Source organism: Coregonus clupeaformis, chromosome 8, assembly GCF_020615455.1.
Source record: "Coregonus clupeaformis isolate EN_2021a chromosome 8, ASM2061545v1, whole genome shotgun sequence".
Lineage (NCBI taxonomy): Eukaryota > Metazoa > Chordata > Actinopteri > Salmoniformes > Salmonidae > Coregonus > Coregonus clupeaformis.
The window spans coordinates 7805218-7947270 of NC_059199.1; the positions used below are offsets into that span (position 1 = coordinate 7805218).

Sequence of the window (142053 nt, forward strand, 5' to 3'; positions counted from 1 at the left end):
GATATCAAGCGAGAAACATTATTTGGAGCAAATGAAGATTGAGATGGAAAAAACCAAGGACAAGATAGCAATCGATGTTGGTGATTTGGAACAGAAAAAGGCTGAGATTGAGAGAGAAAGAGATGAAGCAGACAAGAAGATGGTTGAATTGAAAGAGGAAGAGCAAAGTATGAAGGAGGATATTAAGAAGACGAAAGACAACCTAGAGCAGATCAATGCTGAAATACAATTACAGCGAGAGGACATTGCAACCCAAATGGAGGAGCTAAATGTCAAAAAAAGCAGAGTTGGAAAACATTCAAATGGACATCGACAGACAAAAAGAACAGATGGACGAAAACGCAAAATGCTATAATCATGGGGAAAGAATGAACTGGAAGAGAAGCTTGCTGGCATGCAAAAACAAACGGAGGAGTTGGAAGCCATCATTGAAATGACAAAGCAGGAGAAGGAGGATGTGATGAGGATAAAGGCTGAAATAGAGGAACAGAAAGATCAAATGGAAGACAATCTGATGGAAACTCTGAAACATGACAGAGAAGAACTTGAACGTCTAAAACATAACATACAAATTGAAAAAGGCGGACTCAAAAATTACACAATTGGCAATGAAAGGTCGGGATGAGTTGGAATTACATGTGTCTGAAATGCAAACCCAAAGAGAGGGAAGAGAAAAAGACAAACAAAAGATACAAGATGAGATGGATGAGGTGGAACAGATCAAGATGGAGTTACTGGAGAAGGTCAGAGAATCTAGACAAAATAATGGAGGAGACCAAGACAGAAAAGGAGAATCTTGACAACATGGCTGTCCAAATCCAGAAGGAGAAAGAGGTAATTGAAAGTGTTGTTGAGGATATCAAGACAAAGAAGACTGATATGGAATTGATGAAAGCTGAGATTGAGACAGAGAAACAAGAGACAGAAAACATGAAGGATGTGATATCAAGCGAGAAACGTTATTTGGAGCAAATGAAGATTGAGATGGAAAATAACAAGGACAAGATAGCAATCGATGTTGGTGATTTGGAACAGAAAAGGGCTGAGATTGAGAGAGAAAGAGATGAAGCAGACAAGAGGATGGTTGAATTGAAAGAGGAAGAGCAAAGTATGAAGGAGGATATTAAGAAGACGAAAGACAACCTAGAGCAGATCAATGCTGAAATAGCATTACAGCGAGAGGACATTGCAACCCAAATGGAGGAGCTAAATGTCAAAAAAGCAGAGTTGGAAAACATTCAAATGGACATCGACAGACAAAAAGAACAGATGGACGAAACGCAAAATGCTATAATCATGGGAAAGAATGAACTGGAAGAGAAGCTTGCTGGCATGCAAAAACAAACGGAGGAGTTGGAAGCCATCATTGAAATGACAAAGGGGAGAAGGAGGATTGATGAGGATAAAGGGAAATAGAGGAACAGAAAGATCAAATGGAAGACAATCTGATGGAAACTCTGAAACATGACAGAGAAGAACTTGAACGTCTAAAACATAACATACAAATTGAAAAAGGCGGACCTCAAAAAAATACACAATTGGCAATGAAAGGTCGGGATGAGTTGGAATTACAAGTGTCTGAAATGCAAACCCAAAGAGAGGGAATAGAAAAAGACAAACAAAAGATACAAGATGAGAAGGATGAGGTGGAACAGATTAAGATGGAGTTACGGAGAAGGTCAGAGAATCTAGACAAAATAATGGAGGAGACCAAGACAGAAAAGGAGAATCTTGACAACATGGCTGTCCAAATCCAGAAGGAGAAAGAGGTCATTGAAAGTGTTGTTGAGGATATCAAGACAAAGAAGACTGATATGGAATTGATGAAAGCTGAGATTGAGACAGAGAAACAAGAGACAGAAAACATGAAGGATGTGATATCAAGCGAGAAACGTTATTTGGAGCAAATGAAGATTGAGATGGAAAATAACAAGGACAAGATAGCAATCGATGTTGGTGATTTGGAACAGAAAAGGGCTGAGATTGAGAGAGAAAGAGATGAAGCAGACAAGAGGATGGTTGAATTGAAAGAGGAAGAGCAAAGTATGAAGGAGGATATTAAGAAGACGAAAGACAACCTAGAGCAGATCAATGCTGAAATACAATTACAGCGTAGAGGACATTGCAACCCAAATGGAGGAGCTAAATGTCAAAAAAAGCAGAGTTGGAAAACATTCAAATGGACATCGACAGACAAAAAGAACAGATGGACGAAACGCAAAATGCTATAATCATGGAAAAGAATGAACTGGAAGAGAAGCTTGCTGGCATGCAAAAACAAACGGAGGAGGTGGAAGCCATCATTGAAATGACAAAGCGGGAGAAGGAGGATGTGATGAGGATAAAGGCTGAAATAGAGGAACAGAAAGATCAAATGGAAGACAATCTGATGGAAACTCTGAAACATGACAGAGAAGAACTTGAACGTCTAAAACATAACATACAAATTGAAAAAGGCGGACTCGAAAAAATTACACAATTGGCAATGAAAGGTCGGGATGAGTTGGAATTACAAGTGTCTGAAATGCAAACCCAAAGAGAGGGAATAGAAAAAGACAAACAAAAGATACAAGATGAGAAGGATGAGGTGGAACAGATCAAGATGGAGTTACGGAGAAGGTCAGAGAATCTAGACAAAATAATGGAGGAGACCAAGACAGAAAAGGAGAATCTTGACAACATGGCTGTCCAAATCCAGAAGGAGAAAGAGGTAATTGAAAGTGTTGTTGAGGATATCAAGACAAAGAAGACTGATATGGAATTGATGAAAGCTGAGATTGAGACAGAGAAACAAGAGACAGAAAACATGAAGGATGTGATATCAAGCGAGAAACGTTATTTGGAGCAAATGAAGATTGAGATGGAAAAAACCAAGGACAAGATAGCAATCGATGTTGGTGATTTGGAACAGAAAAAGGCTGAGATTGAGAGAGAAAGAGATGAAGCAGACAAGAGGATGGTTGAATTGAAAGAGGAAGAGCAAAGTATGAAGGAGGATATTAAGAAGACGAAAGACAACCTAGAGCAGATCAATGCTGAAATACAATTACAGCGAGAGGACATTGCAAACCCAAATGGAGGAGCTAAATGTCAAAAGCAGAGTTGGAAAACATTCAAATGGACATCGACAGACAAAAAGAACAGATGGACGAAACGCAAAATGCTATAATCATGGGAAAGAATGAACTGGAAGAGAAGCTTGCTGGCATGCAAAAACAAACGGAGGAGGTGGAAGCAATCATTGAAATGACAAAGCGGGAGAAGGAGGATGTGATGAGGATTAAGGCTGAAATAGAGGAACAGAAAGATCAAATGGAAGACAATCTGATGGAAACTCTGAAACATGACAGAGAAGAACTTGAACGTCTAAAACATAACATACAAATTGAAAATGCGGACCTCGAAAAAATTACACAATTGGCAATGAAAGGTCGGGATGAGTTGGAATTACAAGTGTCTGAAATGCAAACCCAAAGAGAGGGAATAGAAAAAGACAAACAAAAGATACAAGATGAGGTGGATGAGGTGGAACAGATCAAGATGGAGTTACGGAGAAGGTCAGAGAATCTAGACAAAATAATGGAGGAGACCCAGACAGAAAAGGAGAATGTTGACAACATGGCTGTCCAAATCCAGAAGGAGAAAGAGGTAATTGAAAGCGTTGTTGAGGATATCAAGACAAAGAAGACTGATATGGAATTGATGAAAGCTGAGATTGAGACAGAGAAACAAGAGACAGAAAACATGAAGGATGTGATATCAAGCGAGAAACGTTATTTGGAGCAAATGAAGATTGAGATGGAAAAAGCCAAGGACAAGATAGCAATCGATGTTGGTGATTTGGAACAGAAAAGGGCTGAGATTGAGAGAGAAAGAGATGAAGCAGACAAGAGGATGGTTGAATTGAAAGAGGAAGAGCAAAGTATGAAGGAGGATATTAAGAAGACGAAAGACAACCTAGAGCAGATCAATGCTGAAATACAATTACAGCGAGAGGACATTGCAACCCAAATGGAGGAGCTAAATGTCAAAAAAGCAGAGTTGGAAAACATTCAAATGGACATCGACAGACAAAAAGAACAGATGGACGAAACGCAAAATGCTATAATCATGGGAAAGAATGAACTGGAAGAGAAGCTTGCTGGCATGCAAAAACAAACGGAGGAGGTGGAAGCAATCATTGAAATGACAAAGCGGGAGAAGGAGGATGTGATGAGGATTAAGGCTGAAATAGAGGAACAGAAAGATCAAATGGAAGACAATCTGATGGAAACTCTGAAACATGACAGAGAAGAACTTGAACGTCTAAAACATAACATACAAATTGAAAATGCGGACCTCGAAAAAATTACACAATTGGCAATGAAAGGTCGGGATGAGTTGGAATTACAAGTGTCTGAAATGCAAACCCAAAGAGAGGGAATAGAAAAAGACAAACAAAAGATACAAGATGAGAAGGATGAGGTGGAACAGATTAAGATGGAGTTACGGAGAAGGTCAGAGAATCTAGACAAAATAATGGAGGAGACCCAGACAGAAAAGGAGAATGTTGACAACATGGCTGTCCAAATCCAGAAGGAGAAAGAGGTAATTGAAAGTGTTGTTGAGGATATCAAGACAAAGAAGACTGATATGGAATTGATGAAAGCTGAGATTGAGACAGAGAAACAAGAGACAGAAAACATGAAGGATGTGATATCAAGCGAGAAACGTTATTTGGAGCAAATGAAGATTGAGATGGAAAAAACCAAGGACAAGATAGCAATCGATGTTGGTGATTTGGAACAGAAAAGGGCTGAGATTGAGAGAGAAAGAGATGAAGCAGACAAGAGGATGGTTGAATTGAAAGAGGAAGAGCAAAGTATGAAGGAGGATATTAAGAAGACGAAAGACAACCTAGAGCAGATCAATGCTGAAATACAATTACAGCGAGAGGACATTGCAACCCAAATGGAGGAGCTAAATGTCAAAAAAGCAGAGTTGGAAAACATTCAAATGGACATCGACAGACAAAAAGAACAGATGGACGAAACGCAAAATGCTATAATCATGGAAAAGAATGAACTGGAAGAGAAGCTTGCTGGCATGCAAAAACAAACGGAGGAGGTGGAAGCAATCATTGAAATGACAAAGCGGGAGAAGGAGGATGTGATGAGGATTAAGGCTGAAATAGAGGAACAGAAAGATCAAATGGAAGACAATCTGATGGAAACTCTGAAACATGACAGAGAAGAACTTGAACGTCTAAAACATAACATACAAATTGAAAAGGCGGACCTCGAAAAAATTACACAATTGGCAATGAAAGGTCGGGTTGAGTTGGAATTTCAAGTGTCTGAAATGCAAACCCAAAGAGAGGGAATAGAAAAAGACAAACAAAAGATACAAGATGAGAAGGATGAGGTGGAACAGATCAAGATGGAGTTACGGAGAAGGTCAGAGAATCTAGACAAAATAATGGAGGAGACCAAGACAGAAAAGGAGAATCTTGACAACATGGCTGTCCAAATCCAGAAGGAGAAAGAGGTAATTGAAAGCGTTGTTGAGGATATCAAGACAAAGAAGACTGATATGGAATTGATGAAAGCTGAGATTGAGACAGAGAAACAAGAGACAGAAAACATGAAGGATGTGATATCAAGCGAGAAACGTTATTTGGAGCAAATGAAGATTGAGATGGAAAAAGCCAAGGACAAGATAGCAATCGATGTTGGTGATTTGGAACAGAAAAGGGCTGAGATTGAGAGAGAAAGAGATGAAGCAGACAAGAGGATGGTTGAATTGAAAGAGGAAGAGCAAAGTATGAAGGAGGATATTAAGAAGACTAAAGACAACCTAGAGCAGATCAATGCTGAGATACAATTACAGCGAGAGGACATTGCAACCCAAATGGAGGAGCTAAATGTCAAAAAAGCAGAGTTGGAAAACATTCAAATGGACATCGACAGACAAAAAGAACAGATGGACGAAACGCAAAATGCTATAATCATGGAAAAGAATGAACTGGAAGAGAAGCTTGCTGGCATGCAAAAACAAAGGAGGAGTTGAAGCCATCATTGAAATGACAAAGCGGGAGAAGGAGGATGTGATGAGGATAAAGGCTGAAATAGAGGAACAGAAAGATCAAATGGAAGACAATCTGATGGAAACTCTGAAACATGACAGAGAAGAACTTGAACGTCTAAAACATAACATACAAATTGAAAAAGGCGGACCTCGAAAAAATTACACAATTGGCAATGAAAGGTCGGGTTGAGTTGGAATTTCAAGTGTCTGAAATGCAAACCCAAAGAGAGGGAATAGAAAAAGACAAACAAAAGATACAAGATGAGAAGGATGAGGTGGAACAGATCAAGATGGAGTTACGGAGAAGGTCAGAGAATCTAGACAAAATAATGGAGGAGACCAAGACAGAAAAGGAGAATCTTGACAACATGGCTGTCCAAATCCAGAAGGAGAAAGAGGTAATTGAAAGCGTTGTTGAGGATATCAAGACAAAGAAGACTGATATGGAATTGATGAAAGCTGAGATTGAGACAGAGAAACAAGAGACAGAAAACATGAAGGATGTGATATCAAGCGAGAAACGTTATTTGGAGCAAATGAAGATTGAGATGGAAAACCAAGGACAAGATAGCAATCGATGTTGGTGATTTGGAACAGAAAAGGGCTGAGATTGAGAGAGAAAGAGATGAAGCAGACAAGAGGATGGTTGAATTGAAAGAGGAAGAGCAAAGTATGAAGGAGGATATTAAGAAGACTAAAGACAACCTAGAGCAGATCAATGCTGAGATACAATTACAGCGAGAGGACATTGCAACCCAAATGGAGGAGCTAAATGTCAAAAAAGCAGAGTTGGAAAACATTCAAATGGACATCGACAGACAAAAAGAACAGATGGACGAAACGCAAAATGCTATAATCATGGAAAAGAATGAACTGGAAGAGAAGCTTGCTGGCATGCAAAAACAAAGGGAGGAGTTGGAAGCCATCATTGAAATGACAAAGCGGGAGAAGGAGGATGTGATGAGGATAAAGGCTGAAATAGAGGAACAGAAAGATCAAATGGAAGACAATCTGATGAAAACTCTGAAACATGACAGAGAAGAACTTGAACGTCTAAAACATAACATACAAATTGAAAAGGCGGACCTCGAAGAAATTACACAATTGGCAATGAAAGGTCGGGATGAGTTGGAATTACAAGTGTCTGAAATGCAAACCCAAAGAGAGGGAATAGAAAAAGACAAACAAAAGATACAAGATGAGAAGGATGAGGTGGAACAGATCAAGATGGAGTTACGGAGAAGGTCAGAGAATCTAGACAAAATAATGGAGGAGACCAAGACAGAAAAGGAGAATATTGACAACATGGCTGTCCAAATCCAGAAGGAGAAAGAGGTAATTGAAAGTGTTGTTGAGGATATCAAGACAAAGAAGACTGATATGGAATTGATGAAAGCTGAGATTGAGACAGAGAAACAAGAGACAGAAAACATGAAGGATGTGATATCAAGCGAGAAACGTTATTTGGAGCAAATGAAGATAGAGATGGAAAAAACCATGGACAAGATAGCAATCGATGTTGGTGATTTGGAAACAGAAAAAAGGCTGAGATTGAGAGAGAAAGAGATGAAGCAGACAAGAGGATGGTTGAATTGAAAGAGGAAGAGCAAAGTATGAAGGAGGATATTAAGAAGACGAAAGACAACCTAGAGCAGATCAATGCTGAAATACAATTACAGCGAGAGGACATTGCAACCCAAATGGAGGAGCTAAATGTCAAAAAAGTAGAGTTGGAAAACATACAAGCTGATCTAGACAGACAGAAAGTAGAACATGATGAGATGAGAAAATATATATTTGTGGAAAAGAATCAACTAGATGAGAGGAATGCTGCCTTGCAAAAACAAAGGGAGGAGGTGGGTAAAGTCATGGAACCAACAGCTATGGTGAAGAAAGATGTGATGAAGGCTGAGGTAAACACACAGACAGAGCCCATGGAAGACAGCTTGGAGGAACAGCTCAAAAGGGGCATGGAAGAAGTTGCAGGTCATGACATACATAAAGAGAAAGAGGACCTGGAACAAACCAACAGGCTGGCAATGATAGAGAGGGATGAGTTGGAATCCATGAAGTCTGAAATAGGAAAACAAAGACAGGAAATAGAGGAGAAAAAACAAAAGATACAGGATGAGAAGGATGAGATTGAAAAGATCAAGATGGAGTTACGGAGAAGGTCAGAGAATCTAAACAAAATAATGGAGGAGACCCAGACAGAAAAGGAGAATGTTGACAACATGGCTGTCCAAATCCAGAAGCAGAAAGAGGTAATTGAAAGTGTTGTTGAGGATATCAAGACAAAGAAGACTGATATGGAATTGATGAAAGCTGAGATTGAGACAGAGAAACAAGAGACAGAAAACATGAAGGATGTGATATCAAGCGAGAAACGTTATTTGGAGCAAATGAAGATAGAGATGGAAAAAACCATGGACAAGATAGCAATCGATGTTGGTGATTTGGAACAGAAAAAGGCTGAGATTGAGAGAGAAAGAGATGAAGCAGACAAGAGGATGGTTGAATTGAAAGAGGAAGAGCAAAGTATGAAGGAGGATATTAAGAAGACGAAAGACAACCTAGAGCAGATCAATGCTGAAATACAATTACAGCGAGAGGACATTGCAACCCAAATGGAGGAGCTAAATGTCAAAAAAGTAGAGTTGGAAAAACATACAAGCTGATCTAGACAGACAGAAAGTAGAACATGATGAGATGAGAAAATATATATTTGTGGAAAAGAATCAACTAGATGAGAGGAATGCTGCCTTGCAAAAACAAAGGGAGGAGGTGGGTAAAGTCATGGAACCAACAGCTATGGTGAAGAAAGATGTGATGAAGGCTGAGGTAAACACACAGACAGAGCCCATGGAAGACAGCTTGGAGGAACAGCTCAAAAGGGGCATGGAAGAAGTTGCAGGTCATGACATACATAAAGAGAAAGAGGACCTGGAACAAACCAACAGGCTGGCAATGATAGAGAGGGATGCGTTGGAATCCATGAAGTCTGAAATAGGAAAACAAAGACAGGAAATAGAGGAGAACAAACAAAAGATACAGGATGAGAAGGATGAGATTGAAAAGATCAAGAATGATTTACAGACACGGTCAGAGAATCTAGACAACCTCATGGAAGAGACAAAGAGGGAAAAGGAGAATGTTAAGGACAGGGCTGTTCAAATCCAGAAGGACAAGGAGGAAATTGAACATGTTATTGAGGATACCAAGACAAAGAAATCAGAACTGGAAATGATGAAAGCTGCAATAAAGACAGAGAAACAAGAAACAGAAAACCTGAAGGACATGATATCAAAGGAGAAACATGACTTGGAACAAATTAAGATGCAGATGGAAAAAGAAATACTAGAACTGCATAACACCAAGGACATGATAGAAATTGATGTTGGTAAGCTGGAACAAAGAAAGGTTGAGTTAGAAGGAGAAGAAGATGGAGTGAAAAATCAGATGGCTGCACTGAAAGAGGAAGAGCAGAATATGAAAGAGACTATTGGGAAGATGAAAGAAAATTTTGAGCAGATTAATGGCGAAATACAACTACAAAGAGATGATATTGCAACCCAAATGGAAGAGTTAAATGTCAAAAAAGAAGAGTTGGAAAACATTCAAATGGACATCGACAGACAAAAAGAACAGATGGACGAAAAGCAAAATACTATAATCATGGAAAAGAATGAACTGGAAGAGAAGCTTGCTGGCATGCAAAAACAAACGGAGGAGGTGGAAGCCATCATTGAAATGACAAAGCGGGAGAAGGAGGATGTGATGAGGATAAAGGCTGAAATAGAGGAACAGAAAGATCAAATGGAAGACAATCTGATGGAAACTCTGAAACATGACAGAGAAGAACTTGAACGTCTAAAACATAACATACAAATTGAAAAGGCGGACCTCGAAAAAATTACACAATTGGCAATGAAAGGTCGGGATGAGTTGGAATTACAAGTGTCTGAAATGCAAACCCAAAGAGAGGGAATAGAAAAAGACAAACAAAAGATACAAGATGAGAAGGATGAGGTGGAACAGATCAAGATGGAGTTACGGAGAAGGTCAGAGAATCTAGACAAAAATTATGGAGGAGACCAAGACAGAAAAGGAGAATCTTGACAACATGGCTGTCCAAATCCAGAAGGAGAAAGAGGTAATTGAAAGTGTTGTTGAGGATATCAAGGCAAAGAAGACTGATATGGAATTGATGAAAGCTGAGATTGAGACAGAGAAACAAGAGACAGAAAACATGAAGGATGTGATATCAAGCGAGAAACGTTATTTGGAGCAAATGAAGATAGAGATGGAAAAAACCATGGACAAGATAGCAATTGATGTTGGTGATTTGGAACAGAAAAAGGCTGAGATTGAGAGAGAAAGAGATGAAGCAGACAAGAGGATGGTTGAATTGAAAGAGGAAGAGCAAAGTATGAAGGAGGATATTAAGAAGACGAAAGACAACCTAGAGCAGATCAATGCTGAAATACAATTACAGCGAGAGGACATTGCAACCCAAATGGAGGAGCTAAATGTCAAAAAAGTAGAGTTGGAAAACATCCAAGCTGATCTAGACAGACAGAAAGTAGAACATGATGAGATGAGAAAATATATATTTGTGGAAAAGAATCAACTAGATGAGAGGAATGCTGCCTTGCAAAAACAAAGGGAGGAGGTGGGTAAAGTCATGGAACCAACAGCTATGGTGAAGAAAGATGTGATGAAGGCTGAAGTAAACACACAGACAGAGCCCATGGAAGACAGCTTGGAGGAACAGCTCAAAAGGGGCATGGAAGAAGTTGCAGGTCATGACATACATAAAGAGAAAGAGGACCTGGAACAAACCAACAGGCTGGCAATGATAGAGAGGGATGAGTTGGAATCCATGAAGTCTGAAATAGGAAAACAAAGACAAGAAATAGAGGAGAACAAACAAAAGATACAGGATGAGAAGGATGAGATTGAAAAGATCAAGAATGATTTACAGACACGGTCAGAGAATCTAGACAACCTCATGGAAGAGACAAAGAGGGAAAAGGAGAATGTTAAGGACAGGGCTGTTCAAATCCAGAAGGACAAGGAGGAAATTGAACATGTTATTGAGGATACCAAGACAAAGAAAGCAGAACTGGAAATGATGAAAGCTGCGATAAAGACAGAGAAACAAGAAACAGAAAACCTGAAGGACATGATATCAAAGGAGAAACATGACTTGGAACAAATTAAGATGCAGATGGAAAAAGAAATACAAGAATTGCATAACACCAAGGACATGATAGAAATTGATGTTGGTAAGCTGGAACAAAGAAAGGTTGAGTTAGAAGGAGAAGAAGATGGAGTGAAAAATCAGATGGCTGCACTGAAAGAGGAAGAGCAGAATATGAAAGAGACTATTGGGAAGATGAAAGAAAATTTTGAGCAGATTAATGCCGAAATACAACTACAAAGAGATGATATTGCAACCCAAATGGAAGAGTTAAATGTCAAAAAAGAAGAGTTGGAAAACATTCAAATGGACATCGACAGACAAAAAGAACAGATGGACGAAAAGCAAAATACTATAATCATGGAAAAGAATGAACTGGAAGAGAAGCTTGCTGGCATGCAAAAACAAACGGAGGAGGTGGAAGCCATCATTGAAATGACAAAGCGGAGAAGGAGGATGTGATGAGGATAAAGGCTGAAATAGAGGAACAGAAAGATCAAATGGAAGACAATCTGATGGAAACTCTGAAACATGACAGAGAAGAACTTGAACGTCTAAAACATAACATACAAATTGAAAAGGCGGACCTCGAAAAAATTACACAATTGGCAATGAAAGGTCGGGATGAGTTGGAATTACAAGTGTCTGAAATGCAAACCCAAAGAGAGGGAATAGAAAAAGACAAACAAAAGATACAAGATGAGAAGGATGAGGTGGAACAGATCAAGATGGAGTTACGGAGAAGGTCAGAGAATCTAGACAAAATTATGGAGGAGACCAAGACAGAAAAGGAGAATCTTGACAACATGGCTGTCCAAATCCAGAAGGAGAAAGAGGTAATTGAAAGTGTTGTTGAGGATATCAAGACAAAGAAGACTGATATGGAATTGATGAAAGCTGAGATTGAGACAGAGAAACAAGAGACAGAAAACATGAAGGATGTGATATCAAGCGAGAAACGTTATTTGGAGCAAATGAAGATAGAGATGGAAAAAACCATGGACAAGATAGCAATCGATGTTGGTGATTTGGAACAGAAAAAGGCTGAGATTGAGAGAGAAAGAGATGAAGCAGACAAGAGGATGGTTGAATTGAAAGAGGAAGAGCAAAGTATGAAGGAGGATATTAAGAAGACGAAAGACAACCTAGAGCAGATCAATGCTGAAATACAATTACAGCGAGAGGACATTGCAACCCAAATGGAGGAGCTAAATGTCAAAAAAGCAGAGTTGGAAAACATCCAAGCTGATCTAGACAGACAGAAAGTAGAACATGATGAGATGAGAAAATATATATTTGTGGAAAATAATCAACTAGATGAGAGGAATTCTGCCTTGCAAAAACAAAGGGAGGAGGTGGGTAAATTCATGGAACCAACAGCTATGGTGAAGAAAGATGTGATTAAGGCTGAAGTAAACACACAGACAGAGCCCATGGAAGACAGCTTGGAGGAACAGCTCAAAAGGGGCATGGAAGAAGTTGCAGGTCAAGACATACATAAAGAGAAAGAGGACCTGGAACAAACCAACAGGCTGGCAATGATAGAGAGGGATGAGTTGGAATCCATGAAGTCTGAAATAGGAAAACAAAGACAAGAAATAGAGGAGAACAAACAAAAGATACAGGATGAGAAGGATGAGATTGAAAAGATCAAGAATGATTTACAGACACGGTCAGAGAATCTAGACAACCTCATGGAAGAGACAAAGAGGGAAAAGGAGAATGTTAAGGACAGGGCTGTTCAAATCCAGAAGGACAAGGAGGAAATTGAACATGTTATTGAGGATACCAAGACAAAGAAAGCAGAACTGGAAATGATGAAAGCTGCGATAAAGACAGAGAAACACGAAACAGAAAACCTGAAGGACATGATATCAAAGGAGAAACATGACTTGGAACAAATTAAGATGCAGATGGAAAAAGAAATACTAGAACTGCATAACACCAAGGACATGATAGAAATTGATGTTGGTAAGCTGGAACAAAGAAAGGTTGAGTTAGAAGGAGAAGAAGATGGAGTGAAAAATCAGATGGCTGCACTGAAAGAGGAAGAGCAGAATATGAAAGAGACTATTGGGAAGATGAAAGAAAATTTTGAGCAGATTAATGCCGAAATACAACTACAAAGAGATGATATTGCAACCCAAATGGAAGAGTTAAATGTCAAAAAAGAAGAGTTGGAAAACATTCAAATGGACATCGACAGACAAAAAGAACAGATGGACGAAAAGCAAAATACTATAATCATGGAAAAGAATGAACTGGAAGAGAAGCTTGCTGGCATGCAAAAACAAACGGAGGAGGTGGAAGCCATCATTGAAATGACAAAGCGGGAGAAGGAGGATGTGATGAGGATAAAGGCTGAAATAGAGGAACAGAAAGATCAAATGGAAGACAATCTGATGGAAACTCTGAAACATGACAGAGAAGAACTTGAACGTCTAAAACATAACATACAAATTGAAAAGGCGGACCTCGAAAAAATTACACAATTGGCAATGAAAGGTCGGGATGAGTTGGAATTACAAGTGTCTGAAATGCAAACCCAAAGAGAGGGAATAGAAAAAGACAAAAAAAAGATACAAGATGAGAAGGATGAGGTGGAACAGATCAAGATGGAGTTACGGAGAAGGTCAGAGAATCTAGACAAAATTATGGAGGAGACCAAGACAGAAAAGGAGAATCTTGACAACATGGCTGTCCAAATCCAGAAGGAGAAAGAGGTAATTGAAAGTGTTGTTGAGGATATCAAGGCAAAGAAGACTGATATGGAATTGATGAAAGCTGAGATTGAGACAGAGAAACAAGAGACAGAAAACATGAAGGATGTGATATCAAGCGAGAAACGTTATTTGGAGCAAATGAAGATTGAGATGGAAAAAACCAAGGACAAGATAGCAATCGATGTTGGTGATTTGGAACAGAAAAGGGCTGAGATTGAGAGAGAAAGAGATGAAGCAGACAAGAGGATGGTTGAATTGAAAGAGGAAGAGCAAAGTATGAAGGAGGATATTAAGAAGACTAAAGACAACCTAGAGCAGATCAATGCTGAAATACAATTACAGCGAGAGGACATTGCAACCCAAATGGAGGAGCTAAATGTCAAAAAAGCAGAGTTGGAAAACATCCAAGCTGATCTAGACAGACAGAAAGTAGAACATGATGAGATGAGAAAATATATATTTGTGGAAAATAATCAACTAGATGAGAGGAATTCTGCCTTGCAAAAACAAAGGGAGGAGGTGGGTAAATTCATGGAACCAACAGCTATGGTGAAGAAAGATGTGATTAAGGCTGAAGTAAACACACAGACAGAGCCCATGGAAGACAGCTTGGAGGAACAGCTCAAAAGGGGCATGGAAGAAGTTGCAGGTCAAGACATACATAAAGAGAAAGAGGACCTGGAACAAACCAACAGGCTGGCAATGATAGAGAGGGATGAGTTGGAATCCATGAAGTCTGAAATAGGAAAACAAAGACAGGAAATAGAGGAGAACAAACAAAAGATAAAGGATGAGAAGGATGAGATTGAAAAGATCAAGATGGAGTTACGGAGAAGATCAGAGAATCTAGACAAAATAATGGAGGAGACCCAGACAGAAAAGGAGAATGTTGACAACATGGCTGTCCAAATCCAGAAGGAGAAAGAGGTAATTGAAAGTGTTGTTGAGGATATCAAGACAAAGAAGACTGATATGGAATTGATGAAAGCTGAGATTGAGACAGAGAAACAAGAGACAGAAAACATGAAGGATGTGATATCAAGCGAGAAACGTTATTTGGAGCAAATGAAGATTGAGATGGAAAAAACCAAGGACAAGATAGCAATCGATGTTGGTGATTTGGAACAGAAAAGGGCTGAGATTGAGAGACAAAGAGATGAAGCAGACAAGAGGATGGTTGAATTGAAAGAGGAAGAGCAAAGTATGAAGGAGGATATTAAGAAGACTAAAGACAACCTAGAGCAGATCAATGCTGAAATACAATTACAGCGAGAGGACATTGCAACCCAAATGGAGGAGCTAAATGTCAAAAAAGCAGAGTTGGAAAACATACAAGCTGATCTAGACAGACAGAAAGTAGAACATGATGAGATGAGAAAATATATATTTGTGGAAAAGAATCAACTAGATGAGAGGAATGCTGCCTTGCAAAAACAAAGGGAGGAGGTGGGTAAAGTCATGGAACCAACAGCTATGGTGAAGAAGGATGTGATGAAGGCTGAAGTAAACACACAGACAGAGCCCATGGAAGACAGCTTGGAGGAACAGCTCAAAAGGGCCACGGAAGAAGTTGTAGGTCATGACATTCATAAAGAGAAAGAGGACCTGGAACAAACCAACAGGCTGGCAATGATAGAGAGGGATGAGTTGGAATCCATGAAGTCTGAAATAGGAAAACAAAGACAGGAAATAGAGGAGAACAAACAAAAGATACAGGATGAGAAGGATGAGATTGAAAAGATCAAGAATGATTTACAGACACGGTCAGAGAATCTAGACAACCTCATTGAAGAGACAAAGAGGGAAAAGGAGAATGTTAAGGACAGGGCTGTTCAAATCCAGAAGGACAAGGAGGAAATTGAACATGTTATTGAGGATACCAAGACAAAGAAAGCTGAACTGGAAATGATGAAAGCTGAGATAAAGACAGAGAAACAAGAAACAGAAAACCTGAAGGACATGATATCAAAGGAGAAACATGACTTGGAACAAATTAAGATGCAGATGGAAAAAGAAATACTAGAACTGCATAACACCAAGGACATGATAGAAATTGATGTTGGTAAGCTGGAACAAAGAAAGGTTGAGTTAGAAGGAGAAGAAGATGGAGTCAAAAATGAGATGGCTGCACTGAAAGAGGAAGAGCAGAATATGAAAGAGACTATTGGGAAGATGAAAGAAAATTTAGAGCAGATTAATGGCGAAATACAACTACAAAGAGATGATATTGCAACCCAAATGGAAGAGTTAAATGTCAAAAAAGAAGAGTTGGAAAACATTCAAATGGACATCGACAGACAAAAAGAACAGATGGACGAAAAGCAAAATGCTATAATCATGGAAAAGAATGAACTGGAAGAGAAGCTTGCTGGCATGCAAAAACAAACGGAGGAGGTGGAAGCCATCATTGAAATGACAAAGCGGGAGAAGGAGGATGTGATGAGGATAAAGGCTGAAATAGAGGAACAGAAAGATCAAATGGAAGACAATCTGATGGAAACTCTGAAACATGACAGAGAAGAACTTGAATGTCTAAAACATAACATACAAATTGAAAAGGCGGACCTCGAAAAAATTACACAATTGGCAATGAAAGGTCGGGATGAGTTGGAATTACAAGTGTCTGAAATGCAAACCCAAAGAGAGGGAATAGAAAAAGACAATCAAAAGATACAAGATGAGAAGGATGAGGTGGAACAGATCAAGATGGAGTTACGGAGAAGGTCAGAGAATCTAGACAAAATAATGGAGGAGACCCAGACAGAAAAGGAGAATCTTGACAACATGGCTGTCCAAATCCAGAAGGAGAAAGAGGTAATTGAAAGTGTTGTTGAGGATATCAAGACAAAGAAGACTGATATGGAATTGATGAAAGCTGAGATTGAGACAGAGAAACAAGAGACAGAAAACATGAAGGATGTGATATCAAGCGAGAAACGTTATTTGGAGGAAATGAAGATTGAGATGGAAAAAACCAAGGACAAGATAGCAATTGATGTTGGTGATTTGGAACAGAAAAGGGCTGAGATTGAGAGAGAAAGAGATGAAGCAGACAAGAGGATGGTTGAATTGAAAGAGGAAGAGCAAAGTATGAAGGAGGATATTAAGAAGACGAAAGACAACCTAGAGCAGATCAATGCTGAAATACAATTACAGCGAGAGGACATTGCAACCCAAATGGAGGAGCTAAATGTCAAAAAAGCAGAGTTGGAAAACATCCAAGCTGATCTAGACAGACAGAAAGTAGAACATGATGAGATGAGAAAATATATATTTGTGGAAAAGAATCAACTAGATGAGAGGAATGCTGCCTTGCAAAAACAAAGGGAGGAGGTGGGTAAAGTCATCGAACCAACATCTATGGTGAAGAAGGATGTGATGAAGGCTGAAGTAAACACACAGACAGAGCCCATGGAAGACAGCTTGGAGGAACAGCTCAAAAGGGGCATGGAAGAAGTTGCAGGTCATGACATACATAAAGAGAAAGAGGACCTGGAACAAACCAACAGGCTGGCAATGATAGAGAGGGATGAGTTGGAATCCATGAAGTCTGAAATAGGAAAACAAAGACAGGAAATAGAGGAGAACAAACAAAAGATACAGGATGAGAAGGATGAGATTGAAAAGATCAAGAATGATTTACAGACACGGTCAGAGAATCTAGACAACCTCATGGAAGAGACAAAGAGGGAAAAGGAGAATGTTAAGGACAGGGCTGTTCAAATCCAGAAGGACAAGGAGGAAATTGAACATGTTATTGATGATATCAAGACAAAGAAAGAGGAATTAGAATTGATAAAAGCCGATATCGAGACAGAGAAAAACGTAATTGGAAATTTGAAGGACTTGATATCAAAGGAGAAAGATGATCTGGAACACATGAAGATTGAGATGGAAAGAGAGAAGGAAGAAATGGGCCAGATCAAGACTGATTTACAGAGGAGGTCAGAAAATGTAGAGAGAATGATGGAGAAGACAAAAGGGGATAATGTTGATGTAGAAGAAATGGCTGCCAGCCAGCAAAAGGAAGAAGTGATAAGTGTGGCAGACATAGATACACCGAGAGAAGATGATGAGGTAGCCAACTCTGCTGACAAGAGTGAGAGGAAAGAAGCTGAAACCAAAATAAAACTCCTGACTAATGCTTCAACACAGACATCTCTTGTGGAGATGGAAATATCACAAGAAATGGAAGAAGGACAAGGACTCCAAAAAGAAATCACAATGGTGGAAAGGGAGGAACAATCCCTTTTGAAGGCTTGGCCACAGACACAAGAAGACAAAACTGAAAGTAGAATGGCAGAGTTAATACAACACGAGAATGAGTTGGAAAAGATAAAGACTGAAATACAGAGAGAAAAGAAGGAACTGGAAAACCAAATTATTCAACAGAAAGAGGACGAGAAGATCATGATGGCAGAGATAGAGACGAGGAGACAGAGCATGGAGCAGGTCAGCGCAGACCTACTGAGACAGAGGGAAGAAATTGAAAGTCAAATGAAAGAACTAAATGACAGATGGGAAGAACTACAGTACATGCAATCTGAAATGCAAAAGCAGAAAACAGAAATAACAGAAAGTCAGAGTTCTACTGTTAATCTACAAGAACAACCATACACACACAAACAAATAACGTTGGTAACAAAGGCGGACATGGCTACTCTAGAAAAGATTAAACCGTTGACAGAAGAGAGGTTACAAACTGTAGATTTGAGGAGTTTGGCCCAGAGGGAAAAGGATGAGCCAGAGCAAGGTAAGCCTGAGACAACGATGACAGACATAAGAGAATCAACAATGGAGGAGAAAGAAGAGCAAGATCAGGTGATCAATGACCTGCAAAAAGAGCAGGAAGAAACAGAAAGAAAGGAGGAAACTAAGGGCATAAAAGAGAAGACAGAGAGGGAGAAGGATGGGCTGGAACGGGTTACCATAGAGTCCCAGAGACTGTTGGGAGATCTGGAGAACATTGTGGAGGAAACCATGGAGAAAGAGGGTACAGAGGACATGGCTTTCCAAATACAAAAGCAAAAGGAGGACAATGTGAGAATCATTGAGGAGATGGAGCAAAAGAAGGCTGCTTTAGAGCTGATGAATGTTGAGATGCAAAGTGAGAGAGAAGAAATAGACTCTAACAAGGCCATGATTGAAAGGGAGAAGGATGGCCTGCAACAAATGAAGTCTGAGATTACGCAGCAAAGAGGCGAAATTGAACAAATTACAGCTGTCTTAAAGGATGAGAAGGACACTCTTGAGCAATTTAAGATTGAGATGGAAAGACAGAGACAAGAGATGATGAACAATATGGACTTGATGGAAAGAGAGAGAGATGAACTGGAAAAGACAAGGTCTGAGATGGAGGAGTTGGAACACATGAAAGCTGAAATAGAAAGACTGAAGGATGAAATTGACAAAAGAAAGGGTGCAGCAATGATGGAGGTGCCTCAGTTGGAATGCATTCAGAAACAGAGAGATGAAGTTGTCTTCGTCTCAGATACAACACAGACAGAACAAATAAAGGATGAACCCGAACAAAGCAAGGTTGAGACACTTCACACAAAGGAAGAAATGATGGACTCAATCAAGAAGGAGAGAGAAGATCTAGAACAAATGAGAGCTGACATACAAAAACACATGGAAGACATCAATAAAAACAAGAACGTGACAGATAGGGGGAAGTATGAGTTGGAGCAAAGACAGTTACTACTAAACCAGCATGAGGAGGAAATGGAAAGCTTGAGGCAACAGTTACAGAAGGAGAGAGAAGAGCTGGATGAGATTATGAATGACATACAAATCAAGCAAGACATATTAAAGAGTGAGAGGGATCAATTGGAAAAGATAAGGGTTGAGATCCAGAGAGAAAAGGGTACAGAAGGTTACTGGATTACTCAACATAAAGAAGAGGAGGGGAGGGAAATGGAATACCTGGAGTGGTCTTCAGCAGAGACAGACACTCTTAGCTCAGGAGCAGACAATATAATGGCAGTAGGCAGTAGAGAGACGGCAGAGACAAAACAAAAAGTCAAATTGGTAAAGCAAGAAACTGAAAAAGATGTAAGCAAAACTGAGCATAAGGACAAAAGGAGCTATATGAATGTTGTGACACAAACGCATTCAGAAGAGATGCAAAAAGCACACAAAGTTCTGGAGCAGGTGAATTCTGCAACACAAACCTCACCAGAGAAGATGGAAGAAATTGAGGAAGTAGGACAGTTGAAGAAGGAGGATGAGGAGGGTGAGCTTGCACTACTGATGGTTGAAATAGACAAACAGAGAAAAGAGATTGAAAACAACATGGTGGAAATAGAGAGAGAGAAGAAGGAGCTGCAACAGATCAGAGCTGAGATACAGACAGCCAAAAAAGAACTGGTGGAGACTGAGATGCACGGACAGATCAAAGATTCCACTGAGATCCAGAGACAGATCAAAGATTCCACTCAACTTAGAGAAGAAACTGAGAACAGCCTCAGACAGAAGACAACTACAACGCAAGTTGAGTTGGATCTGACAACAGATGAAAGGCTTCCAAAGAAAGATCATTTGGAGAAAATCCGTCAAGAAGCTCAGACAGAAAGGGAGGAGATCGAGAAGATTAAGCACAGGGTTCATGAAATGAAAGAACATCTAGAGGAAAGACTAGTGGTGATTCAGAGACATGAGTTGGTACAGAGAACAAGAATACAAAGAGAGAAAGAAGAGTTAAAGAAGATGAAGGCAGAGTTGGAGAGAGGCAGCCAAGCTCTGCAAAGAGAGTGGGACAGAGGTAGGAGGAAACTTCAGGAGAAGGACCAGGAGCTTGAGATGCTAAAAGTGGAGATGTTCAGAGAGATCGAGAGACTGCAGGTTAATATGGACAAAGAGACAGAAACACTCAAGACAAGTGACAAAGGTATCCAAACCTCAGACGTGGTATTAACCGTAGACGAAGAGAGACTGTGGTTGATGGAGGAATCAACAATGGAGGAGTACAGTATGCTGGCAGAAATAAGTCAAGAAACAGAGCAAACTACAGTGGATATGACATTTGCCAGATCATCACTGGAGCTCCAGGCTCAATCAGAGGAGCACACAGTGATAGAGGATGCTCAGATGAGCGTAGTAGAAGCAGAAACTTCTCCACCTGGATTCAGCCGGTTGCTACGGTGGTTTTGGCGCTACTGCTGTTGCTGCTGCCGCTGTTGTGACTGGTGCGGAAGGGAGTGTGAAGAAGAGGAGGAGGACATAGTATAGTCCCAACTCTTAAGTCAGCAAAATTGTGCTTCATAGAAGCTTAGAGAGTACATAAAGTTAAACAACCCCACTATCATTGATGATGAATCAGATTCTGATTCATCATCAATGATAGTGGAGTAGTTTAACTTTAATTTAATGCGTATTTCTTTTTTCATAACTTTTCCAAATAATTGTATTTAGTGTGCAATAGTATCACCAGCCTTCACAACAATATCAGTGGGGCTCAAAATAAATAAATTGCTATGTAAAGACTGTGTGAAACAATCTGTTTCAGTAATATGAATTGTGAAAAAACACCATCGTTATTAATCATTCAGTTACATCATGTATGATATGTATTCTATTACGCCATGATAAGACATCATGTTTAGATGATGATATGGAACAACCTGATTTATATGGCTAAATTGGAGTGTTGTAAGTGTTGTGCAGGATTGCAGCGCTATGTATTTACTATTATGATGAACTAAGTTTGCACTGAATATTAAATCTAGAGAGAGCAAAATGTACCTTTATTTATTTATTCATTATATTTATAATTAAATATTTATTTATTATCTCTTTTTACAGCTTTTGTTAAAGATGCACTGGTTCCTGAATGGACTCTTATCAAGATTTGTCATAATAATATGTCAAAAAAAGTTATTTCTATTATTTTTTGTTTTCTTATTTTTATACATACTGAATTTGCTATAAACAAAGTGCTATTCTATATTAGTCTCAGGGACAATTGTTGTTCTTTAAGCCAGTATTTTGTAAGTGTAAAAGCCTTGTAATTCATTTATAAGAGTGTGATTCAAATGTATTGAATTTGGTTATTTCTGCATCTCTTCCTCTATACATCCAAAATTACAACAAACATTTGTTATTATATTCTCATATGGGATGACTTTTACAGTGCAGTAATGGATGCTAGTAGTGACTGAATAAGCCCTAAATACACTTGATTATTTTGATATGAGCAATGGGTCCCTTTGTGAACTTCAGTGGGCTCTGTGATTCACTCAGTCAGTCCTAATTTAAAAGCATTTCCATTGCACGGTTGTGTCAATAATCAGCAATGACAGTAACCCAGACACAGAGGGTTAGGTTAGCCTTAGCAGACCTAACCTGTTGTTGTCAGAGGCAGCTGAAAGGGGACACTAGTAAAGTAGCCATTACCCAGGAAATTGCTTATGACCTGTTCCTTGTCCTGAATGGCAATGAAAGTTACTCAAAGTTGGCACAGGAACTTGGCAGTGGGGCATACACACTTGCCCCACAATAGTGGTCTGTGAGAGCTGAGTTTGAAGTTTTGCGAAAGGTTCATGTCATGTCAAAAGAATCAATGCACTATGGGCTGGTTTCCTGGACTAAAAAGGATACTCTATGGAGACTATCCATACTTTTGCTTTTTAGTTCAGGAATAGGTTTAACTAGATTATTGTCTCAAGTATCATTTTGACCCAAAGACCGATGGTGGAGATGCAGGAATAATAAGCAATTCTCACTCACAATTTGACAGACACTACCAAAAGTGCAAGAATATGCAAATAAAAAATGTAGGTTTCTGACATTAGAGGGAACATTCATATTCCGATGGAAAAGCACAGCTGCAATGCCTGGGAAATCCACCAATCACTCATGTGCCTGGATACTATTTAGAATTTTTGTCAAATCACTGTTTGCCTATAACCTAATAAAGACACCATTAATACATGTGTTCTGTTTCTTTTTTCATTCCCTCAAACTGGTCCCTCACATCATTTATAGCTTATCTGTGAATTTATGCTTAGCATTATCGAATATAATAAGCACCCCCATGTCTGGGAAAAGGCCTACAATTTGCATCAGTGGGCAAGAATGCATCTGTGGTAGGCTATCTCCTAGCCTACATATTATATTTTGAGAGATTTGCAGGCAGTGGTTAACTATAAGTGCATTTCTTCCGAAAATAGGCTTGTGAAATGTGTTGAATTATAAGACAATGGTCGACAATGCAGTGCTGCAAACAGTTGCCATTACCTGAGTTTCTGAACTCACCTTACTCGTCTTGAGAACAGGTAGACTTTTGTTTACTTTCTGAAACACAACTCAAAGGCAAAAAAATAATTACATTAGAGAAGGCGAAAGAGAAACTATTATATACAGTTGAAGTCGGAAGTTTACATACACTTAGGTTAGGGAGTCATTAAAACTTGTTTTTCAACCACTCCACAAATTTCTTGTTAACAAACTATAGTTTTGGCAAGTCGGTTAGGACATCTACTTTGTGCATGACACAAGTAATTTTTCCAACAATTGTTTACAGACAGATTATTTCACTTATAATTCACTGTATCACAATTCCATTGGGTCAGAAGTTTACATACACTAAGTTGACTGTGCCTTTAAACAGCTTGGAAAATTCCAGAAAATGATGTCATGGCTTTAGAAGCTTCTGATAGGCTAATTGACATCATTTGAGTCAATTGGAGGTGTACCTGTGGATGTATTTCAAGGCCTACCTTCAAACTCAGTGCCTCTTTGCTTGACATCATGGGAAAATCAAAAGAAATCAGCCAAGACCTCAGAAAAAAATGGTAGACCTCCACAAGTCTGGTTCATCCTTGGGAGCAATTTCCAAACGCCTGAAGGTTCCACGTTCATCTGTACAAACAATAGTACGCAAGTATAAACACCATGGGACCACGCAGCCATCATACCGCTCAGGAAGGAGACGCATTCTGTCTCCTAGAGATGAACGTACTTTGGTGCGAAAAGTGCAAATCAATCCCAGAACAACAGCAAAGGAACTTGTGAAGATGCTGGAGGAAACAGGTACAAAAGTATCTATATCCACAGTAAAACAAGTCCTATATCGACATAACCTGAAAGGCCGCTCAGCAAGGAAGAAGCCACTGCTCCAAAACCGCCATATAAAAGCCAGACTACGGTTTGCAACTGCACATGAGGACAAAGATCGTACTTTTTGGAGAAATGTCCTCTGGTCTGATGAAACAAAAATAGAACTGTTTGGCCATAATGACAATCGTTATGTTTGGAGGAAAAAGGGGTACGCTTGCAAGCCGAAGAACACCATCCCAACCGTGAAGCACGGGGGTGGCAGCATCATGCTGTGGGGGTGCTTTGCTGCAGGAGGGACTGGTGCACTTCACAAAATAGATGGCATCATGAGGAAGGAAAATTACATCTCAAGACATCAGTCAGGAAGTTAAAGCTTGGTCGCAAATGGTCTTCCAAATGGACAATGACCCCAAGCATACTTCCAAAGTTGTGGCAAAATGGCTTAAGGACAACAAAGTCAAGGTATTGGAGTGGCCATCACAAAGCCCTGACCTCAATCCTATAGAAAATGTGTGGGCAGAACTGAAAAAGCGTGTGCGAGCAAAGAAGCCTACAAACCTGACTCAGTTACACCAGCTCTGTCAGGAGGAATGGGCCAAAATTCACCCAATTTATTGTGGGAAGCTTGTGGAAGGCTACCCAAAACGTTTGACCCAAGTTAAACAATTTAAAGGCAATGCTACCAAATACTAATTGAGTGTATGTAAACTTCTGACCCACTGGGAATGTGATGAAAGAAATAAAAGCTGAAATAAATCATTCTCTTTACTATTATTCTGACATTTCACATTCTTAAAATAAAGTGGTGATCCTAACTGACCTAAGACAGGGAATTTTTACTAGGATTAAATGTCAGGAATTGTGAAAAACTGAGCTTAAATTTATTTGGCTAAGGTGTATGTAAACTTCCGACTTCAACTGTAGCTAAATGTCTCTAGAAACATTATGTTTACCTTGCTGACGCCATTACAGTAGTAGATCAATTCATGCATGTCATTAGGCTACACTTCAGTGACAGACTCCTTTCAAACATAGACTCGATCATTTCAATCCCTCAAATATTTATGTTACATAGCTTGTTCTTTTCATTTAGCGTGGTAACTACCACTTAACCACCCAAATACATAGATTTTTCAGTGTCTGCACCATAAAGATAGAGGACTCAACTTTATATCGGTGCCATTATAGCGTCTGTGATAGCATGGGCAGCGCAATTGAGGCTACAATCCATAGGAATCCCCACCCAGTTGACTACTTTAAAAAGGGCAGAAGAATGGTGGAAGCCTTCAATGGCGCTGCCCATGCTTAAACAGCCTTTGGGACGCTATAGACCTCTATCATTCTCTATGGTCTGCACTGCAGAAGTCTGCACAAGAGAGTTGTGCACATGCACTCTTAGGCTGTCCCTAATTTCTTGAATGATGTGATGTACAGTTCACAGACCAGAAATATTACTACCATAATAATTCCACAACAAAAAACTGAACTCAAATGCACTGTTGTTATTTGCATCATTTATTCATCATACAGGTGTCTTGGAAAATAAAATAACCTGAGGGACCAACAGTCGCTCAACATGTTTTAGCCAGTCAAATTAAGACACAAAGACGAGATGACAAAGTGACCAAACACATTGAGACAAAATGACAAATCAAAATGAGTCACAACTGTAAAAATTCAAACAATGACAAAGTACAACTCAGGAGAACATAGATGAGACACTTTATCCAACCATGTCCCACAGGGAATTACGTGATAGGAGGATGTGACTAGAAGGCGAAAAGGAATGGAAGACAAAAGAGAAAGCAACACAGAGAAAAGCATACAAAATGTAGCCCACTAGTACAAGTGAAAAGTAACAACAGATTTGTTGGGTCAAGGAAGACGACATGGGGAAAGATGTAATAACAGACAAATATGGGAGTAAAAGACATTCATTAAATAGCAGAACAATCAAGAGATTTCTTTTTCTCCAATGTCTACCATTTTAAATTAGGTTTCAGTAACACAGAATAGGGCATCATAAAGAGAGAAAACATAGACAAAAGGAAAACACATTACACCTGATTTTAGCACACTGACTCAGCGTTAAAGTCATTCAACCAAGCTCTGCAAGTTGTTCAAGATTAATTCAAGATTAAATCACCCTTCAATTAGCTTTTTTTCTATCAAAGCCTTCCCAGTGTATACCCATTTTAAGAGTTAACTCTGACCTTTTCACACTGTACTAGTGGGTGCCAGTAAGTTGTCAAATTAGTAAATAGTTTTGCTCGACAGTCAAAATGACCCATCAGCGTGAGAGCTGAAACTGATTTGTGCTGGACACATCGATGGAACGGAACTTGGCTCACTGGTCAAATGCTAGATGCTAAGAGGGAACAGCTAGGAATAGCTGCAGTCAAATGAGTCAAGTTATGTCTACTCCACTTTATGTCCTGGTCTGGTTCTGGTTCCATCTGGAGTAATACATAACCAATCTAGTTTAGCTTTGCTGACTATTTATTTAAAAAAAAATAATAATATGCCATTTAGCAGACGCTTTTATCCAAAGCGACTTACAGTCATGCGTGCATACATTTTTGTGTATGGGTGGTCCCGGGGATCGAACCCACTACCTTGGCGTTTCAAGCGCCGTGCTCTACCAGCTGAGCTACAGAGGACCATTTAGTGCAATAGACAAACAAGTAGCTAAAACAATTTCTAGGATTTGTTTTAAGCCCCAAGCCATTTAAGGTGTATGAAATTAAACATCTTTATCAGTCAATACATTTAATGAAATCCTGCCACATCATCATTTTGGACTTGCAATGGAAGTAATGTCTGATTTTATACATTTATTTTTATCATGCCCATTCATGTCAAACAAAATAAATCATATAAATGTACATTTTATCCACATCATCAATAGCCCTAAATTGTGGTAAAGAACAGAGGATGGTGGCAAAAATAATGATCCATTGGTTTCCTTTATTTCAATTGTTTTTTTTTAGAATGTCAGATATTTGAATCAGCACAAATAGGGGCACCAGGAGTAACAGGGGCACCCATGGGGACCAGTGGCCGTGAACCCGTTGGGAACAGCATGCAGAGCAGCGTGGCACCAGAGTCACTCCAGACGGCACCAGAGTCACTCCAGACGGCACCAGAGTCACTCCAGACGGCACCAGACCTCGGGGCCTGAGGACCAGAACCACAGGCTGCTGAACCTGCTATCTCCTCAGCCTGGGTCAGGCTCTCTGACACTGGGTGGCATCTAGCAACAGGGACCCCTGCTCACTAACTGACTGACTCACTGACACACACAGCATAGGAGGGAAACAGGAGTGGATGTCGTGAAAGGAGGAGAGATAGATTGAGAGAAAGAAAGAGGGGATACTGGCGGGTTGGATAAGAGAGAAAAGAATCCCAGGGGAATGTACTGTGAGTGAGTGATTCTCGCTCGAAAAGGTAAGACTTGTTGTGTGAGCACTTCAGTGTGTTAACAAATGTGCGTTTATAAATGGTGTGTGTCCAGTATGATTGTGTCCAGTATGATGTGCGTTGGTTGGATTTTTATGGAATGAGGCATGTATTATGTGTATATGATGATGATATGTGAAAGTAAGTGTTACTGTGTATGTATAGGGAGGGAGGGGGCGGTGCTCATGGCTGTTTCCTGTGGGAGAATGGCAGGTCAGAGGTGAGAGGTCAGTGTCTAAGGGTCACAGTGGGGTTGAGGTGAGGTCAGATTCGGGGCAACTGCTTCTCAATGAATTCCTTCACTGCTGCCATCTCCTGCAAAATAAAAATAAAGAGGCTTATCAGAAACCGAACATCATGAATACTTCCACATTGACACTCATAGTAAACCGTTAACACACATTGAATGTTACAACCAAAATCCCCTTTTACCTGAGGACAGGAGCTGTGCATGAGTCCTGGGTAGGTCCGGAAGGTGATTTTCTGAGGGTTGACAATGATCTTGAGCTTCTCGGCCGTCATGGCCCCAAACTGCACTGGGATCATGGGGTCCATCTCCCCATGACACTGCAGTATGGGCATGTCTCTGTTCCCACTGGCGCTCGCCGCCTAATGGGAACAACAGACCATTACATCCAACTAATACAAGCAAAAAGTGAAGACCAAGACCAGGTTCTAACACCAAGTCACATATTCAGTTCATTCATATCTACACAGCCAAATCATCAAGAGCAATGGAGAGGAGTACATTTTCCAGTTTGGAATCCAGCCCAGTAATAAAAGAAACAGCTCTGTTGAATGTTCAGGGGACCGAGAGTACCGTAAATTGTAGAGAAACAAGTAAGCTGTGTAAATGTACCTGCGGGAAACTCTTGTGAAGTGGTAACCAGCAACTGAGCGCGACCACGCCTGCCAATTGCTGCTGACAGGTGAGGGCGGTATACAAGGACAGAGCCCCACCCTGGGAGACGGAACAATTGAGGGAAAGAGAGGTAGAATGTGTTTAGACCTATAGAGATGTTCACATGGTTTACACAGTTTAAACAGCAATGTTGAAAAATCACTGAGAATCAGGAACTGGAAAAAGAGGACTTCATTTGCACAACACCTCTATAGCGCTTCACATTGACCTTACCTGAGAGAACCCTCCAAGCAGCACGCGATTGGCGGGTATCCCATTCTTTGCCTCATGGTCGATTATGGCCTTGACTGTGGAAAAGAGTGAAAACGGAAACTGAACATATACAGTATATAGGGGGGCTAACATGGTTATGTGAATAGAGCTTAGTATAATATCTATATGCATCTACAATGCTATATAAACTCAGCAAAAAAAGAAACGTCGCTTTTTCAGGACCCTGTCTTTCAAAGATAATTCGTAAAAATCAAAATAACTTCACAGATCTTCATTGTAAAGGGTTTAAACACTGTTTCCCATGCTTGTTCAATGAATCATAAACAATTAATGAACATGCACCTGTGGGACGGTCGTTAAGACACTAACAGCTTACAGACGGGAGGCAATTAAGGTCACAGTTATGAAAACTTAGGACACTAAAGAGGCCTTTCTACTGACTCTGAAAAACACCAAAAGAAAGATGCCCAGGGTCCCTGCTCATCTGCGCGAACGTGCCTTAGGATTGCTGCAAGGCGGCATGAGGACTGCAGATGTGGCCAGGGCAATAAATTGCTATGTCCGTACTGTGAGACGTCTAAGACAGCGCTACAGGGAGACAGGACGGACAGCTGATCGTCCTCGCATTGGCAGACCACGTGTAACAACACCTGCACAGGATCGGTACATCCGAACATCACACCTGCGGGACAGGTACAGGATGGCAACAACAACTGCCTGAGTTACACCAGGAATGCACAATCCCTCCATCAGTGCTCAGACTGTCCGCAATAGGCTGAGAGAGGCTGGACTGAGAGTTTGTAGGCCTGTTGTAAGGCAGGTCCTCACCAGACATCACCGACAACAACGTCGCCTATGGGCACAAACCCACCGTCGCTGGACCAGACAGGACTGGCAAAAAGTGCTCTTCACTGACGAGTTGCGGTTTTGTCTCACCAGGGGTGATGGTTGGATCGGAGGGTGAGGGCTAGGGCCATTCCCCCCAGAAATGTCCAGGAACTTGCAGGTGCCTTGGTGGAAGAGTGGGGTAACATCTCACAGCAAGAACTGGCAAATATGGTGCAGTCCATGAGGAGGAGATGCACTGCAGTACTTAATGCAGCTGGTGGCCACACCAGATACTGACTGTTACTTTTGATTTTGACCCCCCTTTGGTCAGGGACACATTATTCAATTTCTGTTAGTCACATGTCTGTGGAACTTGTTCAGTTTATGTCTCAGTTGTTGAATCTTGTTATGTTCATACAAATATTTACACATGTTAAGTTTGCTCAAAATAAACGCAGTTGACAGTGAGAGAACGTTTCTTTTTTTTGCTGAGTTTATAACATGTACAGTGGGGAAAAAAGTATTTAGTCCGCCACCAATTGTGCAAGTTCTCCCACTTAAAAAGATGAGAGAGGCCTGTCATTTTCATCATAGGTACACGTCAACTATGACAGACAAAATGAGGGAAAAAAATCCAGAAAATCATTGTAGGATTTTTTAATGAATTTATTTGCAAATTATGGTGGAAAATAAGTATTTGGTCAATAACAAAAGTTTCTCAATACTTTGTTATATACCCTTTGTTGGCAATGACACAGGTCAAACGTTTTCTGTAAGTCTTCACAAGGTTTTCACACACTGTTGCTGGTATTTTGGCCAATTCCTCCATGCAGATCTCCTCTAGAGCAGTGATGTTTTGGGGCTGTCGCTGGGCAACACAGACTTTCAACTCCCTCCAAAGATTTTCTATGGGGTTGAGATCTGGAGACTGGCTAGGCCACTCCAGGACCTTGAAATGCTTCTTACGAAGCCACTCCTTCGTTGCCCGGGCGGTGTGTTTGGGATCATTGTCATGCTGAAAGACCCAGCCACGTTTCATCTTCAATGCCCTTGCTGATGTAAGGAGGTTTTCACTCAAAATCTCACGATACATGGCCCCATTCATTCTTTCCTTTACACGGATCAGTCGTCCTGGTCCCTTTGCAGAAAAACAGCCCCAAAGCATGATGTTTCCACCCCAATGCTTCACAGTAGGTATGGTGTTCTTTGGATGCAACTCAGCATTCTTTGTCCTCCAAACACGACGAGTTGAGTTTTTACCAAAAAGTTATATTTTGGTTTCATCTGACCCAATCCTCTTCTGGATCATCCAAATGCACTCTAGCAAACTTCAGACGGGCCTGGACATGTACTGGCTTAAACAGGGGGACACGTCTGGCACTGCAGGATTTGAGTCCCTGGCGGCGTAGTGTGTTACTGATGGTAGGCTTTGTTACTTTGGTCCCAGCTCTCTGCAGGTCATTCACTAGGTCCCCCCGTGTGGTTCTGGGATTTTTGCTCACCGTTCTTGTGATAATTTTGACCCCACGGGGTGAGATCTTGCGTGGAGCCCCAGATCGAGAGAGATTATCAGTGGTCTTGTATGTCTTCCATTTCCTAATAATTGCTCCCACAGTTGATTTCTTCAAACCAAGCTGCTTACCTATTGCAGATTCAGTCTTCCCAGCCTGGTGAAGGTCTACAATTTTGTTTCTGGTGTCCTTTGACAGCTCTTTGGTCTTGGCCATAGTGGAGTTTGGAGTGTGACTGTTTGAGGTTGTGAACAGGTGTCTTTTATACTGATAACAAGTTCAAACAGGTGCCATTAATACAGGTAACGAGTGGAGGACAGAGGAGCCTCTTAAAGAAGAAGTTACAGGTCTGTGAGAGCCAGAAATCTTGCTTGTTTGTAGGTGACCAAATACTTATTTTCCACCATAATTTGCAAATAAATTCATTAAAAATCCTACAATGTGATTTTCTGGAGAAAAAAATTCTCATTTTGTCTGTCATAGTTGACGTGTACCTATGATGAAAATTACAGGCCTCTCTCATCTTTTTAAGTGGGAGAACTTGCACAATTGGTGGCTGACTAAATACTTTTTCCCCCCACTGTATAGTACTGGTGTTTCACTGAATTACTTACTGTTCTCCGCTGCCCTCTTGATGCCAGCCTCGTCCTCTGGAGAATCTGGGCTGAGACCCATCAGGTCAAACCTACAGAAACGCACAGATCCATGGTCAGTCGATTTAATATACATCTCATGCAAAAGTATTGGCACAGTGAAATGTTTTGTTGTTTTGGCTTTGTACTCAAGCACTTTGGATTTGAAATGATACAATGACTATGAGGTGTCAGCTCACTGTATATATTATGTGCCCCTGGTATCCTGATTGTGTGTGTGTGTGTGTGTGTGTGTGTCCGCCTTTGAAGGAATTCCATGTTCACCAAATCTCTTACCAAAAGGAAATCTATTTTCCAGTGAAGTGTAGGTTAGAGTCAAGCCATTAGCCAATGACATATCTTTCAGATCAGTGCAAACATATGACTCACCATGAGGGCATAGTCATCTTCATATTAAGAGTGACAGGGATTCTGGGCCTGTGGACAAACAAGTGAATCAATGTAAGTATACAAGTGTGGAGGAATACTAAATGGTTGTATAGAAAGATCAGAGATGAGACACTACCAAAGATAAGATTCAACTCTCTTATTACAACATACACTAGAAACTGAGACAGAGGCACTCAAGCAGAGAAATAAACATGTCAGAAAATATGACATAATAATACAGAGACTTACGCGTGGGGGCAGATATACTTTACATGTGGCAGTCGGATAGCCGTCATGGCATCTGCCCAGCCATGCCTGACAACAGGAAGAAAAATAGCAATTCAGAGAGAGAAAGTGGTACTCTATACAGATTAAGCTATAAGACAGAACGATTTATACAGAGTGTAAAGGCACCCGCATACTAGGTTCGGTTTCCTCCTAGCAGAACTTGGCTAGGCGAAGCGAATGTCTGAGCCTCGCATACTCCCTTAAAAGAATGTCGCTTTTTGGGGGTTTGTATAATTTGATTTACACAACATGCCTACCACTTTGAAGATGCAAAATATGAGTTATTGTGAAACAAACAAGAAATAAGACAAAAAAACAGAAAACTTGAGTGTGCATAACTATTCACCCCCCAAAGTCAATACTTTGCAGAGCCACCTTTTGCAGCAATTACAGCTGCAAGTCTCTTGGGGTATGTCTCTATAAGCTTGGCACATCTAGCCACTGGGATTTTTGCCCATTCTTCAAGGCAAAACTGCTCCAGCTCCTTCAAGTTGGATGGGTTCTGCAGGTGTACAGCAATCTTTAAGTCATACCACAGATTCTCAATTGGATTGAGGTCTGGGCTTTGACTAGGCCATCCAACACATTTAAATGTTTCCCCTTAAACCACTCAAGTGTTGTCCTGCTGGAAGGTGAACCTCCGTCCCAGTCTCAAATCTCTGGAAGACTGAAACAGGTTTCCCTCAAGAATTTCCCTGTATTTAGCACCATCCATCATTCCTTCAATTCTGACCAGTTTCCCAGTCCCTGCCGATGAAAAACATCCCCACAGCATGATGCTGCCACCACCATGCTTCACTGTGGGGATGGTGTTCTCGGGGTGATGAGAGGTGTTGGGTTTGCGCCAGACATAGCATTTTCCTTGATGGCCAAAAAGCTCCATTTTAGTCTCATCTGACCAGAGTACCTTCATCCATATGTTTGGGGTGTCTCCCACATGCCTTTTGGTGAACACCAAACGTGTTTGCTTATTTTTTCTTTAAGCAATGGCTTTTTTCTGGCCACTCTTCCGTAAAGCCCAGCTCTGTGGAGCGTACAGCTTAAAGTGGTCCTATGGACAGATACTCCAATCTCCGCTGTGGAGCTTTGCAGCTCCTTCAGGGTTATCTTTGGTCTCTTTGTTGCCTCTCTGATTAATGCCCTCCTTGCCTGGTCTGTGAGTTTTGGTGGGCGGCCCTCTCTTGGCAGGTTTGTTGTGGTGCCATATTCTTTCCATTTTTTAATAATGGATTTAATGGTGCTCCGTGGGATGTTCAAAGTTTCTGATATTTTTTTATAACCCAACCCTGATCTGTACTTAATATAATATAATATGCTATTTAGCAAACACTTTTATCCAAAGTGACTTACAGTCATGTGTGCATACATTTTTACGTATGGGTGGTCCCAGGGATCGAACACACTACCCTGGCGTTACTTCTCTACAACTTTGTTCCTGATCTGATTGGAGAGCTCCTTGGTCTTCATGGTGCCGTTTGCTTGGTGGTGCCCTTTGCTTAGTGGTGTTGCAGACTCTTATTTTTTTCATTTCACTTCACTAATTTGGACTATTTTGTGTATGTCCATTACATGAAATCCAAATAAAAATCAATTTAAATTACAGGTTGTAATGCAACAAAATCGGAAGAACGCCAAGGGGGATGAATACTTTTGCAAGGCACTGTATATATGAAGGTGCACACTTCCTCAAAATAGTCTGAATGAATCTATGATAAATCAAGAAATCTGTAATCATTTTACATTTTTGCAGAGGATGTCTTAGTCGCGCAATTTTACATCTAACTAAGATGTTTGGTGTAGTATTTCTCAAGTGAAAACATTTGCATGAAAACTAGTCATCTCTCATTGAATGACAAGAACCACTTAATTGAAGAACCCCAGTCCATAGTAACCAATCCTACTAGGAGTAGTACTGTTGACCAATCACCGACAAAGGGGCGTAGACTTCGGCTACCGAACTTTGACTTGCCTCAAGAAAGAAAACAGCCGAACACCAAAACGAACAAAAACGTCTCAAAATGTTGTTATAATATATGCAAACTGTTGACTGGGAAGCATGCAACAGGTTTAAGACAGAAAACTCACCCTGAGTCACCCAAACCATGAAGGAAGATCACCTTTGGTAGAATTGGGGAGATTGACAGTTTTACATTGGTTAATGGTGCATTATGAACTACACAGAACACCAATGAGCATGCCAGTTTACTGGCAAGTGCACTGTATTTGCATATGAACACCATGTACAAGTGAATCAGGCCCAATAGCAACAACAAAGGGCAAATTCCTACTTTTGCCAGGACTACTCTGTTGATATTGCTGCTTGCCAACTCTAAAGAATAGCATTCATCAAAGGCATCATAAGAGGAAGAACATTTTTAATTTGGCGAGCCAGATATTTCTTGTTTTGTACGTTCTATGTAAAAATCTAATATGAGCATTCACAAATGAATTAAATTGAGTTGGTTTTGAATTAACAAGTGCTTGCAGACCCACTTAACTTCAGTGTAATCGGTTTGTTATGCCTTCAAGCTCCAATATTGTAACATAGCACAGTTCTGATATGGCTGTGCAACCATGCCAAATAATTTCACACAGGGCACAGACGGCAGTTCAACGTTTTTATATTATTTACATTTAGCTGAGTTGTCAGCTAACGTGTATGCAATGTGAAATCGCCCCCCCCCCAAAAAAATCACCATGTCATTGGATTTCGATTAAACGTTGGGTGAAAAAAAGACTAAATTCCCTTACGTTGAGGACTTTTTGCAAATCCAATCAGTTTTCCACGTTGATTCAACGTCACCAAAATGATTTTTTGTTGTTGAAATCACATGGAGAAAAAAACGTTGATTTAACCCGTTTTTGCCCAGTGGGTTCACAGTAGGGCCGGGACGATACCAGTATCACAATACTCGTTAGTATCGTGGCAAGTAAACAAAACACCAAGTGGATTTAGCTTCTTTAGGAAAAAGCCCTAATGTTGGACACAAACATAAATCATTGTCATCCAGAGTCACGTTTATTTATTTTCCAATTCAAGGAACAATATTTTACATACGGCAGGTTTTTAAAGGACTAAAGACTTTGGTCTGCTTTGGTTTTTCAATTTTGCCATGGAAAAAAATATTGCGATACTGGTATCGTCCCGGCCATAGTTCACAGCACCTCTGAACAACACATTAGCTTTAGCATGGCAACTCTTGCGCTTCCTTTGATACTTTCCAACAAGTGGGCAAATGTACTGATGGCTGGCGTAAGTTACACTATGGTGTTGGTGTGGTCTCTCACCGCAGCGGTCTCCTTCTCTGTCCCAGACACCGTCACAGCCTCAGCGAGCAGCGGCAGAGACATGTTGTTGCCACACATACACTATAAGGGGTGCTAGAGAGAGGACGGGGAAAAAGGGGCATATCAATGACGTTGGTTGGTTATCAATGCAGCTATTCAGCAAAGGGACAGACATGACAAAAGAACTGAACATCCCACAGATTATGGCTGCTTTGAACCAAAGAGACAGGCTGAGTACTGAGAAGAATCTCTTCAGTCAGCAAATGCATTTACGTTATTAACCAACATGCCAATAGGTTAGTACTGGTGCCACTGCCTATCCACTGATAATGGATATCGGCTAGCTAGAGCATATTGTTTTCTAAATCAACATTTAATACCCTCATAGAGTCAGGTTGAGCGACAGATATGACAAAAGGATGAGGCGAGCAAGAGAGAGAAAGAAACAACGAGAGGAGGAATTAAAAGGAAAAGTGAGGAGGTTAATGTATAAACCTTCAGGGAGATTATACACAGTTAGTTACAATTCCACCCACCTAATGACAGGCAGTTAGTGAAAGCAAAGGGAGAGACAGAAAAAGAGCCAAATCAGGGGAATGAGAATGACAGGCTCAATAGGGAGAAAGAACAGGGCCGTGCATCACACATCACAATAACTTTCTGAACTGCAATGACACACATGCTCATTGTGCCTTTGCCTCATTTCCTTGTCACTGTGTCAGCTATTGCACACTTTAATAGACCAAGCTATAGGATTCCCCCAGGCAGATAGGCCTACAGCACTCTGTCCTTGCTATCCAGTATCCTTGGGACATCCCTACCCCATTGAAGTTGACATTTAAAATGGTTACGGTAAAGGTTAGGTAAAAGTTATGGTTTGGGTTTAGGGTAAGGACATCCAAAGGACCCCAGATAGCACTAACCCTATCTGATGTGCTCTCAACTAGTAGGCACGGTCTGAAGCAATTGGATAATAGCATCTAGCATCAATGACACAAAGAGGCTTTGCTCCAGCATGCCAGTGTAATCTTTGACTTTATACCATCACTTAATGTTAGCCAGCCTATAATTGTATTTGCGAGGCAAACATCCTCAGTCCCTTCAGAGATAACAGAAAGACCACAAATAGCTGCTTATCCTACATTGATCTTCCATGATCTCGCCAGCAGTGGGAAAATAGCTAAGCCAGGATGGAAATACACTGATTTCACGGTCACCTTTCTCTCCCTCTGCACAAGCCTTCTAGGGGTGATACAAACAATGCCGTCCATGTACGGCTACAAGATCACGAGTTCCAATCTGACTGGCATTAAACTGGCTAGGACAAACTAAACGTTGACTGGTTCAGTGGTTGGCGTAAGAAAAATGTGCCGCCTTGGCCCTTTATTCACTTGCATTTACAGCAACTAATGGCTCGATTTCCTCAGTAGTCAAGAGCAATTGTTACTGGGATAAAGGCCCTGTAAGGTTGACCCGGTACGTAAATTCTAGCCACCAGGCAAGCATCGAGTCATATGCGAGAGTCAGTATAGCCAGCCAGCACCACCTGGGGTGTATTCATTCTGCCGATTCTGTTGCAAAACGTTTCTTAAAGGGAACGAAACGGGGAGGGACCTACCTGAATTTTTCCAATAGAAAATCTAGTTTTAGTTGCAAAACGGAACTGTTTGGACTAATGATTACACCCCTGGTTTTATTAGCCAGTTAGGTTATGCAGGCTAGCCAGCAGGAGTGGCATCTTGCAACATAAATCATTTATCTTTTTATATTCGTTTATTTCGATAATTTGACGTAGACATATGTGGCAATACATAGGCAACCTGCGATTCAAGGTACTGATATTTTGTTCATTAGCTAGCTAAAAGAAAGGAAGGGGGTGGGGATGAAGAAACAATGTGGGCTGCGAGAAGCTTAACTCGCTAACCCAGTCGTTGACGTTGTGCGACCCGGTTGGTGAATTCGGGAGAGGATAAGTGCAAAACTGCTAGCTAGATTGTTTCAAACACGGAAAAGCTAGTTAGCTACATCCAAGTAGCCAGCTTAATCCTGTTTAGCTGGCTACAAATCCTCACAATGACTAGTTTAGCAAGCTAACCACACAGCAGCAATCTGTATTGTCTCAGTACACTGCCCTCCGCTCCCATTCGAGCTTGGTTCGATTGACATGTGGCCTAAATTCGACCAGGTATTTCAATAGATCACTCCCCCATGCCCTTGAACCACAGCGGTAACCAAAGGCCCATGTGGGTTCGGTTCGGATGGGGTAAAGAAGTATTATAAAACCGCGGCCCGCTAATACAAACTCATACACTCACCACTTGCTGTCCCAGAATATCAACGGAACTTCCGCTACTGTAGAGGGGCGGGTATTCTTCAAAGTGATGTCATGATGACGTCCACACCCTTTCTCGAGCTTGCACTTACCGCACACCCTGCCATCAATTGATACTGACAAGCAATACATTCCAGATAGTGCCATTTACACTAAACAAATATATTAAACCAAATGCAAAGAGCATATTTTCAATACAAATAATACAGCCTTTTATTAAACCAAAATCTACATTTCAATTCAATTCTACACTCATTAAAAAAGATACAACTATTCTCTTATGTAACATATTTATTCTTCAAATAATTACATTACACACAACAGCAAAGGACATGTCCTATTTCTCAGACTACGCACATTAATAATGCAATGAAATCATAAGTTAAATAGCTTTTGTGTTTGGTGGTTGTCAAAGAAAGCAGTGTGGTATAGTAAGCAACTCACCCCTAAGTAAACGTGGGTATATGGGTCTAATCCAATCAAATGAAAACCTAATGCTGATCTACTTTGGTTGTGTCAAAATGTCTACATAGTCACATTATTGCCATGCCATTCAGAGCTTGGATGAAATAATGTGAGTGAACTCCCACTGTAGGGGACTTTGGAGTCATTCCAGTTTTGCTGAGACAAGTTGTCATATTACAACAAACCACTAAGTGGCACACAGTGTCCAGATATAGTTTTAGATAAAAGCACTGTGATGCTTTATCACAGGGTTACCAGCGAGTGACATTAAATGTATTCATTTACCAAACGAAAACTTACTCACTTCTTTCAGCCTCCACTCGGTGGTAAAATAAGTGTAACAACTGAGAAAATCCAGATTAGACACTGATATTCAGTATTAGTCATACCTGACCTCCAATGAGAAAGTTCACCCACCAGGCCTAAGTATCCATCACACTTCCTTTTGACCCATATCTGTCAATGCAACTATCCAACCCCTCCTTTCTCTCAGGAGATTACATTTGTTTGTGGGATGATGCTGTCGACTTTATGGTCTGCGGGGTTAGCGGACGCCTCGTAGTTGCAGATGGTCACTTCATGTCTGTGAGCCTGGGAGGAAGAAGGCAAAACAGATAAGACTGAGGTGAGGTGTTTTGCCATTTAAAATGGACAACATGGAACAGTCAAAGTAAACCCTGATACATATGTGAAACAATTCTGGAAATCCATAGAGCGATAATATATTATTTTTTTAACTCAGCTGAGGCGTACACTGTCAGAGCTGTATAAGATAATTTACTGGACGTGGGTCTCATGTTTGTTCTCACCTGGAAGTACTCCCCTCTCAGCCCAATGTAGTAGACCCGTGTGGACGCTGTCCCAAAGTTCTGTGATATGTGAATGGATAAGTGATTAACGTTGGAGAAACGGGCAATCCTGGAAAGAATGGCAATTTAGCGTTGATTCGTTTAGTGCATTTTAGGTTGGGTGGGTACTTAGGCATAGTTCACCGAAATTATATTTAAAAAAATGTTTTGTTATTTTGTCTCGGAAATAGTCTATGGGTGAGCATTGACCACAAACCCCATTGTTTTCTGGGAAAACAATACTACTTTTAGTGTGTGTGTGTGTGTGTGTGTGTGCCAGTTCTATTGCTCTTACTTAGTTGGGTATTCCAGCTGAGCCAGTGGATCTCTATTGAGACGGAAGGCTTGCTCAGGTTCTCTGCATGTGTCATCAAAGGACATGTGGGGTATGTTCTTGTATCTACAGGGACAGTGCAACAACAACACACAGTTGGTTAACAAAACCACACACGCTGACAATAAATAAATGCAGTTCCATGCCGATGTAGCAGAAGCTAGCTAATTTGTCACTAGGTGTCTTGATCTCACGGTGTGAATAGTGAGTCAAATGTCACTCACGGAGCAATAAGTTAACTACAGTACTTGCTCTTTCAGTTTGCACAGCTGGCTCAGAGCTGGGGGTGCATTCACTATGAACCAAAAGAAAGCAAACAGAAGCAAAGAGAAGCAAACAGAAGCAAACAGGGTGGGACCTACCTGAATTTGTCCAATAGAAACTCGTTGCAAAACACTTTCCGTTGTAACCCGTTTTGCACTAATGAATACACCTCAGTTGACTTGTTGTGAGTAATAACCATCAATTCTCAGAGAGAGTTGATACATGCTACACTGGCTCAATGCAATTCCACAGTCAGGACCCAAGGTGTTTCTGAAAGGCAGAAACAGTACTCACTCACAGTCTCATTTCAGCAGGATGCGATTCATCGTCTTCACCGGCGATGATGATCCCTTTCAGCTTGACACTTCCGGTGAACCTGAGAAACATATGATTTGTGAAAGACAATGCATAAACACAATATGATGAAATGAGTTTGAAATTAAAATGACAGGATAAGAAAGGGTGAAAAGGGGATTGAAGGGGGGATTTTCTTACGGGATGTTGAACAGGAGCTCTTCATCAGCATCACTCTCCACAAACTGCAGAGGATAGAGAGCGTTTCAAGATAATTAATTCATTAGTATCACATAACAGTTAACCAACAGTGGCCCTTCATCACATTAGAAAGGTTATAAGAAATTGGCCTTCACCAATGGAAGAGGTCCAGATCACCTCTAAGGAAAGGCTCATTGACACTAAAATGTTCCACCATCTGTGTACATATTTTGTTCAGCGTACAAAACAAGTAAACATGGGTGTTCATTTTTGCAATGTTTGATTTAACGCAGAGCCAAAATAGCAGCTGTCACAGCTGAGTTTCGGAATTTCAGTGGAGGATTCAGGGCTTCTACATCAACATGGTTCAATTGAGATGATGTACTATACGTTCAAGGTGTCGATAACATTACCTTCTCCCTGTCTGTCCGTTGATCCCATGGTTTAAATACGAGTTTCCCATCGCCTTCTCTTGTTTCATTGAGGCACTGCAGTTTCTCGATGTCAATGCGCTGATACAGTGCATACTCCAGGCCCCGTTCCGCTGGCTCGTGCTCGTCTTCACAGCAGCGGTGGCTGTGCCCACCGTGACCATGGCGGTGACCAGACATCGCAGGTACTAACTATATATCGCACTTCAGGGAAATGTAAGTCCTAGCTAGTGATAATACGGGCTGTCTAACTAGCTAAATTGTTTCAGACTGACTTGGCTGGTTTCACTTTTCCACAACATTCTGAAGAGGAAACGTTTCAAAATTACATGTACGTGAATAGCCAATCAAGATGGACGTACAGACGCACAACGTCAACGTGCTCTCTGATTGGCCTGGCCAACACCAATGAAGAAGCACACGGTTTCCACTAGACTTTTGACCAATGAGTTATAAATAATTTATATATACACATCTGAATGATTCAGAGGAGAACTGGGTGAAAGTGTTGTGGTCAGATGAGACCAAAATCGAGCTCTTTGGCATCAACTCAACTCGCCGTGTTTGGAGGAGGAGGAATGCTGCCTATGACCCCAAGAACACCATCCCCACCGTCAAAAATGGAGGTGGAAACATTATGCTTTGGGGGTGTTTTTCTGCTAAGGGGACAGGACAACTTCACCGCATCAAAGGGACGATGGACGGGGCCATGTACCGTCAAATCTTGGATGAGAACCTCCTTCCCTCAGCCAGGGCATTGAAAATGGGTCGTGGATGGGTATTCCAGCATGACAATGACCCAAAACACACGGCCAAGGCAACAAAGGAGTGGCTCAAGAAGAAGCACATTAAAGTCCTGGAGTGGCCTAGCCTGTCTCCAGACCTTAATCCCATAGAAAATCTGTGGAGGGAGCTGAAGGTTCAAGTTGCCAAACGTCAGCCTCGAAACCTAAATGAATTGGAGAAGATCTGCAAAGAGGAGTGGGACAAAATCCCTCCTGAGATGTGTGCAAACCTGGTGGCCAACTACAAGAAACATCTGACCTCTGTGATTGCCAACAAGGGTTTTGCCACCAAGTACTAAGTCATGTTTTGCAGTCAAATACTTATTTCCCTCATTAAAATGCAAATCAATTTATAACATTTTTGACATGCGTTTTTCTGGATTTTGTTGTTGTTATTCTGTCTCTCACTGTTCAAATAAACCTACCATTAAAATTATAGACTGATCATGACTTTGTCAGTGGGCAAACATACAAAATCAGCAGGGGATCAAATATTTTTTTCCCTCACTAATTGTTTTTATACGCAGTCAGTTTCCACAGCCACAAAGTCAAAATTGGTTACAGAAATTAGCATTTTGGTCTTGATTTAAGGTTAGGCATAAGGTAGGTTAGCAGTGTGGTTAAGGTTCGGTTTAAAATTCACATTTTAAAGAATACATTTTAGAAATGGGCAGGGTTTATGACTTTGTGGGTATACAAGCTAGTGACTACCCAAGCACACAAACCTGTAAAACCCATAACTAAGCTTAGATCAATGTCTAGTGGAAAGCTACTCCCATTTATTTTGCACCCAACATCCATTGCATCTTTCTTTCAGTAGTCATTGTTACAGTGATACAATGTTACAATATAAAGTTGAACAATGACATTCTCTGTTCTCAATAGTGTGGGGCATACAGAATGTACCCTACCACAGCAATTTATTCAGTGCACTATGGCCTGGTTCCATTGCTAGATTTGAGCAGTGTTTTTTTCTTACATTTCAACATCAACACAGACTGAAGAAAATAGACCATTAACATATTTGAGGGCAAAAAGTCAATTTTATTAAAAATGTCCATACAACATTTATTAAAATCTATTAAAATTACTATTTGATCCACTTCCATTTGGGTCCGGGTTCAGGGTGAGCCAGGGGTCCCAGAGTTGAAAATAAATACATAAGAGTGAAGCTGCAGGGTACCATCACTTGCTCTCTCCTCTTTCTCCCTTTTTGTGTTTTCCTCTTCCCGCACTGACTTCGTTCCTCACTCATCACAGTGAACCAGATAAAAGTAGGGATGCACATGTGGTTCAACACTGAACACAGTAGGAAAACAAAGTGTGGATGCACTGGAATAAAAGGATGTCTACTCAATTGTATTTAAAAACATGACTGACTGTAACAGCACTATGTAATTTGATGTCTTAATTTATGCGTACCATACTAAAGCATAGTTCTGTCTGTGTCAGAGTCCCTCTGTAGTGTATGATACTGCTTGTATGAACTTGTAACAAATGACTAGTTTCGCCTTTGAAATGTTATTTTGTCTGTGTGTGTACACGTGTGTGTGTGTTTGCCAGGGTCAAACTGGGAACAGTTAAAAATAGAGGACATAATTGTGTGTGTATTTAAGAAACGCTAAAATAATGGAGAAAAATGTGTGTGTGTTTGTGTGTATATGGACGTGTGTGTGCCTGTGTACACATGTCTGGTGGGGGTTTGTAGATCTTCCATAATTCATTGAATTAAAAAAGAGCTTAGCTCGCTCAGCTCCTACAATCTCTCTCTTCCTCTCCTCTCAATCACTCCATACATTCATCTCTCTCCAACTCTATCGGCGGGAGAATCTGTTCTTGAAAGCTTTGATAGTTTTGGCCATCATGGGGGCGATTTCTGCAAGACAAACAGACGTGACATTGTAACAGCAGAAAAGTTAGCCACGTAGACATGTCCTCTCAACACAGATTAAAGTCAAAATGTTTTATTTATTTATTTACATGAATGTTGAGTCCAATATATATTTCTGCACCCATTTTCTCACACACGATACTCACTTTTGACCTGTGGCTTGTTGTCTCTTGCGCTGGGGCCACCCCCACCGCTGGGACCTGAGGAGCGAGAGGTCTCAGGGGGACTGTCGTGAGAGGAGGAGTGGCTGGGCTCAGCCGAGTGAGAGCTATAAGACATGGCTGGCCTTATTCTGAAGAAGAAAAAAAAACAGGAAGGTCTACCCAATCAGTGTACAGGGAAATACAAAACAGTATAGTTTCGTAATAGTATGTTTTCAAGTCTGGGGGGCATTATAAGCTCCATCTCTGAGAACTATTAAGCGATATGATCAACATTTCAAGAAAGTTTCTATTTGCTCTTCTTTACTCATGTAGCCTAGTCGCTATATATCCTCAACCTGTCGTCGGATTGAACTACTGTCTCGCTTTCTTTTCCTGTCAGGCTTTCACAATGTCTCTGAAGCTCGCCGTCTCCCTGCATATTCGGAACAGCCAGAAAACGTCAGAATGTCTGTCTCTATTCCATTTCATCCTCCAGTGTTGAACCTTTACAATATCTTATGACCATTCATTCCTCAAACAAGACATATTTGGGTCAAATTTTGGATACAAATATGATGTAGTGCATATTATCTTAAGTTAGCATTCAGCCAAGCATTTCTGTGTAAATGAAAATGTAAGTGCCAACATAAAATGTTTGATGGTGGTGGAGACATGAAAGAAATTCCGGAATGTTTGTATGTGCTCCTCTTCTCTTTTAGCCTCTCTATCCTCACCCTGTCGTCAGATTGAACACCGGAAAATCTTTAGCGGCAGTCTCTTGCTTTTCCTGTTTAACATATGGTCCTCTGGCTACTCTGGCATCCCTGAAGCTGTGTGTCCTCCTGTAAGTTCGGAATAGCCAGAAAACGTCAGGGGGAGTTTCAACATTTTATTTCAATGTAAGGAATCGTAACCCCTCTGCGTGAACTTGGTAACCTTTAGAATTCCCCATGATGACATTGCAACAATTCACATAGAATCATAACGGTCAACTTGTAGATGAAAATATGATGTAGTGGACCTTTGAGAATAAGTTTGAGAGTCTGAATTACATGTTAGCATATAAAGTTACCATTCAGCCAATCATGTCTTCGTATATGGAAATGTAAGTAGGGAAAAAATAAACATGGAAGTGCCAACATGCACTACTATAAAGTGTTTGATAGTGGTATGCACACTAGTGTCTACATACTTGATCGGAGCAGCAGCTGCGGTGGAGCTGGCGGTGGAGGTGCTTGTGGTGCCAAACTTCTCCTGTCGCCGGCGGACATCACGTGGAGGTTTGGCGACGGAGTTCACAAATGCCATTTTAACCTGTCGACCTGCGAGGAAAATACACACATATACATAAACATATGCTCACTCAAAATAAACACCCTCAGTACACTTTCATTGATGAAATAACTCTTAGTAATAACTACTGTATAGTAGGATTCAGCTCATAGATAGGACATAGAGAAAGCACCTTTGGGCTTGTTGGCATGGGCCGAGCTGATGTTCTGGGTGAGCTTGCGCAGGCGCTCCTCCCGCTCGTCGTGCTTCCGCAGGTACATCTCCCGCCACGATTCGTACTCCTGGGGCGTCTCACCCTTGAAGTCCCGCTGGCAGTGGCGTTGCCAAAGCTCATCAGAGTCCTCCATAAAACACTGAGAGGAAAAATGTGGGTTAAAATTATAAACTACAAGTACAATACAATTTACAAGAGTTTTGACATCAAATACAGTGCCTTCAAAAAGTATTCATACCCCTTGACTTATTCCACATTTTGTTGTGTTACAGCCTGAATTCAAAATTGATTAAATATATTTTTTCCTCACCCACCCATCTACACACAATACCCCATAATGACAAAGTGAAAATATGTGTTTAGACTTTTAGGCAAATTATTGAAAATTAAATTAATATTAATTAATTAATATGCCATTTAGCAGACGCTTTTATCCAAAGCGACTTACAGTCATGCGTGCATAAAATGTTTTGTGTATGGGTGGTCCCGGGGATCGAACCCACTACCTTGGCGTTACAAGCGCCGTGCTCTACCAGCTGAGCTACAGAGGACCACGAAATCTAATTTATGTAAGTATTCACACCCCTGTCAATACATGTTAGAATCACCTTTGGTGGTGATTACAGCTGTGAGTCTTTCTGGGTAAATCTATAAGAGCTTTGCACACCTGGATTGTACAATATTAGCCTATTATTATTTTCAGATTTCTTCAAGCTCTGTCAAATTGGGTGTTGATCATTGCTAGACAACCATTTTCAGGTCTTGCCATAGATTTTCAAGCAGTCAAAACTAACTCTGCCCCTCAGGAACATTCACTGTCTTCTTGGTTAGCAACTCCAGTATATTCAGTTTCTTTTTTTATCCTGAAAAACTTCCCAGTCCTAAACGACTACAAGCATACACATAACATGATGCAGGCACCACTGTACTTGAAAATATGGAGAGTGGTACTCAGTAATGTGTTGTATTGGATTTCCCCCGAACATAACACTTTCTATTCAGGACAAAACGTTAATTGCTTTGCCACATTTTGCAGTATTACTTTAGTGCCTTGTTGCAAACAGGATGCATGTTTTGGAATAATTGTATTCTGTACAGGCTTCCTTCTTTTCACTCTGTCAATTAGATTAGTATTGTGGAGTAACTACAATGTTGGTGATCCATCCTCAGTTTCCTGTTTTAAAGTCACCATTGGCCTCATGGTGAAATCCCTGAGCGGTTGCCTTCCTCTGCAGCAACTGAGTTAGGAAGGACGCCTGTATCTTCGTAGTGAATGGGTGTATTAATATACCATCCAAAGTGTAATTACCATGCTCAAAGGGATATTCAATGTCTGCTTTTCTTTTACCTATCTACCAATAGGTGCCCTTCTTTGCGAGGCATTGGAAAACCTCCCTGATCTATGTGGTTGAATCTGTGTTTGAAATTCACTGCTCAACTGAGGGACCTTACAGATAATTGTATGTGTGGGGTACAGAGATGAGGTAGTCATTCAAAAATCATGTTAAACACTATTATTGCACACAGAGTGAATCCATGCAACTTATGTGACTTGTTAAGCACATTTTTACTCCTGAACTTATTTAGGCTTGCCATAAAGGGGTTGAATACTTACTGACATTTCAGCTTTTCATTTGTAATTAATTTGTGAACATTTCTAAAAACACAATTCCACTTTGACACTATGGGGTATTGTGTGTAGGCCAGTGACAAAACATCTAAATGTAATCAAATTTAAATTCAGGCTGTACCACAACAAAATGTGGAAAAAGTCAAGGGTTGTGAATACTTTCTGAAGGCACTGTATATCCTCCAATTTAGTAGTGAGAGTAAATACCATTCATTGCTCAAAGCATTACAGTTAGGAGTCAAGTTTTTATTTGTACATTTCACCTAGGGTGTTCCTGGTATACAGTATGTCTTGGCAGGGAATGAGAGCTTTTGTATTACAAGCTCACTGACCATATCGTACTGGGTGAGGGTTTGTGCATTTATGTGTGAGACGCTAGGTTGATTGTGTGTGTGTGTGTGTGTGTGTGTGTGTGTGTGTGTGTGTTACCTGATTGCACTGCTCAATGCGGTAAAGCTGTTCTGGAGTGCATCGCTCTAGTACTGGTTCCAGAATCTCAAAAGGCACGCCTCCCACCTCATCAATTGCTGGACAAACATACAGTAAGCATCTCATTATACAATTACACAAATCAGCAGGGTGTCCAGTATCTCTAAGATAAACAACGATAGTGTGATTTGAAAATAGAGGCATGAACAGAGCTGTGGTTAGAATACATTTCCTGGATTTAGACAACTATAAAAGTCCTAGGGGAGTAAGGCACACTAACAGTTAATGTTCCGTGGGGGTGTAACGTTAAAGAGGACGTCAGGTGTTGCTCTTAGTTTTGGTGAAATGATTTTATGAGTGTGTGCAAGTGGATCTAAGTGGGCCAGCAGCCATAAGAATCCACACGACAATTAAGTTGGTGGTGTTTGAACAATAGCCCATTATAAATGGGGTAAGTGATCCATGTCTTCGCCTTCTCTCTTTTGGGAGATGTTAGGTATACTATATTAACATGTAATTTACACTTGACTAAGTTAACTAAATACAGTACCAGTCAAAAGTTTGAACACACCTACTCATTCAAGGGTTTTTCTTTATTTTTACTATTTTCTACATTGTAGAATAATAGTGAAGACTATGAAATAACACATATGGAATCATGTGGTAACCAAAAAAAGTGTTTTAAAAAATCAAAATTATTTTACATTTGAGATTCTTCAAAATAGCCACCCTTTGCCTTGATGACAGCTTTTCAAACTCTTGGCATTCTCTCAACCAGCTTCACCTGGAATGCTTTTCCCACATATACTGAGCACTTGTTGGCTGCTTTTCCTTCACTCTGCCGTCCGACTCATCCCAAACCATCTCAATTGGGTTGAGGTCGGGGGATTGTGAAGGCCAGGTCATCTAATGCAGCACTCCATCACCCTCCTTCTTGGTAAAATAGCCCTGACACAGCCTGGAGGTGTGTTGGGTCATAGTCCTGTTAAAAAACAAATGATAATCCCACTAAGCCCAAACCAGATGGGATGGCGTATCGCTGCAGAATGCTGTGGTAGCTATGCTGTGGTAGCTATGCTGGTTAAGTGCGTCTTGAATTCTAAATAAATCACAGACAGTGTCACCAGCAAAGCACCCCCACACCATAACACCTCCTCCTCCATGCTTTACGGTGTGAACTACACATGCGGAGATCATCCGTTCACCCAAACCGCGTCTCACAAAGACAAGGCTGTTGGAACCAAAAATCTCCAATTTGGAATCCAGACCAAAGGACACATTTCCACGGGTCTAATGTCCATTGCTCATGTTTCTTGGCCCAAGCAGGTCTCTTCTTATTGGTGTCCTTTAGTAGTGGTTTCTTTGCAGGAATTCGACCATGAAGGACTGATTCACACAGTCCCCTCTGAACAGTTGATGTTGAGATGTGTCTGTGACTTGAACTCTGTAAAGCATTTATTTAGGCTGCAATTTCTGAGGCTGGTAACTCTAATGAACTTATCCTCTGCAGCAGAGGTAAGTCTGGATCTTCCATTCCTGTGGCAGTCCTCATGAGAGCCAGTTTCATCATAGCGCTTGATGGTTTTTGAGACTGCACTTGAAGAAACTTTCAAAGTTCTTGAAATGTTCCGTATTGACTGACCTTCATGTCTTAAAGTAATGATGGACTGTCGTTTCTTGCCATAATACGGACTTGGTCTTTTACCAAATAGGGCTATCTTCTGTACACCCCCCTACCTTGTCACAACACAACTGATTGGTTCAAACGCATTAAGAAGGAAAGAAATTCCACAAATTAACTTTTAAGAAGGCACACCTGTTAATTGAAATGCATTCCAGGTGACTACCTCATGAAGCTGGTTGAGAGATTGCCAAGAGTGTGCAAAGCTGTCATCAAGGCAAAGGGTGGCTATTTGAAGAATCTCAAATATAAAATATATTTTGATTTGTTTAACACTTTTTTGGTTACTACATGATTCCATATGTGTTATTTCATAGTTTTGATGTCTTCACTATTATTATACAATGAAAAAATAGTAAAAATAAAGAAAAACCCTTGAATGAGTAGGTGTGTCTAAACCTTTGACTGGTAGTGTATGTGATAACAGAAAATGAAATAGTGTCAAAAGCAGACAACACTCACAGTCAATGTTGTTTTGTAGCACCCTGATGCACTGCTCGTACAGACTCATCATCTTGGGCAGATAGGACGTCTTTGAACCCGAGTAGACCGTCATTTTAGAGTTAAAGCGCCTCCCAGTGAAGCCGGTGTCCTCCTCAGCGTCATTTGACACAGGACCTGCCGGAAAGAGGTGAAAAGTTTGAAACATGAGAAATTGCTGACAATCAGAACTAACTGGTTTAGGCCTATAGAGAAATACATACTGTATCTGAATACAAATTTTCCCAAATTACAAGTCCAGACAAGTCCAACACATACACAAACTGTACTTCCAATATCCACGCTAGCATACTACATAGAATGAATCACTGTGAATCACTGTATTGGGAATGCATTCTGTTGTACACTAGTATGGATATTGGATCAAATCAACTTTTATTTGCCACATGCTCCGAATACAACAGGTGTGTAGACCTTACAGTGAAATGTTTACTTACAAGCCTTTAACCAACAATGCAGTTTTAAGAAAAATAAGTGTTAAGTAAAAAATAGGTAAGTAAAAAATAATTAAAGAGCAGCAGTAAAATAAAACAACAGTAGGGAGGCTATATACAGGGGGTACCGGTACACAGTGAATGTGTGGGGGCACCGGTTAGACGAGGTAATATGTACATGTGGGTAGAGTTAAAGTGACTATGAATAGATAATAAACAGAGTAGCAGCAGCGTAAAAGAGGGGGTGGGGGGTTGGGGTGGGGGACAATGCAAATAGTCTGGGTAGCCATGATTAGCTGTTCAGGAGTCTTATGGCTTGGGGGTAGAAGCTGTTAAGAAGCCATTTGGACCTAGACTTGGCGCTCCGGTACCGCTTGCCGTGCGGTAGCAGAGAGAACAGTCTATGACAAGTGTGGCTGGAGTCTTTGACAATTTTTAGGGCCTTCCTCAGAGGTCCTGGATGGCAGGAAGCTTGGCCCCAGTGATGTACTGGGCCATATGCACTAGCCTCTGTAGTGCCTTGCGGTCGGAGGCCGAGCAGTTGCCATACCAGGCAGTGATGCAACCAGTCAGGATGCTCTCGATGGTGCAGCTGTAGAACTTTCTGAGGTTCTGAGGACCCATGCCAAATCTTTTCAGTCTCCTGAGGGGGAATAGGCTTTGTCGTGCCCTCTTCACGACTGTCTTGGTGTGTTTGGACCATGATAGTTTGTTGGTGATGTGGACACCAAGGAACTTGAAGCTCTCAACCTGTTCATACAACAGCCCCGTCGATGAGAATGGGGGCGTGCTCAGTCCTTTTTTTTCCTGTAGTCCACAATCATCTCCTTTGTCTTCATCACGTTGAGGGAGAGGTTGTTATCCTGGCACCACACGGCCAGGTCTTTGACCTCCTCCCTATAGGCTGTCTCATCGTTGTTGGTGATCAGGCCTACCACTGTTGTGTCGTCAACAAACTTAAATGATGGTGTTGGAGTCGTGCCTGGCCATGCAGTCATGGGTGAACAGGGAGTACAGGAGGGGACTGAGCACGCACCCCTGAGGGGCCCCCGTGTTGAGGATCAGCGTGGCAGATATGTTGTTACTTACCCTTACCACCTGCGGGCGGACCGTCAGGAAGTCCAGGATCCAGTTGCAGAGGGAGGTGTTTAGTCCCAGGGTCCTTAGCGTAGTGATGAGCTTTGAGGGCACTATGGTGTTGAACACTGAGCTGTAGTCAATGAATAGTATTCTCACATAGGTGTTCCTCTTGTCCAGGTGGGAAAGGGCAGTGTGGAGTGCAATAGAGATTGCATTTGTGGATCTGTTTGGGCGGTATGCAAATTGGAGTGGGTCTAGGGTTTCTGGGATAATGGTGTTGATGTGAGCCATGACCAGCCTTTCAAAGCACTTCATGGCTACAGACGTTAGTGCTACGGGTTGGTACTCATTTAGGCAGGTTATCTTAGTGTTCTTGGGCGCAGGGACTATGGTGGTCTGCTTGAAACATGTTGGTATTACAGACTCAGTCAGGGACATGTTGAAAATGTCAGTGAAGACACTTGCCAGTTGGTTAGCACATGCTCAGCGTACACGTACTGGTAATCCGTCTGGTCCTGCTGCCTTGTGAATGTTGACCTGCTTAAAAGTCTTACTCACATCGGCTACGGAGAGCGTGATCACATAGTCATCCGGAACGTACCCACACACAGATATACACACAGTGTGAAGGACTACGGCTGTTACGCTGACCGTACTACTGCCACACCGGCAGTCAGGAGTCATGACCGCAGTCAAATTCCATGTGACTGTTGAATCACGGTAACTAGGCTTCTCCAAAACTGCGCTCTGATGCCTCTGATGGTCATTAGTAGCCTACCAAACATGCTAACGGCCAGTTGCTAATGGCTGGTACTCAGCGCGCTATTGTCCCTCTAAATCACTCTGACATCAATGCAAATGCAATCAAAAATCAAATCAAACACTTCATGAGAGCACTGCTGGCATTCAGAGTTTTAGGGGAATAGGATCACCTGTTGCGCAGAGAGCTAGCTCCTCATAGCTGGTTGACACATGGAATAAAATATGTTTAAAAAAGAGGATCCCGTCAGCTTTCTATTGGCTAGGCCTCCTATATTTATTTCTCAACTTTCCATATATTAAGCACATTGTTTGCTTTACAACTGGAGTAGCCTACCTGGCTGGCATGAAAATGAACCGCGGGAAAAGCGTCCTCCATTTGCTATTCAAGTGCATATGGATGAGATGAGAGATTTTTTACCCTGCCCCTGTTCCGACAGGTGCATGATAATGGCCCATTCTAAATCACAACTAATTTCACACATATTATTTAGTATACGTAAAGACCAGTGCTTGATTTGTAAAATCGGGAGGTGCCGGAACAAAAAGTGAGCTCAAGAGGGGGGGGGGGGACCTGGGGAGCTCTGAGGTACCGCATGAGAATAAATTTTTTTAATAGTAATCACCTTTATAATAAAGCATTGCATGCATATCATCATCGCATTAGCGTAATGGCATAGAGGAGAATAGTTGAGGTACTTACAGAAGTTGCAAACATAGGGAACATTTTTAGTAGCCTAGGATCCCAGAAAAATGTGTCCTTTTATAAACGCATTTCATGCAATTCTAAGTCATTTTACATGACTGGAGACTGGCAGAATCTTTTTTAATACCGCACAAATGATCTAAATGACAGGCTACTTTGACACTGACAAACTGAGAATCGGAGATCAATAAAAACGACCTTGTCTTGAATCCATCAATAGCCTAGGCCTACAGTAGGTGTGTGTAGAGACGCTCATATTGTAGGCTAATTATAGTCCTAAAAATGCTTTCCAATTTCACTGACTCACCCAATGATGCCAAAAGACTATCTCTTGTTTTACTTTGTAAAAATAATATTTGGAAGTTGATCAAATATTTTGGTAGCTTACAGCATACGGATTAGAGTCTGCAGGAGCCATTTGCTTTCCAACCTGTGTTTTCCCACGACTGTATTTGAAATTGTGCGAAAGGCCTGTTTAGTCTGCATGCTGTTCACTGACAGAATTGCTGCACGTTCCTGACTGTAGGCTATGCCTTGTTATTGGGCTACACACAAGCCACAGCTAGGCAAAAATAAATAAATAAAGAAGCTATTGATCCTCTGCGGCTAAATTATATTACTGGGCTTCTAAATTATTTCAATTTATAAGCCCAGTTATTGCGCAATCGCGTGTGAAACAAGAGTTTTGACTGACCACTATATAATAAAAGCAAATCCCAGCTTTCTCATGCTGCTATATTTCTTGCTAAATTCTTAAATTAAGCAGTGTAGCCTACCTGGCATATTAAAAAAGTACTGCACGTAACCATTCCCTATTCGAGTGCAGGCTATGGATGACTTTTTTTGTGGGCCATTCTAAATCAAAAATAATTCCATACATATATTAGTAGGCTATATGTGACCAGATTCAATTGAGAATACTGCGTGAGCATATTATCAAGTGCTTGTCAAATTGTGAATAAGAGTGTGTGCAGCCTGCACAAGAAACAGAGCAGAGCGCTTCCCTTTCATGCAACTTTTTTCAAATCATAAGTAGTCGCATCACGCAGCCTTAGAATGTATTAGAAATCAAAACATAACTAAAGTTGCATAAATAACTCTAAATTAAGCATATAGAAGGACCTGTTTCTTTGTTAACCGCTCAACACAGAATAGCCGCATGTGCGCACTCCCTCGAAAATCGTTTAGGGAAAAATATCCTTTTTATTTCATTCAGCTATGTTCAATTGTATTGTTCTTACTATGAAATAATGCCAAGGGAATTCTAAGCAAATCTTACCTGCTAAATGAACTAGTGTAGCCCACAGCCATATGGCATAGCCAGATCAGGGCCTAACATGAGGACGACTCAGAATATGCTATTCTGTTCTTCTGAAATAGGCTACATTTTCTTCATATCATAATGTTTCTTTAGACCTGCCTAAAATAATGGATTTATTGTGATGGTGTAGGCTATATTAAATGGATTTATTATACTTTTTTTTAAATGTAGGATGTTCCAAAAGGTCCACATCCGTGGCTTGTAGGCTATGCGTGGAAGCCTGAGATGCTAAATGTGTTTATGTTAATTAACAGTCAATTACCGTGAGTAGGGCAGTTATTTGAATGACAATCACCGGCTAACAACATTTCATGAGCGCCACAGCCCTAGAAAGAACCCAAAAAATGTTTTGTACCTTTGCGCCGCTGAGGGGACAATGGTGTGAGATCAATGGAAGGCAGAGGTCTGTAGTAAGGCTGGATGGCCGGCAGAGGGATATCAGGAAGTGTGGACACAACCTCGACCACCTGGGGTAAAAGAAAGAGTACATTAAAGAGGAAGAGTTCAGTCAAGAACCTGAGAACAACGTCTCATAATAATATGAGAACTTCAGGGTCAGGGCAACTGGTTAATAAAAACCATACACGATCATAAGGACTTACTGTCCAGCCCCCAAAAATCTGACAGCAAATATAACATTCTCCAATTGAACATACGCATGATCGAGTGAGAGGAAAAGTTCAGTGAAAGTCTGTTCTTACCCTCCTGCGTTTCTCAGGCACCGGGGTCGTTGCCCTCGGGGTCTGGGCTGGATCAGCCTTCTTGCTGCGGCTCCCATTGGCCTTGCTGGGCTTGGACTCTTTGGAGGAGGAAGGACCAGCAGACGAAGGCTGGACAGGCGGACGAGGAGGTGTGTGGTGGTGGGAGGAGGGCCGACTGCTGCTGCCGGGCTTCTTCTTCTTCTTAGTGGGCGTAGGGGCGTCATATGTGAGGAAGGATTCAAATGACATGGTGGGGGTATCAAATGCCTCTTCCGCCTGCTCCTCAGGCGCCTGGGCTAATATAGATGAGTCCCTAGGCTCACGTGACCTCCCTAGAGAATAAAGAGAACAAGGAATGAAGGATGTTATGGGATGTATATTTTTTTTTGGGGGGGGGAAGTGGGTGAAAACAACCCACATCTTTAGGGGTCAAATTAATGGGAAAATGGTAACTATCACTGCATCTTTTAATCAACCATAGCAGTACTGTTACAGAGTGCTGATGAAAAAGACCATGGGTCATCATATCCACAATACAGTAAAGTTCTCATTATCCCACATGTATAAATATAATACATGATTGGAAAACCATCTATTTACAGACCAACACTGACTCAAAGCTTGAAATAGTCATCTATAGAATAGGATGTCATTTGAGAACCAGCCTCTCTGTAAATGTCACAATGACACAGAATTCACAGCGAACTTCTCACAGCGAACTTCTCTCAGCAAACTCACTCGGCAGCACACTCACCATCACTTCCCCCTCTCTTGTCCTTCTTGCGCTCGTGCTGTGTGGAGTGCCGACTGTGCTTGGAGGCCTTGCCACTGTGCTGCGGTTCCTTTTCCACGCTGCTCTTCTTCCCTTCGCCGCCGCTACCACCACCACCACCGCCGCTTGCCTGGGCGTGACGTCGCCGCCTCTCCTCGTCCCGGTCGCCGTGGGAACCGTGATGCTCCCTGCCAGGCTCTTTTAGCGGTTTGGCGTGTCGGACCTCTTTGCGCGGGGGGCTGGGCGCGGGCTCCTGCTCTTCCTCCATGGGGCTCTCGTAGCCCTCCGACTGGTACCCCCCTCGTTGGCTGCCGTGGCTAAGCTGTGGGGGGCTGTAGTGGTGCTGAGGGGGGGAGGGGGAGTAGTTAGTGCGGTAGCCTCTTTCCTCCTCCATCATCTCCTCCTCTTCGTCCTCCTCTACATGAGGAGGCTCCTCCGGGGATAGTTCCCGGACATGTTCGCGGCTCACGTCCGCTCCCTCGGAGCTGCGAGGGTGCGCGTGTGTTCGAACGTCCTTGGTGTTGCCGGGTCTGCGAGGAAGAAGAAAAACATTAAAGCTACACTTCAGTAGAATTCAGATGCAAATACGCTAAGACAACGAAGAAAATGAAGAAGACGACGAAGAATCAGAAGAAATCCCCAAATCCCTCAGTAATAACGTACCTTTCAGCAGACGGGGTAGGAACCAGTTTCTTCCACTTGGCCACAAGGCTCTTCGCAAGATCTCCAGCAAGATCATGTTTCCGGAACGAATTCACTGTTTTTCCTACTCCAGTTTCCTGCACAGAAGAGAACAAAATATAAGCTGAACATAGATAGTAACAGGGTGTCCTCATTATCAGTACATTATGTTTTGACACTGGTGTCATGTGTGTCATTGAGAGCAACGTGGGTGGTTTATATAGATTCAGGAGCTCTAATGGTTAAGTGAGCAGGTCAGTACACTTAGTAGTGCACATAAAACAGGCCACATTAGCATTATTGCCCATCATAAAAGGAAATGAGCATGTTCTGAAGGTTGTTTGACAATATTGAACAGCACATCAACTCCTATAGGGCAGCTGGCTACAGAGGGCCACATCATCCGGTTGCAAAACCAGAGACTGTACTTGGCTTCCTCTTCTAAAGAACACTGGGCAGTGAGTGAGAAACTATGGCGCAATGCAATCAGTGTGGGTCTTTGAGACTAAAAAAAGAGATGCTATCACAATCGTGATATGAGCATTTTTACATTTTAGTCATTTAGCAGACGCTCTTATTCAGAACAACTTAAAGTAGTGTGCATACATTTTCATGCTTTAATCCCCCATACTGGTCCCCGTGGGAATCGAACCCACAGCCCTGGCGTTGCAAGCGCCATGCTCTACCAACTGAGCCACACAGGACCATACATTGTTTCAAAATCTTACCACAAGGATATCCACAGTCATAGGCAGCTCCCCCAGCCTTTTGAGGGTCTTCAGGAGCTAGATAGCGCAAATACAGAAGATTTACAGTACAGTCTGCACACTAGCAAAGTACACACAATTCAGGTATGCCAAAAGGGAGGATATATATAGCTGGTTAAAAGGTAACAGTCAGGTTAATTCAAGGCTCCTGATCATTGAATGAATGAAAATATAGAGACATAACAATATTTACAAAATCACAGCATTGACGACATGGGTCTACTGTGTGAAGCTGTACACTAGCTGTGTAAAAGTGTAGGCCTACTGGTAGTTTGACTTTGTAGGCTATATGTCAAACTGTGCAGTACTTTCAGACTGTATTTGAACCAGAAATTGACAAATGTGCCCAAATTGCGCACTGTCATGGCTCGTCAAGATTTGTCCGTTGTCGTGGCCTATGTGAGGGGGTTGAGGGGGTAGGCTAGCTACACTTATCCGGTGAGGGGGTTGTGTTTACTAAAGTTGATCAGCTGACAAAAATCCACCACGACACTGCAGTGTGTGCAGGGATTGCGTTGTTCAATGAGACACAATGAAGAAACGGTCGATATCACAATAAAGCATCAAGACCCAATATATTGTTTTTGCCCTTAAACTTGGACTGGTCCATTGAGTGAAGTGCAATAATCTAACAACTAGGCCCGCGCTGTTGTTATGTTGTTGTCACTCGATCGCGGAGCTTATAAATTACAATCGTTGTGGTTGTCGTTTCTTGAACGTTAGCTAGCTGGCTAAAGTATTAGCATTTGAAAGTGGCAGTGTCCGTTAGCTACAATGGCTCCATTGCATAAAGTACAGTTCTGCGGACTTGGCAGGTAGCTCGAGGACTAGGTTAAACTTAACATGAACTATGGTTAAGAAACCCTGTTAACGTTAGTTGGCTAAGTTACATATCGTGACGTGATCTTAGAAAAAGCAGTAGTTAGCTACATTCGCGGTACTACCTGCCACGCGACAATATTTGAAAACATTCTAGCTAGCGCAAGCAATCCGCTACAGCCTTGCGGTTCCATTCTGGGCCTTTCGATTATTACCTTGCGAGGCTCAAGGTTTTCGGAGAGCCGAGACTGAAGTCTCTCCACCACTTCTAACAGCTCCTCCGCCATGTTTAGTGCTGGTGTCCTGTGCCCCGGAAGCTGCTTCATTACAGTAGTAGTGGGTCAGCGCCGTCATATCCACTGCTTCAGTCAGCCTGCAGTTGACGTGGAGATTGACGGAACTACGCAGTAAAACAGCTGACAAAGGATAAACCAGACACCTGTTTTAGTTTTAAAGGTCCAAATGCAGCCGTTTTTATATCAATATAAAATATTTTCTGGGTAACAATGAAGTACCTTACTTTGATTGATTTCAATTAAAATGGTCAAAAAGAAGACTCCATAGTGACCAATTCATGTGTTGTCTGAAGCATTTGGTCACATTGTCATGCTCTGATCCCATATCTCCACATAGTTTTGCGAACAGGCCTGTGATGTAGTTTACAATCGAAGATACCTGCTGCATATCGCCAGTTGCTCTCGGTGTATGTATAAGGGCGCTCTCTGGTTGAATTTTAACTTTTAGATTTGAACAATTTTCATTTCCATTTTTAAGGTTAACCACATTACAATGATTTTGAGAGACAAAGGCGATATTATCAGGGCGGCAGGTAGCCTAGCAGTTAAGAGCATTGGTCCAGCAACCAAAAGGTTTCTGATTCGAATCCCTGAGCCAACTAGGTGAAATATCTGTTGATTTGCCCTTGAGCAAGGCACTTAACCATAATTGCTCCTGTAAGTCGCTCTGTATAAGAGTGTCTACTAAAATGTATAATGTTACATTATATTTTTCAGGATTTTGGAAATTCTCCCACGACCCCATTTTCATATCAGGTTCGCAACCCCTAGTTTGGGGCCGCTGTCTTACACTAAAAGGGCATTATCATAATTTTCACAATTTCACAGTATTATTCCAACCTTATAGTGTAGAAATATATAAAACACAGGAAAATCACGTTTTTACTGCACTGGGCCTTTAATATGCTTTTGTGACATCATAATGATATTGGTGATAATGTACTGATATGGCCCTATAGAAATGTTACATCTTACAGTTTTTATCAATCATTTTTTACCATCACCATCATTAGTTATTGCCCTTACAATACTGGTATTGAGATGCTAATGTATTAATAATCAATACAATTATATTGTTGTCAGTGTCATAGTGCATGCCTCCTTTCCTGTTGATAGAATCTCTACAACATTCGGTGTGTCAACATTACACAACTCCACAAAGTTTTTCCACTACTTTGTTAAAATAGCACCAGAGCCTCTTCCTGATGCGTGCACACACACACACACACACACACACACACACACACACACACACACACACACACACACACACACACACACACACACACACAACACAGAGAGAGAGAGAGAGAGAGAGAGAGACTGTGAGACAACAGAAACTTGAGCACATCATATTGGCATATCCGAGTGACTGAAGGGGGTGGGATGGCAGAGGGCTGGCAACATATGGAGTATTTTTGGTAGGGAGGGAGGGGGTGCCTGTATTTGGAGTTGTAGGGGGTGGGAGCTGGAAATTAGGGAGGGAGGGGGTTTCATTTCATAGACTTGGTTGGACCCTGACTCACTCAAACACTGAACTACAGTGCACTGACAGACAGACAGAGGACAGAGGGACAGAGGAAAGAGGAAGAGAGAGCAACCTGTGAAAGAAAATCAACAAAGCGAAAGAAAGCCAAGAAAGAAACGAAGAAAGATAAGGAAGAAGAGTGAGAGGAAAGTGAGTGGAGAGAGAGGTAAACGCATATTGACTGTATTTTTCTCTAACTATTTGCATGATTCTTCGAGTCATGATTCATCCAACTTGATGAGATAGCCTATCCTAATCATAAAGCATTTATATATAATATGTAATATGTTGACATTAGAAGTTGCACTGCTGCGCTCTTGTATTTCACCAGAACTTTACAACTTAACCATCGCCAATAACAGAAAATACAAGTGTGCAGATATTTGCATGAAAGACATACCCAAATAAGAACCTTTTCACACATTTCATCACCTAAAATAATCGATGTAAACACATTCATTCTAGCATCAACTATACACTATGTAGAATCTGCAGTTGCATTCTATTTCACTCACACTCACACACATTTAATGCGAGGCCAGTTGAAATCAGGATACGAGTGATAGCCTACTTGAGGGGGGGTTAACTCATTCCAGCTCTAGCCTCAAAGGCACAGAGTGTTGCTCAGCATCTATAAATAATCTCTGGAGATAGGCATAGGAATTCTGACACTGGGGGAGGTAGGAGTTGGACGCATGATGGCATTGTGTCCTGTACAGAGCTCCTGCATGCCAGTGAGTTCTGGCCTTTGAGATTTTGCATCAACACTGGTAAACAGCAGGTGGTGTTAGTGCTAATGATCATTCTTCCTGGCTTTGTGTTTGTTTTGTCACGGTGTCACCTACTCAGCTACCTCTGCCACGTTCCAATATCTTTCCCGTCGACTTTGATCCATCTCTGCTATTTTCCTTATGTTCATGCCCTTTTCATTTCTGTCCTCCTTTTGCTTTAGTGTCATAAGCTGTTCTCTCTGTTCCTAACCTACCCCATATGATGTTTTTCATAGGATCTGGTAGTTCATCTTTCTTCCACATTATTGTGCTGTTTTCCTACCAATTCTGACCCTCATCATCCTCGGCAAAGACATACTTGCAGTATGGAGGTTATGGCACACTCGGATACTCCAATACACATTTGAGAAGTACACTCAATCACATTTATTTATAAAGCCCTTTTTACATCAGCAGATGTCACAAAGTGCTATACAGAAACCCAGCCTAAAACCCCAAACAGCAAGCAAGGCAGATGTACACCACAACCTCCCAACAATAAGCTTTGCCTCAGACCTCAACTAGCTTATATAATTTTTACAAAGATTCACATGCATACTGTATTTGATTCTCTGCCTCTCTCCCTCCCCTCCTACTCATCCTCTCTGAACTTGATGTTTTCAAATATCCCCGGTCAGTGCAGTGGACGATGCTTGTGACTGGGCTGTGTTCCCCCCACATGGAGAGGGGGACAGAACAGCAGCTGTTGTTGGTGTTATATGAGAAAGAGCTGACACTGGGAGTTAGTTACATGCCAAAGGGAGGGTGTGAGTAGCCACCTAGTTGGATGTCGCAACACATCCCAAAAGAGATGAAACAGCAGTGACCAGTGATGTACTGTACCACTACTCATATCTTGTGACAGACTTTACAAAATCGAGTAGATGGCCAGAGGCCACCGCTTACGCAAGATTTGTTCTGGGTGCTGAAATTATAGCCTACCATTACTGACCTATAGCTGGTCCACACCAGAGATTCCACTGTGCACAGACATCAATTCAACGTCTATTCCACGTCATTTCAATGAAATTACATGGAAACAACGTTGATTCAACCAGTGTGCCCCCAGTGGGATGAGAATTATTGGAATGATTGGGGGAAGTGATCCCTGACAATTTGACTTAAATTGTTGACCGGCCAGGCAACAAAAGTTGAGGCTGCTTATCTAAGAAAGAACCTGATATTTCTGAGACCACTTTCTTAAATCTTCTCTGCTGGTGGACAAGAACCTGACCACCAAATGAAGACATTGGCAAAGGTCTTAGAATATTCAGCAAGGTTCTAGCAATGTAGCTAACAATGTCACGTGATTACATCAAATTAAAAATAACCTTCACATAGCACATTAATCCTCACAAATATCTGGAACCAAGGTTGGTCACAGCTGCTGTGTCATCCCCCATAGTGGGCGCCCCATGGCAAATAGACACAACAATAGCACAACATCAGACGTCATCACGGGAACCAACAATAGCACCACATCTATTTATTAAAACTGGTACTTCATATAGCATAGTACATTGAGCAAATGTACACATTTTACATTTACATTTTAGTCATTTAGCAGACGCTCTTATCCAGAGCGACTTACAGTTAGTGAGTGCATACATTTTCATACTGGCCCCCCGTGGGAAATGAACCCACAACCCTGGCGTTGCAAACGCCATGCTCTACCAACTGAGCTACACAGGACCTTACACCACTTATAGGTCAAGGATGATTGGTGACCCATATTCACTGCTTTTGTGGGTGATCTGTAAACAACAGTCTGGACATAATAGCCTTGGCTGAGGGTCAATCTCCGACAGGATCTCCATGTATGTCTTTTCATAACATGTGGTGGAAAGCACCTGCACTCCGACATGCTGTTATACTATGGCTCTGGCCATGGAAAGGTATTCTGTTTACTGAGATCATAAGCAACATGGAGTGAAAAATCTCCATTTAGCCTATCTGATTTGGTTTTTGAGAGAGAACAAATGTCCTTTCGCACCAACTGTTGTCACCTTCTCACCAAGCTGCTTGGCGATGGTCTTGTAGCCCATTCCAGCCTTGTGTAGGTCTACAATCTTGCCCCTGACATCCTTGGAGAGCTCTTTGGTCTTGGCCATGTTGGAGAGTTTGGAATCTGATTGATTGATTGCTTCTGTGGACAGGTGTCTTTTATACAGGTAACAAACTCCCTTTAAGAGTGTGCTCCTAATCTCAGCTCGTTACCTGTATAAAAGACACCTGGGAGCCAGAAATCTTTCTGATTGAGAGGGGGTCAAATACTTATTTCCCTCATTAAAATGCAAATCAATTTATAACATTTTTGACATGCGTTTTTCTGGATTTTTTAGTTGTTATTCTGTCTCTCACTGTTCAAATAAACCTACCATTAAAATTATAGACTGATCATTTGTTTGTCAGTGGACAAACGTACAAAATCAGCAGGGGATCAAATACTTTTTTCGCTCACTGTAGATATTTACATGAAGGCAGGGTAAAGTGACTAGGCATCAGGATAGATAATAATAAGAGTAAAACAAGGACAGAGTAGCAGCAGCATTTCCAGGTTTTGGTCCTCTAATGTTGATGATAATGACGCTGTACCCTTGTAATCAAAGGACGAGTCATGATTAAGTTGTCCCCCTATGATCCCTTTTATTGCCTGTGATCCTTTGTATTGCCTCTGAATACAAAGGATCTGTTACAGTCACTAAAGGGATTATATTTGTACGTGCCTGTCCTGTTGTCATAGCGAATGGGGTGGAATACTCTTGTCCATGGCAACTGGGCCAGGACTCTATCCTGTATCGGGGAGGCAAGAGATCATAGTTTTATATCTATAAAGGCCACAGTCACAGCATGTCCTTCTTTGTTTGTTTACAAAGTGATAAGCGAGTAATTTGGGTATAGTGAGTCAAATCACTGGGAGGATATGATGAGGGGCAGGTATGGGGTGTGGAACCAGAGAGGGGGTTTACTGGGTAGTAATCCAAGGGGCAGGGGCACCGCTATGCTCGCTTTGCCCTTAGTGTATTTTTAGGTGACATGAGCGCGCCTGTGTATCTGTGATTGAAGTTGCCATGGATGTTGAGCTAGTGAGATGTGTGTATTTTTCCAAGTATGTGTTCCAAGTGTGTGCTTAGTTTGTCATTATGATTGAGACACTTTGAAACTTGTATAACCAGCATGCGTATAAGCAACGTTTATACAAAACTAAGGGACTATAGAGGATCATACTGAATATTTTTCAAATGTCCTTCTAAAACTTCCCTCAAATTTCTCACGTTTTTATATAGGGCCATTTAAAACATGAATAAGATTCCCAGTTGTTCTGTTGCTGAAATATAGTGGGAGTCTGTGTATGAGTATGAATACAAGCACATGTATGTCTGGCTGCAATAAACCATAAACCTGACCCGAAGCACCCCTAGAAACCTGCAGCTGTCAATCACAACCCCTCTTTTTTTAGACTCCATCTGTGACAGAGAGAGAGATAAAGAGTATATGTTGTTACTGTGTTGCCATGGTCTTTTTCTCTGATGTTGTGATACTTAGTGCTTTTTCTCTTCAATTTTTCAGGTCCCGTGTGCTGTCGCACTGAAACTGACCAACCCCACCTACCCACCACCCTTACACACCGGTGTCCGTCAATCTATTCGTCTTGTGTTCCCCTTCTGTCAGCAGTAGAGAACACATAGCTAGTCCAACAGCCAGTCAGTGTGTCAGTCACTCAGTGTTACAGTGGGTGTTTGTCAGTGAAGAAAGTCCACCTTATCACACTCAGTAAAAAGTCTGTTTTGTCAATTTGTTGATTAGTTGGTCCGTTGGAGTCCTCATCCCTCAGTGCTTCAGTCAGCACTCGAGAACCAAAATCTTTAAACCCAACTGTCAAAGTAGCTGTCGCCATGGCCCCCAAGAAGAAGGCCAATCGTACAAAGATTGCCATGGAGCCAGTTGTCACCCAGGTGACCACTGTTACCACTCAGATGGCAGGAGGAGTGGTGGTGGTGGAGGGCGTGAAGAAGATCGAGGAGATGGCCGCACTGGATATCGTGCAGCTCAACCACCTCAACCTCCCACTGCCCCCTCCCATCATCAAGCCCGGAGAAAAGGGCCTGGGTCTGGGCTGTGAGGTTACCCGCCCCCTCCACGGCAATGCCCTGCTGGAGGAGCTGAGCCGCATGCGCCAGGAGCGCTTCCTCACCGACCTGGAGCTGGCCTGTAAGACCAAGGCCTTCGACGTGCACAAACTGGTCATTTCTTCCGTCAGCCAGTACTTCCGGGAGGTCCTGGCCAAGGACCCTGGAATGAAGCGTCTAGAGCTGCCCTCACTCTCCCCCCTCGGTAGGTTTCAAACTAAACCACCTAGCATCTATAGCTGATATTTATTAAAGGCAGGAACAGTCTTGTTTGGAAACATATTTGTCAAATCCGCATTAATAGACAAAAACACATGAATAAAGTGATGATGTTGTCCACCTATTCCCAGGCCTGGCCAACGTGATCACCTTTGCCTACCTGGGCCGCGTCCACATGTCCCTGTACACCATCGGCTGTACTGTGTCAGCTGCTGCCACCCTCCAGATCCCCCAGCTGCTCCAGATGTGCATGGACTTCCTGCTGGCTGAGATGAACGTGCAGACGTGCGTGTACGTGTGGAACATCTCCGCCGCCTACGGCCTGATTCCCGTGCGCGATGCAGCCCGCCGCTTTGTGCTGGAGAACTTTGTCGCGTTCACCGAGACACCCCTGTTCAACCAGCTGACCCTGGAACAGATCACAGCCTTCCTCCAGGAGGACAGCCTGCTTCTGCCATCTGAAGTCACCGCCTTCCAGGTCAGCTCAGCTCACCATGTTTCCTCATTCCCTACCCCCAACTACAGCCATTTTGATCGAAACCTAAATCCAGCCTCAGACCAGCTGTTAAGGACATGATATAGCCACATGACCCTAGTACATAGACACTTGCCAGGCTATTTTACATCCTACTGTGAATAGAAATACTCAGTCAGTATAACTCACTGTATGTATGGTTATTAATACACAATACCAGTAGGGATGAGAGACTTAGCAAGGAAGCAGAGAGGGAGCGGTATTTATAAACCGAATCGAATAGGATTCTAAGTATAGTTCTGGTTTCATTCAACCACAGTTGGCCATGAAGTGGCTGGACTTCGACCCCAAGCGCCAGGTGCACGCCACCGAGCTGCTGTCCCACGTGCGCTTTGAGACCATCCCCGCCAGCGAGCTGGTCAGCGAGATCCAGCCCGTGGCGAGGATGATGATGGACCCTCACTGCCACCGCTTGCTGGTGGACGCCATGAACTACCACCTGCTACCCCACCAACAGAACACGCTGCAGTCTCGTCGCACGCAGGTGCGTGGCGGACAGTCCACCCTGCTGACTATTGGGGGGCGTCCCTCCATCACCGAGCGGGCACTGAGCAGAGTGGTGAGTGTGGGGGATCTGGTGGGGGGCTAAACGTTAGGCAGAGGTCAAAGACATGATGAAGTAAACCAACATTTTAGAAGACTACTGTTTCACCAATCACCATGATTCAACAGTCTTATCCAAAATGAGAAGTGCTAAGTTGTTGACGTATGATTCCCTTCCAGGTGCTGTGGAGAGACCCACGTGAGGGTGTGGCCACCTGGCGCCACCTATCCCAGCTGCCCGCTAAGAGCTTCAACCAGTGTGTGGCTGTGATGGATGGCTTCCTGTACGTGGCCGGAGGAGAGGATCAGAACGATGCACGAAACCAGGCCAAGCACGCTGTCAGCACCCTCAGCAGGTACATGGATATCCTGTATATGTATGAGCAAACACCCACACATGAGAAAGGTCACTGACCAGGTCCAGACCTTAACATACCGTAAATATAACAAGGCAGTAAAGCATACTTGAGTGTTCCTTGATTATGTGTAGATTTCATTTCACTTTAGACAAATGTATATTCTGACTCAACACTGTTAATCTCTTGCTCCTCAGGTACGACCCTCGCTTCAACACGTGGCTGCATCTGGCTAGCATGCGCCAGCGCCGCACCCACTTCAGCCTGGTGGCCACCAGCGGGCGCCTGTACGCCATTGGCGGCCGCAACGTGGAGGGCCTGCTGGCCACCACCGAGAGCTACCTGCCCTCCTCCAACACCTGGCAGCTCAAGACGCCCATGGAGGTGCCACGCTGCTGCCACGCCAGCGCCGTGCTGCCCTCCGGAGACATCCTGGTGACCGGCGGCTACATCAACTGCGCCTACTCTCGCTCCGTGGCCTGCTACAACATTGAGACGGACAGTTGGAGTGAGAAGGCCAGCCTGGAGACACCCCGAGGCTGGCACTGCTCCTCCACCTTGGGAGGGAAGGTGTACGTGGTGGGTGGTAGCCAGCTGGGCCCCAGCGGAGACCGTGTGGACGTCCTGTCCATGGAGGTGTTCTCCCCGGAGAACGGTGAGTGGAGCCGGGCCTCCCCCCTGCCCCTGGGCGTGAGCACAGCAGGCCTGTCACCGCTCGGGGAACAGCTGTACCTGCTGGGTGGCTGGAACGAGGCCGAGAAGCGCTACAAGGCGGCTGTGCAGAAGTATACCCCAGCAACCGACAGCTGGTCCATGGCGGAGAATCTGCCCGAGGCCACTGTGGGTGTGTCCTGCTGCACCCTGACCCTCCCACCCCGCCACGCCCCCCGCAGGCAACAGCACCACAACACCCCAGCAACCAAGGAGGAGCAGCTACAGCCACAGAGAAAGAGCAGTGAGGCCCCACAGCCCATCACTGCCTGAGAGCAAGATTTAAAAAAAAAAAAAAAAAAGGGAGAGAGAAGGAAGATGGAAGGGAGGAGTGATAGAGAGGTGGAGGAGAGAAGAGAGCTGTAGATAGAGGAACAGAGCAGGAAAGGAAGGAACATGAAAGATGGAAGGAAGAGTGAATAATTATGAACTCTTTTAGTGGTATGATAACAGTACATTAGGGAGTTCAATAAAATGGGGCCTATATGGTTGTTGAATGTGAATATGACTAAATTAAATCAATTTGCAGTATGTGTACAATATGTATTGCAGTTAGTAATGTGGAACATGTTAGAACTGTGGTGATTACGTGTGTGCATGGTTGCAAGAGTGTGTACATTCTGGAGTGAATGATAGTGTCTGGGTGTTATACATGAAGCCATACAATCTTATGACAAATATTGGAATATGATTTTCAGCAAAACTTTAAACATTTCTCATTAAATAGAATCAGTTAAAATAATCTATATTTATAACAGTACTGTAAAGTCTGTATTAGCTCAGATTTTTTATTTATCATACAGTATTTAAACATATACAGTGGGGGAAAAAAGTATTTAGTCAGCCACCAATTGTGCAAGTTCTCCCACTTAAAAAGATGAGAGAGGCCTGTAATTTTCATCATAGGTACACGTCAACTATGACAGACAAAATGAGAAAAAAAAATCTAGAAAATCACATTGTAGGAATTTTAATGAATTTGCAAATTATGGTGGAAAATAAGTATTTGGTCAATAACAAAAGTTTCTCAATACTTTGCTATATACCCTTTGTTGGCAATGACACAGGTCAAATGTTTTCTGTAAGTCTTCACAAGGTTTTCACACACTGTTGCTGGTATTTTGGCCCATTCCTCCATGCAGATCTCCTCTAGAGCAGTGATGTTTTGGGGCTGTCGCTGGGCAACCCAGACTTTCAACTTCCTCCAAAGATTTTCTATGGGGTTGAGATCTGGAGACTGGCTAGGCCACTCCAGGTCCTTGAAATGCTTCATACGAAGCCACTCCTTCGTTGCCCGGGCGGTGTGTTTGGGATCATTGTCATGCTGAAAGACCCAGCCACGTTTCATCTTCAATGCCCTTGCTGATGGAAGGAGGTTTTCACTCAAAATCTCACGATACATGGCCCCATTCATTCTTTCCTTTACACAGATCAGTCGTCCTGGTCCCTTTGCAGAAAAACAGCCCCAAAGCATGATGTTTCCACCCCCATGCTTCACAGTAGGTATGGTGTTCTTTAGATGCAACTCAGCATTCTTTGTCCTCCAAACACGACGAGTTGAGTTTTTACCAAAAAGTTATATTTTGGTTTCATCTGACCATATGACATTCTCCCAATCCTCTTCTGGATCATCCAAATGCACTCTAGCAAACTTCAGACGGGCCTGGACATGTACTGGCTTAAGCAGGGGGACACGTCTGGCACTGCAGGATTTGAGTCCCTGGCGGCGTAGTGTGTTACTGATGGTAGGCTTTGTTACTTTGGTCCCAGCAGGTCATTCACTAGGTCCCCCCGTGTGGTTCTGGGATTTTTGCTCACCGTTCTTGTGATCATTTTGACCCCACGGGGTGAGATCTTGCGTGGAGCCCCAGATCGAGGGAGATTATCAGTGGTCTTGTATGTCTTCCATTTCCTAATAATTGCTCCCACAGTTGATTTCTTCAAACCAAGCTGCTTACCTATTGCAGATTCAGTCTTCCCAGCCTGGTGCAGGTCTATACAATTTTGTTTCTGGTGTCCTTTGACAGCTCTTTGGTCTTGGCCATAGTGGAGTTTGGAGTGTGACTGTTTGAGGTTGTGGACAGGTGTCTTTTATACTGATAACAATATCAAACAGGTGCCATTAATACAGGTAACGGGTGGAGGACAGAGGAGCCTCTTAAAGAAGAAGTTACAGGTCTGTGAGAGCCAGAAATCTTGCTTGTTTGTAGGTGACCAAATACTTATTTTCCACCATAATTTGCAAATAAATTCATTAAAAATCCTACAGTGATTTTCTGGGGGAAAAAATGCTCAATTTATCTGTCATAGTTGACGTGTACCTATGATGAAAATTACAGGCCTCTCTCATATTTTTAAGTGGGAGAACTTGCACAATTGGTGGCTGACTAAATACTTTTTTTCACCACTGTAAGTGCAATAAAGTGAGTGTTGCAGTGACTGCTGAAGTATAGGTGGACAAGGTTAGAGGTCAAAATGACATGATTACAATGTCATCCACTGACAAACACAGAGAATGTCTGACAGGGCGATGGCCCAGCAAACTGTGTCCCTGACCTAGTCACAGGTCTTTTTCTTTGATTCAGAAATTAAATGAGTTTCCGTTTAAAGATTTGGCTCAGGTCATGTTTTGTATCTAGTCCATGGGTTCCAGCTCACCTGTGTTTATGCTATATCAGAGTCAACCTCTGCCATCTCCATCCAGGCGATACAATGCCAAGCTACCAGGAATCAGTGAAACTCCCATAGATGGGAACCTGCCTAGCAGAAATAGGGGTTAGGTAAATGAGGACTTGACCATAATGTAACTGCATGCTAATTAGGCTTATTTAATTTGAGAAATCCCTCTGTATAACTCTTACTGATAAGTGAGCTGGCACAGGGAAAGTGTGTTGGTGCTTTTTGCATTTACACAGGCAGCCCAATTCAGATCTTTTGCCCAATTAGTGGAAAAATATCAGAAATGGCCTGCCTGTGTGAACAGCCATTGTCTGTCCAGACAAGCGGTGCCAGAGGCAATGGAACCCTAGGGTTTCACTGAATAAAGCCAAACTGACCTAAGGGGATCCGTCTTATTTAAATGAACTTCACTCCTCACAGGTAACTTAAAAGCGGTTACGTTGTCCAGGAAACACTTTCTGCATTGTCCAGTCACATTTTTCTATAAAAACAGCCAACTCAGATGAAGTAGCATGAAATCACTCTGGGTTTGGAACCATAAATAACCCCTATGCTTGCACCAACTCGTCTCCGACACCTTCCCAATGTCATTCTGAAGAGATACAAGACAGCTGCTTAAATTAGCGTAATCAAAGCCATGCGACCTCCAAAAATAGTATCAGGTAACTCACTTCAACCAGACTTGTCATTTTAAGTGCCAATATTGCCATCATGTGGCAGAAGAATGAAACACCAAGTACTGCATACAAACCGTTCAATACAACTGGCTGCATTTAGGAAAGTAGACAATTCAGCCCAAAAGTACACATTAGGCAAATCACTCAAAATCAAATGTACATTTTCTCCATCATGTATTCTGAATTTATATTAATTTCCCCTTTTATAGCATCCTATAGGTATAGTTACAATGTGAGCTTCAGAAGAAAAAGCTTCTCAATACAGACCCAGTCTGCTCTCAAAATCAGGATACCATGAGAAATACATACTAATATTTGTGCTTGAAAGCAGCAAGCTCCATTCTTTCCAGAATCTACACACACATTACTGTAGTCTGTCCTTTGAGTCAAGTTACTGCCAACCATTTCCTATTATGCATAATTGAACTAAATGTGGGTTACTTAAGAAAAAGAAAACTATTCAGCATAGGATTCATATCACTTCAATGACCACAGGACCAAAAACTGGTCTTTTACCATTTTATTAGTTATAAACAAGGTCAATGGAGGTCCTTTACTTCCCGGGGAGGATGATACCGTCATACTGGAGAAAGAAAAAAGAAAGACAACAATTAGCTGCTTAGCAAAGAAGTCTACTCACAAGCTCCACACAAGACAAGCTGTCCATTTTTTAAATATTACACAGGTCATTCAGCCTTACTACACAACACGAGTCAGCAGAGTTCTCTACCAAAAGCTTTCAAGCAGCGGTAGGCAATCATACCTGCATAGGGGCACTGAGTGCATGCTTTTATTCCAGCCAAACAGTAACAGCCGATTCAAAATGATCAAAGTCAACATTGAAGAGTTCATGTGGTCCTCAGAACAGCGGATATAATCCAACTGGGATACTAGGTACAGACAGTCGGTGTAAAACCCTTGATATTTTGGTTGGCAGCACACAGCAAATAGTCTGCATCCACAACAGTCATTTGCAGGTATGATAGCCTACCCCTGTATAAGAGAAACCATTCAAACCATTACAGTCAGATATTTTTTATTTTTTTACTGAGCCACACCTTCTGCTGGAACCAGCGCATGGCTTCCTCTTTGCGGATGCGGTGCCTGAAACCGATGCGGCCCGTTTTCTGCTTCTTGCCAGCGATGCTGAAACCAGGTCTGCCCATAACCTGACAACAAAAGGAGTGAGAGAAAGAGCGTGGTTCAGTTTAGAAGACATGTAAATACTATCGTAACACAACTGGCAAGTAAAATCAAAACCAAGCTTTATTTAAAAAGCATTCTAAAGCATGTGAAGCCACTCACGACGTAGAAGTCCAGTCCATAGATACCGATGCTGGGGTCGTACTTGATTCCCAGATCAATGTGTTCCTGGATGCCAAAGCCGAAGTTGCCAGTGTCGGAGAAGTTGTTCTTCCTCAACTCGTACTCACGCACCTTTGGAAGGAAGTGTTATACCAATAAGCAGGGGCAACATTAAGCAACATGCCTAAATACATTCCTAACCATGTGGACAATGGTCAAAGTTGACCCCTTGCCGAAACACCATTGGTTGATGTTGAACACGAGTGATACAATTTAACCATATGTAGAACTCTAGAAAGCTACTAACAGCAGCAAATATTACCACTACACTAAAAGGTGTCAGAAACATTCCCTTGAAAAATGAATGGCGATTAAGAGTTTTGCAAGGTCATCAAAGCCACATTCCAAAACATTTCATGCAGTGTTTGTAATAAATAGGTGTAGTAATGGACAGTGTCAAATAAAATTGAAAGCTCACCTTGAGTCCCTTTTCCAGGATCTCCTCAGCCTTAGCTCCACGGACAGTACAGTGGACAGCAATCTTTTCATTTCTGCGGATACCGAAGGATCGCACAGTGTAGCGGGCTGAGGGGGTACATGGGGAGGATGACTCATTAAACACAACCATTTTCCAGTGACAATGTGTCATTCGAAGAGGTACCCATCAAACACCCCGCCACAGATTATCACAAACAATTCAGATTTAGGATACCTACCCTTGGAGAAGACGGGGGTCTGGCCTGTGAGCTGCTCAAGCACCTTAGCAGCACGGGTCAATCTGTCGCCACTCTCCCCAACACAGATGTTCATACAGAGCTTGCTGATGCGAAGCTCACGCATGGGGTTCTCCTTTTTCTCGCCCTGTTCCTGTTGAAATAAAACGCTGGCATTAGGAGGCTGGAAGGTTAACATTTACAAAATCTAATAACGAAACGTATGTTTAGCTAGCTATATCAGCTGTTTGCTCTGAAGCCAGGCCGGGTAGCTAGTTAGCTGCCAACATAGAAACATGTTGATTATAACTAGCTACCTAACTAATACATCCTGGTCAATGTCAATAGACACCCAACTGGCCATATTTAGGCAGTTTCCAAACAGCCATACGTGTTTACACTGACTTAAATCTATTCAAAAACATGTTTCAAGGTGTCCTTTAACTTCATGGCTAAGTAACCACTGATTCCTGCCACACGGACATGCCTGTACATATCCTATGGCATATCCCCGGCTACTGCTAGCTAGCTTGCAGGTATCATATTCACAATGTTGCAGTCAATGTTGTAATTTCTTGAAGGTTAACAATATTTTCACACTGTTCGCATGGTGACTTTTACCCATGTTGCGTCAACTGTAACAAAGTACTGAGAAACGTATTCGGGGAGAGAAATCGACTGCAACAGCCATGTCGCTAGCCCTAACAGATGCTTCAATTAAAATCAATGACATAATATTTTGCCCTTAATATAACTTTGTTTCAATACTGCACATGAAACTACTCATATCTGTCTATAAAAATTCTGAGTTAATGGCCGTATAACGCTGATGATTGTGGATTTAAATGGTAAACCGCGAAATCTCGCCTCCTTATACGTAAAACTTGCACTCACCGCCATGTTTGATCACTAGAAGAGGACGACACGTTTCCGGCCCAGCGTATTTATAGGGAAGTGTTCAAATAAATGAACCCCAAGTAAAATCATGCATTTTAAGGAAGGTTCCATAGGCGCTCAAATTCAATAATAAAGTACAGTAAAACTGTACATATCAGTATTAAATTGCGCTTATGTAAGAATATTTAGATTCAAGAACACAAGAAAAAGGTTTATTTAAAGCAAAATTATGTAAGAATAAGTGGAAAATGTATTCCGTTTTTTTTTGCATGTTTTTTAGGCATTATTTTGATATTTTTTATTTAACCTTTATTTAACTAGGCAAGTCAGTTAAGAACAAATTCTTAATTACAATGACGGCCTACCAAAAGGCAAAAGGCCTCCTGCGGGGAAGGGGGCTGAGATTAAAAATATGTGTCACATATCAGTTTGCAAACAATGTAAAAAAAAAAAAAAAAAAAAACATTGAGGTAATAAAGCCGCATGCAAACATGGTCTCTTTTTTGCTTTCTTGAGTAAGGCAGCTCCAAAATGCAGGTGTTTCAGCCTAGCTCAGTGCTTTCTGTGGTGGTGGGGCAGCCAGCGGAAAATACGGAGCGCAGGGGTTGATTGGCTCAGTGTTCTGTCACTCATGGGGACACTACGTCACCGCCAAAGAAAGAAATTGTAGACCTCCACAAGTCTGGTTCCTCCTTGGGAGCAATTTCCAAACGCCTGAAGGTACCACGTTCATCTGTACAAACAATAGTACGCAAGTATAAACACCATGGGACCACACAGCCGTCATACCGCTCAGGAAGGAGACGCGTTCTGTCTCCTAGAGATGAACATACTTTGGTGCGAAAAGTGCAAATCAATCCCAGAATAACAGCAAAGGACCTTGTGAAGATGCTGGAGGAAACAGGTACAAAAGTATCTATATCCACAGTAAAACGAGTCCTATATCGACATAACCTGAAAGGCCGCTCAGCAAGGAAGAAGCCACTGCTCCAAAACCGCCATAAAAAAGCCAGACTACGGTTTGCAACTGCACATGGGGACAAAGATCGTACTTTTTGTAGAAATGTCTTCTGGTCTGATGAAACAAAAATAGAACTGTTTGGCCATAATGACCATCGTTATGTTTGGAGGAAAAAGGGGATGCTTGCAAGCCAAAGAACACCATCCCAACCGTGAAGCACGGGGGTGGCAGCATCATGCAGTGGGGGTGCTTTGCTGCAGGAGGGACTGGTGCACTTCACAAAATAGATGTCTTCATGAGGAAGGACAATCAGGTGGATATATTGAAGCAACATCTCAAGACATCAGTCAGGAAGTTAAAGCTTGGTTGCAAAATGGTCTTCCAAATGGACAATGACCCCAAGCATACTTCCAAAGTTGTGGCAAAATGGCTTAAGGACAACAAAGTCAAGGTATTGGAGTGGCCATCACAAAGCCCTGACCTCAATCCTATAGAAAATGTGTGGGCAGAACTGAAAAAGCGTGTGCGAGCAAGGAGGCCTACAAACCTGACTCAGTTACACCAGCTCTGTCAGGAGGAATGGGCCAAAATTCACCCAAATTATTGTGGGAAGCTTGTGGAAGGTGTGGTGTCTAAGGAATTTATGACTTTGCTAACGTTTGCAAATGGTATCTTGGAGGATGTTGATTCAGCTTAGGGAAGCATCTGGGGAGCAGTTTTATAGGGGCACCCCATAAAACAGAGGAAGTCTGTTGTGTGGAGTCATGGGATTGGTCTCTAGGGAAAACCACCCATATCATGTTAAAGATGATAAATAATTGGTTGAGACAAAGGAGGACAGAACAACATATTATTTTGGGTCATTGTTCTCCAGATGCCTGTCTGTAAACTTACGCTGAAATCTTGTGATATAAATAAACCTTTATAATCAAAGTACAGTGTAAGCGGACTCCTTGGTCTCACAGCATAATTAGCATTATTATTTAGATACAACAAAGGCTACCTGAAACGTTTGACCCAAGTTAAATAATTTAAAGACAATGCTACCAAATACTAATTGAGTGTATGTAAACTTCTGACCCACTGGGAATGTGATGAAAGAAATAAAAGCTGAAATAAATCATTCTCTCTACTATTATTCTGACATTTCACATTCTTAAAATAAAGTGGTGATCCTAACTGACCCAAGACAGGGAATTTTTACTAGGATTAAATGTCAGAAATTGTGAAAAACTGAGTTTAAATGTATTTGGCAAAGGTGTATGTAAACTTCCGACTTCAACTGTATACTAAGTGTATGTTTTGTAGTAAGCTGTTAGTAGCCCATGTGCCTCACCCTAATAATTTGGTCCCTTTCCCCCTCATAACTTAGCCTACTGTTCTGACTTGGTGGTGCACATGTAGCCTATAGCCTGTTTTAGAGAAATGTAATCATTGAATATTGTAAAAGCTTTCATTGTCTGCTTACAGTGCATTAGGAAAGTATTCAGACCCCTTGACTTTTTCCACATTTTGTTACGTTACAGCATTATTCTAAAATGTATTAAATATTTGTTTTCCTCATCAATCTACACACAATACCCCATAATGACAAAGCAAAAACAGGTTTTTAGACATTTTTGCAAATGTATTCAAAATAAAAAAACAGAAATATCACATATGCATAAGTATTCAGACCCTTTACTCAGTACTTTGTTGATTACAGCCTTGCATCTTCTTGGGTATGATGCTACAAGCTTGGCACATCTGTTTTAGGGGAGTTTATCCAATTTTTCTCTGCAGATCCTCTCAAGCTCTGTTCAGGTCTCTCCAGAGATGTTCGATCGGGTTCAAGTATGGGCTCTGGCTGGGCCACTCAAGGACATTCAGAGACTTGTCCCGAAGCCTGCAATTGCCTGCAACAAGCCTGCAACTTGTCCTGCAATTCCTTTGACCTCATGGCTTGGTTTTTGCTCTGACATGCACTGTCAACTTTGGGACCTTATATAGACAGGTGTGTGCCTTTCCAAATCATGTCCAATCAATTGAATTTACCACAGCTGGACTCCAATCAAGTTGTAGAAACATCTCAAGTATGATCAATGGGAACAGGATGCACCTGAGCTCAATTTCTAGTCTCATAGCAAAGGGTCTGAATACTTATGAACATAATGTATTTCTGTTTTTAATTTTTTATAAATTTGCAAACATTTCTAAAAACCTCTTTTCACTTTGTCATTATGGGGTATTGTGTGTAGATTGATGAGGAAATGTTTTTATTTAATCCATTTTACAGTAAGGCTGTAATGTAACAAAATGTGGAAAAAGGGAAGGGGTCTGAATACTTTCCGAAAGCACTGTATATGCCCCCTTTATTTATCCTATGGTTCTGACTTGGTGTACAGGGAGAGTACTGTAAGAACGGCCCATGTTCTGAATTCTGTTGCTGTACATTTCAAAAGTGCTGAACAAATAGTTATATTGACTATGTCCGTCCTAGCTCGCTCATTAATATCTTAATTGAAATTACGGATTGCCTCTTATCTGCTCCTCGTCCCCTTATGTCATAGTTTGTACATCTCAACTGTCAGTAGAAATCACATTTGTTTAAGCAAGTCAGCCACATCAGCTATGTTTTTTTAAACGGCAGCAAATGAGGCTGAATGAACTGTTTCGCTGCCAGACAAGGCTCTGCTGATAGCCAGGTGTAGCGATGGTAAGGATTCACTCCATGGTGCTGAAAAGAAAGCTCTGCTGTTGGGACAACTTTATGTAGGCCCTAACAGTTTGTGGGCACCGTTTGTCACCGTTATAGTGCAATTAATGTATAGTTTAGTGTTGTGTAGTGGCTTTGCTGGCATGCATGTTATTTTTTTATATATTTTTTGGTCCCAGCAAGATTTACATGCTAAAATCGCTGTCACACCCTGGCTCTGGGACTCTATATGTTGAGCCAGGGTGTGTATATTCTATGTGTTGTGTTTCTATGTCGGGATTCTAGTTTTGTATTTCTGTGTTGGCCAGAGTGGTTCCCAATCAGAGGCAACGAGTGTCAGCTGTTGCTGGTTGTCTCTGATTGGGAGCCATATTTATACAGGCTGTTTTCCCACAATAGTTGTGGGATCTTGTTCCAGTTGGTTTGTTCCTTTTGGTCTGTACCGTAGGACTGCACGTATCGTTTGTTGTTTTGTGCGAGTGTTTACTCTCTTTAAATAAATATGTTTGCCTGCAACGCTGCGCCTTGGTCCACTCTCTCTAACGATCGTGACAGAAGATCCCACCATACCAGGACCAAGCAGCGTGTCCAGGAGCAGGCGGCCTGGACATGGGAGGAAGCGCCGGGAAAGGAGCTGGAGAGGTTGGCGATGGCCCAGGTGGGCAAATCGTGGTCCTGGGAGGACATGCTCGGGGGCAAAGGGCCATGGGCTAAGATTAAGGCCCTGGCGAGAGAGGAGCAACGGCGTCAACAGTGTCGTCGTCGGACGGACGAGAGGCAACCCCAGAAATTTTTTAGGGGGGGGCACACGGCATGGGCGACTGGGCAGCAGGAGGCTGCCACAGGGCGAAATGGGAGACGAGGAGAGAAGGCCACCGGGTTACGGGAGCCATTGGTGAGAGGAGGGAAGGAAGTTGTAGAGGCACGGCGAGAGGTACTGAGGTGTATTGCCAGTCCGGTCCGGCCCGTTCCTGATCCCCGTTTAAGGCCAGTGGTGTGTGTTCCCAGTACGGTCCGGCCTGTTCCTGTTCCTCGCACCAAGCCTACGGTTCGCGTCGCCAGCCCGGCCTGTTCCTGCTCCTCGCACCAAGCCTACGGTGCGCGTCGCCAGCCCGGCCCGGCCTGTTCCTGCCCTTCGCACCAAGCCTACGGTGCGCGTCGCCAGCCCGGCCCGGCCTGTTCCTGCCCCTCGCACCAAGCCTACGGTGTGCGTCGCCAGCCCGGCCCGGCCTGTTCCTGCTCCTCGCACCAAGCCTACGGTGTGCGTCGCCAGCCCGGCCCGGCCTGTTCCTGCTCCTCGCACCAAGCCTACGGTGCGCATCGTCAGCCCGGTCCGGCCCGTTCCTGCTCCACGCACCAAGCCAGGGGTGCGAGTCGTCAGCCCGGTCCGGCCCGTTCCTGCTCCACGCACCAAGCCAGGGGTGCGCATCGTCAGCCCGGTCCGGCCCGTTCCTGCTCCACGCACCAAGCCAGGGTGCGAAGTCGTCAGCCCGGTCCGGCCCGTTCCTGCTCCACGCACCAGCCAGGGGTGCGAGTCGTCAGCCCGGTCCGGCCCGTTCCTGCTCCACGCCCAAGCCAGGGGTGCGCATCGTCAGCCCGGTCCGGCCCGTTCCTGCTCCACGCACCAAGCCAGGGGTGCGCATCGTCAGCCCGGTCCGGCCCGTTCCTGCTCCACGCACCAAGCCAGGGGTGCGCATCGTCAGCCCGGTCAGGCCCGTTGCTGCTCCACGCACCAAGCCAGGGGTGAGCATCGTCAGCCCGGTCCGGCCCGTCCCTGCTCCACGCACCAAGCCAGGGGTGCGCGTCGTCAGTCCGGCACAACCCGTGCCTGGGTCACCGGTGCCTGGTCAGGTACCGGTCAGCTGCTCCATACCGGAGCTTAAGCAATCCGCTCCTACGACGTCCAGTCCAGCTCCAGCCAGCGGGGCCAGACCGGACCAGGGGCGCTACGGGGGGATTATTGGAGGGTGGTGGGCGAGCCCGGAGCCGGAACCGCCTCCGAGGAGGAATGCCCACCCAGCCCTTCCCTGAGACGAGGAGAGAAGGCCACCGGGTTACGGGAGCCATTGGTGAGAGGAGGGAAGGAAGTTGTAGAGGCACGGCGAGAGGTACTGAGGTGTATTGCCAGTCCGGTCCGGCCCGTTCCTGATCCCCGTTTAAGGCCAGTGGTGTGTGTTCCCAGTACGGTCCGGCCTGTTCCTGTTCCTCGCACCAAGCCTACGGTTCGCGTCGCCAGCCCGGCCTGTTCCTGCTCCTCGCACCAAGCCTACGGTGCGCGTCGCCAGCCCGGCCCGGCCTGTTCCTGCCCTTCGCACCAAGCCTACGGTGCGCGTCGCCAGCCCGGCCCGGCCTGTTCCTGCCCCTCGCACCAAGCCTACGGTGTGCGTCGCCAGCCCGGCCCGGCCTGTTCCTGCTCCTCGCACCAAGCCTACGGTGCGCATCGTCAGCCCGGTCCGGCCCGTTCCTGCTCCACGCACCAAGCCAGGGGTGCGAGTCGTCAGCCCGGTCCGGCCCATTCCTGCTCCACGCACCAAGCCAGGGGTGCGCATCGTCAGCCCGGTCCGGCCTGTTCCTGCTCCACGCACCAAGCCAGGGGTGCGAGTTGTCAGCCTGGTCCGGCCCGTTCCTGCTCCACGCACCAAGCCAGGGGTGCGAGTCGTCAGCCCGGTCCGGCCCGTTCCTGCTCCACGCACCAAGCCAGGGGTGCGCATCTTCAGCCCGGTCCGGCCCGTTCCTGCTCCACGCACCAAGCCAGGGGTGCGCATCGTCAGCCCGGTCCGGCCCGTTCCTGCTCCACGCACCAAGCCAGGGGTGCGCATCGTCAGCCCGGTCAGGCCCGTTGCTGCTCCACGCACCAAGCCAGGGGTGAGCATCGTCAGCCCGGTCCGGCCCGTTCCTGCTCCACGCACCAAGCCAGGGGTGCGCGTCGTCAGTCCGGCACAACCCGTGCCTGGGTCACCGGTGCCTGGTCAGGTACCGGTCAGCTGCTCCACACCGGAGCTTAAGCAATCCGCTCCTACGACGTCCAGTCCAGCTCCAGCCAGCGGGGCCAGACCGGACCAGGGGCGCTACGGGGGGATTATTGGAGGGTGGTGGGCGAGCCCGGAGCCGGAACCGCCTCCGAGGAGGAATGCCCACCCAGCCCTTCCCTGTTTGGTCTATGTGGAGGCGCGGTCGCAGTCCGCGCCTTTAGGGGGGGGTACTGTCACACCCTGGCTCTGGGACTCTATATGTTGAGCCAGGGTGTGTATATTCTATGTGTTGTGTTTCTATGTTGGGATTCTAGTTTTGTATTTCTGTGTTGGCCAGAGTGGTTCCCAATCAGAGGCAACGAGTGTCAGCTGTTGCTGGTTGTCTCTGATTGGGAGCCATATTTATACAGGCTGTTTTCCCACAATAGTTGTGGGATCTTGTTCCAGTTGGTTTGTTCCTTTTGGTCTGTACCGTAGGACTGCACGTATCGTTTGTTGTTTTGTGCGAGTGTTTACTCTCTTTAAATAAATATGTTTGCCTGCAACGCTGCGCCTTGGTCCACTCTCTCTAACGATCGTGACAATCGCCACTGCAGTACACGCTTTTAGTTTTGTTGTCCTAGGCTACCTGGCTGAAATTCTTGCTCGCTAGCCTAACTTCCTTTCATGGGCAGCGATGCGCCAGGCCAGCTACTTGACATTAGCCTACTACATCTAGCTACATATTGAACTTCCATCCTCTCAGTCCAGTGGCACAATGTGTGAATTTATGGTTAGATCATAATCGCCGTTATAATCATTGGCCAGTACGGAGAATTAAGTAAAACCACAAGTCCAAATCCCAACTCCATCCATGGCTAATTTAGGAAAGGGACAATTTTAGATAGCTAGCTAGCCACCGGAGGACAACGACACAAGGAGATGCAACAATTCAGTTTTTTCTGTAAATGATGTTTGGCTTGTGATTTTGGTGCGCCAGGACCATTCACGGTTGAGCTCACTCAGTTTAGCTCAACGCTGATTGGCTATTATGTTGTTAAAAAATATATAAAGGGAAGCCAAACGTTCGCTGGCTTCCCTTGCGTTCAATGCTACGGGCTACAACAATGTCATACTCTTTTTGACCAGACAGCATCAGATAGTTGGCCTACAGATACTGAGACAGAAGGGCACTGTTTCTCCCGCTCTGATGTTTTCTCCAGTGAGATACATTCAGCCTCTTGCAAATTGGAGGAAAATTATGAAACACAGAGAGACGACAGATTTTTAAAAAAAAACAATTCTTGGTACATTTTTAGGGGAAGCCTGGCCTCCCTTGGCATCCATTAATACACGCCACTGAAAATGAATGGTGGAAAAACGATTGGAACCATTTCCTTGTTTGACCTCTAGGTTTTATGGGTATTATGACATACTGTGGTACTCTATTCATCAGTTAGTCATCCATCTTAGTTATGCCATTACATTAGTTTTTATTTCAGAAATTGCCATCACCTTTTCCGCCATACATTATTATTATTTATTTTTTTACCGATTTTGGAAGGGCCTACCGTAAAACAGATTTCAACACCGACAGACCACCAACTCTGTTATAAGACTACAACGAACAAGGATTTTATTTACACACACAATATGATAAATCATAAGATCATACATGCAGGACAAGTGATACATAATATAGTTTATTTAAAAGTTTGTCATGAAGTACAAGTACAAAAAAAGTATGAAAATGTATGCACTCACACAATTTGTTACCTTCCAGCCTTATTCTAAAATGTTTTCAATTGTTTTAAATTGATTAAAATGACTAAGCGAAAACAGGTTTGTATACATTTTTGCACAATTATATATATTTTTGTACAGAAATCAAATCAAATGTTATTTGTCATATGCGCCGAATATAACTGGTGTAGACCTTACTGTGCAATGCTTACTTACAAGCCCTTAACCAACAATGCAGTTTTAAGAAAATAGAGTTAAGAAAATATTTACTAAAAAAAAGTTATTGGTCACCTCCCTGACCAAGGCCCTTCTCCCCCGATTACTCAGTTTGGCCGGGCGGCCAGCTCTAGGAAGAGTCTTGGTGGTTCCAAACTTCTTCCATTTAAGAATGATGGAGTCCACTGTGTTCTTGGGGACCTTCAATGTTGCAGACATTTTTTGGTAACTGTCTCTGAACTCTACGGACAATTCCTTTGACCTCATGGCTTGGTTTTTGCTCTGACATACACTTTCAACTGTGGGACCTTATATAGACAGGTGTGTGCCTTTCCAAATCATGTCCAATCAACTGAATTTACCACTAGTGGACTCCAATCAAGTTGTAGAAACATCTAAAGGATGATCAATGGAAACAGGATGCACCTGAGCTCATAGCAAAGGGTCTGAATACTTATGTAAATAAGGTATTTCTGATTTATATATTTTTATAAATTTGCAAACATTTCTAAAAACCAGTTTTCGCTTTGTCATTATGGGTTATTATGTGTAGATTAATGAGAAACATTTTAGAATAAGGCTGTAACATAACAAAATGTGGAAAAAGGGAAGGGGTCTTCACCTTCTTGATCCAAACCAGTCAGGTTTCAGGACTGGTCATTCAACTGAGACTGCTCTTCTCTGTGTCACGGAGACTCTCCGCACTGCTAAAGCTAACTCTCTCTCCTCTGCTCTTGTCCTTCTAGACCTGTCTGCTGCCTTTGATACTGTGAACCATCAGATCCTCCTCTCCACCCTCTCCGAGCTGGGCATCTCCGGCGCGGCTCACTCCTGGATTGCGTCCTACCTGACCGGTCGCTCCTACCAAGTGGCGTGGCGAGAAGCTGTCTCCGCACCACGTGCTCTCACCACTGGTGTCCCCCAGGGCTCAGTTCTAGGCCCTCTCCTTTTTTCCCTATACACCAAGTCACTTGGCTCTGTCATATCCTCACATGGCCTCTCCTATCATTGCTACGCTGACGATACACAACTAATCTTCTCCTTTCCCCCTTCTGATAACCAGGTGGCGAATCGCATCTCTGCATGTCTGGCAGACATATCAGTATGGATGACGGATCACCACCTCAAGCTGAACCCTGGCAAGACGGAGCTGCTCTTCCTCCCGGGGAAGGACTGCCCGTTCCATGATCTCGCCATCACGGTTGACAACTCCGCTGTGTCCTCCTCCCAGAGTGCGAAGAGCCTAGGCGTGACCCTGGACAACACCCTGTCGTTCTCCGCCAACATCAAGGCGGTGACCCGCTCCTGCAGGTTCATGCTCTACAACATTCGGAGAGTACGACCCTGCCTTACACAGGAAGCGGCACAGGTCCTAATCCAGGCACTTGTCATCTCCCGTCTGGACTACTGCAACTCGCTGTTGGCTGGCCTCCCTGCCTGTGCCATTAAACCCCTACAACTCATCCAGAATGCCGCAGCCCGTCTGGTGTTCAACCTTCCCAAGTTCTCTCACGTCACCCCCCCTCCTCCGCACACTCCACTGGCTTCCAGTTGAAGCTCGCATCCGCTACAAGACCATGGTGCTTGCCTATGGAGCAGTGAGGGGAACGGCACCTCTGTACCTTCGGGCTCTGATCAGTCCCTACACCCAAACGAGGGCATTGCGCTCATCCACCTCTGGCCTGCTGGCTCCCCTTCCTCTGCGGAAGCACAGCTCCCGCTCAGCCCAGTCAAAACTGTTCGCTGCTCTGGCACCCCAATGGTGGAACAAGCTCCCTCACGACGCCAGGACAGCGGAGTCACTCACCACCTTCCGGAGACATTTGAAACCCCACCTCTTTAAGGATTACCTGGGATAGGATAAAGTAATCCTTCTACCCCCCCCAAAAAAAGTGTAAAGTGGTTATCCCACTGGCTATAGGGTGAACGCACCAATTGGTGAGTCGTTCTGGATAAGAGCGTCTGCTAAATGACGTAAATGTGCCCTTGAGCAAGGCACTTAACCCTAATTGCTCCTGTAAGTCGCTCTGGTTAAGAGCGTCTGCTAAATGACTAAAATGTTAATGTAATGATGGGTCTGAATACTTTCCGAATGCACTATAAAATATTTTTTTTTACATTTTGGGTTAAATGTTTCAATGTGTTTATCTAGAGCAAAGACATGATTTAGAGAGAAATACAAATCTGGAATCCTATCCTATCTTATGGCATACCATTTTCTACAGCTGCATGTAGTTTTAGCACCCTATGTTGTAGATAGACTGTCTCTGCCAACTTCCTACCACCAATGGGCAGGATATACACCTCTACAGAAGGTAACAAACAGAGACAAGAGCCACAACCAAAGCCACAATTTTGAACATTTGCTCAAAGGATTTTATCTTAATAACTTGGGGTGGCTGGATAACAGGAGGCTGTACAACAGGTGATAGCTGGGGCTGGGAGTTACTGTCGGAGTGTACTGCCAGTGGTGGGGCAGGAGCTAGGGGCGTTAAAAGGGGAAGCCCCTGTCTTCTCTGCTCCTCCAGAGCCTCAGTCAGAAACACCAGAGCTTTGCGTGGGAAGGTCGATGGGGCGAAGAGGTTGGAGGTTGAGACAAAGAGCCACTCCTTGCATAGCCCTCCAGGGCCCCTAGGAGGTGCATGAAGCACTCAGGCTGCTGACGGGGCACCCACAGGCAGTCCTGGGCACTGATGGAGAGGGGTGTGTAGGAAGGCTGTTTTCCCGTAGTAGGAGCACAGAGCATTCAGCTCTTGAGGGTAGCGTTGCTTCAGTCCTTCGATCAGACACTTGAGGAGCTTGAAGCACTTCTTACTAAAGGAGAGGAGGAGAGAGAGGTATTGTTCATTATATCGATCACTTCACATAAAGGTATTTGTTCAGTATTAGGGCTAAATGAGTCACAGGTGATAGTAAATGGTGTAGTAGAGTGAATTCTGGTGGCAGAGCTCTCACAGCAGGTCCTCTTGTTCCCATGAGTCTTGATTAGTTCCTTTTCTATGTGAGAAAAGGAAATCCTCCAACTCTCTGCAGGAGACAAAGCAGCAACATTTCAATGAAAGGGAAAATAACATTCACATTCAATGTATCAGTCATGACAAAAACGATCCACATCCAGAGTCATACATACAGTGGGGAAAAAAAGTATTTAGTCAGCCACCAATTGTGCAAGTTCTCCCACTTAAAAAGATGAGAGAGGCCTGTAATTTTCATCATAGGTACACGTCAACTATGACAGACAAATTGAGGGAAAAAAATCCAGAAAATCACATTGTAGGATTTTTAATGAATTTATTTGCAAATTATGGTGGAAAATAAGTATTTGGTCACCTACAAACAAGCAAGATTTCTGGCTCTCACAGACCTGTAACTTCTTCTTTAAGAGGCTCCTCTGTCCTCAACTCGTTACCTGTATTAATGGCACCTGTTTGAACTTGTTATCAGTATAAAAGACACCTGTCCACAACCTCAAACAGTCACACTCCAAACTCCACAATGGCCAAGACCAAAGAGCTGTCAAAGGACACCAAAAACAAAATTGTAGACCTGCACCTGGCTGGGAAGACTGAATCTGCAATAGGTAAGCAGCTTGGTTTGAAGAAATCAACTGTGGGAGCAATTATTAGGAAATGGAAGACATACAAGACCACTGATAATCTCCCTCGATCTGGGGCTCCACGCAAGATCTCACCCCGTGGGGTCAAAATGATCACAAGAACGGTGAGCAAAAATCCCAGAACCACACGGGGGGACCTAGTGAATGACCTGCAGAGAGCTGGGACCAAAGTAACAAAGCCTACCATCAGTAACACACTACGCCGCCAGGGACTCAAATCCTGCAGTGCAAGACGTGTCCCCCTGCTTAAGCCAGTACATGTCCAGGCCCGTCTGAAGTGCATTTGGATGATCCAGAAGAGGATTGGGAGAATGTCATATGGTCAGATGAAACCAAAATATAACTTTTTGGTAAAAACTCAACTCGTCATGTTTGGAGGACAAAGAATGCTGAGTTGCATCCAAAGAACACCATACCTACTGTGAAGCATGGGGTTGGAAACATCATGCTTTGGGGCTGTTTTTTCTGCAAAGGGACCAGGACGACTGATCCGTGTAAAGGAAAGAATGAATGGGGCCATGTATCGTGAGATTTTGAGTGAAACCCTCCTTCCATCAGCAAGGGCATTGAAGATGAAACATGGCTGGGTCTTTCAGCATGACAATGATCCCAAACACACCGCCCGGGCAACGAAGGAGTGGCTTCGTAAGAAGCATTTCAAGGTCCTGGAGTGGCCTAGCCAGTCTCCAGATCTCAACCCCATAGAAAATCTTTGGAGGGAGTTGAAAGTCTGTGTTGCCCAGCGACAGCCCCAAAACATCACTGCTCTAGAGGAGATCTGCATGGAGGAATGGGCCAAAATACCAGCAACAGTGTGTGAAAACCTTGTGAAGACTTACAGAAAACGTTTGACCTGTGTCATTGCCAACAAAGGGTATATAACAAAGTATTGAGAAACTTTTGTTATTGACCAAATACTTATTTTCCACCATCATATGCCAATAAATTCATTAAAAATCCTACAATGTGATTTTCTGGATTTTTTTTTCTCATTTTGTCTGTCATAGTTGACGTGTACCTATGATGAAAATTACAGGCCTCTCTCATCTTTTTAAGTGGGAGAACTTGCACAATTGGTGGCTGACTAAATACTTTTTTTCCCCACTGTATATGGCTCTGGCACAAAACAACAATGATGCGCACACCTTTAGCTGCCTCACTAAGGTTACGCCCCTGTGGTTTCTTGGGTACAAAGAAGCAAGTTTAGTGGGTGAGAGAGCGCCGAGTCTTCTTCCCCAGCCAGTTGTCCACATCTGGGCCGGTGTGGGCAGCCAGAGGCCAGCCCTGTGAGGAGGGCACTTCCAGGGCGGGAACTACAGTGAGGGAAAAAAGTATTTGATCCCCTGCTGATTTTGTATGTTTGCCCACTGACAAAGACATGATTAGTCTATAATTTTAATGATAGGTTTATTTGAACAGTGAGAGACAGAATAACAACAAAAAAATCCAGAAAAACGCATGTCAAAAATGTTATAAATTGATTTGCATTTTAATGAGGGAAATAAGTATTTGACCCCTCTGCAAAACATGACTTAGTACTTGGAGGCAAAACCCTTGTTGGCAATCACAGAGGTCAGACGTTTCTTGTAGTTGGCCACCAGGTTTGCACACATCTCAGGAGGGATTTTGTCCCACTCCTCTTTGCAGATCTTCTCCATGTCATTATGGTGTCGAGCCTGACGTTTGGCAACTCGAACCTTCAGCTCCCTCCACAGATTTTCTATGGGATTAAGGTCTGGAGACTGGCTAGGCCACTCCAGGACCTTAATATGCTTCTTCTTGAGCCACTCCTTTGTTGCCTTGGCCATGTGTTTAGGGTCATTGTCATGCTGGAATACCCATCCACAACCCATTTTCAATGCCCTGGCTGAGGGAAGGAGGTTCTCACCCAAGATTAGACGGTACATGGCCCCGTCCATCGTCCTTTTGATGCGGTGAAGTTGTCCTGTCCCCTTAGCAGAAAAACACCCCCAAAGAATAATGTTTCCACCTCCATGTTTGACGGTGGGGATGGTGTTCTTGGGATCATAGGCAGCATTCCTCCTCCTCCAAACACAGCGAGTTGAGTTGATGCCAAAGAGCTCCATTTTGGTCTCATATGACCACAACACTTTCACCCAGTTCTCCTCTGAATCATTCAGATGTTCATTGGCAAACTTCAGACGGGCCTGTATATGTGCTTTCTTGAGCAGGGGGACCTTGCGGGCGCTGCAGGATTTCAGTCCTTCACGGCATAGTGTGTTACTAATTGTTTTCTTGGTGACTATGGTCCCAGCTGCCTTGAGATCATTGACAAGATCCTCCCGTGTAGTTCTGGGATGATTCCTCACTGTTCTCATGATCATTGCAACTCCACGAGGTGAGATCTTGCATGGAGCCCCAGGCCGAGGGAGATTGACAGTTATTTTGTGTTTCTTCCATTTGCGAATAATCGCACCAACTGTTGTCACCTTCTCACCAAGCTGCCTGGCGATGGTCTTGTAGCCCATTCCAGCCTTGTGTAGGTCTACAATCTTGTCCCTGACATCCTTGGAGAGCTCTTTGGTCTTGGCCATGGTGGAGAGTTTGGAATCTGATTGATTGATTGCTTCTGTGGATAGGTGTCTTTTATACAGGTAACAAGCTAAGATTATGAGCACTCCCTTTAAGAATGTGCTCCTAATCTCAGCTCGTTACCTGTATAATAGTCACCTGGGAGCCAGAAATCTTTCTGATTGAGAGGGGGTCAAATACTTATTTCCCTCATTAAAATGCTAATCAATTTATAACATTTTTGACATGCGTTTTTCTGGAATTTGTTGTTGTTATTCTGTCTCTCACTGTTCAAATAAACCTACCATTAAAATTATAGACTGATCATTTCTTTGTCAGTGGGCAAACATACAAAATCAGCAGGGGATCAAATACTTTTTTCCCTCACTGTACATCCACAGAAACTACTTCCTGTTTCCCATTATCCACCTACAACAGGGAAAGGGTCACTGCTGGGGAGTTTGGACGCTTCCTATTCACAACACAACGCCAGCTATTTCCAGGCACTGGTGATCAAAGAACACACAAACGCATACAGGCAATGTCATGTCATATTTATATTACTATTATATATATAGGTGGTTGGAGATGTGGACACACCGACCTCTAAGGCTCAAATAATCATATTGACCCCTCAACAACATAGCATCCACAGACAAACCAGTTGGACAAGATATACAGTATGGGCATGTGAGCATTTGTATGACTACATTCGTATACTCTCAGGTGAATATAGACCAGTTACCACACCTCTGTAGGTCCTGATGAACTTGCGGACCAGACGGTGCATTTCACTTATGATCTTGCTGGCTGAGATGGTGAGCCCATCGTCCAATAGGAAAGACCTTATGTGGGAACGGGTTGATCGGGATAGGGCGACTTCGTAGAAGAGGCCGTGGTATTGGTCCAGCTCAGTCATTTTGAGGCGGGAAAGAGACTGGAGCTTCAGCATCATGTCAAACTCATTTGGGTTGTGGATCTGTTGGCACACAATGGCAATAGGTACTATTTACATACTATTTAGTTTCATTCACAGGATTATAATAACAGTAAAGTATACTCACTGAATCTAAAGGGCAGGTTTGACAGAAACAGATGAACTTACAAACTTACAAACAGCAAGACTTGACATTCAACACAAGAAGAACAAGGACCTCCATGTTTGCATGTCATATTTCCCTATTATGTACAGTATGTGATACTATATGTCTGGGGGTGAGGATAGTTTTTTGCTGTATATGTTTGTGGAAAGAATTTGTTGACGGACAGTAAACATTCCTATCAGCGTTAAGGTGGGGCATTGGTGTGTGGGTGGCTGTTAGTATAAAATAAGGTTCAGTATTAGCTCATCGATACTGCCTAATCAGTCACTCAAGGTTAATCCATGTTTATCAAAACACACCTTTAGTGAAAATGTGGATAATTTGCTGTTGGTTATTCTCTTGTGTTCATGTGTAGTCCCGTGTAGCTCAGTTGGTAGAGCATGGCGCTTGCAACGCCAGGGTTGTGGGTTCGATTCCCACGGGGGCCAGTATGAAAAAAAAAAAATGCACTAACCGTATGTCGCTCTGGATAAGATCTGCTAAAATGACTAAAAATGTGTTTTAAATGAGCCGCCTGCCAGAGACACATCCTGTCTCATGGTGTGAGTTACCTTGACCATCTAGTTGTATGAACCACTGCTGAGTAAAGAGGCTGACTGGAAGTAGGACTGCTCGTCACGGTTTTTGAGGAAGACCAGCAGGCTTCTTCCTGGAGATGGTTGATCAGGTCCACGGCCCACTGGCGGTCACTCTGGCGGAGCTTGAGGTTCTGGGCACGAAGCCTGATCCAGCGGGCCAGCTCTGGGTAGATAGGGGTCAGCTCATCCCCTGGTGTGGGGTTCTGGGTTGTGGGCAGATTTATGTATTGGCTGGACTGTCTCAGATGAGCACACATGAACTTCATCTACAAAACACCTTTCTGTCTCAGAGGAAATTCTGGATAGATTAAGGAATATAACATGTTACTGATTGTCTTAGCATCTTTGACATACAATGATACACACATCAGATGAGGACAATCAACAATACCATTGAAGCAAGCAGGTCTACCGTGCTATTACCTGCCATGTGTGTTCTCTGCTGAGGGAGGTGTGAGGTGGGTGTGGCACTGGCGTTTCCATCATCCTGACCCAGCAATTCCACAGTCTGAGAGTCCTCTATAGGGCTACCTCCATCTCCGTCCAGATACCCACCCTCCTCGGCCTCTCTGCCCAGGCTAGGTTGGAGGTCGGGGTCCTTCCGAGGGCCCGTGATGGAGGAATTTCTGGTGCTCTCCAGAGGGTGTGGATGGAACTGAGCTCTGTCTCCTGGAGGATGATCCCCTCTGAGGTGTGCTTCTGTTCATCTTTCTACGTTGATCAACACACATGCACACAAACACAAATCAATTCAGAGAAACTTGATCTGCAAGTATGACATAAATATAATTTGAATATCCTCTTCCTTCTTGGTTGAAAGTATATGGGATAGGACTGCTCAATAATAAAACTACCTCACTCAGTCTTTAGTGGGTGCTTATAAACATAGTACCACAGAGATCATAATACATTACTAAGTTATGTCATTTTAGTACAATGACAGTAATGCTGAGGTCCTGCCATAATTGTGTTTTCCAAGTGTGATGCGTGATTTGAAGGAGTCAGGCGCAGGAGGGTAAATCCCAGTATACAGAGTTTGTTCCGTAATCCATCGTAACCAGTCCAGTGCGCAAAACAGGCGCACTGGAACAAATATGCATACGGGGAAAATACCCCGGCATTACAAAATACTGAGCTCAACCGAGCTACTAATCCTCACAATCACCCACTAGGACAAGGGGGCAGAGGTAACACTTAAACACGTACTAATGAGGGGAATATGAACCAGGTTTGTGTAATGACAAGACAAATGGAATGATGAGATATGGCTCGGCAGTGGCTAGAAGGCGGGTGACGACGAACGCGGAGGAGGCAGCTTCGGAGGAAGTCGTGACACCAAGATCTTACCTGAACCACAACGACCCCAGGCCAGGCTACATGTTATTTAAGACAACTTCGCTTGTAACATTTTATTCATACTCCCAGACTGATTGTTAAAGAAACATTCAACCATTGTGAAATGTTACACAGGTTGTGAAGACTTACCTGCTATTGCAGTCTTTGTCACAAATATTAGCTTGGTAGGGTGACAGGCTGAGACGTCGCTATTGTGCTTCTTCGTGTCAGCTCACTTACTGTGTTCCTCCTCTCTGTGACAGCATATCTCAGTTTCCTGCCACTATTCCCTTTCTATTTCCCAAGTATGTCACAAATTAATCAAAGAAAATAGAGCATTGCCCCGCCTTTGTCGAGGTGGAATACGGATCGCACAAATGCATTCCAGGTGAGGGGTTGATACTGAAAGTATAACTGTAAGAAAGAGGTTTTCATCAGAGGATTGTATATGTGGCGTCATAAAGAAATGTTGTGCTCTACTAGGTTTGTGAAAGCTTGCCCATTTGTGAGGAAGCTTTTGTAGGAAAACTACACTGCCAATTAGTTTATCTTTGTCACAACCCCATAACTTAACAGTAGACGACATTGACTGGTGTACAATTTCCTACAGGGCAAACTATTTTCTGAAAGTATGCATCTACAGTATTGATCAACATAATTTACATTTCTGATGTAACTCAAAGGAGAATGCTTAAAACCGAGGCAGTGAATCATATCTATTGAATATTCCCCAAAGCAATTTGTAGATAATATTGTAAACCAATGGAGCGTTTTCAGCAAATCAATCCAAAATCTGACAACTAGCTCAAGGTTTCACAGCAACAGAAATCAGACTTTATTTTCATATTCTAACACAACATATTTCTTGATAGATAGCAGTATGTATCAAACAGTAACTGATTCAGCATTTTGGCTTATGAAAAACAAGAAACAGCAGCGTTTTGACAGTTAATGTTCATGTTTTTTATTTTTTGGTTTTATCATTATTTTCCCTAAAGCATTATTCTTCGAACATTTGCTTTCCTTTCCTGCGAAAACTTTTGCGATGGGTTTTTATTAGCATTAGCCAGTCCTTGAGTAGAGAGCTCAGGTTCTGAGACACTGCAGGATGGGATGCTGGTGACACGCCTTGTTGTTGCTGGATGTCTGGAGCAGGAATTCATTTGGCTTTGGTGGCCTTAATGGCAGACTTGGTCACCTTGCCAGTGCTGGCAGCCTTCTTGTCGACAGCCTTGATGACACCAACGGCAACGGTCTGCCTCATGTCACGCACGGCGAAACGACCTGCAACAGTGAAGAGAAATGGTTACTGGACGGGTCTGAATGTGATGCGTGTGTAATAGGCTAAATTGGTTTTGCTAAATGGACTGTCAGCATATTCCAGAAGTCATTGTAGTTCCTACTTCACTGTGTTTGTAAGTGCTATTGTAAGGTATTGAGACTAGTAAGTTCTCTTCGCCATCTTACAAGCAATGCAACAGTACATGTGTGGGGAGTTCTTTTAACATCAAAAGGCTGCATTACCCAGATGGGTCCTTTACAGTGATGGGAACCCCCACGTAACATTCCGTTTTTCCAATAGCACTGTATAAATAAAACTCATAATCGTCATCATTAGGCATTGGTGTGTGACTCACCGAGGGGAGGGTAGGCGGCAAAGCTTTCCACACACATGGGCTTTCCTGGCACCATGACAATGATGGCGGCGTCTCCAGATTTCAGGGCTTTGGGGTTGTCCTCAAGCTTCTTGCCGGAACGGCGGTCGATCTTCTCCTTGAGCTCGCTGAACTTGCAGGCGATGTGAGCGGTGTGGCAATCCAGCACGGGGGCATAGCCCTGGGAGATGGTGCCGGGGTGGTTCAGGATGATGACCTGGAGATTGGGGTAAAGGTTGGGTAAGGATGGGCTGGACTCTAGAACTACAGTGACAGGAGGTTGGGACGTGGCAAAACTGAATTCAGAAAACTAGGGTGGTTCTGTAAAAAATAAATAAAAAGGAATAACTCACATTTTTCTCATTGCTTGATTATGATTTTTAAGAGTGCACTTTTTTATTTTTATTATTCCTAATTTATGGCCAGAAACGAGACATGTAGTAAAGTAAACTTAGAATATTAATATTTTCTATTATCTTTACAAAACCTACATTCAAAATCAGTCCCATCTCTCACCTGAGCTGTGAAGTTGCCGGCCTCCATTGGGGGGTCATTCTTGCTGTCTCCAGCCACGTTGCCACGACGGATATCCTTGACAGACACGTTCTTGACGTTGAAGCCGACATTGTCACCGGGGAGAGCCGCTTCCAGGGTCTCGTGGTGCATCTCCACAGACTTCACCTCAGTGGTGACATTAGCGGGGGCGAAGGTAACGATCATACCGGCCTTCAGGGTGCCAGTCTCCACACGGCCCACTGGTACTGTTCCAATACCTGAGGGGAAACAAGTATTTAACCACAAGACCCTTACCCATTCACGTCTAAAGAAAATAACCAGTATATTGAAACATATTGATCCATGACTGGTTCTTACCGCCAATTTTGTAGACGTCCTGCAGGGGCAGACGGAGGGGCTTGTCTGTGGGGCGGGAGGGGGCCAGGATAGAGTCCAGAGCCTCCAGAAGGGTCACACCGCTAGCGCCACCCTCCTTACGCTCCACCTTCCATCCCTTGAACCAGCCCATCTGCAACGGGCAACAGAAGAAACATGATAAAAATTACAGACTTGCTTACCCTTCTATAAAGTTCCAGACCTAATCATTTACGCATATAACCACCTAGACCTACACTGCTGTGGTATAGTTTACTTTGTGTAGATGGGCTACTCACGTTGGGGCTAGCCTCCAGCATGTTGTCCCCATGCCATCCAGAGATGGGCACAAAGGCAACTGTGGCGGGGTTGTAGCCGATCTTCTTGATGTAGGTGCTGACCTCCTTCTGGATCTCCTCAAACCGCTTCTGGCTGTACGGGGGCTCTGTAGAGTCCATCTTGTTGACTCCAACAATGAGCTGCTTGACTCCCAGAGTGTAGGCGAGGAGAGCGTGCTCACGGGTCTGGCCGTTCTTGGAGATACCAGCCTCAAACTCACCCACACCACCAGCAACAATCAGCACAGCACAATCAGCCTGAGGAGATGAGGTCATAGATATTGACACTCCAAACCTTGTGGTAAAATGCCACTACTGATAGATCATTTCAGTTAGGAAACAGATTGGACATTAAAGCTTGTCTTTACCTGAGAGGTACCAGTGATCATGTTCTTGATAAAGTCTCGGTGTCCGGGGGCATCAATGATGGTGACGTAATACTTGGCGGTCTCGAACTTCCACAGGGAAATGTCGATGGTGATACCACGCTCACGCTCAGCCTTCAGCTTGTCCAGCACCCAGGCATACTTGAAAGAGCCCTTGCCCATCTACACAAGCAGAGAATAAAGTTGGCTTTTATTGTACTTATGTCTACACAGTTCTGTAATGTTTTTAGATCAAATCTATCCAATTACACCTACTAAAAAAAGTGTGATAATTTTGTACCAGTTCGTCATTTACTGAAATGCAAATCACTCAATCTATTTACAACAGTATTATTACTCATGACTTGCAAATTGACAATCCATCCCATTAACAAAATGACTGCCTTATCTGATCTTCTCCCGTTAGTTGAGCAATAAAAGTCTATCCAGTTAACAAAATCCATGTCTTGACTAGTCAAACAGACCACTCAATTACATTTGCAAACATTCATGTTTGAGTGCTCCCCAATACGTGTCATAATGGCCTTTGACAAATGAAAACAGATTAGATTTAAATACGCTTTTAATCACAGATTAAAATAACATTTTATCAATGATACAATCAAATAAATATTTTAGATGTCATCGTTTTCCTTTAGTGCACAATGAATGGCCACACCTGACAGCAATAGTTTGTACAGTAGGTGGCGCTCGTATCAAAGCATTCGATTTAAGGATTTTGTTCTAACCACACCCGTTATGTAACATCGCAATTCATAGCAACATTATCAGCCAACTCAGAATCCATAGAAAATGTCAGGGCTCCCAAACATACCTCAGCAGCCTCCTTCTCGAACTTCTCAATGGTTCTCTTGTCAATGCCTCCGCATTTGTAAATCAGATGTCCGGTGGTGGTCGACTTGCCGGAGTCGACATGGCCAATGACCACAATGTTGATGTGGATCTTTTCCTTTCCCATGATTTACTGATGAAAAGGAAACTGACATAACTACCGATGTACAAATATATTTACACAAAATACATATTGCCGACATGGTTACGGGAGTATAAATTAATGGTGTATACAATTTGTGAATTCGACAGATCGCCGATGATATGCGCCACTGACGCATGCACCATGTGCTATCCGCAAATCATTCCCCTCCCACCGCCCTCCATGTTAAGTCATAAGACTAGCAAGCCGGCCATGTTGAGGCAAATCAACGACACGCGCGCTATGACCGTGAAGGCAGTGGTGCACATAGCAACTATTCAAATTCTAGCTAGGCTATAATATTAAGGCAATTGCGTTACACTTCTAGTTTCCCATGAATGCAATAACCCACTCAACTTCAAATAGTGGTATGCAATGAGAAAGACTGTTTACCCCAAATGAAAACGAGTAGTTACTCATCTTGTGCAAATTAAACTGGTTCTAAATCATGCGCCCAAGAGACAGGCAGCCTGGCAAAAACACTTTCATAACCATGCCTCAATTTAAGTCTAGCAGTATTGAGGTAATTAGTGTAGCTACGTGCCAATTACGTTCAGAAATGAGCATTTTCTTCACTAACCTGTGACAAGATAGAACTGGTATTCCTGCTTTAGACCGGAGAAAAAGGACAGAATATGAGCCCACATCTCTTTTTATATGGGTGCAGTGGGGGGGCGGGAGAACAGCTAGCGCTACAGCACTGCTGTCATGAAAAATAAAGTGCCATTGGTTGAGTCAGTGTAACCCCACCAAGGTGATTGGATGGCAAAAACCATCACACTGGGCACAGCCCTGCAGCAGTCAGGGATAGCTTGTGTCAAAACAGCTGCAAAGACCAAGTTAGATACAGTACTGCACTCTTTCTACCCTATGGAACAGCTCCCACTCAACTAAAACAAGAACAAGGATTAAGGAAAACGACAGAGCAAGCTTTTTGGTCAAGACATTTAAAGACCTTTATTAGTTACCAGCAGCTTTCTTCCAATTTAATTGTGGCATCAAACAGGTGCAGTTCTAAACCATTAACTAAAATTAAACTGAAAGCGGCACTGTCAGTCATATGACGAAGTCACAAGTGTATCCGCGTTGGGTTCTTTTCCTGCGAAAACTTTTACGATGGGTTTTAATCAGCATTAACCAGTCCTTAAGTATAGCGCTCAGGTTTCTAGACTCCGCAGGCCACACCACCCGAGGGACGTCCTGTGGGAGGAGAATTCACTTTTTACCGGCCTTGACAGCGGATTTGGTGACCTTGCCGCTGGAGGCAGCCTTCTTGTCGACGGCCTTGATGACACCGACAGCAACGGTCTGCCTCATGTCACGCACAGCAAAACGACCTGTGGGAGGGGGCAAATTAGGAATTATGCTTTTCCATAAGCATGGAACACCTTTAAAAAAGGAACAATGTTTTGGGTAAGAGGGCCTTGTGGATTACTTACCAAGAGGGGGGTATTCCTGGAAGCTCTCCACACACATGGGCTTGCCAGGGATCATGTCAACGATGGCAGCGTCGCCAGACTTCAGGAACTTGGGGGCATCCTCAAGTTTCTTGCCGGAACGACGGTCGATCTTCTCCTTGAGCTCGCTGAACTTGCAAGCGATGTGAGCGGTATGGCAATCCAGTACAGGGGCATAGCCCTGGGAAATTTGGCCAGGGTGGTTCAGGATGATAACCTGTAAAAACAAGACATTTAGAGCATGAACAATTCAAATGTCAAGTGAAGACAGCTCCCCCACCAAACAATTTTAAACATCATGCCTACCTGAGCGGTAAAGGTGCCGGCCTCCATTGGGGGGTCGTTCTTGCTGTCTCCAGCCACATTACCACGACGGATATCCTTGACGGACACGTTCTTGACGTTGAAGCCAACATTGTCGCCAGGCATAGCCGATTCCAGGGTCTCATGGTGCATCTCCACAGACTTCACCTCAGTGGTGACGTTGGCGGGGGCGAAGGTGACGATCATGCCGGCCTTCAGGGTGCCAGTCTCCACACGGCCCACTGGTACTGTTCCAATACCTGAGAGGAAGCCAGGGGAGAATAGATTAACAAATGCTTGAGAGCAGAATCAAGCATTTGCATGTCATCAGTCAGTATACAAACATGAAGTCTATGACTGGTTCTTACCGCCAATTTTGTAGACATCCTGGAGGGGCAGACGAAGAGGCTTGTCTGTGGGGCGGGAGGGGGGCAGGATAGAGTCCAGGGCCTCCAGCAGAGTCACACCGTTGGCGTTACCATCCTTGCGCTCCACCTTCCATCCCTTGAACCAGCCCATCTAGAATAGGACAATTTCTATTTATATACAAAGCATGGATGTATGCAAGTGACAGGGTAAGACTTAATGTAGTTGAGGGAACTGAGGATGGGCTACTCACATTTGCGCTGGCTTCCAGCATGTTGTCCCCATGCCATCCAGAGATGGGCACAAAAGCGACAGTGGCGGGGTTGTAGCCAATCTTCTTGATGTAGGTTGTGACTTCCTTCTGGATCTCCTCAAACCGCTTCTGGCTGTACGGGGGCTCTGTAGAGTCCATCTTGTTGACTCCAACAATGAGCTGCTTCACTCCCAGAGTGTAAGCGAGGAGAGCGTGCTCACGGGTCTGGCCGTTCTTGGAGATACCAGCCTCAAACTCACCCACACCACCAGCAACAATCAGCACAGCGCAGTCAGCCTGGGGGGGGGGACAAGTAATGTCAGTCCAACACACTTGTTAATCGACCACCTTAGTTTGTTAAGTCAACAGTATATTCTGAATGCAATGGGGGCCCAATTACCTGAGAGGTACCAGTGATCATGTTCTTGATGAAATCTCTGTGTCCAGGGGCATCAATGATTGTGACGTAGTACCTGCCGGTCTCGAACTTCCACAGGGAAATGTCGATGGTGATACCACGCTCACGTTCAGCCTTCAGCTTGTCCAGCACCCAGGCATACTTGAAAGAGCCCTTGCCCATCTAAAATAAGAGGAAAGGCACATTATGTTCAATAATTCATTTACCAGTGAAATTATGCTTCATAGCAACAACAAAAAATTATAGTGCGCAAGTAGATTTATGGTTCAGCCTAAACTGGGTTTGGGAAAACAAGGCCCACATCACTTGCATAATTTAGCAGATTCTGGTCATAATGGGCTTTTCATAAATGTTATGTAAGCAAAAAATGTAAATTTTACATTTACATTATTTAGCAGACGCTCTTATCCAGAGCAACTTACAAATTGATAATGTAAATGTAGAGGCTGCATTCTATGAAGGGTTGACTAGATGGGATAGCTTGTGTCATATTTGACTTTCCATAGCAGGTTAGGAGAAGTATGTTAAGGTTAGGAAAATGGTAAGAACAAAAAAAAATCTGCTTTGGATGTAAATGTGTCAAACTGTAGCCCTCCTAGCCATGACCGCTATAAAGTCCTCAGCCGCCATTACACAAAGTGCATCGTCATTACCCGACACTAGGCCTGCGCAAGCACCACCCCACATGCGCGCACTCGTTACCCACACCCTGCCGGCTTCGACAGTTCAACAACCATGCTGGCATCGCCATCTTTAATCCAAAATAATGTATCCAACAACCGGAAAACCGCTTACCTCAGCTGCTTCCTTCTCGAACTTTTCAATGGTTCTCTTGTCAATGCCTCCGCACTTGTAGATCAGATGGCCGGTGGTAGTGGACTTGCCGGAGTCGACATGGCCAATGACCACGATGTTAATGTGGATCTTTTCCTTTCCCATGGTTGCTTAATTAGTTTCTGAAATAAAATGAGCAAAGAAACCACTTAACTAGGCAACATTGACGTTACAGTAACGTAACAATTTGCCTTGGGGAATAAATTCACAGCATAATTTTGTTGATGGGCCATCAAAATCACTGTCCACAAACCATTAAAATTAGATTGGGGGGGGGGAGTAAGCAGACAACTTAACTACTCGACAGTAGTTAACTCAACCGACAAAAGGGTGAGCGAGCTACGATCACGTAATGTTAGGCCTCAGTTTGCCATGGGCCAAAAGCGACACGTGTTACTTATAGGCCACGTCGTATAGAGTTACAGAAAGCCTTCCAAATATCCAAAAGGAATTCATTCCCAAGTACACACCTGTCGCCTGGGTTTTCGTGCAGTTGTTTAGATCAATGGCAGACATTCCATTTAGCTAGTTAGTCAGTCATCCTCACAGGCCACCGCTTTAGTATCCTTTGTTCCCCCCCCCCCTCCCAGAGCCCCCTCCCAATTGAAAACATTTTCCCGGCAAAACATAACTTGAAGTTTCCTAAAACCACATCGCCATTTTATAAAGTAAAATAAAGATGAACGTTACAGCATCCCTACACCATCAAATTCAGTTTAATTGAAACATTGGCTACACCATTAAATACTATCTGAAATGGCTTACGTTTTCGCAATGTGTCTGGCTAACAATAAAAAAAAAAAACTTGCTTACAGGTTAGGCCTGTTTTTGAAACCACTAGAGGCTAAAGATTATAAACGCTCTTACCGGTGTTACTGTACGCTCACTCAACCACTGCTGCTGCCCCTACCCAGGTAACAAAAAGAGACAGAATGATGGTTGAGTTTGAGTTTTTATACACTGGGAGGTGGCTAGACTGGGTTGCGTCCCCGCTTCCTTTCCCCCTCCCTACTCGAACCCTCAAATCACACACAATTCAGCGAAAAACTATGCCTGTCTGTCGTGATACGTCATGATGTCGTAAAAATTTCAAATTTCAAATTACATTTACGTCATTTAGCAGACGCTCTTATCCAGAGCGACTTACAAATTGGTGTCATATCATATTTTGTATTTAGTCGGTTTACTGTACACCCACAAAATTTAGATTATACATTTTTCTCTGTGGACAATAAACTGTCTTGAATTATTGTCTCTGAAGCAGGCTACACTAGACACAAAGGAAATGCCCCTGGCTTTTCTCGGGACTCATGATAGATTCTCCACTCACATTGTAATGCTGAGTGCTTTCCTATAATGATCATATCAATCAAATTCTCCAATAAATATAGTAAAAGGCATGATAAACCTCTCCTTGCTGTAGGCCTATGTGTTGCCCACCCAGTCCAAAAGCAATGTTAAATTCAATAACACTGCATCAAAGTTGGATGATGTAACTGTGATTGCAGTTCTATGTTCTACGTTCTACATTTAATTCTACATTCTACAGTTCATTTTCCCCATACCCTAGTCAGTGAGTGTGTTTTATGATAAACAATGATAAAAATGACTCTGCATGTTTGTTTTTTACAACATTATAGTCAACCTTTTCCAAAAGAACAGTCAAAAACAATGTAAATATTGATTTATTTCATCTCCAGCACCACAAAGATGTGATGACGTGAATATTACTATTGCCCAATATATGATCAATATATTCTAATCCATAGAGCCTATTCCAAAGGATGCTGTGGAAGTCCATTCTGTGTTTTGGGTGCTGTGGAGAGGTCAGACTCAGGGCCTTGCGGTCTCCTTGCGGTCCCCATCACTGTTCAATTCCCGATATAGGACAGCTGGCACCCCTTGGCGCGGTGACGGCTCTCCCCAACTATCACTTCCTCCCTCAGTTCAGGTAACAGCCATTGAGAAAGCAGCTGCTGCTTTCAATCAGCTCACAGCGCAGTGAGAGGGGGAGCGAGACAGCGGGTGAGAGAGAGTGAAAGAGAGAAAGAGAGAGTGGGAGAGAGTGAGTGCGAGAGTGAAGGCTACTCGCAAACCGTGTCACAGATAGTGTGTGAATAATAATAATACATTTTATTTTAAGCGCTTTTCACGACACCCAAAGTCACTTTACATACACAAGAAAATCAGTAGGATAAAAAGCTATAAAATCACACATAAAAATAAGTAAGTATGTCAAAGTACACTAAACATAAGGACAGACTAACCATGGAGGACACTAACATGATGACAGACTAACCAAGGATGTGAATTAGACAGAGGATAAAAGCTAAGACAAAAGAGAATCTGGGTAAGCCTGTGTGAGGAGGTGTGTCTTTAGTGTGGACTTGAATATGTGTATGGATTGTGAGGTTCTGACATGGAGAGGGAGTTCCAGAGTTGGGGAGGAGGCCAATGTCAGAGTAGCGCAGTGAATAGGTGGGAGTGTAGGGGTGCAGGAGGTCAGTATGAACGCCACCGCAACTGTCCGAGGAAGAGGGGAGATATAGGATGGGAAGCCAGGAGAAGTAAAAAAAAAAAACTAAGGGGGAAGCAAAGGAGAATAGAAGTGCAGAGGCATTGGCCAGGAACAGGATTTCAGGAGGCCAGAAAAAAAATCTTACCCCAGGTTATAAGATGACTATCCCAGAGAAGAAATCAGATATCCGCATTGATCTTTAGGTTTATCCAGGGCAAACTAATAGGCTTACAATTCAGCGTGTCAGACGCCTTCCTCAGCTTCAGAGACTTCTGGAGGGTCTGTTCAAAAGTGTTGGCATGATACATCGGAAAAATAGGACAAATCGTTTATTCCATGAAAGTTTCCCCATGACATTATTTTGGCCCACATATTTGGCACATATCATAAATACACTAAACACAGGAAATGTGCCCTGGTTGTCCCTAATCCCCAAAGATGATACAGTACTGTATCTTCCTTTTAGAATGAGGAAGGAGCTAGTATAGAATATCACAGTAGAAAGGCCAACAAGTAAAGGGTGGGTACAGCACTAAAACCAGAAGATCAGGCGAATGTAACTGAAATAGATAATTCTTTACAAAAGGGCCATTTGTTGAAGCTACAGCCTTGGGTTGGCTTGCTGACGTCCAATGCCACCCAAACTTGTATAATTAAACCACACTCAACAATGTAATGAAAATACATTCTCTCGGTTCCTAGATGCATTCCTGTTTTGAATAAGGAAGCAGTGACAACAATAAGCATGCAGCTTTAAAATGTGACATAACAGTTATGATAAAACATTTGACAAATTACATATTCATATATTGTGTTATGAATATTCAGTTAAGTTTAAGAGCAGGTGTGACTGACAAAGAGGAACTAGGAGAAAACGATGCTGTAATAGAGGTCCTCCAGTGAGTTTGGAACTTTTATTGTTGAAAAACGATTTCCCAAGTATAAATACATTAAAGTACATACACTAAAGGGTAAAAAATACATGTTTTTAGCAAAATAGTGTTTTTTAGACACAACTACAAACTTCAAGGAGTAGGGCATTCAAGGAGTTGGTTTGATGGGAAGTCGTGATGTCATTGGCCTCCCCCTTGCTTGAGGAACAATAGGGGAGCAATAGAGAACAAAAGAGGAAAGGCCCACCCCCACTTGTGCTATGTCATGATTTACCTGGACCACCTATTGAGATGTGCCTTTTGTTAAGTAAAGAGGTGTTAAATTAGGTGAAACGAACACTGGAGTGGGTTTACATTTTGCCACTTTAACAACTGGGTTTACCCCAAAGAGACTACTTTTAGCTACTGTCATTTTGTCTTAGGGCCTCACTAAACTGACACTAATATGACAACTTTTACCTTGGGGGTGTAGCTCAGTTGGTAGAGCATGGCGTTTGCAACACCAGGGTTGTGGGTTCGAATCCCACAACCCTGGTGTATATATATAAAAAAAAATGTATGCACTCACTAACTGTAAGTCGCTCTGGATAATAGCGTCTGCTAAATGACTGAAATGTAAAGCGTAATGTTGGTAGAGCATGGTGCTTGCAACGCCAGGGTTGTGGGTTTGTTTCCCACGGGGGGGGCGTATGAAAAATGTATGCACTCACTAACTGTAAGTTGCTCTGGATAAGAGCGTCTGCTAAATGACTAAAATGTAATACATCATGTTGTATTTGTACATCAAGTTGACAAGGCAGGTAAGTGTTTAATTGGGGCAGAACCCCACTTTAACTGTTCCCTACAGCAAAAAACAGATGTTGCCTGTAAGTCCAGTTACCAGTACAGTAGACTCAGAGAGGGAAATTAGTTTTACTGAGGGCTGAGCATTCCATGTGGCCAGCAGAAGTGCCAGAGAGGTGGAGCACAGAAATGGGCGAGGACCCAAGTTGAGCTCAAGCACTCAAAGTGACACCCAGATAATGAACACGTACACAAACACAGTCACCCACACCGACACACACACACACACACACAGAAACACACACACACACGCTGAAGAGCAGTGGATAACTTGACTGAGGGAGATTGGAGGCAGTTGAAGGGAATAACTGCAGCTGTCCGTGTGTCTGGCTAGCGAACCCACAAACCCCTCCCCCATTCCAAGACACATACTTGCGCTCACCAATTAGTCAGCATGTCCCGGAGTGGCTCACACCAGCATTTAAATATCACACAACCTTTGTTCCCTGTCGGTCGCCACTGTAGATGATAAACTCATGACTTTCAGACTGCCTCACACACCAACAGCCTCACAGGGGCAGCACTATTATACAGTGGGGGAAAAAAGTATTTAGTCAGCCACCAATTGTGCAAGTTCTCCCACTTAAAAAGATGAGAGAGGCCTGTAATTTTCATCATAGGTACACGTCAACTATGACAGACAAATTGAGGAAAAAAAATCCAGAAAATCACATTGTAGGATTTTTAATGAATTTATTTGCAAATTATGGTGGAAAATAAGTATTTGGTCACCTACAAACAAGCAAGATTTCTGGCTCTCACAGACCTGTAACTTCTTCTTTAAGAGGCTCCTCTGTCCTCCACTCGTTACCTGTATTAATGGCACCTGTTTGAACTTGTTATCAGTATAAAAGACACCTGTCCACAACCTCAAACAGTCACACTCCAAACTCCACTATGGCCAAGACCAAAGAGCTGTCAAAGGACACCAGAAACAAAATTGTAGACCTGCACCAGGCTGGGAAGACTGAATCTGCAATAGGTAAGCAGCTTGGTTTGAAGAAATCAACTGTGGGAGCAATTATTAAGAAATGGAAGACATACAAGATCACTGATAATATCCCTCGATCTGGGGCTCCACGCAAGATCTCACCCCGTGGGGTCAAAATGATCACAAGAACGGTGAGCAAAAATCCCAGAACCACACGGGGGGACCTAGTGAATGACCTGCAGAGAGCTGGGACCAAAGTAACAAAGCCTACCATCAGTAACACACTACGCCGCCAGGGACTCAAATCCTGCAGTGCCAGACGTGTCCCCCTGCTTAAGCCAGTACATGTCCAGGCCCGTCTGAAGTTTGCTAGAGTGCATTTGGATGATCCAGAAGAGGATTGGGAGAATGTCATATGGTCAGATGAAACCAAAATATAACTTTTTGGTAAAAACTCAACTCGTCGTGTTTGGAGGACAAAGAATGCTGAGTTGCATCTAAAGAACACCATACCTACTGTGAAGCATGGGGGTGGAAACATCATGCTTTGGGGCTGTTTTTTTGCAAAGGGACCAGGACGACTGATCCGTGTAAAGGAAAGAATGAATGGGGCCATGTATCGTGAGATTTTGAGTGAAAACCTCCTTCCATCAGCAAGGGCATTGAAGATGAAACGTGGCTGGGTCTTTCAGCATGACAATGATCCCAAACACACTGCCCGGGCAACGAAGGAGTGGCTTCGCAAGAAGCATTTCAAGGTCCTGGAGTGGCCTAGTGTCACACCCTGGCTATGGGACTCTAGTTGTTGAGCCAGGGTGTGTTTGTTCTATGTGGTGTGTTTCTATGTTGGGGGTTGTGGTTTGTTGTTTTCTATGTTTGCCTTAGTGACTCCCAATCAGAGGCAACGAGTGTCAGCTGTTCGTTGGTTGTCTCTGATTGGGAGCCATATTTAAACTGTCTGTTTTTCATTCGGGGTTGTGGGATTTTGTTCGTGTTGTAACCATAGACGTCACGCATCGTTGTTTATTGTTTTGATCGTGTGATCAGTAAAATAAATATAATATGTTCACCTTCAACGCTGCGCATTGGTCCTCCTCATTAGACGATCGTGACAGAAAATCCCACCAAGATGTGACCAAGCAGCGTGTCCAGGAGCCATCGCCAGGGAGATCCCTAACAGATCTCCTTCGCCTCCTCGACTGGGTCAAGCCGAGTGAGGAAGAGAAGGGCTTGACCTTGTGGCAGAAGGGCGAACGGCTGGCGAGGGACATGGAGACCTGGTCCACGGGTAGGAGAGACGCCCCGAAATTTTTTAGGGGGGGGCTAACGCCGTGGACGACGGGCCAGCAGGAGACCGCGGCAGAGCGGCCCAGCGGATTGGCAGAGGAGGACGCCAGGTTACGGGAGTCACTGGTCACCAGGGGGAAGGAGGTTGTAGAGGCACGGCGAGAGGTACTGGCGTGTGTTGCCAGTCCGGTCCGGCCTGTTCCTGATCCCCACGTAGGGCCAGTGGTGTGTGTTCCCAGTACGGTCCGGCCTGTTCCTGCCACTCGCACCAAGTCAGTGGTGCGCGTCGTCAGCCCGGTCCGGCCCATTCCTGCTCCCCGCACCAAGTCAGTGGTGCGCGTCGTCAGCCCGGTCCGTTCCTGCTCCCCGCACCAAGTCGGTGGTGCGCGTCGTCGGCCCGGTCCGGCCCGTCCCTGCTCCCCGCGCCAGGTCGGTGGTGCGTTTTCGTCAGCCCGGCTCGGCCCGTTCCTGCTCCCCGCACCAAGTCAGGGGTGCGCTCGACAACCGGCTCGGCCCGCTCCTGCTCCCCAAACCAAGCCAGTGGTGTGCGTCGTCCAGTCGGCACGGCCCGTGCCTGTTCCCCGCACCAAGTCAGGGGTGCGCCCGACAGCCCGGCTCGGCCCGCTCCTGCTCCCCACACCAAGCCAGTGGTGTGCGTCGTCAGTCCGGCACGGCCCGTGCCTGTTCCACCGGTGGCTGGTCGGCACCGGTCAGAGGCTTCACGTCGGAGCTAGAGCAATCCGCTCCACCAGTGTTCAGTCCAGCTCCGGCCAGCAGGGCCAGACCGGACCAGGGGTACTTTGGGGGGTTAGAGAAGGAGTGGGGGTCAAGCCCGGAGCCAGAACCGCCGCCGAGGAGGTATGCCCACCCAGCCCTCCCCTGTTTTGCTCTTTTTGAGGCGCGGTCGCAGTCCGCGCCTTTAGGGGGGGGTACTGTCACACCCTGGCTATGGGACTCTAGTTGTTGAGCCAGGGTGTATTTGTTCTATGTGGTGTGTTTCTATGTTGGGGGTTGTGGTTTGTTGTTTTCTATGTTTGCCTTAGTGACTCCCAATCAGAGGCAACGAGTGTCAGCTGTTCGTTGGTTGTCTCTGATTGGGAGCCATATTTAAACTGTCTGTTTTTCATTCGGGGTTGTGGGATTTTGTTTGTGTTGTAACCATAGACGTCACGCATCGTTGTTTATTGTTTTGATCGTGTGATCGTTTAATAAATATAATATGTTCACCTTCAACGCTGCGCATTGGTCCTCCTCATTAGACGATCGTGACACCTAGCCAGTCTCCAGATCTCAACCCCATAGAAAATCTTTGGAGGGAGTTGAAAGTCCATGTTGCCCAGCGACAGCCCCAAAACATCACTGCTCTAGAGGAGATCTGCATGGAGGAATGGGCCAAAATACCAGCAACAGTGTGTGAAAACCTTGTGAAGACTTACAGAAAACGTTTGACCTGTGTCATTGCCAACAAAGGGTATATAACAAAGTATTGAGAAACTTTTGTTATTGACCAAATACTTATTTTCCACCATAATTTGCAAATAAATTCTTAATTTTTTTTTCTCATTTTGTCTGTCATAGTTGACGTGTACCTATGACGAAAATTACAGGCCTCTCTCATCTTTTTAAGTGGGAGAACTTGCACAATTGGTGGCTGACTAAATACTTTTTTCCCCCACTGTAAGTAAACCTCAGACAGGGATTCCAATTCAGTGCGGCAGTTATGATTTGATTTAATGTCAGTAGCACACACAGCTACAACAAAAAACAGCTGAGGTCTTATTTCACACACTAACTCAGGAAGAGAGAGTGGACTGTGTCTGGCAGAGTGTCAGTGAGGATATCATGGTGCTGGCTGTCAGTTAATAGCTGTGCCCTCTTCAGAGTTCCTGCTCATAGCGCAGGGTTGAACTTTCTCTTCCAGATGACTAAACAGGCAATTAAGATTGTGACTGCCAGCAACAGTCTTGTTTTATATTAGTGTGGCTTATTAAGGAATTATACTCTCAAAAAGAGAGCAATAAAGCCAAATCACATATACAACACTATATACATACACTACATGGCTAAAAGTATGTGGACACCTGCTCGTCGAACATCTCATTCCAAAATCATGGGCATTGATATGGAGTTGGTCCCCCCTTTGCTGCTATAACAGCCTCCACGCTACTGGGAAGGCATTCCACTAGATGTTGGAACATTGCTGCGGGACTTGCTTCCATTCAGCCACAAGAGCATTAGTGAGGTCGGGCACTGATCTTGGGCGAATAGGCCTGGCTTGCAGTCGGCGTTCCAATTCATCCCAAAGGTGTTCGATGAGGTTGAGGTCAGTGCTCTGTGCAGGCCAGTCAAGTTCTTCCACACCGATCTCTGCAAACCATTTCTGTATGGACCTCACCCACTGCAACTGCCTCTGCAACGCAATGCTTCAAGGCAAATGCAGCGTTCCATTGGAAATGAATGTACTTCTGGTGTACCAAAACGCAATGACACAGTCGGTGTGGGAATTGGTAGAATCTTAATGAAAATGATTCACAGCTATAATGGCTGCCAAAGGTGCTTCCACCAAGTATTAACTCAGGGGGTGGAGACTTATCAAATTATGATATTTCCACAATTTTATTTTTTTCTTAATTTTTCTTAATTTCTTTCACTTCAAAAATGTGGAGTAGGTTGTATAGATCTGTAGGGGAACATTTTAATTTAATCCCTTTTTAAATAAAATTTTAAGGCAGCAAAATGTGAAAAAAGTCAAGGGGCTGTATACTTTCTATAGGAGCTGTAAATGCCTCATGTAGAGCTTAGAGAGGATAAGGTAGACAGGTGTGTGTTTGTCATAAATGTGTCACAAGTATCCATTCAAATTGCCAAGATTCTCCAATGCAACATCCCAGGTTGCTGAGATTGAGACAACAAAGCTACAGACCGGCAGAGGGCGAAAACGACTCTCTACTGACCGGGATGACCGCCAACTCATTCGAATGTCACTCAACAACCGTAGGATGACATCAAGTGACCTACAAAAATAATGGCAAACAGCAGCTGGGGTGAAGTGCATGGCGAGGACGGTTCGAAACAGGCTCCTAGGGGCAGGGCTGAAGTTGTGCAAAGCTAGAAAAAAGCCCTTCATCAATGAGAAGCAAAGAAGAGCCAGGCTGAGGTTTGCAAAATACCATAAGGATTGGACTGTAGAGGACTGGAGTAAGGTCATCTTCTTTGATGAGTCCAATTTTCAGCTTTGCCCAACACCTGGTCATCTAATGGTTAGACAGAGACCTGGAGAGGCCTACAAGCCACAGTGTCTCGCACCCACTGTGAAATTTGGTGGAGGATCTGTGATGATCTGGGGGTACTTCAGCAAGGCTGGAATCGGGCAGATTTGTCTTTGTGAAGGACGCATGAATCAAGCCACGTACAAGGTTGTCCTGGAAGAAAACTTGCTTCCTTTTGCTCTGACATTGTTCCCCAACTCTGAGGATTGGTTTTTCCAGCAGGACAATGTGCCATGCCACACAGCTTTGTCAATCAAGGTGTGGATGGAGGACCACCAGATCAAGACCCTGTCATGGCCAGCCCAATCTCCAGACCTGAACCCCATTGAAAACTTCTGGAATGTGATCAAGAGGAAGATGGATGGTCACAAGCCATCAAACAAAGCCGAGCGGCTTGAATTTTTGCGCTAGGAGTGGCATAAAGTCACCCAACATCAATGTGAAAGACTGGTGGAGAGCATGCCATGACGCATGAAAGCTGTGATTGAAAATCTGAGTTATTCCACCAAATATTGATTTCTGAACTCTTCCTAAGTTAAAACATTAGTATTGTGTTGTTTAAAAATGAACATTAACTTATTTTCATTGCATTATTCGAGGTCTGACAACACTGCATCTTTTTTGTTATTTTGACCAGTTGTCATTTTCTGCAAATAAATGCTCTAAATGACAATATTTTTATTTGGAATTTGGGAGAAATGTTGTCAATAGTTTATAGAATAAAACAGAAATGTTATTTTTACCCAAACACATACCTATAAATAGTAAAACCAGAGAAACTGATAATTTTGCAGTGGTCCGCAGCTGTATATATAGATTGTGACTGCCAGCAACAGTCTTGTTTTATATTAGTGTGGCTTATTAAGGAATAGACAGTATAGATTCCAATCTAAATGGAAGAGAAACATTAGTCATGCAGTGATGTAAGACAAACAAATCAAATCAAATGTTATTTGCCACATGCGCCGAATACAACAGGTGTAGACATTACCGTGAAATGCTTACTTACAGCCCTTAACCAACGATGCGTTTATTTTTTAATAAAAAAGTAAAATAAAACAACAACAACAAAAAAGTGTTGAGAAAAAAAGAGCAGAAGTCAAATAAAATAACAGTAGGGAGGCTATATACAGGGGGGTACCGGTGCAGAGTCAATGTGCGGGGGCACCGGCTAGTCGAGGTAATTGAGGTAATATGTACAGTTAAAGTGACTATGCATAAATAATTAACAGAGTAGCAGCAGCGTAAAAAGATGGGGTGGGGGAGGCAGTGCAAGTAGTCCGGGTAGCCATGATTAGCTGTTCAGGAGTCTTATGGCTTGGGGGTAGAAGCTGTTGAGAAGCCTTTTGGACCTAGACTTGGCGCTCCGGTACCGCTTGCCGTGCGGTAGCAGAGAGAACAGTCTATGACTAGGGTGGCTGGAGTCTTTGACAATTTTGAGGGCCTTCCTCTGACACCGCCTGGTATAGAGGTCCTGGATGGCAGGAAGCTTGGCCCCAGTGATGTACTGGGCCGTACGCACTACCCTCTGTAGTGCCTTGCGGTCGGAGGCCGAGCAGTTGCCATACCAGGCGGTGATGCAACCAGTCAGGATGCTCTCGATGGTGCAGCTGTAGAACTTTTTGAGGATCTGAGGACCCATGCCAAATCTTTTCAGTCTCCTGATGGGGAATAGGCTTTTTCGTGCCCTCTTCACGACTGTCTTGGTGTGTTTGGACCATGATAGTTTGTTGGTGATGTGGACACTAAGGAACTTTAAGCTCTCAACCTGTTCCACTACAGCCCTGTCGATGAGAATGGGGGTGTGCTCAGTCCTCTTTTTTTCCCTGTAGTCCACAATCATCTCCTTTGTCTTGGTCACGTTGAGGGAGAGGTTGTTATCCTGGCACCATACGGCCAGGTCTCTGACCTCCTCCCTATAGGCTGTCTCATCGTTGTCGGTGTTGTGTCGTCAGCAAACTTAATGATGGTGTTGGAGTCTTGTCTGGCCATGCAGTCATGGGTGAACAGGGAGTACAGGAGGGGACTGAGCACGCACACCTGAGGGGCCCCCGTGTTGAGGATCAGTGTGGCAGATGTGTTGTTACCTACCCTTACCACCTGGGGGGCGGCCTGTCAGGAAGTCCAGGATCCAGTTGCAGAGGGAGGTGTTTAGTCCCAGGGTCCTTAGCTTAGTGATGAGTGATGAGGGCACTATGGTGTTGAACGCTGAGCTGTAGTCAATGAATAGCATTCTCACGTAGGTGTTCCTCTTGTCCAGGTGGGAAAGGGCAGTGTGGAGTGCGATAGAGATTGCATCATCTGTGGATCTGTTGGGGCGGTATGCAAATTGGAGTGGGTCTAGGGTTTCTGGGATAGTGGTGTTGATGTGAGCCATGACCAGCCTTTCAAAGCACTTCATGGCTACAGACATCAGTGCTACGGGTCGGTAGGCATTTAGGCAGGTTATCTTAGTGTCCTTGGGCACGGGGACTATGGTGGTCTGCTTGAAACATGTTGGTATTACAGACTCAGTTAGGAACATGTTGAAAATGTCAGTGAAGACACTTGCCAGTAGGTCAGCACATGCTCGGAGTACACGTCCTGGTAATCCGTCTGGCCCTGCGGCCTTGTGAATGTTGACCTGCTTAAAAATCTTACTCACATCGGCTACGGAGAGCGTGATCAGATAGTCATACGGAACAGCTGGTGCTCTCATGCATGCTTCAGTGTTGCTTGCCTCAAAGCGAGCATAGAAGTGGTTTAGCTCATCTGGTAGGCTTGTGTCACTGGGCAGCTCGCGGCTGTGTTTCCCTTTGTAGTATGTAATAGTTTTCAAGCCCTGCCACATCCGACGAGCGTCAGAGCCGGTGTAGTACGATTCAATCTTAGTCCAGTATTAACTCTTTGCCTGTTTGATGGTTCGTCGGAGGGCATAGCGGGATTTCTTATAATCGTCCGGGTTAGAGTCCCGCTCCTTGAAAGCGGCAGCTCTACCCTTTAGCTTAGTGCGGATGTTGCCTGTAATCCATGGCTTCTGGTTGGGGTATGTACGTACGGTCACTGTGGGGATGACGTCATCGATGCACTTATTGATGAAGCCAGTGACTGATGTGGTGTACTCCTCAATGTTATCTGAAGAATCCTGGAACATGTTTCAGTCTGTGCTAGCAAAACAGTCCTGTAGCTTAGCATCTGCGTCATCTGACCACATAGTGGGAAATAGTGTCAGCATAGAATGTCAGTGAAATAACAATCATGTTCTTCATATAGCCTACTGACAAAGCCACAAACTTAAATGATTGATATCTGAAATATATGTGTAAGGTACTCATTCATATTTTACCTTCAGGGGGCTAATTGCGAATGCAAATAGAAAGTTTTGCAAGGCAGTGCCCTCCTGTCAATTAAATTAAATTCAAAGGGCTTTATTGGCATGGGAAACATATGTTTACATTGCCAAAGTAAGTGAAATAGATAATAAATAAACAAAAGTGAAATAAAGAAAAAAAATTAACAGTAAACATTACACTCTCACAAAATTTCCAAAGGAATAGAGACATTTCAAACGTCATATTATGGCTATACACAGTGTTGTAACAAAGTGCAACTAGTTAAAGTACAAAAGGGAAAATAAATAAATATGGGTTGTATTTACAGTGGTGTTTGTTCTTCAGTGGTTGCTCTTTTCTTGTGGCAAAAGGTCACAAATCTTGCTGCTGTGAAGGCACAATGTGGTATTTCACCCAATAGATATGAGAGTATATCAAAATGTGTGGGTCTGTGTAATCTGAGGGAAATATGTGTGTCTAATATGGTCATACATTTGGCAGGAGGTTAGAAAGTGCAGCTCAGTTTCCACCTCATTTTGTGGGCAGTGTGCACAGTAGCGATTTTAGCATGTCAATCTTGGTGGGGCAAACTCTTTAAAAAATGTTTTGTAATGCCTTCCAGCAAAGCCATAACACAACACTAAACAATACATTAATTGCACTATAACGGTGACAAACGGTGGCCACAAACTGTTAGGGCCTACATAAAGCTGTCCCAACAGCAGAGCTTTCTTTTCAGCACCATGGAGTGAATCCTTACCACCTCTACACTTGGCTATCAGCAGAGCCTTGTCTGGCAGCGAAACAGTTCATTCAGCCTCTACTACTGTCTTTTTAAAAAACATAGCTGATATGGCTGACTTGCTTAACCAAATGTGGTTTCTACTGACAATGAGATGTACAAACTAGGGCATAAGGGAACGACGAGCGGATAAGAGGCAATCTGTAATTTTGATTAAGACATTAATGAGCGAGCTAGGATGAACGTAGTCAATATAACCATTTGTTCAGCACTTTTGAAATGTACAGCGACAGAATTCAGAACATGGGCCGTTCTTACAGTATTCTCTTTGTACACCAAGTCAGAACCGTATGATAAATAAAGGGGACATATAAGCAGATAATGAAAGCTCTTACAATATTTTATGAATACATTTCTCTAAAACAGGCTATAGGCACCACCAAGTCAGAACAGTAGGCTAAGTTATGAGGGGGAAAGGGACCAAATTATTAGGGTGAGGCACATGGGCTACTTACAGCTTACTACATAACATACACTTAGTATTACTTTCTTAGCTACAGTATACATATATCCCTGGCATATTACATCATTTATGCAGCAGCATACAAGACATTTTTGGACTAACCTTGTTGTGCTGTGCCCACTTGAAAAGGCGCAGCGGTCCTTCTTGTGGGCAAATTTTGTCATCAAACTTTTATCAAAGTCTGGCATTCTCTGAATTTATGGTGCTTTCAAGACAACTGGGAACAAGGCCGAATCATGATGTCAGTGATCTTCAGGTCGGAGCTCTAGAAAGAGGCCAGGTTCCCGACTTGGAATTCCGAGTTGGATGACCGTTCAAAACGTATTTTCCCAGTCTGACCTCGTTTTTTTCCAGAGTTCCCAGTTGTCTTGAACTCACTGAAGTCTGAGATTTCCCAGTTCCGAGTTGGATTGACAACATGGCCAACTTGTTGTGTAATGTTTGTGTCCAATGGCCTTTGAGCACCAATATGTTTTATCTATAATTTCTCTTCATGTGACAAGGATTGAAAAGGATTTGCCAGTAGATTGTCCACTTGATTCATGGTGATGACTGCTTGTCTAGATTGCTAGCTAAGATTTTGAAAGTATGATGTTGACATGCTAAGTAGATGTAACGTGATTTGACATCATATTATATGTGGTCAATGACCTTGAGCCTTCTTGGATGGACACATCTAATGTAAATCAATGGCAGCACCCAAGGGGCTTGAATTTTCAAGCTCTCTCTGTAGATTTTGCGGTGACGTAGTGTCCCCATGAGTGACAGAACACTGAGCCAATCACGGCGCAACTAGAGAACATTACCAACCCCTAAGCTCCATATTTACTGTTGGCTGCCCCACCACCACAAAAAGCACTGAGCTAGACTGAAACACCTGCCTTTTGGAGCTGCCTTACTCAAGAAAGCAAAAAAGAGACCATGTTTGTATGCGGCTTTATTAACTCAATTATTATTATTTTTACATTGTTTGCAAACGGATATGTTTTTTTTTAGCTAAACAGGTGGGGCTCAAAACAGGTGGGGCTCAAAACAATGCCACTGAGTGTGCACATGGCCTGTCTTCTCTTGAGAGCCAGGTCTGCCTACGGCGGCCTCTCTCAATAGCAAGGCTATGCACACTCTGTCTGAACAGTCTGTACAGTCTGTCATCCTCTGGCAATATCAAAGAGTTGATTCACACTTGCAAACAAAGTATATTTAGTCAGCCTTTTCTTTCTTTTTGGTCTCAGTCCAAGTGTGGAGGGTGAAAGTCGTAACACATGCATATGACTCTGGGCCCCATGGGTCTGTCTCACGTCTTCAATGAGATTGCAAATGCGGGAAGAGGTGAGCTCAGAACACCACATGTTTCCTGAGAAAATATTAGAATATTATCAAACAATGAGATGTCTGCCAACAGAAGAATATAATTTCATCAGCATGCAAAAACCTCCCACAAATTCTGTAGGCCTATTATCAAATCAAGTTAGGTGAGATTTTGCATACCTTTCTTGATGAAAATAAATCAATAGACTATGATTTTATGAATAATGGAAAAGGTTGTCAGGATAAGTGCAGAATAAAGGGCATTAAATACGCTCATTCATAGGCTTTATGTAACTGTACTCTTAAAGAGCGACTGCCCCTAAAAAGCAACTTCTCGTTTTGAAAATGGCCTATGTGGCATCGATAGGAGTCAGAAACATTTATACATCAGCAACATCAGCATTGACTACAAAGTGTAAATAGGATAATTTTGGATAGGATAATAGGATAATTTTGGTCATAAAGTCAGTCAAATCAAATCACTGGGCACAAATGTTACTTGACACATGCGCCGAATACAACGAGCCCTTTCCCAACAAAGCAGAGTTAAGAAGTACGTAAATTAGCACAAAAAAAGGAAATAGTAACACAATAAAATAACAATAACGTGGCTATATACAAGGAGAACCGGTACCGAGTCAATGTGCTGGGGGTACGAGGTAGTTGAGGTGATTGAGGTAATATGCACAGTGCATTCAAAAAAGTATTCAGACCCCTTCCCTTTTTTCACATTTTGTTACGTTACAGCCTTATTATAAAATGGATTAAAATAAATCTACATACAATACCCCATAATAACAAAGCGAAAACAGGTTTTTAGAAAATACATAAATAGGTTATTTACATAAGTAGTCAGACCCTTTGCTATGAGACTCGAAATTGAGCTCAGGTGCATCCTGTTTCCATTGATCATCCTTGAAATGTTTCTACAACATGATTGGAGTCCACCTGTGGTAAATTCAATTGATTAGACATGATTTGGAAAGGCACACACCTGTCTATATAAGGTCCCACAGCTGACAGTGCATGTCAGAGTAAAAACCAAGCCATGAGGTCGAAGGAATTGTCCTTAGAGCTCCAAGACAGGATTGTGTCGAGGCACAGATCTGGGGAAGGGTACCAAAAAAAGTATGCAGCATTGAAGGTCCCCAAGAACACAGTGGCCTCCATCATTCTTAAATGGAAGAAGTTTGGAACCTCCAAGACTCTCCTAGAGCTGGCCGCCCGGCCAAACTGAGCAATAGGGGGAGAAGGGCCTTGGTCAGGGAGGGGACTAAGAACCTGATGGTCACTCTGACAGAGCTCCAGAGTTCCTCTGTGGAGATGGGAGAACCTTCCAGAAGGACAACCATCTCTGCAGCACTCCACCAATCAGGCCTTTATGGTAGAGTGGCCGGAAGACAATCGTCAGTAAAAGGCACATGACAGCCCGCTTGGAGTTTGCCAAAAGGCACCTAAAGGACTCTCAGACCATGAGAAACAACATTCTCTTGTCTGATGAAACCAAGATTGAACTCTTTGGCCTGAATGCCAAGTGTCACGTCTAGAGGAAACCTGGCACCATCCCTACGGCGAAGCATGGTGGTGGCAGAATCATGCTGTGGGGAGGTTTTTCAGCAACATGGACTGGGAAACTAGTCAGGATCGAGGGAAAGATGAAAGGAGCAAAGTACAGAGAGATCATAGATGAAAACCTGTTCCAGAGTGCTCAGGACCTCCGACTGGGGTGTGGGTGAACAGTGAGTACAGGAGAGGAATAAGCACACACCCGTGAGGGGGCCCTGTGTTGAGGGTCAGCATGGCGGATATGTTGTTGCTTACCCTCACCACCGGGGGCGGCCTGTCAGGATGTCCAGGATCCAGTTGCAGAGGGAGGTGTTTAATCCCAGGGTCCTCAGTTTAGTGATGAGCTTGGAGGGCACTATGGTATTGAACGCTGAGTTGTAGTCAATGAACAGCATTCTCAAGTAGGTGTTCCTTTATTCCAGGTGGGAAAGGGCAGTGTGGAGTGCAACAGAGATTACATCATCTGTGGATCTGTTGGGGCGGTATGCGATTTGGAGTTAGTCCAAGGTGTCTGGGATGATTGTGTTGATGTGAGCCATTACAAGCCTTTCAAAGCATTTCATGGCTACAGATGTAAGTGCTATGGGGCAATAGTCATTTAGACAGATTACCTTGGCGTTCTTGGGCACAGGGATTATGGAGGTATTACAGACTGGGTTAAGGAGAGGATGAAAATGTCAGTGAAGACACTTGCCAGCTGGTCAGCGCATACTATGAGTACGCGTCCTGGTAATCCGTCTGACCCTGTGGCCTTGTGAATGTTAACCTGTTTAAAAGTCTTACTCAGATCGGCTATGGAGAGCGTGATCACACAGTCATCTGGAAAAGCTGGTGCTCTCATGTATGGTTCAGTGTTGCTTGCCTCGAAGTGAGCATAGAAGGCATTTAGCTCCTCTGGTAGGCTCATGTCACTAGGCAACTCGCGGCTGGGTTCAAAGCGGAGATTTGCGAGATGATAGGAAAAAATAGTATATCACGGAAATAAAGGGTACCATAACAGTTTTCCATTTGTTAGGTTCATTTTCATCCTGCCGACATGCACACAGCTAGCATGACCCAAGTAATCATCAGTTCGTAACGCAGTTGTAATGCCCATGGTCAATTTGGTTTGTCGTTCGATATCCCTATGGAGCTAGTTAGAGACCATCAGTAAATTACACAATGTTCATGGGACAATATTTTAAAGGTCAATAGCTCCTAATTTCAATGACTTCAAAATCTCAAACCAACTACAAATTGTAGAAATTCATATACAATACAAATATTGAAAGCATTTAATGAGACAACTAAAAGATGTGCAACATGAAAATATTATCCCATTTGCATTGTGTAGGTCCTTAACTATCCCCAGAGATAGGCTATCCAAAGTCAAACAAACTTTGCCATGGCCGCACACCAGCTGGCTGAAGCTAATTGGCTAAATAATTTGTATAACTCTTCCCACCTGACAACACACACAAGAGACACCAACATCAACCACACCCCGAAACCAATTAATGTTCTAATTCAGTCATGGCGGCTAGCATAGCTTAATGAACCAAATCAAATATTATGTATTATATTTGCAAGATAGCCGAGTGACCTCTTCCATGGAAATACATGTCCTCAATAAGTGAAGGCAAGTGAGGTCAGGTGGGACCATTCTAGCCAATGAGAGGGCAGATATGCACGTGAACAACAGGCACAACTAAGTCGTTTTTCTCAAAGTTGCCGGAATACCACGTACATCCACTTAAATCAGTACATTTGTAACAGCCTAAACCAGGGTTCTTCAATTCCGGTCCTGGAGGGCCGAAACACCTCTGTTTTTCTTCATATCCTTCTAATCAGGGGCTAATTCAAACCTGGGACACCAGGTGAGTGCAATTAACTACCAGGTAGAAATAAAAAACAGAAGTGTTTCGGCCATCCAGGACCGGAATTGAAGAACCCTGGCCTAAACATTACGAAATTTATATTAGATCAAATAAGCCTCACGTAATTCGGCACACACTCATAGACCTTCATACAAAAAAAGGCACAGATTTTGGCCGGAGTAAATTGTCTCGCTTCGCCTCTTCCTCTCTGACCAAATCTAAAACGAGGCCAAATCAGGAAGTGCAGTTAAGTTATTTAAATTAAATTACAGATGATGTCCATGTATCCATTTGACTGTAGTGTGAATCAGGTTTTATATGTGACAGTCAGGTCACCGAACAGTTAAGCCTACTCAAAGGGACAATTTTTGAAATTAATTAAATTGTCTCTGAGCAATAATGACAAATTTTTACCAATGACTTTGTGTCTGCAGACACATCAGAAATCTCAAAAAAGGTATGGGCAGTAGGTGTTGTAGGATCTCTTGGTTGGTGTAGTAATAGAGGAAGAGGTGAAGCGAGAGGGTTTACTCTGCCCAAAATCTGTCCATGAATTAACAAAAACAAGACCACTAAGGGAGGAATTTTTGTATGGAGGTCAATGAGAGTGTCATACGTAAAACGTTTTAAAAGGCAATTGATAAGTTGCTACAAGAGGCTTATTTGATCGAATAGACGTTTCGTAATGGTTAGGTTGTTACAAATGCACTGATGTAAGTGGACAAACGTGGCATTTCGGCAACTTAGAATAAAAATACTTTATATTGGAGTTGTGCCTGTTGGTCACGCTCGTATCTACAATTGTCCCCCCTGATCTCCCCTCCTCCCGCCTGCATTTCATCTTTGAGGACATATATTCAATTTGTTAGAACGATCACTGACAAAAATCTTGTCAATATAATGTAACATCTGTGGCATAACGTTTCTGTGCAGTGACGCAAATGAATAGATTACGCAAATGTACTTCTTATTATAGCTCAGTGACGTTTACGCAAGGCCGGCCCGGCCATGTACATCCGGATCATTCACAAAATCTGAGGCAAGCGCCTGACACAGAAATATAAATGTATTTATTCATCGCCCTCTTGTGGGAGTTTTAGCAACTGTCGCAATCTCAAAAGAGTCATTTATTTGTATTGATTATCTATTGCAACAATTACAATAATAACAATATTACACATCAAAACAGGGACATTCCTGTGAATACAATGAAAACTTAAAATAATAAAACACCAGACATTCAGAGACATGACTTCTAATACTTGTTCAAACTTTTCATGTTTCACAAGTTTGAGGGATTTATAAAATTGTAACAGTTCAATGAAAAAAAACTACAAAATAAGGAATTTCCCCACCCCATTTACATGTGTGAATATAATATTTGGCCAAGAGAATAATCATGTTAATAAAATAGTTATGATCAGAATTACAGGGATAAGCATAATGCCATTTAACATCATCAAAGGTAAACAAACATAGGTTATTCTGGAGATTTTACACACAACCATTCATGAATTTCAATCCATAGTTTACTAGAATGGCGGCATGAACAAAATAAATGCTCTATAGATTCTGAATCAGAGGCACAAGTAAGTCATTTTGTCAAAATTGAACCTTTTGTGAAAGAAATCGTTAACAGGGTAGCTGGAATATATAAAAAAATAATAATAACTGGATAACTGGACAATTAAGGTAAAAGGTAGTCGCTTTTGACCATAGCATGGGGTTGATCACTTCCATAGCAATATATTGAACTATAATCACCAAAAATGACTTCATTAACTGCCAATCGTCTCCACTTATTGTTGAATTTTTTATCCAAAAGGTTAAAGTCATTAATTTGTAAACTTGGAAAAGTGGGAACAACCTCCTAATATAACAAAGTGTTCTTAATAAGTCCAAGTAAAGGAAGTGGTGTTGCTTTGTAAACCTTAATATATTCTCTATGAGTAATATTAACCTGAAATTTACCAATGAACTCATCAAACGACAGAAACTCCCCAGTGTTGTGTAACAAATCACATACAAAATTAATACCCTTGTCATTTACATTTTACATTTTAGTCAGACGCTCTTATCAAACCAAAGGCCTTTGAAAATGGATTTCCATTAATTATGCTTGAATATTATTTTCCTGAAAAAAATGTTCTGGTGAAACTTAGACATTTTCACAGGTAATTTTGGAGGGTCAAAATAGTCCTTGCTATCAGGGATTCTTGGGACGTCCCAACTCTGACGTCACCCCATTGCCTTGACGTTTAAAATGGTAAATTAGGGTTAGATTAAGGTTAGGGTAAGAGTTAAGGTTTAGGGTAGAGACGTCCCAAGAATAACGAATAGCACTAACCATCTCAAAATTACGCACACTATTGAATTTGGAAAGACAGAAGCCTTGCTACCCAACATAACATGTCTTATTTCTTGATTACACAAAAATGAATCTATTTATTTTATCATGTGCAGTTCGTCAGAGTCTTATTTAGTTTTTTGATGGTAATTATTTTGTCTCAAACATTGTTTATTTTGGAGATTAAAATAGTATTATTAGTCAAATGCTTAACCTTAATGGAATAAAATACATTTTTGTTAACTCGTTTTGGTTACAAAAAGCAATTTCCAAATGCCTGAAGGTACCACGTTCATCTGTACAAACAATAGTACACAAGTATAAACACCATGCCGCAGCCATCATACCGCTCAGGAAGGAGACGCGTTCTGTCTCCTAGAGATGAACGTACTTTGGTGCGAAAAGTGCTAATCAATCCCAGAACAACAGCAAAGGACCTTGTGAAGATGCTGGAGGAAACAGGTACAAAGGTATCTATATCCACAGTAAAACGAGTCCTATATCGACATAACCTGAAAGGCCACTCAGCAAGGAAGAAGCCACTGCTCCAAAACAATAAAAAAGCCAGACTACGGTTTGCAATTGCACATGGGGACAAAGATTGTACTTTTTGGAGAAATGTCCTCTGGTCTGATGAAACAAAAATAGAACTGTTTGGCCATAATGACCATCGTTATGTTTGGAGGAAAAAGGGGGGTCTTGCAAGCCGAAGAACACCATCCCAACCGTGAAGCACGAGGGTGGCTCTGTCGCAGCCGGCCGCGACCGGGAGACTCATGGGCGGCGCACAATTGGCCCAACGTCGTCCAGTGTAGGGGAGGGAATGGCCGGCAGGGATGTAGCTCAGTTGATAGAGCATGGCGTTTGCAATGCCAGGGTTGTGGGTTCGATTCCCACGGGGGGCCAGTATAATAAAAAATATGTATTCACTAACTGTAAGTCGCTCTGGATAAGAGCGTCTGCTAAATGACTAAAATGTAAATGTAAAATGTGGCAGCATCATGCTGTGGGGGTGCTTTGCTGCAGGAGGGACTGGTGCACTTCACAAAATAGATGGCATCATGAGGAAGGAAAATTATGTGGATATATTGAAGCAACATCTCAAGACATCAGTCAGGAAGTTAAAGCTTGGTCGCAAATGGATCTTCTAAATGGACAATGACCCCAAGCATACTTCCAAAGTTGTGGCAAAATGGCTTAAGGACAACAAAGTCAAGGTATTGGAGTGGCCATCACAAAGCCCTGACCTCAATCCTATAGAACATTTGTGGGCAGAACTGAAAAAGCGTGTGCGAGCAAGGAGGCCTACAAACCTGACTCAGTTACACCAGCTCTGTCAGCAGGAATGGGCCAAAATTCACCCAACTTATAATTCAACATGTCAACTTAAGATGATAGTATACAGTATGTTGCCCACTCACAAACTATTGCAACAATGACATCTATTTCTCACTCATTTAACCATTTGGAGAGTAAAATAATGCTCTCAAACACAATTTAACTGGTCGCTGTAGACTAGAGCCTCCATAGTCTGTGCAGCAGCCTGAACGTTTGACGTCCCTACCTTTTTAGGTTTCTTTTCATGTCTAGTCCATTGTACTGGCCTGTGTGAGGTGTAGTAGTTTGATGCATCTTCTTGCTTTGCTTATTTTTTGTCACCTGAAAATTCAGTCTCAGCCAACAATTGTTGATATCCTTCATTCCTTACCTGACCCTTACAGACACTGATACCGGACCCAAAGACATTCAAGCAGCACTTTGACAGCAAGCATCCCAAGTCCCCAATACCTCCAGAGCTGGTTGCTGTTGAGGCTTAAAAGACCACACACACACACAATGGACCTACAGCTGGGTTAAGATGCTCTCATCATTCAGACTCACAGTATACATGTTAGCAGCAAATTCTTGCCCTATGCTTCAACTGTATTTCATATGGCTCAATATGTGGAAATGTGGTCACTCATCGCCTTTCATGTTGTGATTCACAGACACACGATGACCACGATTTGAGCGCTGCAACTGGGACTGAATGGCGTCAAGGGACAAAACACTGAGACCCCTGGACATGGGTGGGGGAATATTTGTGTTACAATGACCTAAAAGGGGGGGCAGAAGCACACCAGCACCCCATCTTATATGTCCAACCACCCCTCAACTTCAGACTCTATTGAAGCACCCATCTTACTTCTATGAGCCCACTCTACCTACATCCCTTTTCCCTATGCCGCTTCCTTCATTCATTCCTGACTCAATACCATCTAGACTGTTACACGTCTAAAAGTTTCATGGTGTTACTTTTATCTCATCTGTGTACCGCTGTCCTACTTTTGCCCTCAACTCTTTTCTATACCTCCTCCCATACACTCTTGTGCAAATCATTTCTGCTTTCTTTGACAATGGTGTCATAGTGGAAATGATTTGTTAGTTGCCCAAGACTGAGCCTTGTTCTGCCTGTAAAAGGCCCTGGTCGAAACAATGCCAAAATCACTTTTGATAGTCTCCGGGTCCATGTTGTAACAATTGTTTTTTGCATTTGACCATTTACAATAAATGTAGCAATATATATGAAAGCATTCCTCTGCCTGTTTGATCCATTCTGAAGGAAAGCAGTGACTACGTTTTGTGTGTGTGAGAGAATATGTATGCCTTCTAATGCTAGCAGAAAATCGTTACTTCCGAATGCAAGTTAAACGCCCTTCCGTCTATACTGATACCAGACAAATGTATACTTATAAGTATTTTCAAATGTATTTCCAATATACTGCAATGCTATGTAGCTGAAGAGGGGTGACACTGTCTAGGATAGGAGTGTCGATCAGTTTCTGGAGGTCTGTGTTCACTGGCATTTACTCTCACTTCTGCATCAAATCAACCTCTACAAGAAATATTCTAGTTTATTTTATTACAAATATAGCAGTACACAATCCTCCAGAAATCTGTTGACAATGACACATTCCTGTGTATTGGATCCTCTGTATATAGAAAAACGGCAAAAAAAAGATAATTTGGTATTTTCCATTGCTACTAACGTACAGTGGGGGAAAAAAGTATTTAGTCAGCCACCAATTGTGCAAGTTCTCCCACTTAAAAAGATGAGAGAGGCCTGTAATTTTCATCATAGGTACACGTCAACTATGACAGACAAAATGAGGAAAAAAATTCCAGAAAATCACATTGTAGGATTTTTAATGAATTTATTTGCAAATTATGGTGGAAAATAAGTATTTGGTCAATAACAAAAGTTTCTCAATACTTTGTTATATACCCTTTGTTGGCAATGACACAGGTCAAACGTTTTCTGTAAGTCTTCACAAGGTTTTCACACACTGTTGCTGGTATTTTGGCCAATTCCTCCATGCAGATCTCCTCTAGAGCAGTGACGTTTTGGGGCTGTCGCTGGGCAACACGGACTTTCAACTCCCTCCAAAGATTTTCTATGGGGTTGAGATCTGGAGACTGGCTAGGCCACTCCAGGACCTTGAAATGCTTCTTACGAAGCCACTCCTTCGTTGCCAGGGCGGTGTGTTTGGGATCATTGTCATTGTCATGCTGAAAGACCCAGCCACGTTTCATCTTCAATGCCCTTGCTGATGGAAGGAGGTTTTCACTCAAAATCTCACAATACCTGGCCCCATTAATTATTTCCTTTACACGGATCAGTCGTCCTGGTCCCTTTGCAGAAAAACAGCCCCAAAGCATGATGTTTCCACCCCCATGCTTCACAGTAGGTATGGTGTTCTTTGGATGCAACTCAGCATTCTTTGTCCTCCAAACACGACGAGTTGAGTTTTTACCAAAAAGTTATATTTTGGTTTCATCTGACCATATGACATTCTCCCAATCCTCTTCTGGATCATCCAAATGCACTCTAGCAAACTTAATAATATGAATAATAATAATAATAATAATAATAATATGCCATTTAGCAGACGCTTTTATCCAAAGCGACTTACAGTCGTGCGTGCATACATTTTTTTTTTGTGTATGGGTGGTCCCGGGGATCGAACCCACTACCTTGGCGTTACAAGCGCCGTGCTCTACCAGCTGAGCTACAGAGGACCAACTTCAGAGGGGCCTGGACATGTACTGGCTTAAGCAGGGGGACACGTCTGGCACTGCAGGATTTGAGTCCCTGGCGGCGTAGTGTGTTACTGATGGTAGGCTTTGTTACTTTGGTCCCAGCTCTCTGCAGGTCATTCACTAGGTCCCCCCGTGTGGTTCTGGGATTTTTGCTCACCATTCTTGTGATCATTTTGACCCCACGGGATGAGATCTTGCGTGGAGCCCCAGATTGAGGGAGATTATCAGTGGTCTTGTATGTCTTCCATTTCCTAATAATTGCTCCCACAGTTGATTTCTTCAAACCAAGCTGCTTACCTATTGCAGATTCAGTCTTCCCAGCCTTGTGCAGGTCTACAATTTTGTTTCTGGTGTCCTTTGACAGCTCTTTGGTCTTGGCCATAGTGGAGTTTGGAGTGTGACTGTTTGAGGTTGTGGACAGGTGTCTTTTATACTGATAACAAGTTCAAAAAGGTGCCATTAATACAGGTAACGAGTGGAGGACAGAGGAGCCTCTTAAAGAAGAAGTTACAGGTCTGTGAGAGCCAGAAATCTTGCTTGTTTGTAGGTGACCAAATACTTATTTTCCACCATAATTTGCAAATAAATTCATTAAAAATCCTACAATGTGATTTTCTGGAGAAAAAAATTCTCAATTTGTCTGTCATAGTTGACGTGTACCTATGATGAAAATTACAGGCCTCTCTCATCTTTTTAAGTGGGAGAACTTGCACAATTGGTGGCTGACTAAATACTTTATTTCCCCACTGTATGCTGGTTAAAAGTATAATTAAAGAAATGCACACATTTTTTTGCCACGCATATATAGTCCATATATTTTGCTTTTTAATTGAACCATGTGTAGTACATCTAATAGAGACAATGAGAAATTCATGGTTCAACAAGACAACATAGCCATCAAAAGGGTAGAAATTTAGCATTGCACTTATGTCACAGTACTTTACAGCTTTGATTGGATACATAGAATATATGACAAAGGGTGATGTAATTATCTGAATTACTGTAGATTTGAATAGTTTAATCAGGAGTGAAGTATGGTTATAAGTCCAATGTGAAAAACTCAATTGAGGATTTCTTTATGAAGGAGGTGTTATTCATATACCCTTCTCACACTAAATAATCAATATATTATACTGAACAAAAGTATAAATGCAACATGTAAAGTGTTGGTCCCATGTTTCATGAGCTGAAATAAAAGATCCCAGAAATGTTCAGTTCGCACAAAAAGCTTATTTCTCTCAGAATTGGTGCACCAATTTGTTTACATCCCTGTTAGTGAGTATTTCTCCCTTGCCAAGATAATCCATCCACCTGACAGGTGTGGCATATCAAGAAGATGATTAAACAGCACACCTTGTGCTGGGGACAATAACAGGCCACTTTAAAATGTGCAGTTTTGTCACACGACACAATGTCACAGATGTCTCAAGTTTTGAGGGAGCGTGCAGTTGGCATGCTGACTGCAGGAATGGCCACCAGAGCTGTTGCAAGATAATTTAATGTTAATTTCGTTTTAGAGAATTTGGCCGTAAGTGCAACTGGCCTCACAACCGCAGACCACGTGTAACCACGCCAGCCCCTCCACATCCGGCTTCTTCACCTGTGGGATCGTCTGAGATCAGACACCTGGATAGCTGATGAAACTGTGGGATTGCACAACTGAAGAATATCTGCACACACTGTAAGAAAAAGTCGCAGGGAAGCCCATCTGCGTGCTCACCAAGGTCTTGACCTGACTGCAGTTCGGCATCGTAACTGACTTCAGTGGGCAAATGCTCACCTTCGATGGCCCCTGGCACGCTGAATAAGTGTGCTCTTCACGGATGAATCTCACGTTGCGTTGCCGAGTGGTTTGCTGATGTCAATGTTGTGAACAGAGTGCCCCATGGTGGCAGTGGGATTACGGTATGGGCAGGCATAAGCTACGGACAACAAACACAATTGTATTTTATCGATGGCAATTTGAATGCACAGAGATACTGTGACGAGATCCTGAGGCCCATTGTTGTGCCATTCAACAGCTGCCATCATCTCATATATTTACATTTACGTCATTTAGCAGACGCTCTTATCCAGAGCGACTTACAGTTAGTGAGTGCATACATTTTATTTTTTTATACTGGAATCGAACCCACAACCCTGGCGTTGCAAATGCCATGCTCTACCAACTGAGCTACATCCCTGCCGGCCATTCCCTCCCCTACCCTGGACGACGCTGGGCCAATTGTGCGCCGCCCCATGGGTCTCCCGGTCGCGGCCGGCTACGACAGAGCCTGGATACGAACCAGGATCTCTAGTGGCACAGCTAGCACTGCGATGCAGTACCTTAGACCACTGCGCCACTCGGGAGGACACATATATCAGCATGATAATGCACAGTCCCATGTCGCAAGGATCTGTACACAATTCCTGGGAGCTGAAAATGTCACAAATCTTCCATGGCCTGCATATTCACAAGACATCTCACCCATTGAGCATGTTTGGAATGCTCTGGATCGACGTGCATGACAGCGTGTTCCAGTTCCTGCCAGTATCCAGCAACTTCGCAAAACCATCGAAGAGGAGTGGGTCAACATTCTACAGGCCTCAATCAACAGCTTGATCAACTCTATGCTAAGGAGATGTGTCCCGCTGCATGAGGCAAATGGTGGTCACACCAGATACTGACTGGTTTTCTGATCCACGCACCTATCTTTATTTAAAAAGGTATCTGTGACCAACAGATGCACATCTGCATTCCCAGTCATGTTAAATCCATAGATTAGGGCCTAAGGAATATATTTTAATTGACTGATTTCCTTATATGAACTGTAACTCAGTAAATCTTTGAAATTGTTGCGTTTATATTTTTGTTCAGTGTAGATACATACTATTTATACACATATTGCCAGATTATTGCTATCAACTGCTGGCTGCAAGGTATATTACCCCGTTTGTATCTTTTGGAACAATGGTAGTCAAATTTATAAAAATGATGTAGAATAGATGGGCTACCACAGGTGTCACAGGCATCCACAGGTCTTGACCACCATGTTACGATGCTTCTTTAGGATCACATTGTTGTTGTCGTCGTAGAAGAGTACGGAGATGGGACTGAGCTTGGTGGGTGCGCAGCACGCTTTGGGAACCTCGTCCGGCTTCAGAAGGTGAACCTGCCATGAAAAAAGGTAAATCAGACTTATTCATACATGCACTTTTATATAATCAATGATACTATCCTGTTTATAAAAGAGATATGGATTATTATTATGCAGATACTTCAGTGCTCTCCTACCTCAGTGGGCTGTGGCTTTGCCCCCCTTGTCTGAATTTGGTCAATATATTTTAAACCGGGTTGTCTGTGCTCCACAATACTTTATTATCCAAAGCCTAGACTTTCAGAAGTTCAACAACAACTTCCATGAAACATGCTAAAACATTTCAATGGGCCATTGACCTAGCTAGTGACTTAAAAAGAACATTTGGTATTTTTGTTTTATATTATACCAACAACATAGGAAATCCTCTGGTGACAAAATAGGGTCAATATAATTAGAATGATGACTAGGAATGGAATTTTTATAGAATTAGAATGGTAAGCATAGAGTTCCAAACTCATTTCTATGGCAACACAGCTGTCAATTTTGTAAACAACAATTTTCTAAAATATGTGTTGCCAAGAGACATCTAACCGAAAGAACATCTCGGCGTTCTATTGAACGTTTTCTGTTCGAAAACAACAACAACTTCAGTTTGCTGTTCAACAACAACAAACATGACAGATTTTTGAGACCTGAGACTGAAAGATCGACTGGAAAATGCCTGGGTGCCTTTCAAAATTGGTGGAGAGAGTGCGTGGACGTCGGCGGTCTACTGCGTCGACAGGTTGTTCAAATTCATTTGTGGGTTGTTTTTGTTGTCTTTTTCCGTTTTGCAGGGTTCGCAATCGTCGGGAGGTGGACAGCGACATCGACTTCGAAGAGGGTATGTTGAGTTTAAACTTCTTATTTGACCACATTTAACAATATAAATGTAATTTGTGAAATGTGTATTTCTGTAATCCATACTTGCAAGCTAACGTTAACTTTAGTAACTTTTGCTAAGAGATGCACTTTTGAACTAGTAGTACTAGCTAGCTCGATACGTTTTACATCCTAACATTTGTTTGTTTGTATTCCAATGTTCCTAATTTTAGAATCAACTGCCCTGGATGAGGTCCAGTTGGTTGTGCCATTGGATGATGTGCCGGATGTACCACTGCTGCCAGCCATCCTTGAGGAGGTGCCAGATGTGCCGAATATCCTTGAGGTACAATTTTCAGAAAGTTTAATGTTTGAAAAGTATCCCAGATATTCAATTTGTGTCACTTTGACATTCTAAAAATATTTGTTGTCTGCTTTAGGAGGCCACTGGTAATTGGCAGTTGATACCGATTAGGTTTAGCTCCCTGTACTGTGGGCCTGTTGTGATCAGGGTAAGTGACCCACACACACAGTCACATCACTGTTGCAATGTTTGCTGTTTCTAACCTGAATGTATTGTAATGTCAACCCCCTCTTGTGCAGAACAATGCCGGTCCGGTGGCTAAAGCTTGGAGAACTTTCCAGTTCATCAGCCCCATTATCACCTACATGCGTGGGGATCCCAGGTATGTGTCTTTGTCACTACCTAATCCTAATCTACATCGTCAGTGTCATGTGATCTTGATGGAAATATGTTACAGCGATGGCTGATGTTGTTTTGTTGATGTTGTCTTGTTGTTTCACTCCACAGCAGGTGGTGGTGAGGATGCACCATGCGAGTAGGGTTCGAGGCCTGGAGACTCAACTGGTGTGGGCCATCTCCAAGGAGACACACAGACTTAGTCCAGAGGGCATCCCCTACTGTGCCACCAAGGTGCAGTCCATCTCTTGGATCCAGGTAAGATGTAAATACTACTGAATTAGTATTAGATTAGGCTTTTCTTCACTTATTCCGTTTGGCCTTAACATGTCGTTTCTCTCTGTCAGTATGTGGCTGGCAGGGTGACCCAGTATGCGTCTCACCTCCGCCACGAGACGTCTGTGGCCGTGACGCATGGCTGCTACCAGGTAAATAAACAATTTCCTATGTATATAGAATAGAAATTACAGGGCATTTTCCATGAGATATGGTCTGTTTTCTATTAACGTGTGTTGTGTGTGTGTGTTTTGAGCAGCAAACTGATGTCTCGGTGGTGTACGCCACTCTCCACATGGGGCTGGATGGGCTGCTCTCCTCCTCGGCGTGGTCGGAGGCTGCCTCCGTCTCTACGCCCACCACTCAGCAGTTCACTGAGCCAGAGCCTGAGGGCCACAACTGCTATGAGGTCAGATGACACACACACACATACTATTGACTAGTAGCATTAAAATCCTTCGATTGACCCATTGTTTGTCATGTCATTACATTGGTCACTGATGTTGAATAATTGTTCTGTTATTGTAGGGCTGGGAGGAGGACCTGCTGCCTGAGGAGAGGGAGGTTCCTCTGCTAAAGTGAGTCCCTCTAAATGTGTGTGTAGTCTGAGCTTGTCAGATGCTGAAGGATAGTGGTCACAATGCTGTTATCCCCCATTGACATGCTCCATTCCCTCTCTTCCACAGCCTCTACCTTACCACCAAGAGAGTGGAGGACATCGGCCTGAGGCTCGTCTCCCTGCGCCAGGCCTTTACTGTGAGTGGACCCACTTTTCTTTGACTCTCTGTGTCTTCCTGTTCTGTCTGTCTCCTAGAGGAAGATGGGTGTCTCACCCTAACTCTTCCCTCTTCTCTAGACCCTGCTCGGTTCCACCCTGAGCAGGAACCATCTGTTTGTGGCGGGAAAGGTCCTACTGGGCGCACTGGTTCAGGTCCACCAGATGGTAGCTCACTAACTCATTGTCCTTCAAGGGAAAGAGAACGTCCTCGGTGGGAAATGTGTTCTGTGCACTAACATCACTGCTCTTTGCTTTGTGATAGGATGAGGCCGAATTCATCCGTGCCTATAACGACTTTGTGGACTACCTGAGTGACCCCTCCAAGCAGATTGACATTGAGAGGGAGCTGGCTGAGGCAAAGGTGAGTTAATTAACTCTTTCAAGTCTCACTTTGAGTTCTTCCACATGCATGTCTTTTATACGGCACAATAGCTGATCTATTTGAAATCATTCCTATTTTCTCCAAACGTGTTTTCTTGTCCTAGATCCATCATGTTAACCTGATAGATGTCCTTTTTGAGCTGGTGCTATTTGGGATGATGACAGCTCAGAAATCCCTGATGGTGGTAAGTAGCATCTCACTGGTAAATGTTTAGATGTTGTGATGTCACGAGAGGCTGTGTCCTGGAGGGACGTTACATCCCCCTGAGGTGGCTGCAAACCCAGACAGCTATGGCTCCATCTGCTGGTATGGTCGGGAACTCCAACCCTCTGTGGCCAATCTTCCCACGCAGCTGAAACCAATCAGGGGCTGATGGGCTGGAGTTGTTTTGAAGAGAAGAGACACGGTCTCGAGGTTGGGCTCTGGGAGAGACAGAATGGTGTTATTATTTCGTTAGTTGCCGAAGACCTTTAATAAAATCCTTGTTTTGGTTGAACCTGGTCTCCTTGCACTACTTGGGCAATCCCGCTGGAAGCTGTAGCCTCTCGTGGCATCACAGATGGTGGAGAATACGGGCACGCTCAAGCGTTAATAGTGCATGTCAGAGGAGGATACCGAAGGTTTGATCACCCAGTTTTCCAAGTTGGCCGTAGGCTCCCCGCCGACTGAAATGGAGGACATATTGAAAGCCCTTGTTGCTGGCCAGCAAGCCCAGATGCAAGCAAACGTGGCTCTCTTGGAGGAGCAAAGAAAGCCAACCTTCTGAAGGCAGAGGAATTGCAGTTGCAGAGACAGAGGGTTGTCCAAAATACCCGCCCAATAAAGGCAAGTGACTTTATATCTAAGATGGGAGCTACCGATGACATTGAGGCATACCTGCATGCATTTGAGGCCACGGCCACTAGGGAAGCCTGGCCCAAGCAACAGTGGGTTGGTCTGTTAGCCCCCTTTCTAACCGGGGAATCGCTGAATGCTGTCCGGGACCTGGGCCCTGACCAGGTTACTGACTATGATGCCCTGAAGTCTGAGATCCTCAGCAGATATGGACTCACAAAGTTTGGTATGGCCCAGCGCTTTCACAGCTGGACCTTCCAACCAGACCAACCTCCTCGGGCGCAGATGCATGAACTTGTCCGAATCGCAAGGAAATGGCTGGATCCGCAGAGGAATACAGCAGCAGCGGTGGTGGAGGCCGTTGTGGTGGATCGTTACCTACGCGCCCTGCCTTATGAGGCAAAACGGTTCATCAGTCAACAGGCCTTGACCACGGCTGATCTGACCGTGGAAGCTGTGGAAAAGTACCAGGCCACAGCGGAGATGCTGAATGCTTCCCGAAAAGACCCCAGGAGTGCGGCCCCACCACAAATGGGAAGAACCCGTCCAAAGGACCCCAAGGTCTCGAACCCAGCCACGTCAGGACTTATCCCGGCTCCAGGGGGAGCCAGAAACCAGGCGGGTCCAAGAAGAGTACACCAGGAGGGGGAAACTTCGACAGTGTTACCGGTGTGGGGGAGATGGGACATATCTCCTGGCAGTGTGGGAAACCAGCCGATGAACCTATGCCCACTGCGGAGTCCTCCAGCTCAGCACCCACACACCGTGTTGCCTCGCTCTTGGGAGTCGTAGATGGCGGCCCAGATCGACCCCCCCACCTGCCCGGTAACTGTGAATCACCATGATGTGGAGGCCTTACTGGATTCTGGTAGCCGGGCCACCCTGGTGCGTAAGGATTTGGTGGGCCCAACGTGTCTGACCCCGGGAAAGTCCTCCCAGTTTCCTGTGTCCATGGGGACACCAGAGAATACCCCATTACTGAACTTACAATGACCAGCACACGGGGAACCATACACACGACGGCGGGGGTGGTTGATTCCCTCCCCGTCCCTGTCCTAATTGGACGAGACTGCCCAGCCTTTTACCCACTCTGGAGAGAGTCTCAGGAGAGGATAACCCGAGTACCTCGGAAACGGAGAGGCAAGACTCATCCTGGGAAGGCTCCGGTGCAATCCTCCGAATTACTCACTCCCGCCCGGGCTCTGATAGGGATGGCAGGTGCCCAGACCGACACAGAGACGGAGCTACAGAATCTGGACAAAGAACTGTCTGGTCTGAAGGGGACCGCTGAGAGGTATCGTTTGTTAAAGCAACAGTTAGACATGAAGACAGAAGAGTTAGATATCCTCCAGGCTAAACTCCAACAGAGCTCCTTCCATAAGCAACAGGAGGAGCTGGAGAGGCTGCGCAGGACCATCGAGGAGTGTGAGGAGACCCTGCGCAGTAGTAAGGAGGTCCAGAAGAAGGCAGAGGAGAAGTACAAGGTGTTGGAGAACAAGATGAAGAATGCGGAGGCAGAGAGAGAGAAGGAACTGAAAGCTGCTCAACAGAAGCTAAACTCTGCTAAAACCAAGGCTGATGCGTTCAGTAAGAAACTCAAGGAGAGACAACAGGAGGCTGAGTCCCTGGTCCTAGAGGTGGAGGAGTTGAAGAGAGAGCAGGCTGGCAAGCACCACGGCAATGCGGACGCCCTCTCCCGGCGTGATGCCTTCTTCGCTGCCTTTACCCCGACGAGGACGTCGGTCCCGAGGAGGGGGATGTGTGATGTCACGAGAGGCTGTGTCCTGGAGGGACGTTACATCCCCCTGAGGTGGCTGCAAACCCAGACAGCTATGGCTCCATCTGCTGGTATGGTCGGGAACTCCAACCCTCTGTGGCCAATCTTCCCACGCAGCTGAAACCAATCAGGGGCTGATGGGCTGGAGTTGTTTTGAAGAGAAGAGACACGGTCTCGAGGTTGGGCTCTGGGAGAGACAGAATGGTGTTATTATTTCGTTAGTTGCCGAAGACCTTTAATAAAATCCTTGTTTTGGTTGAACCTGGTCTCCTTGCACTACTTGGGCAATCCCGCTGGAAGCTGTAGCCTCTCGTGGCATCACAATGTCTGTCTATTAGCAATTTCACTTCAATTTCTCTTCTCTCCTCCTCTGTTTACTTTAGCAACCTGGTGGGTTCATGGAGCGTCTGTACGCTCTCCTGTACTCCTTCCTGCCCACTGTTGCCAGCATTGAGCCAAAGGCTGAGAGATACCTGTTGCTGCTCAATGTACGAGTCAAGAGTTTACTTCCTGTTTTCTTCCTTATTACTAGTTTACTTCCTCTTTACTCGTTCCTGGTTAACAGGGTTTCAATGCCGTTTTAGGGGGAGTAACTCTCATTGTCTCTCTCCTATTGATAAGCTAGTAGCTCAGAGCCATTTTCTATGTGTTGTGTGGTGTTCCCTTCAGGGCGGGCTGATGGCTCTGCTAGATGACATGTTTGGGCAGCAGCTGGCCTGGTACTTTAACCGAGAGTCTCTGGTCACTGAGCTCTCCAGCCTCCTGGAGTACCACCTCGAGTACCTCATGGCCAGCATGTAGTCCTACTGCAGATACCTGAAGGGCCACACTTCTCTTCTTCTCTCTCTCTCTCTCTCTCTCTCTCTCTCTCTCTCTCTCTCTCTCTGGAATTGAGGACTTGAAGTGCTTCGTTGAACCCTGATTAGTTTACACCTATTAAATTCATGTATTCTCTTGTTTTCTCTCCCCACAGGATTCTTGTCACACTTTGCCACCTAACGGGGATCTAGACACTAGTGCACTACATTACTTTGCACTGAATTTTACATTTTCAAATAAAATAAATAGAAGTTCAAAAGCATTTGTCTCTGTCTTTTCATTTATTTGATTATTTCATCACTATTTCCTATTCCTGGAGTTGTTATGAGGCTAATATTACATTATTACATGAACAATTATGCTTTATTCTTTGCATATGGAAATAAAAACCAACTTTAAGTTGATTTACATGTACTACAGGCCCACGCTTTATGGCATTGTACTGTGATGTGTGATACTGTACTGTTTAAAAACATGTAGGCCTACATACACTGAGTGTACAAAACATTATGAACACCTTGCTAATATTGAGTTGCACCCCCTGTTGCTCAGAACAGCCTCCATTTGTCGGGGCATGGACTCTACAAGGTGTCGAAAGCGTTCCAAAGGGATTCTGGCCCATGTTGACTCCAAGCCAGTGGTGCGCGTCGCCAGCCCGGTCCGGCCTGTTCCTGCTCCCCGCACCAAGCCAGTGGTGCGCGTCGCCAGCCCGGTTCGGCCTGTTCCTGCTCCCCGCACCAAGCCAGTGGTGCGCGTCGTCAGCCCGGTCCGGCCCGTTCCTGCTCCCCGCACCAGACCAGTGGTGCACGTCGTCAGCCCGGACCGGCCCGTTCCCGCTCCCCGCACCAAGCCAGTGGTGCGCGTCGTCAGTCCGGCACGGTCCGTGCCTGTTCCACCTGTGCCTGGTCCGGCACCGGTCAGCTGCTCCACGCCGGAGCCAGAGCAATCCGCTCCACCGGTGTTTAGTCCAGCTCCGGTCAGCAGGGCCAGACCACGAGGGCGAGAGAGAGAGTTGTGGTCACGCCCGGAGCCGGATCCGCCTCCGAGGCGGAATGCCCACCCGGCCCCTCCCCTGTGGTGTTTGGTTGGCGCGGTCGCAGTCCGCGCCTTTGGGGGGGCGGTACTGTCACACCCTGGCTCTGGGGACCCTTTAATGTTGAGCCAGGGTGTTAGTTCCCATGTTTAGTTGTTCCTTGTTTTCTGTCTAGATCGTTTAGATCTATGTTGGCCAGGGTGGTTCCCGATCAGAGGCAGCTGTTGCTCGTTGTCTCTGATTGGGTACCATACTTAGGAAGCCTGTTTTGCACAGTTGATTGTGGGATCTTGTTCTGTATAGGTTTGTGTTGGTGAACCTTTAGACTTCACGTATCGTTTTGTTGTTTTGTTGTTGGTGTAAAGTACTCATTAAAAGATGTACGCCTATCACGCTGCGCCTTGGTCTGCCTCTTACAACGATCGTGACACATAGGATATCAACAGTGACAACGGTTGGCAGTTATTTAAGTGATAGTTTGACTGTCAAATCCATGAATTGATGTGTGGCCAACGACTTTTATAGAGAGACCGCCTCAAATTTTCTGTGCCATTTCATTAAATTCTGTGCCATTTCTAAGTCCTTCACATCCCAGTGCGTGTAACAAAATCATCCATACAAGGCCAAAGATATTGATCTGTTTTAAGCAATCAATCTTCTCTTCTCTGACATCAAGGCAAAGGATGGCTACTTTGAAGAATCTCAAATATAAAATATATGTTGATTTGTTTAACACTTTTTGGGTTACTACATGATTCCATATGTGTTATTTCATAGTTTTGATGTCTTCACTATTATTCTACTATGTAGAAAATTGTAAAAATAAAGAAAAACCCTGGAATGAGTAGGTGTGTCCAAACTTTTGACTGTTACTGTACATACAGTATATCTATATTGCATAGTTATAACCCTTAACTAATACTGTTTACATGTGTGCATATCTTTGTCTTATAGAACCACAACAATAAGATTCCAAGTTATTCGGATTACCACAATCATATAAACATCCTCAAATACAAACAGCTGTGTCTGCATGTGTGCGTGTGGTGGTGACCAAGTGTTTAGTATGGGCCTCAACATCATGTTCTAACCGGACAGCACTATAGTGCGCAGAACCAAACCAATCAGTTATAAGTATATAGCGGGTGAGGGCATTCACAGCCGACCGCTCAGACGGGTGAGGGCATACTAGCCAGCTGTTTTACGTGGTTTTTCTAGCTGGATTTAGTGACTAACAGTATTTTACATGGTCTGTCATTTCTTTAGCGACCACTAGTTTTTACAGTCATTGTGATAACTATAAACTTTTATACTAACATCACCAATCTGAGGTAAAATGGATGTGTAATTCCACTACATTTTATGGGGTGAAAATGCAGGCTTGTAGTAACACAAACTGTCCACAGTCCACATTCGGGAAATTAGCAGAATATACAATAATTTACTATGCCAAAATAATTCAACATGTCAATTTAAGATGACAGTATACAGTATGTTGCCCACTCACAAACTATTGCAACAATGACATCTATTTCTCACTCATTTAACCATTTAGAGAGTAAAATAATGCTCTCAAACACTATTTAATTGGTCGCTGTAGACTAGAGCCTCCATAGTCTGTGCAGCAGCCTGAACGTTTGACATCCCTACCTTTTTAGGTTTCTTTTCATGTCTAGTCCATTGTACTGGCCTGTGTGAGGTGTAGTAGTTTGATGCATCTTCTTGCTTTGCTTATTTTTTGTCACCTGAAAATTCAATCTCAGCCAACAATTGTTGATATCCTTCATTCCTTACCTGACCCTTACAGACACAGATACCGGACCCAAAGACATTCAAGCAGCACTTTGACAGCAAGCATCCCATGTCCCCAATACCTCCAGAGCTGGTTGCTGTTGAGGCTTAAAAGACCACACACACACAATGGACCTACAGCTGGGATAAGATGCTCTCATCATTCAGACTCACAGTATACATGTTAGCAGCAAATTCTTGCCCTATGCTTCAACTGTATTTCATATGGCTCAATATGTGGAAATGTTGTCACTCATCGCCTTTCATGTTGTGATTCACAGACACACGATGACCACGATTTGAGCGCTGCAACTGGGACTGAATAGCGTCAAGGGACAAAACACTGAGACCCCTGGACATGGGTGGGGGAATATTTGTGTGACAATGACCTAAAAGGGGGGGGCAGAAGCACACCAGCACCCCATCTTATATGTCCAACCACCCCTCAACTTCAGACTCTATTGAAGCACCCATCTTACTTCTATGAGCCCACTCTACCTACATCCCTTTTCCCTATGCCGCTTCCTTCATTCATTCCTGATTCAATACCATCTAGACTGTTACACGTCTAAAAGTTTCATGGTGTTACTTATATCTCATCTGTGTACCGCTGTCCTACTTTTGCCCCCAACTCTTTTCTATACCTCCTCCCATACACTCTTGTGCAAATCATTTCTGCTTTCTTTGACAATGGTGTCATAGTGGAAATGATTTGTTAGTTGCCCAAGACTGAGCCTTGTTCTGCCTGTAAAAGGCCCTGGTCGAAACAATGCCAAAATCACTTTTGATAGTCTCTGGGTCCACGTTGTATCAATTGTTTTTTGCATTTGACCATTTACAATAAATGTAGCAATATATATGAAAGCATTCCTCTGCCTGTTTCATCCATTCTGAAGGAAAGCAGTGACTACGTTTTGTGTGTGTGAGAGAATATGTATGCCTTGTAATGCTAGCAGAAAATCGTTACTTCCGAATGCAAGTTAAACGCCATTCCGTCTATACTGATACCAGACAAATGTATACTTATAAGTATTTTCAAATATATTTCCAATATACTGCAATGCTATGTAGCTGAAGAGGGGTGACACTGTCTAGGATAAGAGTGTCGATCAGTTTCTGGAGGTCTGTGTTCACTGGCATTTACTCTCACTTCTGCATCAAATCAACGTCTACAATAAATATTCTAGTTTATTTTATTACAAATATAGCAGTACACAGTCCTTCAGAAATCTGTTGACAATGACACATTCCTGTGTATTGGATCCTCTGTATATAGAAAAACGGCAAAAAAAAAGATCATTTTGTATTTTCCATTGCTACTAACGTATGCTGGTTAAAAGTATAATTAAAGAAATGCACACATTTTTGCCACGCAAATATAGTCCATATATTTAGCTTTTTAATTGAACCATGTTTAGTACATCTAAAAGAGACAATGAGAAATTCATGGTTCAACAAGACAACATAGCCATCAAAAGGGTAGAAATTTAGCATTGCACTTATGCCACAGTACTTTACAGCTTTGATTGGATACATAGAATATATGACAAAGGGTGATGTAATTATCTGAATTACTGTAGATTTGAATAGTTTAATCAGGAGTGAAGTATGGTTATAAGTCCAATGTGAAGATCTCAATTGAGGATTTATTTATGAAGGAGGTGTTATTCATAAACCATTCTCACACTAAATAATCAACATATTATACTGAACAAAAATATAAATGCAACATGTAAAGTGTTGGTCCCATGTTTCATGAGCTGAAATAAAAGATCCCAGAAATGTTCCATTCGCACAAAAAGCTTATTTCTCTCAGATTTGGTGCACCAATTTGTTTACATCCCTGTTAGTGAGTATTTCTCCTTTGCCAAGATAATCCATCCACCTGAGAGGTGTGGCATATCAAGAAGCTGATTAACCCTCGTGTTGTCCTCCCAAATGCCTTACGCCTTTTGTCCTCTGGGGTCAAAAATGACCCCGCCTGGTTTGACTGTTTATAAAGCATACAGTATACATTTTCAATCAATTCTGTGTTACATCTTTAATCTTACTTCTGTTCAACCCATTACTAGAATTTTTTTCATTTGTTTTGGAATTTAGAGCCAATAGACCTTGTTTACATAAAAGTATACCCTGTTTTTAAGTAAAAATACAATGAAACTATGAATTATTTTGACCTATTATTATTTTGACTATTTGACTTATCACTGAGTGGTATTTGTAAAAGTTTAGTGAGGATGCTGTTTTTGAATCATTTTATTTTTATTAATGACAGCCCATAATCACACCTTTTGTCCTCTGGGGTCAAAAATGACCCCGCCTGGTTTGACTGTTTATAAAGCATACAGTATACATTTTCAATCAATTATGTGTTACATCTTTAGTCTTACTTCTGTTCAACCCATTACTAGAATTTTTTTCATTTGTTTTGGAATTTAGAGCCAATAGACCTTGTTTACATAAAAGTATACCCTGTTTTTAAGTAAAAATACAATGAAACTATGAAATATTTTGACCTATTATTATTTTGACTATTTGACTTATCACTGAGTGGTATTTGTAAAAGTTTAGTGAGGATGCTGTTTTTGAATCATTTTATTTTTATTAATGACAGCCCATAATCACACCTTTTTGTCCTCTGGGGTCAAAAATGACCCCGCCTGGTTTGACTGTTTATAAAGCATACAGTATACATTTTCAATCAATTATGTGTTACATCTTTAGTCTTACTTCTGTTCAACCCATTACTAGAATTTTTTTCATTTGTTTTGGAATTTAGAGCCAATAGACCTTGTTTACATAAAAGTATACCCTGTTTTTAAGTAAAAATACAATGAAACTATGAAATATTTTGACCTATTATTATTTTGACTATTTGACTTATCACTGAGTGGTATTTGTAAAAGTTTAGTGAGGATGCTGTTTTTGAATCATTTTATTTTTATTAATGACAGCCCATAATCACACCTTTTGTCCTCTGGCGTCAAAAAATGACCCCGCCTGGTTTGACTGTTTATAAAGCATACAGTATACATTTTCAATCAATTCTGTGTTACATCTTTAGTTTGAAAATAACGTTAGTTGTTTAATACTATGCTCTTTATGATTCAAACAAATTTGAAGTAATTTGATTGAATTATGGGTGTTTTACTAAATGTAATAACTTCTGTTGTCCTCTGGGATCAAAAAGACCCCGCAGCACAAAGTTTACATACCGCTTGGCAAAACATCTTTGATCATGTTTCTTTGATGTGTGGGGTCAAAACATCTTTGATCATGTTTCTTTGATGTGTGGGGTCAAGCAATGGTTATGACAAAAAAAAAAAAAAAGTATTTTCTCACAGGTGTTTGGGCATTTCACATTTTAGTCTGAGAGAGACAGGCAGCACAATGAGGAGGCAGAAGTTTTATAATGCACAGGAGGCTTGCAAGATAATTTTGAAATAAAAGAAAATAATGACCAGGAGGACAATGCTGCACATAATGAGGATGAATCAACTGATGAAGAGGGTTCAGGGTCAGAAGAGGAGGAACATAATGATGAGGTGATAGATCCAACATACAGACAGCATGCTACTTCTTCCTCCGAAGATTCCCCCACATCTCCTGCTGCAGAAATGGAAGATGATTATGAATATAAGGAAATGGATGAACGTGATGATGACGTAGAATCTGAAGCTGGTATGGAAGAAGTGTCAGAAGTGGAGCACTGCACCTATTATGATGAAGAATCAACAGATGAGGTAGAATCTGAAGTTGAAATGGAAGAAGTGTCAGAAGTGGAGGACATCATCTATTATGATGAAGACGAAGAATCAACAGATGAGGTAGAATCTGTGGAATCAACAGATGAGGTAGAATCTGTGGAAGAGGACCCATCTCAGCTGGGTCCTCTTCCTCAGATTCTACCTCATCTGTTGATTCTTCGTCTTCATCATAATAGATGATGTCCTCCACTTCTGACACTTCTTCCATTTCAACTTCAGATTCTACCTCATCTGTTGATTCTTCATCATAATAGGTGCAGTGCTCCACTTCTGACACTTCTTCCATACCAGCTTCAGATTCTACGTCATCATCACGTTCATCCATTTCCTTATATTCATAATCATCTTCCATTTCTGCAGCAGGAGATGTGGGGAATCTTCGGAGGAAGAAGTAGCATGCTGTCTGTATGTTGGATCTATCACCTCATCATTATGTTCCTCCTCTTCTGACCCTGAACCTCTTCATCAGTTGATTCATCCTCATTATGTGCAGCATTGTCCTCCTGGTCATTATTTTCTTTTATTTCAAAATTATCTTGCAAGCCTCCTGTGCATTATAAAACTTCTGCCTCCTCATTGTGCTGCCTGTCTCTCTCAGACTAAAATGTGAAATGCCCAAACACCTGTGAGAAAATACTTTTTTGTTGTTGTTGTTGTTGTCATAACCATTGCTTGACCCCACACATCAAAGAAACATGATCAAAGATGTTTTGCCAAGCAGTATGTAAACTTTGTGCTGCGGGGTCTTTTTGACCCCAGAGGACAACAGAAGTTATTACATTTAGTAAAACACCCATAATTCAATCAAATTACTTCAAATTTGTTTGAATCATAAAGAGCATAGTATTAAACAACTACCGTTATTTTCAGACCAATTGATGAATAAAAAACATATTTTGTCGGCAAAAGATTTAATTTGGGGTCAGAATGACCCCAGGACAACAGGAGGGTTAAACAGCACACCTTGTGCTGGGGACAATAACAGGCCACTCTAAAATGTGCAGTTTTGTCACACGACACAATGTCACAGATGTCTCATGTTTTGAGGGAGCGTGCAGTTGGCATGCTGACTGCAGGAATGGCCACCAGAGCTGTTGCAAGAGAATTTAATGTTAATTTCTCTACCATAAGCCGCCTCCAATGTCGTTTTAGAGAATTTGGCCGTAAGTGCAACTGGCCTCACAACCGCAGACCACGTGTAACCACGCCAGCCCAGGACCTCCACATCCGGCTTCTTCACCTGCGGGATCGTCTGAGATCAGACACCTGGATAGCTGATGAAACTGTAGGATTGCACAACTGAAGAATATCTGCACACACTGTAAGAAAAAGTTGCAGGGAAGCCCATCTGCGTGCTCGTTGTACTCACCAGGGTCTTGACCTGACTGCAGTTCGGCATCGTAACTGACTTCAGTGGGCAAATGCTCATCTTCGATGGCCCCTGGCACGCTGAATAAGTGTGCTCTTCACGGATGAATCTCGCGTTGCGTTGCCGAGTGGTTTGCTGATGTCAATGTTGTGAACAGAGTGCCCCATGGTGGCAGTGGGATTACGGTATGGGCAGGCATAAGCTACGGACAACAAACACAATTGCATTTTATCGATGGCAATTTGAATGCACAGAGATACCGTGACGAGATCCTGAGGCCCATTGTTGTGCCATTCAACAGCCGCCATCACCTCATATTTCAGCATGATAATGCACAGTCCCATGTCGCAAGGATCTGTACACAATTCCTGGGAGCTGAAAATGTCACAATTCTTCCATGGCCTGCATATTCACAAGACATCTCACCCATTGAGCATGTTTGGAATGCTCTGGATCGACGTGCATGACAGCGTGTTCCAGTTCCTGCCAGTATCCAGCAACTTCGCAAAACCATCGAAGAGGAGTGGGTCAACATTCTACAGGCCTCAATCAACAGCTTGATCAACTCTATGCTAAGGAGATGTGTCCCGCTGCATGAGGCAAATGGTGGTCACACCAGATACTGACTGGTTTTCTGATCCACGCACCTATCTTTATTTAAAAAGGTATCTGTGACCAACAGATGCACATCTGTATTCCCATTCATGTGAAATCCATAGATTAGGGCCTAAAGAATTTACACTGCTCAAAAAAATAAAGGGAACATTTAAACAACACAATGTAACTCCAAGTCAATCACACTTCTATGAAAT

The 142053-nt window shown here is 43.3% G+C and overlaps 11 protein-coding genes and 1 pseudogene across 16 annotated transcripts; 5 read left to right on the top strand and 7 right to left on the bottom strand.

Annotated features, from left to right (window-relative positions):
• Positions 1-3081: 3081 nt before the first annotated feature.
• Positions 3082-6048, top strand: LOC123491430 (myosin-9-like). Its single transcript, XM_045222205.1, has one exon. It carries the CDS (start codon positions 3088-3090, stop codon positions 6046-6048), a length of 2961 nt encoding a protein of 986 aa, XP_045078140.1. The 5' UTR covers positions 3082-3087.
• Positions 6049-8732: 2684 nt separating this feature from the next.
• Positions 8733-10185, top strand: LOC123491431 (centromere-associated protein E-like). Its single transcript, XM_045222206.1, has one exon. It carries the CDS (start codon positions 8776-8778, stop codon positions 10183-10185), a length of 1410 nt encoding a protein of 469 aa, XP_045078141.1. The 5' UTR covers positions 8733-8775.
• Positions 10151-21888, top strand: LOC121571513 (centromere-associated protein E-like). Of its 3 annotated transcripts, none has more exons than XM_045221769.1 (2): positions 10151-15321; positions 16270-21888. In XM_045221769.1, exons 1-2 carry the CDS (start codon positions 11731-11733, stop codon positions 21220-21222), a joined length of 8544 nt encoding a protein of 2847 aa, XP_045077704.1. In that variant the 5' UTR covers positions 10151-11730; the 3' UTR covers positions 21223-21888. The 3 variants fall into 3 exon arrangements, with proteins under 3 accessions (XP_045077704.1, XP_045077705.1, XP_041738945.2); XM_045221770.1 differs by having other exon boundaries at positions 10151-12507; positions 13456-21888; XM_041883011.2 differs by having other exon boundaries at positions 10151-21888.
• Positions 21889-26998: 5110 nt separating this feature from the next.
• LOC121571512 (acyl-protein thioesterase 2-like) lies at positions 26999-37984 on the bottom strand. Its single transcript, XM_041883010.1, has 10 exons — positions 37898-37984; positions 35583-35675; positions 34380-34411; positions 32256-32321; positions 32007-32054; positions 31599-31669; positions 28646-28719; positions 28370-28471; positions 27943-28119; positions 26999-27825 (listed from the first exon to the last, which is right to left on the bottom strand). Exons 2-10 carry the CDS (start codon positions 35658-35660, stop codon positions 27775-27777), a joined length of 699 nt encoding a protein of 232 aa, XP_041738944.1. The 5' UTR covers positions 35661-35675; positions 37898-37984; the 3' UTR covers positions 26999-27774.
• A 161-nt stretch (positions 37985-38145) lies between these two features.
• Positions 38146-41064, bottom strand: LOC121571511 (PITH domain-containing protein 1). Its single transcript, XM_041883009.1, has 6 exons — positions 40734-41064; positions 40321-40364; positions 40124-40201; positions 39523-39627; positions 39189-39297; positions 38146-38970 (listed from the first exon to the last, which is right to left on the bottom strand). Exons 1-6 carry the CDS (start codon positions 40929-40931, stop codon positions 38869-38871), a joined length of 636 nt encoding a protein of 211 aa, XP_041738943.1. The 5' UTR covers positions 40932-41064; the 3' UTR covers positions 38146-38868.
• Positions 41065-42559: 1495 nt separating this feature from the next.
• LOC121571510 (elongin-A-like) lies at positions 42560-57726 on the bottom strand. Of its 2 annotated transcripts, XM_041883006.2 has the most exons (12): positions 57574-57721; positions 56501-56557; positions 55755-55870; positions 55074-55621; positions 54320-54651; positions 53974-54085; positions 49280-49435; positions 47137-47234; positions 45036-45216; positions 44763-44892; positions 43574-43719; positions 42560-43412 (listed from the first exon to the last, which is right to left on the bottom strand). In XM_041883006.2, exons 1-12 carry the CDS (start codon positions 57682-57684, stop codon positions 43351-43353), a joined length of 2049 nt encoding a protein of 682 aa, XP_041738940.1. In that variant the 5' UTR covers positions 57685-57721; the 3' UTR covers positions 42560-43350. The 2 variants fall into 2 exon arrangements, with proteins under 2 accessions (XP_041738940.1, XP_041738942.1); XM_041883008.2 differs by lacking the exons at positions 42560-43412; positions 43574-43719 and adding an exon at positions 43726-44412 and having other exon boundaries at positions 57574-57726.
• A 1439-nt stretch (positions 57727-59165) lies between these two features.
• LOC121571509 (kelch-like protein 31) lies at positions 59166-67012 on the top strand. Of its 2 annotated transcripts, none has more exons than XM_041883005.2 (6): positions 59166-59332; positions 63523-64287; positions 64433-64779; positions 65096-65395; positions 65560-65735; positions 65933-67012. In XM_041883005.2, the coding sequence occupies exons 2-6, from the start codon at positions 63849-63851 to the stop codon at positions 66717-66719; spliced, it is 2049 nt and encodes a 682-aa protein (XP_041738939.1). In that variant the 5' UTR covers positions 59166-59332; positions 63523-63848; the 3' UTR covers positions 66720-67012. The 2 variants fall into 2 exon arrangements, with proteins under 2 accessions (XP_041738939.1, XP_041738938.1); XM_041883004.2 differs by having other exon boundaries at positions 59293-59348.
• Positions 67013-70307: 3295 nt separating this feature from the next.
• On the bottom strand, positions 70308-72772 carry LOC121571507 (60S ribosomal protein L11). The gene is made up of 6 exons (XM_041883003.1): positions 72715-72772; positions 71824-71974; positions 71586-71692; positions 71108-71239; positions 70861-70971; positions 70308-70385 (listed from the first exon to the last, which is right to left on the bottom strand). The coding sequence occupies exons 1-6, from the start codon at positions 72718-72720 to the stop codon at positions 70356-70358; spliced, it is 537 nt and encodes a 178-aa protein (XP_041738937.1). The 5' UTR covers positions 72721-72772; the 3' UTR covers positions 70308-70355.
• A 10599-nt stretch (positions 72773-83371) lies between these two features.
• LOC121571505 lies at positions 83372-91165 on the bottom strand (annotated as a pseudogene).
• Positions 91166-91252: 87 nt separating this feature from the next.
• LOC121571503 (elongation factor 1-alpha) lies at positions 91253-95357 on the bottom strand. Its single transcript, XM_041883001.1, has 8 exons — positions 95250-95357; positions 94511-94660; positions 93679-93858; positions 93272-93568; positions 92976-93126; positions 92619-92875; positions 92085-92319; positions 91253-91731 (listed from the first exon to the last, which is right to left on the bottom strand). Exons 2-8 carry the CDS (start codon positions 94652-94654, stop codon positions 91607-91609), a joined length of 1389 nt encoding a protein of 462 aa, XP_041738935.1. The 5' UTR covers positions 94655-94660; positions 95250-95357; the 3' UTR covers positions 91253-91606.
• A 243-nt stretch (positions 95358-95600) lies between these two features.
• On the bottom strand, positions 95601-99275 carry LOC121571504 (elongation factor 1-alpha, oocyte form). Its single transcript, XM_041883002.1, has 8 exons — positions 99168-99275; positions 98262-98422; positions 97449-97628; positions 97049-97345; positions 96798-96948; positions 96433-96689; positions 96109-96343; positions 95601-96006 (listed from the first exon to the last, which is right to left on the bottom strand). The coding sequence occupies exons 2-8, from the start codon at positions 98403-98405 to the stop codon at positions 95885-95887; spliced, it is 1386 nt and encodes a 461-aa protein (XP_041738936.1). The 5' UTR covers positions 98406-98422; positions 99168-99275; the 3' UTR covers positions 95601-95884.
• Positions 99276-128502: 29227 nt separating this feature from the next.
• Positions 128503-133404, top strand: LOC121571502. 2 transcript variants are annotated; one of them, XM_045222310.1, is made up of 10 exons: positions 128503-128673; positions 128763-128843; positions 128951-129100; positions 129220-129269; positions 129378-129447; positions 129548-129634; positions 129732-129830; positions 129955-130035; positions 132846-132950; positions 133132-133404. In XM_045222310.1, the coding sequence occupies exons 1-10, from the start codon at positions 128542-128544 to the stop codon at positions 133261-133263; spliced, it is 987 nt and encodes a 328-aa protein (XP_045078245.1). In that variant the 5' UTR covers positions 128503-128541; the 3' UTR covers positions 133264-133404. The 2 variants fall into 2 exon arrangements, with proteins under 2 accessions (XP_045078245.1, XP_045078246.1); XM_045222311.1 differs by lacking the exon at positions 129548-129634 and having other exon boundaries at positions 133132-133403.
• Positions 133405-142053: the final 8649 nt, after the last annotated feature.

Bases quoted from the DNA above. Each gene is read 5' to 3' on its own strand.
- LOC123491430 (XM_045222205.1), top strand. From the start codon at position 3,088: ATGTCAAAAGCAGAGTTGGAAAACATTCAAATGGACATCGACAGACAA.
- LOC121571513 (XM_041883011.2), top strand. From the start codon at position 11,731: ATGAGGATAAAGGCTGAAATAGAGGAACAGAAAGATCAAATGGAAGAC.
- LOC121571504 (XM_041883002.1), bottom strand. From the start codon at position 98,405: ATGGGAAAGGAAAAGATCCACATTAACATCGTGGTCATTGGCCATGTC. The intron at 96,690-96,797 runs GTAAGAACCAGT...GCTTCCTCTCAG, and splicing joins GGATGTCTACAAAATTGGCG to GTATTGGAACAGTACCAGTG. The intron at 96,007-96,108 runs GTAAGTAATCCA...CCCCTCCCACAG, and splicing joins CCAGGAATACCCCCCTCTTG to GTCGTTTTGCTGTGCGTGAC.
- LOC121571509 (XM_041883005.2), top strand. From the start codon at position 63,849: ATGGCCCCCAAGAAGAAGGCCAATCGTACAAAGATTGCCATGGAGCCA. The intron at 65,396-65,559 runs GTGAGTGTGGGG...ATTCCCTTCCAG, and splicing joins AGCGGGCACTGAGCAGAGTG to GTGCTGTGGAGAGACCCACG. The intron at 65,736-65,932 runs GTACATGGATAT...CTTGCTCCTCAG, and splicing joins GCTGTCAGCACCCTCAGCAG to GTACGACCCTCGCTTCAACA.
- LOC121571503 (XM_041883001.1), bottom strand. From the start codon at position 94,654: ATGGGAAAGGAAAAGATCCACATCAACATTGTGGTCATTGGCCATGTC. The intron at 92,876-92,975 runs GTAAGAACCAGT...GTTTCCCCTCAG, and splicing joins GGACGTCTACAAAATTGGCG to GTATTGGAACAGTACCAGTG. The intron at 92,320-92,618 runs GTGAGAGATGGG...CCCAATCTCCAG, and splicing joins CCGGCAACTTCACAGCTCAG to GTCATCATCCTGAACCACCC.
- LOC123491431 (XM_045222206.1), top strand. From the start codon at position 8,776: ATGAGAAAATATATATTTGTGGAAAAGAATCAACTAGATGAGAGGAAT.
- LOC121571502 (XM_045222310.1), top strand. From the start codon at position 128,542: ATGCACCATGCGAGTAGGGTTCGAGGCCTGGAGACTCAACTGGTGTGG. The intron at 128,674-128,762 runs GTAAGATGTAAA...TCTCTCTGTCAG, and splicing joins AGTCCATCTCTTGGATCCAG to TATGTGGCTGGCAGGGTGAC. The intron at 129,635-129,731 runs GTAGCTCACTAA...GCTTTGTGATAG, and splicing joins TGGTTCAGGTCCACCAGATG to GATGAGGCCGAATTCATCCG.
- LOC121571512 (XM_041883010.1), bottom strand. From the start codon at position 35,660: ATGTGTGGCAACAACATGTCTCTGCCGCTGCTCGCTGAGGCTGTGACG. The intron at 32,055-32,255 runs GTAAGTCTCTGT...GTTTGTCCACAG, and splicing joins AAGTATATCTGCCCCCACGC to GCCCAGAATCCCTGTCACTC. The intron at 31,670-32,006 runs GTGAGTCATATG...GCGTTTCTGTAG, and splicing joins AAGATGACTATGCCCTCATG to GTTTGACCTGATGGGTCTCA.
- LOC121571511 (XM_041883009.1), bottom strand. From the start codon at position 40,931: ATGTCTGGTCACCGCCATGGTCACGGTGGGCACAGCCACCGCTGCTGT. The intron at 40,365-40,733 runs GTAATGTTATCG...TATCCTCTGCAG, and splicing joins AACGGACAGACAGGGAGAAG to TTTGTGGAGAGTGATGCTGA. The intron at 38,971-39,188 runs GTGAGAACAAAC...TCTTCCTCCCAG, and splicing joins TGAGAGGGGAGTACTTCCAG to GCTCACAGACATGAAGTGAC.
- LOC121571510 (XM_041883006.2), bottom strand. From the start codon at position 57,684: ATGAAGCAGCTTCCGGGGCACAGGACACCAGCACTAAACATGGCGGAG. The intron at 54,652-55,073 runs GTGAGTGTGCTG...TTTATTCTCTAG, and splicing joins CAAGAGAGGGGGAAGTGATG to GGAGGTCACGTGAGCCTAGG. The intron at 44,893-45,035 runs GTGCTTTCTCTA...TTTTCCTCGCAG, and splicing joins CCATGCCAACAAGCCCAAAG to GTCGACAGGTTAAAATGGCA.
- LOC121571507 (XM_041883003.1), bottom strand. The intron at 70,972-71,107 runs GTGAGTGGCTTC...TTTTGTTGTCAG, and splicing joins ATGGACTGGACTTCTACGTC to GTTATGGGCAGACCTGGTTT. The intron at 70,386-70,860 runs GTGTGGCTCAGT...TTCTTTCTCCAG, and splicing joins TGCGCTGGTTCCAGCAGAAG to TATGACGGTATCATCCTCCC.